Source organism: Xenopus tropicalis, chromosome 8, assembly GCF_000004195.4.
Source record: "Xenopus tropicalis strain Nigerian chromosome 8, UCB_Xtro_10.0, whole genome shotgun sequence".
Classification (NCBI taxonomy): domain Eukaryota; kingdom Metazoa; phylum Chordata; class Amphibia; order Anura; family Pipidae; genus Xenopus; species Xenopus tropicalis.
The window spans coordinates 64,890,021-65,034,199 of NC_030684.2; the positions used below are offsets into that span (position 1 = coordinate 64,890,021).

Consider the following 144,179-nt stretch of genomic DNA (forward strand, 5'->3'; position numbering starts at 1 on the left):
TCCCTCTTAGAATTTTCCTAGCCTGGAGATGGGCCCTAATTCCCCTGGCCACCCTTTCACTTTTAACCCTCTTGAAATTGCCTGTGCCCAAATGGACCTGCCTCCCAATGAGGGCCCTCTCACCCTTTCTTCCCTTTTTTAATTGCTCAGCCATATATGTGTGTGGCCTACTTTCCTTGGGGCCCACTTATCCTTTATTCCCTTTCAGAATGGCCCCGGCCATTTTGCACCCTGCTCCCCAGCATAGACCTTTACAATAGCAATAAGTGAAACAGTGCTCCCAGGTATATTAAACTTCCTTTGTTAGTTTATACTATTTTTGGCACCACTAAATGTTGTGAAGCAAACATCTCTGTGATATACATTATCCCTTGATTATACAATGATTTTGTATGATTCTTTTTTGTCTTATTAGCACTCTGAGTAAATGAGTCTTTGGAGTGATTACCATAATATGTTTATTAAATATGTTTCACCTCAGAATAAACATGCCTGTAACATGGAAGGGGCAATTCATAATACCACAAGCAGAGTTTAATGAATAAAAGTGGACAGAGTTGAGGGAAATAAGAAAGTAGTTTGGGGGTGACAAGGAGTGGGCAATGCACCAAACTTTGTCCCAGTGCCCCTAGCTTTACTGATGATAAAATGTGTGACTCCACTATAAGACAGGAAAGACATTTAGAGATAGTTCTACCAAAATAGTCCTTTTTTATCACTATATTTACCTGTATCCCCAGTGATTAAAATGTACATATTCTGTGTTATAAATAGCCATTAAAGAATTATTATACGGAAGTGTGCACAGAAATGTTGCATGCTTTCTTCTGTTAATTGCGATACTATAAGAAATTAAACAGGTATTTAATCGGTGAAATCTTTTGACACCTTATTTTGAAACATTCTTTAAAATTATGCAGTAATTGTATTAAAGCGACCCTTAAATACCATTCAGAGCAGAAGTTTTGAACTATTTTCTCAAGTTAAACATAGAAGGTTGAGATTTAAGAATACTTTTTGATTATTGTTGAAACAGATGACAGTCCTATGGAATATATTGATTAAATTGTTAACATCCAATGACAGAATATTAACAGGCTCTGTTATTTAAAATAGCTTTGACTTTGGAGTTTCTTTAAAGGAACATTTCAGTGTGAAATAAAAAATATTTCTACTATAATTAGTACTACTTCCTGCTTTCAGTTTCTCTAACCTCTTAGTCAGTGAATCTAGGGGGGCCATATGGGACATAACTGTTCAGTTAGTTTACTTAGTTTGTGAGCACGCAGGTCATTTTTAAAAGTAAACAGTTATGTCCCATATGCCCCCCTCCTCAAGTCACTGATTGGTTACTGACTGCTAACAGCTTAGAGAGCTGTAAAGGAGGAAGTAGTGTTCTGGCTATTATGTTAAACATCCATTCACTTCAGCCGTTATAGATTACATTTTTGTAACTATATTAAAAAAACATTTTAATTTTGCACAGTCTATTTACCCAGTTTCATTTTTTACACTAAACTGTTTCTTTAAAGTTTCTTAAAGAACTAATTCTAAAATTAACTAAACACATTTATAAAGGACACCTAAACCCCAGTTTAGTGTAAGTTTACTTCAGTTACTCATAATGCATTGGGAGTTGTAAAATTATCCATGGGTGGTAGGCCTATTTAGAATGATTCATGTGGATTAACACCCCAGTTTAGAGTCTGGTCACACTAGCTTGGGGTACCTCCTCCACTTAGTGGAGCAGTATAAAGAAAGAGGTGAGCAGTTTGCAAAAACGGGTACAGTGGCTCCATGTATTAACACTAAGAAAGAAAAAACTTCTTTTAGTTGCCCAGTAAAAAAAATTCTAGAAGTTCTGAATAGAACAAAGTTTTATAACAGACCAAAAAATGCTTCAGTTTCTTATTTTTTCTGTTTCGAAAGATTTTCAGTTGATTTAAAATGTGTATAAGATTGGATAGATTGCTTATTACCTTAGATGTTCATTGGCTTTTTTGGGGAATGGATGTGCTTAGAAAACTGAAAACAACCAATATAGTTCCTTTGCTGTACTGTATGACTTTTAATAACAAGGTTCTCCTTTTCTAGCACACAGCTACTTATTGAATTAGGATGCCTTTTAGCAATTGTTTTGGACCATATCCTCCAGGTCTGAATGCACTGGTTACCCAGATCTGAACGCTCTTCTGTTGCCTGATCTCTTGGATCTGGAAACCATCTTTTGATCACCGATTTATCCTTAGGCCAAACTGGACGTCCAACTTCCTGTATAATCACATCATCTTTAAACCCATTGTCTCTGTATTTTTCTAAACAAAGTAGCTTCAGAGAGTGAACTGGGCGCCTTCCAAATGTTATAAGGTAGCAAATCCTCTCATCATACAGCTCATTGTGCACAAATGCATCCTTCTTCATGAGAAGGCGCCACAGATATAGGACAGTGGTATAGCACCTTTGTTTTATTTCAGAGTTTATTAATGCTATGATGTAGCTGAACTGGTTTTCACAGTTGTTGATAAACATATTAAAATATTCTCTTTCTTCCATAAACTCTACTTGATTGTGGTGTTTTATTTTCTGTTGATTTTCTTTTTTCCCACTCTTGGACAATTTTTTGTTTTTAATAAAACTAATACAGGTGTCATTATGAGTAAATCTTTCATGGGCTTGACATGTGTCCTCAATGCCATAGCTTTCCGCTGTATTTCTTGTTCTGTATAACTTTTTTGAATTCATGCTTAGTTTTCCTTTATATGTACCTTGTGTTTCTTTCTGTATCTCTTCAATACCAGTATTTTCCTGTTGTTTCCATACTCTGTATGATCTTGTGTTTATCTGGAACACCATAGTACTTAACATAGGCCTTAGCTGCGTGTAAAAGGCAGAAAGTAGCATAAATTCATCACTAAACAGGTTGTTCCAAACTTCTTCACAGAGGAACATCGCTTGTATGTCATTTATGAGCCACTGGCATGCTGATAGCAACACAGTTGTCAGCCCAGTGTTATGCTGGCTGCAAACACATTCCACCAGTTCCCGAGTGTTTATGAGCTCAGCTAACTTCTCAGCTAATGTGGCCTCAGAAAGTACCAATGCCAGTCGACCCTGGAGACGCTCCATCTCATCATATCCACGAGGACACTGAGCTTTAATGAGCTTTGCCAGTTCTCTACAGGCATATGATAGAACTTCCTTCTGAGTAACGCAACCATCCTCCCAAATTCGCATTTGTACATTGCGCAAAATTGCCTCAGCTAATGCCTGACACGCACCTGTTAAAACATGAGTTGTGCCATCTGAAGGCAGCACTTCTTGCTGCAGACATTGCTGGATTAAGCTCTTTCCAAGGGTTGCGTTGGCTCTCAGTAATGATTCTTCCACATCACGATGCCGTGAAATGTCCATAACTTGGTGTTCTCTTGGCTACAGTGGAAAGAGAAATGATTGTTCTGTCTGTTCACCTTAACCCAAAATGCTTAAAGCTTGGACTGATTCCACTTGCCTCTTTATAACAAACAATACTGAGTTCTTGTTCTGTAGCTTTCTATCCTAGCATTAAAGGAAATACATTCCTGTGCCAGTCACATAGATATAATAACTATTGTGTACATTGTGCTTTGAATAAAATGCATTTTGATAGGAGCAGAACATTACAATCAGGAGTGGCCTTGACACAATATAACCTGATTAACCTGTTTTAAAAAGTCTCTGGGTACATACTGTAATCAGAAAATTAAATAAAAATGCAGAACAACAAAAGTGGTCTTTTACGAACGCATCAGCAAGTGCAGGAGCCCTAAAAGGGATGTAATGTACTGTAACACTCTCCTGCATTTCCACACATTTGCCAAGGTGGTTATCCTATTCTGACGAATGGTGCACAACTGTGGTTAATCCTGAAGCAACTGCCACCCTATACCTGTCAGTAAATGCAGGGTTCCCACAGCAAATTGTGTCAATAGGCACACCAGACTTGGGCAAAGGGACTTAGATGCAAACACTACTTTGAATGTGACACAACCTTCACTGTTAAAGCCCTAGGCACAATTTTGAAGCAAAACACAAGCTCAGTTGCATCTTGTATCTTGACACATTGGGGGCTACTGTGAGCATGGTCGCAATTATGCTAGAATTATGGGTGGGAAACACTACATTATTTGTAAAATATTGTATATGTAGTATGAAAATCTAGATAGAATTTCAAAATTTTCACACAGAATTTCACACGGAATTTCCAGGATTTTGTTAATGTCATCAACTTAAAATCCGGAAGCTGAATCTGGCTATAGCTTTAGCTGTGTGAGAGGCAGATATAAATCACCAGCGCTCAGTCTAGCCGACACTGCAGCGTTGACCATCTGCTAGAAACACCCTTTTGCCAGCGCTCAGTCTAACCCAAATTCTGGAGTTGACCAGCTGTTAGAAAGGATAAAAAGTCATTATTTGTATTTTATTGCTTTTGAAGGGGATTCGGTCATGATTTTTATGGTGTACATTTTATTTCTAAATTACACTGTTTACATAGCAAATCATTCACTCTACCATTTAAAATGTTTTTCTTGAACCAGCAAATGTATTTTTTTTTGTTATATTGGTTTGTAGGTGCTATCTGAGTGCATTGTGCCTGAGTTTGAGCTTTCAATAAGAGCCAGTGCAACACATTAGAACTGCTTTCAGGTAACCTATTATTTTTCCTACTCCCATGTAACTGGAGGAGTCCCAAGCCAGATTTGGATTTTTTACTATTGAGTCAATAATCTACCACTTTTAGGGCCGCGACAAATCTCCATTTCCCTGCATCGCCTAGATTTGCCGAAGTCGCCAAAGTTTCCTCTCAAGGCAACTTCGGCAAATCATGGCGCCCTGAGATAAGGGTGCGTGCAACATGGTCTTAATACTCAGTCACAGGTTTGCTAGGGGACTTGATTTTAATTGCACTACAGAGTTAGAGGTATATTTATAGTTGCCCAGGACAACCAATCAGCAATTAGATTTCAACAGTTAGAAAACTAAAGCAAAGCATCTTGAAAATATAAATACGGAGCACTAGAAAGGAGCTGTAATAAAAATCATTATTTTATTCAGTAATTTTAATAAAGAGTAGAGGTGACCATATGCTTAACGTGTTTCGTGGCCTCTCGCCACTTCCTCAGAAGCATTTGATTGGCTTCTATGAGCAACATCCTGGTAATGTTTTACTCCACTTTTTACACAGCATGATAAATATACCCCTCAGAATGCTAATAGGCAGTGTAGGACTCATGTACAATGAGGGGCCTTGACGTGGTACATGTGCTTACATATTTTGGCCAAAGTGTGGTGCTAACACCTAATTTTTTGTAAAAAATATTTTTAAAGGGAATCTTTCTCTTTCATTTTGTATAGCTGTGTGAGAGTCCTGGCTGAGATATTCCTAGCCAGAATCTCACGTGTTAGACCAGTGATCACCGCCAATGGTTTGTGAACATGTTGCTCACCAACCCCTTTGATGTTGCTCCCAGTGGCCTCAAAGCAGGTGCTTATTTTTGAATTCCTGGCTCGGGGGCAGGTTTTGGAGGCATAAAAACCCAGCATAATGCCGAGGCTGGCAGGCCACATAGGTGCTACCAAATAGCCAATCATAGGGTTGATTCACTAAAGTGCGATAATACGAGCGCTATTTATAGCATGCGTTAAAAATTTTATCGCGTCTAATTTTTTGCGTCAACGCACGATTCACTAAAAGTATAATTGCATTAATTTGGATGCAATGCTGTTTGCGCTATTTAAGTCGCGAAGACTATTTTCGTGTGGTATTGACGCAACGCGCGCTACTTGTCGTGTGCGCTAATTAACACACGTGCGCTACTTATCGTGTGCACGCCATATTAGCCATACACAGCAGTACATTCGTAAAACTACTTTTTTTGAAAATTACCATTTCCCTGCAAACTGGAGGCTGCATCACTCTAGGGCCAACACATACTTGAATAAATCATGAACTGTACTTTTCTATAATTACCGCCTGCCCCAAGTAGGTGTTAATTTTCGCACAGACTAATGCGATATTTAGCGTGTCTAAGGGGCTGATTTACTTACCCACGAACGGGTCGAAATGAGTCCGATTGCGTTTTTTTCGTAATGATCGGTATTTTGCGATTTTTTCGTATGTTTTGCGATTTTTTCGGATTCTTTACGAATTTTTCGTTACCAATACGATTTTTGCGTAAAAACGCGAGTTTTTCGTATCCATTACGAAAGTTGCGTAAAAAGTTGCGCATTTTTCGTAGCGTTAAAACTTACGCGAAAAGTTGCGCATTTTTCGTAGCGTTAAAACTTACGCGAAAAATGCGCAACTTTTCGCGTAAGTTTTAACGCTACGAAAAATGCGCAACTTTTTACGCAACTTTCGTAATGGATACGAAAAACTCGCGTTTTTACGCAAAAATCGTATTGGTAACGAAAAATTCGTAAAGAATCCGAAAAAATCGCAAAACATACGAAAAAGTCGCAAAATGTTCGTTTTCAAGTCGGAACTTTTCCAATTCGGGTCGGATTCGTGGGTTAGTAAATCAGCCCCTAAGTGTGTGTGACTCATGCGTTAGTATTTTTTCTGCGCAAGAATTAACGCAATGTGGTAAAATTAACGCATTTGCTTGCACGCTATGTAACGCACTCGATATGCGACTTAACGCATGCGATAATACTTTAGCGAATCACGTTTTTTTTCGCGTCAATTTTAACATAAAAAAAAGCATGCAATAAGCGTTATCGCACTTTAGTGAATCAACCCTTACAGCTCTTATTTGGCACCACCCAGAACTTTTTTCATGCTTGTGTTGCTCCCCAAGACTTTTTTCATTTGAGTGTGGCTCATGGGTATAAATGAGTATAAATGAGTATCTATCACAACTGTATTTGCCAACCTTTTTTCCATAATAAAAAATGCCTACCAAGTAATGGATAATATTCTCACAATGCTTCTGTGTTATATGCACCTTTTTCCTGTTTCAAGAATTACATGGTGAGAACAGGATTCGAGTCACAAGATCACTAAGTACTTCTGTTCAGTTATTAAAACATACCCATGAGATAACTGAAATCATTCTTCACAGTTGTTCAGATAATAAAATATGTGCATTTTCTTCAACAAAAAGTTCAAAAGTCACTTTAGGAATAGACCCTTCAAATTAGGAACAGTTGGCATGTATAGTAACATAATATTTATTCAATGGCTTGCATGCAGGGTTAGGCTTTTGCAAGCAGATATTGCAAATAACTGAATGAGGTGCATATGCTTTTAGTGTAATGTTTATAATAAAATATACATTTTTCTGTTTACTTTGTCTGGTTATATATGCCTACTGCATTATGCCCACTAGGTGGTGCAATGTTATAAACATCTACAGTAAATCTGAAGACATACTAACTAAAGGCCTCAGCCTAATGAAAGTTTTATTACACGTGTAATGTCTATGTGAGGAGCACTTTACTATACAGAATAATATTACTCTAGGCATACGAAAAAGGCAGTTGTTTCTGCTATTTGCAGGGTTCATAGATATAGGCTGTAACCTAGGGAGCTAAAGAAAGCAAATTAAATTAAGGTAGTGTAAACAAGCAATAAACAGCTGAAACAAAACTAGGCTTAAGTGTCAGGAGATGAAATTGAGATGTTTGTCTTTGTGAAGAGCTGATTAGCAAGAAAAGTACACAACACATTCAATGGCAGCCCCCTAATATTTGCACTTTCTTAGGGCAAGGTCACAGCAGATTGTCAGTCTATGGATAATAATCACCCAATATCAGCCAACAAAGCCAAGTCTCGAGTTTGTTCATTGCTTCTGGGTGCAGGCATAACTATATTATACAAGCAGATTGTCAGCTTGCACTTGTCAGCCTGTGAATAAGTATTCACAGGCTGACAATGTGCCTACCTGCCACAGATAACTGCTACCATATAGCAGGTGCTTTGACCACTGCTACAAGAAGTGGCAAGCAAAACCTTTATAAGGGAGGAAAGCTTAATAATTACATAATAATACAACATAAAGATAACTCACACTGACAACTGGAATTCTGTTTTACACCATTCCTTTGCCAGCTAGCAGTTTTGTTAAAGTGACAGATACAATGACTAGGTAGGACCATACCGATATGTGTGTATATAGAGCAGATGTTAAACTGCAGTTCTCATCACCTGAAACTTATAGCCCTGGGTTACTGGGAGTAGTAGTTTTAAAGGCTCTGAATTCTATTCAGGGGGCACTGATAGATGTAGTTCAGTTGATTTAACAACCTTTTAAAAAAATATACTAGAAGTTTGAGTACAGTAAGCTACATTCCCTTTGCAGAGGGATAATATACTTTCTGGGGGTGCAGGGAGTGCAGAATCCTGGCATTTGTAGTCCACCAGTGTATTTATCTCTACCTGGGAGTAGAGGGGTATAAAATAACATGTTATCCCAACTGCTCCATCATCTGCCATGCCTTCTAATGCCCATAGGTTGCACACTCTTTTGGACAGGGCCCTCATAACATGTTGTATTGGTTATTGGTTGTTTCTGTATAAATCTGTATGTTTTAATGTATATACCTGAGTTGCTCTTCCTAATGCAGTCTGTGGTCTGGTACCATTTCTCAGGTGTAATTAAAACCTTTAAATAAGATGGCAAATAATAACATACATCAAACATAACATAAATGAAAGAAAGGCCTGCTTTCTAGGTATTGAAGTTTTAAGGCCATGACCAAATCATGGACAAGGTAATCCAAATTATACAGGTTTATATTCCCTATTCATACCTTTAGGCCAAAGTGTTTCTAATTTACTAATCCAACATATCTCCTTCCTTTTGAAAGCTTTTAGCCTATCCCCACCTCTCCTTAGTCTCTCCAAGACACTGTAAATCACCTGAAATCTCAGGTTACAAGGGGCATGTTTGGCCAGGTGGAGGTGTTCTGGTATAGTTGTTAAAATTCATTACATCTGATTGTGAAATTGTGCAAATTATGTTACTTACTTTTTGAATTGTCTCTCCTACAAAAGACAGACCACAGGGGAATTTGCTTAAATAAACCACAAAAGAAGATTTACATGTGAAATAGCATCCTATAGGGAACCTTCTACCAGTATGTGAGTGTGTGAAGTGACTGCCTTTTGTGATCTCATTATATTGTGCACAGTTTAAACACGGTAAGTACCAGGTTTTGTCTGTGATAATACCCTTTGCCCTGAACTTTTTTGTGGTCCTATATATGCTTTTACTAGGAGAAGTTTTCTCCCACTTTGGTAGGTCCTGGGAAGTGGTTGTGCAAACTCTGTTATTTGGGGCACGCATGTTTTCTCAGAAGAGTGATTTCCTGGGGAACTGGTTGACATAGTTTTAACAATTGTTAATATACCTATACTGCTTACATGAATACTGCTTAGAAAAAAATTATCCTTTTTTTCTAAGCAGTATTCATGTAAGCAGTCTTACATTTATACTTAATGGTATGGGTTTTGATACAACTTTACCCTGCATCTTAATGAAAGTAAAATTTGCATATATCCTACTGTTAGCTTTACTCATGAAATGGATTGCACTCTGTATGGGTATTGTGCTTTGGGAGTGGGTCCTGGTATGGTACACTCCTGAGAGGGTTTAAATAGTTTGTTTGTGGTTACCAGGCAGGCCTGGGAAAGGGCAAGAGAAGACCCAAAATGTTCCCTGGTCTTTGACCTTAATGATACACATTTTTTTTCTTTTGCAAATGGAATTGCTGCAGCATGCTCTACGTTACATATCCAGAACAAGGGCTGTACGTTGACTTTTGTTTTGCTATGCATTCCATCATGGCACCTGTCATAAATGCAGCTGACAGCAGTGCACATGGTGCGGCTTAAGGCTTGTGAGAGCCTTATGTTATTTACAGTGACATCTGTGTTTGTGACCCCCAGCATTGCCATGGATGCTGCCCTGATAGCAATGTCCATAGTTAATCTAAGGATACACTGTATATGTAAAGTGACCATACTGTAGATTATGGAATAATGTCCCCTTATTGTAAAATATGACGAATCACCGACCATGGTGAGGCTAAAAGCCTAATGCTTTTATACAGGTCAAATGACTCTGGGCTAACTTCTATTATCCACATAGTTAACAACAGGAGGTGCATTTTTTCTTTTTATAATACATATGTTTTAGTAAGTCGTGTGGTACAAATTACATCTCTAAGCAATAAGGATATACTTTGCAGTTCAGTCTTTGATATGAAAATGTCACATGACATAACCATTAACTGGTTACACCTATTCTGAGTGTTGGAGGCCATATTGCTGCACCCTATAAAATTAATGGCTCAGTTGCTATTATCTCAAATGACAAATTAGAATAATTGACCTCCAATCCTACTAATCACATCACCTAAAAAGTGCAGCTTTTGGAGTTTCAGGTCAGCAGATTTTCCCCAATACTAATTCTGACAGGGGTCATGGGCAGAACATAAGTTTTGTTTTTAATGGCCATTAATTACATTTATAAAAAAAACTGAATCATATGAGCTGATCATCCTGTGTGGCCAACTTTAACCATCCTGAGAATCCAGTTTACACATGTGTTTCCATACCCCATTCTCTATTTATGTTTTACTGTGGACAGCTGTTAGAATCACATTGTTTGTCTACAGAGCCATTTCCATTTCCTTTCTCCTGTACTCCAACACATCTTGCTCTGAAAGCTAGATAGTAAACAAGCATCTTTTGTGCATCCCATGTGGTCCATTCACACACTGTGAGAAGCAACAACTGGGCAAAGGCTTTTGTATTGGAGGTTTTTGCACTTGAAATGACAGTATGGGGGGTGATTTGTTAATTTCAATTTTTTGCTTGATACTTATTAAGCACAAAAAATCTGAAAAACTTTGTAATGAGCTTGTAAAAGCATATAAAAGTTTACAGGTTAAAGTAGAAGTCAATATGAGCTAGGCAAAATGTAAACGGTTTTTAAATTCAAGATTTTTGAGTTTTGCTATTTTTTTGTATTGTTAAGTTGTAGACCAAAGAAATTAGAATGCAGATTTGATTCATTCAATGTGTTCCACAGCTTGGTTTCATCAAGTTTTTTTATACTCAGATTTAATAAAAATGGAAACATTTAAGTTTGGTAAAAATTCAACTTTATTTCAATTGAAAAAAACTCATTCAATTCCCAAATTTAAAAATTAATAAATAAGCCTTTGTATGTGCTTATGTGAGAGCTGTGTTTTGTAGTACTGTAGTGTTGCTGATGTAAGCACATTTGAAGAATGGAGATGACAGTTCCAATACACCCAAAAGGCTTCACTATTTTAGAGCAATTAAAAGTTCTGACAATGTTGGAGAATGGGACCAGTAACAAAAAATAAAACATTTAGGGTGAGTAGAAAAGGACACTGACAACAGTTTGATCATAAAAACAAAATATTGATCACAATAATCCAAACAAGGATTCCTTGTAAATAGTGGCCAGTGGAACAGCTGGTAGCTGGCTAGCTGTCATCCCATCGCCTTCATTGTCTTTAATTTCACACCTTTCAGAGTCTATTATTCACACAGCCTGGGCAACATTTCCTGCTGCCACTTTTATGACTGCCTTATATAACTGACACAAAAATGGTTTCTGCCAAATCTAAAGGCATAGTTCTGGTTCAGTAGCATCATAGTAATTATAAAATATCACTGTAAAAACACAATCACACAACAATAAATAAAACTGTTGAGAAACAGTCAATAGTTCATATCTGGTGTCTGCTACTAGTAATTTGGGTTTTATACACATATTCTGTGGTCATCTAAAAGATCTTGTATAAAAATGAAAAATAAGCATGAATCATTTCCAGAATACAAAGAATTTTTATTCTGGTTATTTGCCAAGGATAAGGGGTATGTATGTACAGTGGTGTGAAAAACTATTTGCCCCCTTCCTGATTTCTTATTCTTTTGCATGTTTGTCACACAAAATGTTTCTGATCATCAAACACATTTAACTATTAATCAAAGATAACACAAGTAAACACAAAATGCAGTTTTTAAATGAGGGTTTTTATTATTTAGGGAGAAAAAAAATCCAAACCTACATGGCCCTGTGTGAAAAAGGAATTGCCCCCTGAACCTAATAACTGGTTGGGCCACCCTTAGCAGCAATAACTGCAATCAAGCGTTTGCGATAACTTGCAACGAGTCTTTTACAGCGCTCTGGAGGAATTTTGGCCCACTCATCTTTACAGAATTGTTGTAATTCAGCTTTATTTGAGGGTTTTCTAGCATGAACTGCCTTTTTAAGGTCATGCCACAACATCTCAATAGGATTCAGGTCAGGACTTTGACTAGGCCACTCCAAAGTCTTCATTTTGTTTTTCTTCAGCCATTCAGAGGTGGATTTGCTGGTGTGTTTTGGGTCATTGCCCTGCTGCAGCACCCAAGATCGCTTCAGCTTGAGTTGACGAACAGATGGCCGGACATTCTCCTTCAGGATTTTTTGGTAGACAAATCATTGAGATGTTTTTTAGCAAAATTGAGACGAGCCATAATGTTCTTTTTGCTTAAAAGTGGTTTGCGCCTTGGAAATCTGCCATGCAGGCCGTTTTTGCAAAGTCTCTTTCTTATGGTGGAGTCGTGAACACTGACCTTAATTGAGGCAAGTGAGGCCTGTAGTTCTTTAGATGTTGTCCTGGGGTCTTTTGTGGCCTCTCGGATGAGTTGTCTCTGCGCTCTTGGGGTAATTTTGGTCGGCCGGCCACTCCTGGGTAGGTTCACCACTGTTCCATGTTTTTGCCATTTGTGGATAATGGCTCTCACTGTGGTTCGCTGGAGTCCCAAAGCTTTAGAAAAGGCTTTATAACCTTTACCAGACTGATAGATCTCAATTACTTTTGTTCTCATTTGTTCCTGAATTTCTTTGGATCTTGGCATGATGTCTAGCTTTTGAGGTGCTTTTGGTCTACTTCTCTGTGTCAGGTAGCTCCTATTTAAGTGATTTCTTGATTGAAACAGGTGTGGCAGTAATCAGGCCTGGGGGTGACTACAGAAATTGATATTGAAATTGAAAATTGAAATTGATAAACCACAGTTAAGTTATTTTTTAACAAGGGGGGGCAATCACTTTTTCACACGGGGCCATGTAGATTTGGAGTTTTTTTTCTCCCTTAATAACATGAACCTTCATTTAAAAACTGCATTTTGTGTTCAATTATGTTATCTTTGACTAATAGTTAACGGTTTTTGATGAGCAGAAACATTTAAGTGTGACAAACATGCAAAAGAATAAGAAATCAGGAAGGGGGCAAATAGTTTTTCACACCACTGTATATCTTTATCTACAGGAAATTCAGAATCATATAATTCAATTTGTTTTCCTGGTTAATGTAACATTTGCAACAATTGCTTTTCATTGTAATTGTCCCTTGAGTAAGCCAGACTGACACAACTATTACCTGAAAATCACCCACAGAATTGTATATATATATGCAGTATGGTTGTTTCCCACTGATCGCAATGGAAAGCAATAAATAATTTTGGTGCATAGATTTCTGTGTTTTTCATAAACTTATTTTTATGAATTGCTCTCTCATTGATGAGAGAATAGTGAGGAGTAAATTGATTATTTTAGTATTTAATTTAATTATTTCCATAAGATAAAGCTTGTGTTACATTTCCTTTTTAATAACACTTCCTCTTTAATAAAAGGCATGTGAAATATTTGAGTTTTGATATGGTTGCTCTTCTTCACTCTTTCACTGGGTTTCACTGGGTTGCCTTGGTATTTATGCAAACTCAACCTTTTTTAAAGACTGATCTATTGGGGATACTATTCTAATCTACTAATCCCACTACTTGCCTTCCCCACCAACCACAATGAAGAACAGCTTAAAGCACATTCTGAGTTTTCTTGCCAAAGGAGTTATCAGGCCTTCCATTTCTTCAGCCAGAGACAAAATAATTTTTGTAGAGAAAAATGTTCACCCATAGGCCTTGGGTAGACAATAGAGAAATCAGAAAGATCAATATTAAGAACAGATACCCTCTCTACCTTTTGCAGAGCTTTTTTGTGCCAGAGGGGATGCCACAATTTTCTTTGAGCTTTACCTTTTGGCTGTCCTTTTTTGTAGTCATGTTGTACTGATGTGTGGTTAGCTGGATGATCTTGATATTTTGAGTAGCGGGCCATAAAGAGGCAGAATAGCAGGCTGTTAATTAGAAAAACATAAAGAGGGTCAGTTTAAGCATTGCATAGCATAGTTCCATCAATAACATACTAAAGCTGAAAAGAGTGTACTTTCTTTTAAAGCAGTCTTACTATACAGTATCTTCCATCTGAACCAGCAGTACCCAGGGACAGTTTGCAGTCCTGGGCCAAGCTGGCCAGGCACCGAAGGCAACCCAGCCAGCCCCCTTGTCCCCAGCCAGCCCCTCCCTCGCATCCTTGTGTGCGAGCGCGAATGAACAGGTGAGCACATGCGTGCTGATGCAACATTAGGCAGGGGGTTAAAATGAGCAACAGGCTGTGGGGAAAAAGGGCCTGGACTAACTGCAGGTGACAGAAGAAGTACATGCCTAGGCCCCCACCACTGTTGTGCCCTGAATGGGCCTCTACTGCCTACCCTTAATTCCGGCCCTGGCAGTTTGGTGCATCCTTGGCTTAGGGGAACTGTTTTTACATTGTTCAAATACCCTTACTTACTTAAACACTCCCATAGAGAATTTGATTCAAAGAATCTCATTTATTTTGCATCATTTTTTACATATTCTGTCTTTTTTGCTCATCAAGTGTTAACCTTTAAAGATACTGTGGTTAAGATTCTCAGAATGACTGTATTTATTCATTTGAGTGGGTTATATATTTTTTTATATAGTTTCAAGTTTAACCTCAGCCTTATAATGATAAATTAATCTCAATTCAGGTTTTAAAATGACCACGGTCTTTAACCATCATATTTGTTTTGTTGTTGGAGTTGTTTCACACATTCAGTGTAGATGTGCGTACAGACTATTATACAGTCTGAACAGCAATATTATATTATTCCAGTTAAATAACGTTATCAAATAAATAGGTGCTTAATGGTAAACTGCTTAAAACGTGTTGGGTTTTATATAAGATAATACCAAGGGCCAATTTATCAATGGTCAACATGAAAATTTAGTTTAATTTTGATCAATTAAAAAAATGGTATTTCTCATATATGCTTTGAAAGTATCCCTCAAATACCGTATTGCAAATGAGCTATTTGCATATTACTATATGCATAATCTGTATATACTATATATTTGTATATGCATATTCTGTTTTCTTACAGTGCAACAGGGCTTCATATTATGAAGGTGAGGCCATAAATGCAGTTCAGGGGGCACTTCTGCCATGAGGCAAGTTAAGATTCTTGTCTCAGGCCACAGTGCCCAGTGGGTTACCACAGATGACAAAAGCTGCTACTGGTAACTTTAAAAGGCAAAATTCTGGTTATAATTAGAATTTCCTCTGTTCGAGAGAAGAAAGTGCAATTGCAATCTCAGCACTATGTGTGTCCCCTCCTTGCCCCTCTGACATTAGAAAAGAAGACTGCATTGAAAAGGCCACCTCGGGCAGCACAGGGGCCAGGATCGCCCTTGGGCTTTTTGCATATTACTCCAATAACAGATTCCAGTAAGTGTATTGGTAATATTTTAATAAGACTGTGGAGCAGCAGAGCCTTATATGAAAATAAATTGCTACATGTGACCAGATTTGAATAAAGTACTAATGATAAAGCAAGCATTTGCCAGTAGATCCGTATACAAACCCTGTGCAGTCTGCGTTGGCTTTGTTTAGCTTTGGACTAAAGGCGCTTGCTATGATGTCAGCTTGAACCTGAGTAAAATAACAGCGCAGTAAAGCGCAAAACATTGGTTGGTGAATGGCATAATGAATTAAGGTCCTGTGCCAACCCCCAGCCTGCCAACTGTGCATGTGCAAAGTTGTGTGTGACGTCACTTCCACCTGTGATACGCTACCATGGCCCAGGTACCCCTCACCTCCCCCCAACTCAGCCACTGCATTTGAACAACAAAGCTCTGGCGGATGCTGGGGGAATTCTTTTTTAATTTATTTTAGTTTATCATATAGCCACCCAAGGACCAATCCCCTGAAGCTGCAATCAGACACATGCCCTCAGGTGCCTATAAATAAATATGTTCCCGATAATAACTGACACACAAACAAAACTATACAGCAGGTTTCTGTACTAAAGTGAACTAAAGCTTAAAGGGACACTAAACCCTGCTGAATTGCTCAACCAAACTTTACCCAGAATAATGTAACATATACCGAAGGGTGAGGCATGATGAGAGCTGTAGTCCAGCAACATCAGTTATATTCTTAAAGCAATATTGCACAATAAAACTTTTTAGGCTCTCCAGTGCCAGTGGCAGCCTTGAAATGCAAAAAAACGAGAATCTGATCTGTATAAATTTGGCTCCCTGTTCTTTGTTTCTGTAGTTGGAGTTGGGAGCATTAAGCACAGTTTCCCAGCACTGAACAAGTCTGTACTTTATCCCCATGTCTGATTCCAGCGTCATATAATGAAGGGAAACTGACATAATTATCGCTAAATTTAAGAAAGCAGCAAGATGCCTGACATAGTGCTGGGAATCAGCATTCTCATTCAGGCCCGGATTTGTGGCGAGGCCACAAAGGCCCGGGCCTAGGGCGGCACAAATTTAGGGGCGGCATGCCCCCCCACCGCAATAAAATGTGTACGTTTGCGCATGCGCACACGGGGGGGGCTTAGGGGCGACCAATGGGGGTGGCCTAGGGGCGCCGGAAGGACAAATCCAACGCTGTTCTCATTGGTCAGTTCTCTTGCATCTATAATTACGTTTTGTATAATTACGTCAGTAGAATTCTCATTGGTGAATTGTTTATCATCACCTTCTATAGAGAACTAGGGGGGTGCAGTGGGACAGCTTTACGGCTGGGTTTAGTGTGCCTATAACTAAAGAAGTAGGTTAGAAATGGTGTACATTTTGCTTTTGTTTTATATACCAGCCCACGGCAACCACAGCCCTTTAGCAGGGAAGGTCTGTGCCTCCAAAGATGCCCCAGTAGCTCCCAATCTTCTTTTCTGCTGATTCTCTGCACATTCTCTGTGCTGCTGTCAGTTACTGAGCTTAGGGACCAACTCGCAATATACTGTATATATAGAATATAAATGTAACAGTATAAGGCTGATTAGTAATTAATGCAGATAATTTGCAAGAACCCCTCAGGTTATCCTCTCAACAACTGTCCAGAACACACTATGGGGGAGATTTACTAATCCACGAACGGTCCGAAGGCGTTTTTTCGTAATGATCGGTATTTTTGAGACTTTTTCGTATGTCCCGCGTTTTTTTTGTCGCTGTCGTGACTTTTTTGTATGTTTTCCGCGACTTTTTCGTCGCCACAAAATCGGATTGGTTTTTCCGCCGTTTACTAGCGCTCAATACAAAAAATTTGCAACGGTGACAAAATAGTTGTGCAAAATACGATAAAGTCATGATGGCGACAAAAAAGTTGCGACAAATATGAAAAATCGCGACGGTGACGAAAAAGTTTCATTTCCAATACGATTTTTTCCCTTTCGGGATTCGGATTCGGGGATTAGTAAATCTGCCCCTATGTCACATACAATTTCCAGGATGGGGAGCTCCTGTGATAAGTTTGAAATCCTGGATCATTGCTGCTATTAAGATGCTGAAACTTTAGGCTGGTACAGTAGGCTCAGTATAGAAAATATGGCATTTTTATCCATACTCATTTTTAGGATTCTCCTTTAATTCATAGGTTATTTTTATTTAAAAATCATTCTCCTGCTCACAAGGCTTAAGAAAATCATGCTGCCTGGGCAGGTGTGTATAGCAGCCTTAACTCAAGGCACTAAGGTCACCATAGACCCCCTATACTTCTAGCTATGAATCTTATGAAAATCTTTTAAATTACTATGCAGCAAACTTTGCTGAGGGTCGAAGGGTATGATAATTATATTGGGGGATGAGGAGCAGGAAAGGTGTTAGTGTTCCTTTAAAGAAATGCCGAGCATCTGCAGGGAGCAGCCAGATACCTGTAGTTACTGGTTTTTCAGTCACTGCATGTAATTAAATATAGTGTTCCCTCCTTGCAGGGGAAAGGGGGTACCATGCAATACCCTTTAAATCTTTTTTTATTTCTTATAATTGATTTTTTTTCACATATTTGTCTCACTTCGGCTTTAAAACAGGCAAAACATTTTACTGTTATTGTTACTTTCTGTTATCTTTGTATTCAGTACTCTTCTTAGGGCGATGACACAGGCTTTTCTACTGCCACTACACATCTTTTACTGCCTCATGTGTATTCAGTCTCTATAAGAGATTTACAAATGATCTAGGAAAGAAATAGCAGATGTATCTGTTCCTTATTACCACAATTTATAAAGTGTTGCTCTGTCTAGCAATTAGACTGCAAATTGATTTGTAGAACTAGGGACCTGAAGATTTTTTCAAGCCAAAGAATATGCGCTTTTATAGCTGAACTAGAAGCAGGAAGTACACAAACTTTCTGGTTTTAAAGTTTTAAGAGTCACAACCACATCCCCCAAGCTAAAGTGCAAGCCTTGTCATTTTGAACAATATTTTTGCAAGAAAAAGCTATAATGACACTGCAGTGCATGAATCAGTTCATTGCCTGAATGTTTAAAGGGTAAGAATAACCACTTTTTAACATTCAGTTATACTTATGTTGAAAAAATGCAGAAATACAAAAAACACACAAATAATTTAAATAAATATACATTTTACACAGATTCCTCAGAATCTACTATGATCTTCCCTCCGTCACCTCAAGGCAGGGATCCACAACCTTTTATACCCGTGAGCCACATTCAAGTGGAAAAAGTGTTGGGGAGCAACACAAGTATGAAAATGGTTACTGGGGGTGCCAATGAGAACTAGAATTGCCTATTTGATAGCCCCTATGTGGACTCACAGGCAAGAGAAGGCTCTGTTTGGCATTATACTTGGTTTTTATGCCTCCAAAACTTGCCTATTTACCAGGAATTCAAAAATAAGCACCTGCTTTAAAGCCACTGGGAGCAACATCCAAGGTGTTGGGGAGCAACATGTTGCCCCTGAGCCACTGGTTGGGGAACACTGCATTAAGGTGATGGATTCAGGGACAAGTCTAAAGATCCATCACTTTAACATGGAACACACTTCGAAATGGGTTGGGTGACTGTGCCAGCCAAAGGGGGAAATGGTACCAGCGAGCCAGAGTGCATCAATCAGTTCAGTAGGAGCCTGACCTCGTACAGCTTACTTAAAGGAAAACTATACCCCCAAACAATGTAGGTCTCTATAAAAATATATTGCATAAACAAGCTTATATGTAAAACCCTGCTTCATCTAAATAACCCATTTACATAAAATATAGTTTTTAGTAGTATGTGCCATTGGGTAATCCTAAATAGAAAATTGCCATTTAATTACCTCCTGGGATCATAGAATTCACAGTGCACATAAACAAGCCAAGGCACACATACATGCTAGGCCCCATCAGCCAATGAATGGACAGAGTTCTGCCTTTTGCTTCCACACTACTTCCTGTTACAGTTATATCTGTATTATATCTGGTCATGTGATCTCTGAGGGGAACACTCAGCCCATCACTAAATGGTGGCTCAAGGGAAAGGATGTAAAAGGGCAATGTTTACTGATATGTATATATATATATATATATATATTCTTTAGTAGATTCTTTAATAGGTCACTTAACATAATATGTTAACATGTAATATCCATTGGTTAAGTATTCATTCTGGGGGTATAGTTTTCATTTAAAAAAACTACTAAAGTCCTGGTGCTTTCTTGTATTTATTTGCACAATGCACCTGCATTAGTAGTTATTGATGGTATCTCTCTAACATACAAACTTGCATTCTCTGGGGAAAAAGGCACCAGTTTCAGGAAACTATTTTAGTTATTTAAACCTACAGCTTAGACAGACTGATTTGCACTGATAATGCAATGTTTCAGGCTTCAATCAGCCCTTCATAAAGCTCACTTATATACTAATGTATTTTACTCACAGTGGCGCAAAAAAAAATCCTTTTAGGGGCCCTGCTCACAAGTGCATGCACGTCCACTGCTGATAGTTTGCAGCAGGTGCACAAACTTTTTGGAAACAGAGTGGCTATAGAGTAAGCAAACCCTGCAGTTGCGGGCCCCCCGGGGGGCATGTGGTCTGCTTCTTCTATAGTTACACCAGTGCTCACTTATGTACTTGAGCAGGATACTATAGCTTTCATTGGATTCTTATGTCCTGCTATTATATACAGTATGAGGATCTTCTTCATCTTACCTTTATTGTCAAACTGCATTGAATCTAAGGAGAAATACACTTCTTGCATACAATTTAATTTATTTAGTTTTTGAAGAATTAAATATACAGCTCTCTTAGTCGATTTCTACCCACATTCTTCAAATCATTCAGTAGATAGTTAGATTTATTTATTCCTGAGGAACAATGAATGGTGCTATGAGCATGTCAAATATCCTGGTAGACAGCTCATTAGTGCTATCATTCTATCCCAACCTTAGGGACTTTTATTTTTATCGTCCAAGGTTTGGCTCTTTTGCTTTTCCTTGGTATCCATAGTGTCTGGAGCACTGTTTATGTATTGTTTATGGAGGGGGTATTCAACTCTGATAGGCAGTGGATGGAGTTGAGCCCCAGTAATAAGCAGTACAAAGTCCCAGTGATTGGGGGAACAGCAGCAGGAGTAGCAATAGTGGGCCCTGTTGGTTCTATGGATGAAAAGCAATACAGGTCATTTGCTATTATTAGGTATTGTATCCTTTTTAATGTTCCTGTACAATGCCACAGCAAGTAAGTAATTACTAAGCCATGGCTGCAGCATATTGCTATTATGACTGCTGCACAACTGCAATTCTAGTCACCCTCTCGACATGCATGCCCACTTTGGGATGCTGGTACCTCTAGTGCTGCAGGAGCACTGAAACTTGACTTTCATTTGTCAAGTAATAGTCATGTCAACAGATTTGGAAGAAGATGGCTAAAACATTTATTCGTTGGAAATTTTCAAAACCACAGACCTCAGTTTTAATCTTTATTTATGCACTGCACTTCAACTATGTTAAAAATCAGATGTGTGGAATAAATTAGTACATGGGTGCCGTGAACATTTTATGATATCTGCAAGTGCAGATCTGATAAACAAATATTTCCTCCAACAGATGGCAGAAATAAAAAAAGAAAGCAGAAGTTGGAAAAATTTTACATTTTTTGGGGCACAACAACAGATGTTGTTATTGGTGGTTAGCTGCTCTTTTAGTAGGTGCTCTGTAAGTGGAGTTAAAACACAGGAGATACAAACTAAAAGAGTTTAAAACAAGGTGGAAAGTTTATTTATTCTAGTTTTTTTTTTCTCCCTGGTTTTGTTTAACTGTTTTTCTATAACTGGGAGAACGAGTGGCAGCAGGATTGAAGGTCTGCCACATGTATACAGATTTGGAACAACAGTTTCAAAGTGCTTACCTCTGATGTGGATGTGAGACAATTGCCACTTTAGAGGCTTGTGCTAAAGCTCTAGAGCAACAAGTTGCAAGATTGACAATCTTGAGAGGAGTCTCTTGCTAAATGAGCAGGAGCTAGCAGGATCAGATAGTTTGGGGGGAGAAGAAAATCAGCAGGATGATGAGGCAGTAAGCTGGGTGACAGTTAGAAAATCTAGTGTGGTGAAAAGGTTGGCTGCTCCGGGGTTTGTGCATCCCAACAGATTTGCCAGATTGTTTGAAGAAGATGTGAGCTAGAACTCTGGACTGGTGGTTTTAGAATGGGCTGATTTTTCTAACAGCTGGTGGACCAGTTTTTCTAGTAGTGGTGGGGAGGAGAGCAGAGCTAGGCCTAAAAATTATGCAGTTATAGGGGATTCAATTATTTGGAAAGTGTACAGAGTAATCTGTCTACAAGATTGCTACAGCCGAACAGTTTGCTGTCTTCCTGGTGTCAGGGTTCGGCATGTGGTTGATCAGGTTGACAAATTATTGGGTGGGGCTGGGCATGACCCAATTGTCTTGGTATGTATTGGTACTAATGACAAAATAATGGCAAGTGGAGGACCTTAAAGAGGTCAGAGATCTACAGTATATATTTTTTGCAAATACACATTCCCCTGAATTCAAAATGGTTACACGTCTTTCTATTCTAAAATACCAAGCCCCAATCACCTCATAACTCCTACTATGCAGCATTTAACAGGTCATATGAACCCCAGAGTGCTACTGAACAGTTTGATGAACAGTTTAGCAAAGCACATGGCATTTAGAGACCCCAAAATAAACCTTGTGCACACTAATTTCATTGCTTACCTTTACCTAATTCTTAAACACAGCAGTTTTATGTGGGGTAAAAGCTGCAGAAATATTGGGTGGTCCCTGAAAACCATATATATTTGGAAAGTAAACATTCAGACAAGTCCAAAATGGGAGAATATTTCTTTCTACTCCAAACTATCGAATGGCAAAGCTTTCCTAAAGCAATTTGCCTAATTTATCTTGCACAGTTTTTTACATACAAAGGCAAATCACCCCAAATATGAATATGTGGCCTCACCACATATCGGGGCCTGCTTGGAGTCAGTCCTGTTATGGGGCAGGATGAATGTAGGGTTCACTTGGAGGATCCTGGAGGGTCGTTTGTGCAAAGTCCTGTGCAGCAGGAAGTGAGGCGGCGGCTCTGGGGGTGGGGAAGAAGGAACAGGGCAAACTGCAGACATTATACAGTCGTGTCTACTGCTTGGAGGTCGGCCCTGCGACAATCACATTGCAGGGCCGAAATGACAGCCCCTCTGGCTTGTTGCCCAGGGGGCTATTAGTGCTCCTGACTCTCTGCAGAGGTGGAACCTGCGGAGAGAAACCTCTATCTGTCCAAGAACGTGTGCCATATGTGCTTGGCAGATAAAGCCTTTTTCTGCAAGCACATATGGCGTATGTGCTTGGCAATTAAAGCATTCAATTTAGCTGGGACAGCAAAAACTTTCATCAGGTACAAAGAAGCAAATAAAACATGCAAAAAAGTTATCAGGCAAGCTAAAATAGAGATGGAAAGGAGTATTGCAGCTAGGAGTAAAAGGAATCCAAAATTATTTTTAAATATGTAATTAGTACAAAAAATGAAGCAAGAAGGGGTGGGAACCTTATTATCAGAGGGAGTCAGTTGGTTGTTGAGAACAGGGAAAAAGGAGAAATTCTGAACTCTTATTTTTCAGCTGTCTACACAACTGAAGAGGCAGATAATCAAGGCTTCCCTTTTAATAGACCCTGGTATAATACCCTGGTATTCATCCCAGGTTATTAAACAAGCTTAGCTATGTGATTGCCAAACCTCCTCACCTAATTTGTCAGGATCCATCGAGGTCTGGCATGGTGCCGAGAGACTGGTGAATTGCTAATGTAGTTCCATTATTCAAAAAGGGATCCGGTTCTCAGCCTGAAAACTATAGGTTGTTAGTCTGACATCAGTGGTAGGAAAACTTTTGGAAGAGGTAATAAGGCATAGCATAATTGAATACATTGTAAATCACAATACTATTTTGTGCCAGCATGGTATGCTTAACAGATATTGCCAGACTAATTTATTTGCCTTTTATGAGGAGGTGAGCAGGAATCTCAACCCTGGAATGGCAGTGGATGTTATCTACTTGGACTTTGTTAAAACATTTGATACAGAACTGCACAAAGTTAATGATAAATTTGAGAAATTTTGAGAAATATTGGCCTAGAACATAATATTTGTAATTGGAGAGAGAAGGATAGATTACAAAGGGTGGAGGTAAATGGAACATTTTCTAATTGGGTCAGTGTTGTTAGTAGAGTACCACAGGGGTCAGTCCTTGGTCCTTTGCTAAATGGTAGTGTGTTGGGGGGATCCTTAATGGAGAAGGATCTGGGGATTTTTGTAGATCACAAGTTGCCTAATTCTAGGCAGTGTTAAGGTGGCCATACACGCACCGATATTATCATACGAAACCTCGTTTCGTACGATAATCGGTGCGTGTATGGTATGTCAGCGAGCCGACCGATGTCGCAGGAAGCTGCTGAAATCGGTCGGCTCGTCGATCGGCCAGGTTAGAAAATTTTGATCGGGCGCCATAGAAGGCGCCTGACCAAAATTCTCCCTTCAGAGCTGAATCGGCAGAAGGAGGTAGAAATCCTATTGTTTCTACCTCCTTACCTGCCGATTCAGCCCTGAATGGTGTGTGGCGGATCTGACGATGTTTCGTGCGACCGATGGTCGTACGAAACATCGTCGGATCGCCACGTGTATGGCCAGCTTTATTCAGTGGCTACTAAAGCAAATAAAGTGCTGTCTTGTATAAAAAAGGGCATTGACTCAAGGGATGAAAACATAATTTTGAAAAAGGCACTTGATTGACCTGATTACTCTGTACAAGTACATTAGAGGGGATTACAGACAGTTAGGACATGTTTTTTTACCCATAAAAAGGATCAGTGTACCAGAGGTCACCCCTTTAGATTACAGGAACTTTCATTTGAAGCAGCGTAGGTGGTTTTTCACAGTGAGGGCAGTGAGGTTGGGGAATGCCCTTCCTAGTGATGTTGTGATGGCAGATTCTGTTAATGCCTTTAAGAGGGGCCTGGATGAGTTCTTGAACAAGCATAGTATCCAAGGCTTTTGTGATACTTAAAGCTACAGTTAGTATTGATGTTTGTATATATAGGTTATATATGTGACTGTATAGAGAGGTCAGTATGGGGTTTGCTTGGAAGGGTTAAACTTGATGGACTTTTCAACCCAACCTAACTGTGTAACTATCTTATTGATTGAACATACTGCAACTGCACAGACTGAAATTCTCTTTGTGGGGCCTCCTTAAAAGCCACTGATTATGCAGGGAGTTGCAGCTTATCAGTATTTGAAGACTGAGTTAGTTTTTTTTTTTTTTTTTTTTTAAATTTTGGACACAATGGGAAATCCTTTCCTGACAATTGCTGCTCTGAAGGACCCCAGACAGATAGTGTGAAGCTACTTACGTCTAAATGCACCCCTTTAAGGGTTCAACTTTATATTAGGAATAAGAAAAAACTCCATCAGGGTTTAATTGCTGGGAAGAATCTACTGCTCAATGTGAGTTCAGCATACAGAAGTTAGAGAGAATGCAGGCCAGGTGCAAGCAACAGCTGAGCCCATACTGTTCTAGCCATATGAACTCTTACTTTCCTTACACTCTCCTGTTGCTCAGTTCAGAGCCATCAGACAGGCCAAGAGAATTCCTGGGAGGATGTTTGCATCTCTATGTGCTTGTGAACCAATCTCATAATAATATAATGAGCTTGTAGCTGTGTTCAATAACAGCCCCCTCAAATACACTGTTAAAAACTTTAGCCATTATACATCTGTGTAACAGTCTAGTGGTGTAATTATGTATACAGCAGACCCGCTATCATCTATCTATCTATCTATCTATCTATATATCTATCTATCAATCTGGCTATCTATTTATATATCATTATCAATCTATCAGCTATCGATCAAACTATGGATGAATCTATCTTTCTGTCTATCCATCATCATCTTTGTATATATGTATCTGTCTCTCTAGCTAGCAGTCTGTCTGGCTATCATTCTTTACTTATGTTATAAAGTAAAGGCTGTAACTCTGTAACTTTGCTGTGTCAGTGGAAGAGCAGCAGTCAGTGCAGGTTTGTTGTGGCCCCACCCCCTCATCCAAAAAAGGAGCAGACAGGCCTGCTGCCACAGAAGCATCAGACAGAGGAGAGCAGATGATGAGGAGGTTGGAGCCCGGGATATTTGGAGTAGTTTTTATCTAGCAGAGAGTAGGGCAGCGATCTGCAGGGAATTTCACGGTAAGTAAAAGGCCTGGGAAAGTATTTGCACAGATTTGTACGGTCTTTGTAGCTTCTGTATTTTTGTGCTTTTTGCCATACAAGTGGTACAGCCACACTGATATGTCCTATAGGGAGATGACTGTAATTCTGAAGGAGAAAATAATGTAGGATATGTAACTGCCCTAACAAACTCATAGTATTTGGAACTGGATTTGATTGTCATAATAGTAATAATAGATATTTGAATAGTTTTTAAAATTACACTGGATTGTGTTGGATACAATTACTTAATATGCTGCCCTTATGATTTAATATTTTTAGTAACAAGAGCTGAGATTAAGCATAGTTCTGATTTCAGATAGTTGGGTAGGTGTTTTTAGATATATATATATATATATATATAATTTATATATTTATATATATATATATATATATTTATATATATAAATATTTTTTGCGACATTATGAAAATGCATCACTATTGCACAAAACTCACAATTCCTGTCATGATTTTATCTTGTATTTCTGGGTTTAATTACTTGTTAAAGGTGTAGTTCATACTGCAGACTTTAATATGTCTGCATTCATCAGGTTCATCATGACATGAGTATCGTCTGATACTAGAAAATGGCAATTGAAATATTAGTCTCATTTGGCTCCATAAAAATGCATGGCAATGAGCTAGTCAGTTTGACAGTACTGGGTTTTGGCAAAAATCAGATACAGAGGCTACTTTATATTAACAATTTTGTAGGTAAGAGTTTGTTGATTTTGTTATATGGCATGTCTAGTTTTATTGTGTAAATGATTCACATAAATATGCTTTGTGATTCAGTCATTCTCCCTTGTGGGTATATAAAGAAAATTGGCTCTCCAACAGACTATGTAGACTATGTATTATTTTAAAATGAGCTCTTATGTAGCTATTAAAAATAAGCCGTGCAACTAGGTTGTTGCAGCCACAAATTGTATCAAAGCCACGTTCCTCTTGGGCCTGTCCAGCTATACATTGGTCACAACATGCATATATTAGATATCTTTATAATTTTTCAAATGATCTGGTAACCTTTATCCTGGGGTGGAGGATGAGCATGAGCCCTGGGGCATTTTGCCCTGTTGGAATGCCTATTATTGTGCCCTGGAGAGAATCTTTTTCACATACTGCTCAGTACTGTAACATGACAGATTTGTTTATATTGATTTAAAAATATTTTCAAAATCTCCATTGACTTATAAGATACATTTACATTGGAAACATTAAAATAAATGTATCTAAAATCCAATCGACTGATAGCAAGCTTGTGGAAGAATTGTATAATGCTCCTAGTGATACAGTATATTTGGTTTTTAGCTGTATTTCAGTCCTTTGTACTTGTAACAGTACCATGTAGGATGAACAAAATGAACTAAATTTGAGATCTAGGATACAGCGACTATAAAAAACCACATAATGTTCTCAATAACTGCATAGCTGCCCTATACAAATGGTGATGGTGATTTAATGGTCTCATTTGGAATTTGCTTTCTGTTAAGTAATGTCACCCCTACTTGTGACATCTACACCTGCCATATAGTCACCTAAAGCTGCCAACTGTGCTAATTCACCACCAGCCTGACACAGACACAAGCTTCCAGTGGAAGAATGAAAAGCCCTTGTTTAGGAATATAGTTTGTTCCCAACTCTAAAAATCTCTTTTGATGTCATTACAGCAAATGAAGAACCAAGCATCTCAAAAGCATACCATTTGTTTCCCAATCAAAGGTATTTTTTGTTGTAATTTAAGGGAATTGTTGCATAAAATGAATCCTGAATGAATGATGATGGAATACAAAGTAATTTGGGATGTTTTGCCAGCTATTTTTATTGTTGTAAAATATCCAAAATTGCATCCATTGCTTTGTATACAAATATTGACACTGGTATACAAATATAAAAAAAAGATTAAATTATTGTTACAAACTATGAAGTAATTACAACAATTTCCAGTTATCTTAGACTAACTGTAGCCTACTACTGCCCACCCCCCACCAGCTAAGCAAGCAAGGGGGTGTCGAGAAGTGTAGTTTCACAACAGCTGAAGTGACAGGTTTCCTCTCCTTATTAACATATAACCTGATACAGAACACTTGTCAGTATTCAATTTAAACTCCACTAGCTTTCTGTTATAGAACCACTAAATACCAAAACTATGGCAATGAATTACTGCCAAAGTTTATACTTCACAGACTTTTATAAGCACAATTTACCAAGGCATTTGTACACAACCACTTAGCTCTGTTTTCTACTCTGTTTACTTAAAAGTCTTAGGGGGTGAGCATTTTGTCACCTTGATGATTTGTAGTGCAGACAGGGGACCACACATTGACCTGTATGGATATCACCTGCAAACATGGGTGCACTTGCTTGTCAGGTAATTATCGCTTGGAAAATGTGCCAGTCAGTCTGACATGTGCTGTGTGATCATGGGTTGCGGGCAATGGGTTCTTGTGATTATTTCAGAGCACTAAAAGTCACACCAGGATGGAGACACTTGTTATGAGGATACCAAGCCAACATCCAACACATGAATCAACTCACATCTAAGCAGTTTTGTGACGGTTATCCTGTCTTTAATGCTTTGCTGCTGGCACACATTTTACGGGCTGTCACCTTTAGCAGATGAGACAAGATTTAATGGCTGGAGTCTATGTTAGCTTTATATGATTGATTTTACATTAGTATAACAACTGTCAAACACTAATATCTCCACTGAAAGAACTGATTTCAAGTATTTAGCAAATATGTCAGTTGTATTAAGTAGTTAATATAGTGTTTTTTCTTAAAACAAAACACACAACTCTTGGTTTATGTTCATGGTTACAGACCATCATAGCCAGCATAAGATTCTATGTTTATGTTCACAAACCATCAAAACTACAACTCTATGTCAGCACAGGAATCCATAGTTGGTGGGCTTAACCTCAGAGACAAGGAATTAAGCAGATGTTTTGGATATTGGCTTGGTACCTTTCAACTTCACAGGACACATTTTAGGAATTGTAATTTACTGACTTTGGAATGTTATGGAATTTTGCCACAGAAACTGGGGCCTGTAGCTGGGTATGATAAGGTTAGGTCTGAGCTGGTTGGCAAGGCAAAGCTTGCCTGCAACAGTGGTTTAAAAATACAGGCATGTATTCCTTTATTCCTTTTATGTGCTATGTAAACTCAGTGCCTTCAACAGCCTGAATGAATATGTAGTTAGACCCTTTTTTGGTTGAAATGTTTTGCTCCATTCTTGCTCCAGTCCAGTTCCAGACTAACACCAGTTTTGTGTATTTGTCCAGTGCTGCTGGAGCTTTGCATAACATCTTTTTCAGGCAGGAAACAGTATTTTATTAGTTAGGGAAAACAAACCCCATCTCATTCATTGGTCCTTATACACTTGCAAATTCTGCAGCTGTTGGAACTGCTTTGTTGAACTTTCCCATCACACGGACAAAGGCTGAGAGTATAGGCAGGTTAGCTAGACCAACAGAGTGTCTTATTTTGTTGAACAACCAAAGCCTGGGACATAGTTTAACTGCAAAACACACAACTTATCTGCTCTATTGTCTGACTTCTTTATTGCTGACCTAATAGTTGTCAGGGTCAGTTCTTTAATGAAGGGGTTTCGGACAAGACAGTAGAAAAAGTAATGATTTGTGTGACGGTTGATTTCTTATTTTCGCTTAATTTTACTTATAGAGCAGTATTCATGAATATGAATTATATTAGTCAAATATAACATTACAATAAAATTGTATGAAAATTAATGAAATAGAAGAAATAGAACGCCTTTTCTCATCTGGGACTTATAGTAGATGAAGAAAACCTAGTTAAACAAAATAAACAAAATGTATTATATTTGGTCATGTATTTTTGGTCAGCGTTTTATTTTCTCCAAATGTAACGTTCCTCATTTAAGCCAAAAAGTTCTAATTTGGCTTCCATCCATAAAACATTCTTCCATTTTCCATCTGGTTTGTCCATATGATCTTTAGCAAACGTTAGCAATATTCGACAATATATTTGGGGGAGAGCAGTGACTTTCTCCTTGCTACCCTGCCATACACACCATTCCTGTTCAGTGTTCTCCTGATGGTGAACATCAACATTCGCCAATGTGAGACAGGCCTTCAGTTGGAGTTATCTTTGATGGTCGACCACTTCTGGGTATGATTTCTCCATTTGTACCCAATCTGTCTGACTTGATTAGTGGGGTCCAAACTCTTAAGAAATAGTCTTGTAACCTTTACTAGCTTTATGGTATCAACAACTTTTTTCTGAGTTCCTCAGACACCTCCTTTGTTTGAGACATGATACAAATCTACAAATGTGTTGTATGTGTGATCAGGCTTTGCTGGCTCCCCGTTCTTTAAATAAAACAGGGTCTCTCACTCACACCTGACTGTCATCCCATTTACTGAAAACACGAGACTCTGATTTCACCTTCAAATTATATGATAATCCTAAAGATTCACTTACTTTTGCCAAACTGTTATTGGATCATTTTTTTCAATAAATACATGAGCAAATATAATAATTTTTGTTTCATTTGTTTAACTAGGTTTTTTTCATCTACATTTTGAACTTGTTTGAAAATCAGATGATGTTTTAGGTCACATTCATATAAAAATATAGAAAATTTCAAAGGGTTCAAAAACTTACAAACTTTCAAGAACCACTGTAAGTAAATTGTCTGTATGTGTTAGTCACACATCTGTGTTTTAGTCCTTCATACTGACTTTTAGTTTCATAGCACCAATTTTTTATGCTTTTCATAACACATTCATGAATATGTCATTAGCCATTTGCGTGCAAATTTATATTTTTTACATTATTCTTGCTCAGTTTTTAGACTATTTTATATAGACAATTTTGTGCCTTTTTAAAATGTTTCTGGAGCTTTGCATCTTTTTTCACTTTCAGGCAGGATTCCTATTTTGTCTCTTTGCAATATAGTTTTCATTGGCTAAAATAGAACTTTTATCAGTTTTGAAAACTTCAGTTCCTAACTATGCTCATTCCCTTGGAGTAGGCACTTATGTGCAAGAGTCCAATTAAATGACTGTAAGGATACTGAGATATCCCTGCACCAAGCATATACAGTGAAACCTCAATTTTTCATACAATGAATTTATGTTTTCCCTCATTTGACACCATTTTGTGGTCCCACCAATATATAATGCATAATGTATTTCCTGTATTTTACATTTTCCCTGGATTTTACATCATTTTTTTCTGGTCCCCTGAAGAACTTAAAATGGGGGTTTTGCTTAAGATCAAAGGGTTATATGCATCATATCACTTCAGCTAGTTTATAAAGTCAGCTGTATGGGTGTTGGTAAGCCATCTGTCCAGTATATATTGATCATTCCTTATAATGTGCATATGTCCCAGCTGAACAAGGGCAGTCCTCAGTTTCACTTCTGCAAATGTTTAACTCGTGCAGCTTGCCTCCCATAGTTAAAAATGATGACACCCCACAGACTTTCATTGATCTCCCCATATATTTGCATCTGAAAGCTAAGAAGGAGAATAAAGAAGAATCCATACTGGTTGTTCCCTTTATGCAAGTCTATAAATTCCTTTTGGCATAGGTAAAAATAATCAAGGAAGAAATAGTTTGCTAAGCCTTTTTTTCAAAGGGCAGTTTAACATAAAATAATGTATCTTTAGTTATACAGTATGAAATATTATTTTAAGCCAATTTACAATTTATTTTTTTGCAGTCTGAAAATTTAAACTGTGAATTGACTTTGAACGCGATGAAATAGAAAGGCTGGAAAGAGAAGTTTGGAGAAACAATTGACCTCAGCCAAGGCTAATGGGTATTTTACAAGGTAAGTTCTGCTTTTCAGTGGGATGGGTTCCCAGGGCTGCATTTTCTATGCCCCGAGACAAAAGTAAAAAAAGCACAAGAGCATGCCCTTTAGTGCTCATTCATGAAGCACTTTTACCCAGGCAATGGCTGTTCTCTGCACTTAGTGCTGAGCCATCCCTGTTGTGACGTCTGCCACTCCTTAACTTGCATGCTGAAGTTATAGGACATGTATGGGGTCCCTACGTGCCTTCCACTCCTCATGATACAGCTCTGCCATACCCAGCGATGTATTCATGTGGGTGGCCACAGGTCAGTATGCACTGAAACAGAGAGCAGAGACCTGTGGCAATTCACATTTTTAGGAAGCAGTGTACAGAGTACACAGAAACGGTTGATTTTGCCTGTTTTTCACACTGTATGCACTGGCTAAATATCCCCTTCAGTTTTATTCTTTAAAGAACTAAAAAAAACCCACAGACATAGAGCAGCCCTGGAATTTATGGACAACTGACAACTATGGGCCAACCTAGCTGCTCTGAATTTACCATTAAAACACTCCTATATAGGAGTTTGTAGTTTAAGAACTAAAGCAACTTTAAAAAACAAAAAAAAAGTATTGATAAATATGGATATCTGCATCTAAACATGTAATATTTTTTTATTCCACAGGCAGGTAATGGATTCTCTGGCAAATAGATTCATTTCTGTTACCTCAGAACCACAGATGTTGGAAACTAATGTAACGTTACCATCTCATGTAAATGAATGTTCTATCCACGATGGGTTCTTATCATTGACACTTCCAGTTATGTATTCTATTGTATGTGGCCTCAGCTTACTGAGCAACCTACTGGCCCTTCTTGTGTTTTGGTCAAACAGTCAAAGATGTACATCTATGATAGTATATATGAGAAACCTGGCAGTGGCTGATCTTCTGCTCGCATTGTGTCTGCCCTTCCGTGTTGCTTATCAGAATCACAACGGACTACTGATCCTGTGCAAGATAGTTGGTGCATTCTTTTACTTGAACATGTATGCCAGTATAATGTTTCTGAGCCTGATAAGCCTGGACCGGTATCTTAAGATAATAAGACCACTACAGAAATACAAAATTCACAGTGTTTCCTGGAGTACAAGGGCCACTTGGATCATTTGGTTGATTAATCTAGTCTGCATAATTCCTTTCCTCTTCGAAAACAGAACTGGACCATGCAGCCAGAAGTGCTTTCACTTCCAGAGAAAAGGGTTAACTGGAGCTGTAATCAATCTAACCGCAGTCATTTCCTTCTTCATCCTTTTATTGCTCTTCGTCTATTTTTATGCAAAAATATCTTCCAAACTTCACAAGGCCTCCTTGGGAAGAACACAGCCACAAACTAAAAGAAATAGCAACAGAGCAATGAAGAAGACTTTTATTGTCCTGATAATCTTTATTGTGTGCTTTGTTCCCTATCATATTGTGCGTGTTCCCTACATCCTTGCCCAGATAGACATCATTGACACTGTCCCCTGGAAACAGACCCTTCATATCGCCAATGAATTGGTACTTTGCTTATCCACTCTGAACAGCTGCTTGGATCCTGTGATTTATTTCTTTTTGTCAGACAGCTTTAAACAAGCAGTGATTTGCACCTTCCAAGGAAAGCTCAAGTTAATTATGAACAATCAGGACAAAGTTGGGAACAGCAACAAATCTATTACTGATATGTAATATTCCCTGTGTATGTAATGCTTGGACATCCAGCTCACAAGTCTCCAGTTGCACTGAAATGCTAAGCAATACCTGCAACATAGTACAATATATTATTAATAGATGTGCAGCAGTTTCTGTATGCCAGAAGAGAGCTAGGGAAATAGTATCTCCCTCAATGTTGTTATACTACGACTCCAATGATCCTATCAAACACTTTGTGGTAGAATTGTGAGAGCTGTAGTTCAACAACATACCTAATCCCTCCCTGCATTAGGATGTGAAAATTTCTCTGCTGCTTTCAGACTTCCGGGAAAGCATTTCTCTTTCATTTCCTGACCAGAGAGCAGTGCTTATAGCTAGAATTAGATAGAAGATGTGAGTGGGAGTTTATGTGGGCAGAGAATGAAAGTGAGAGCATTAATACTGATATATGTTAATATTATTTGTATTATTTTGCTATATTTTGTTTATTTGTTTTATTGCATTTAGTTTATTTTTATTATTTGTAGATTACTTTTGCCTTTAACTGAAGTAAGTATATTCATAATACCGCCAATATTTGTTACCTGCAGGAAATTTGTGCTACCCATGGGTTACATATATGTTAAAAATTCCTTTGCAATCAGAACAAATGAAGCAACTTTGAGCAATTACACAAGTAATGTATATTATTTACTGGGGAGTTGGGGAGTGAAGGTATTTTCAGGCACAAATTTCCTGTGGGCACAAGAGTTGTTAAAGCGTTGCAGAACCAGACACAGACACATAGTAGCTTTGTATTTAAAATGTGTAGGAGCCGATATATTGACCGTCGACCCAGGGAATCCAGAAAAAATTATTATTAAGTCGCTCCCACAGTGTCAGGCAGGCAATGAGAGAAGCAGTGCATCCTGCCTCCCCGTGTTTGAATACATTGACAGAAACGGAATTTGGCCTATGCGCAAAGTGACAGATGGATATCTTCTCTGTCAGTGCATACACACATGAGGTGATGCTGATGAACCAGGGTTTTCTCTGCTGCTGTGTCTTACATAAGCCTAATGCAACAAACAAAAAACTATGAAAACTATAATGGTCATTGATGTCTAAGGGGGGGCATTTACTAACTTTAGTATGTTTTTTTTTTTTTTTCATGATTCGTGAAATTCAAATCGTTTTTGTACAAAAATCACAAATTTTTCACGATTTATTAAATATAAAATCTACAAAAAACACTAATGCAAAACTTTGCGGTCTAAAAGTTGTTGAGGTCAGTGGGAGCTGTCCTAGGCAATTTGTAATAATCTTTATTTAATTTGTGGTTTTAGAGGTTTTCGGGGTTTTTGTTTTGTTTGTAACACGAAGAACACGAAGATTCATGAAAAAAACTGTTTTTGTTCTGCATTTTAATTCATTTGTGCGTTTTCAATTTGGATCTTTTAATAAATGAGTCTAGTTATGGTTTCAAAAACCTCAAAAACCACCAAAATCTCAATGAGATAGGGACCAAGCTCTGCCATCCTGGGTACAGGCCCTGTATGTAGATCTGCCAAGGTGTGCTGCAGCCAACTATGAGCCATATGTAAATGCATGTGCTGCTGTTGTTTTAATGTTTGTCAAGAGCTTTTCAAACTTCTTTATATTCCATCTTTGCTTGCATTTGCAAACATAAGTGAGGATTAATAAGATAAAGCCCACACCTTTGCAAATGTGTTTACTCCCCATAGTATTGGATAATATAACCTTTGACATCCATTTGGCACTTTGCTAACTGAACCATCTAAGAATATACCATTCTTTAAATTGTAAACATACTGCTGTGTGCACCTGTTTACACATATACCAGTTATTCCTGCAATGTGTCACCTCCAATATGCACGGAAATCTGTACTGACAGCAACAGATAAACAAATACACATAACAGTTTTATTATATAGACAATATATTGTAAAATATAAGAATATTACAAGTTGTTCCATGACAGTATAAAAGTCCAGTGCCATACAAATGTGCATATGTGTGTGTGTCAAAATTTTTATTTTGTTGTTTTTTTGTTTTTGTTTTACTATATTACACTGTGTACATTGCAAATACAGATTATGGGACCTGCTATCCAGAATGCTCAGGACATGGGGTTTTCCGGAAACCGGGGCTTAATACATAATTTAGATCACCATACCTTAAGTCTGCTCAAAATCATTTAAACCAGCACTGTCCAACTTCTGTGGTCTGAGGGCCTCAATTTTTCTGGCCTACATGGTAGAGGGCTGATAATGGAAGCCAGTTTTGACCACTCCCCTTTTTAAAACAGCACCCACTTCAAATCACACCCATGTTATCACAAGACCATACCCACATTAATGATGGTAGTGCAACAAAAACCCAAATGGTTGGTGCTGACTGCAGGGATATCACCTTTCCTTCATTTGTGAAATGATTTTAAGACATACCCTTTAATCTATATGCCTCCCCTGTTGATAGCACAGCAACCTTCAACATATAATTACACATCTTAGGGACCTTATAATTACTATTTCCAAATGCTAACAAACTCCCAGAACAAACCCCTGCAAGGTTCACCACACACAGGCATCATAGGGCAGGGAGAGTATGGCACATAGGCAGCACATAGTGACACAATGCTGGCACTGCTACTAGTCTGAGGTGTGAACATGTGAACAATGTGGGCGCTTACAGTCTGAGCTTAAGTTGTAAACAAAAATGCAGGGACTAAAAGGGGTAAACAATTCAAGGGTGAGGCGTGAACAATGCAGGGGGCCACTTAATCACAGTACTGATACTATTTAAAGGAGAAGGAAAGGCTAATAAAGAGTTAATCTCAAAATGCAGGCATAACTTCAGTTGTCTCAATAGTGCCCTTAAGTCTCCCCATATTTCAATTGTTCAGATGATCAGAAGCCAAACAGGAAGAAAAAACACTGAGCAGGGTAGAGAAGATTCCCATAATGCAACGCTCCTCCCCAGACTTGGTGACTTGGGACTGTAGGCGGTGCATGCTCACACAGCAGGTTGCCATTGTGACGCAGCAACGGAGAACTCTGTGACATGCAGACCCGGCAGGTGGGGGGAGCGGGGGGGACAGGTGCGGGGAGTGGCGGAGGGTTTGTGGCAGGAGCGGGGAGCTGGGGGGGTTTGTGGCAGGAGCGGGGGGTTTGTGGCAGGAGTGGGGAGCTGGGGGGGTTTGTGGCAGGAGCGGGGAGCAGGGGGGGTTTGTGGCAGGAGCGGGGAGCTGGGGGGGTTTGTGGCAGGAGCGGGGAGCTGGGGGGGTTTGTGGCAGGAGCGGGGGGGTTTGTGGCAGGAGCGGGGATCGGAGGGGGGGGTGGCTTGTGCTTTTCAGGAATAGCCCATACAGACATGCTGGACAAGATGGCGGCGCCGTTCACTGAAACAATTATGTAGGTTCTAGTATGTGTATCTCTGTAAATCTTTCATTAGGCAAGCCAGGAATATAGCGTTTTTACACAGCAATAGTAGTACTATTTAATAGTGTGCTTAATAGATTTTGCCTTTCCTTGTCCTTTAAAGCTTACACAAAGGTAAGCAGTCACAGCACTCAGACAGGTGGGGGACCACAAAGGGAGGGGGTGCCGCGGGCCGCCAGTTGGACAGGACTGATTTAAACTTTAAATAAACGCAATAGGATTGTTTTGCCTCCAATAAGGAACAATTATATCTTGGTTAGAATCAAGTACAAGGTACTGTTTTATTATTAAAGAGAAAAATGAAATCATTCTTAAAAATTTGAATTGATGAAAATGGACTCTATGGGAGCTGACCTAACCATAATTCATAGCTTTCCGGATAACAGGTTTCCCATTCATTCTACCATTTAAAATTTTATTTTTGAACCAATAAATGTCTTTTTTTAATGTAATATTCGTGTAGAGGCAGCCATCTGAGGTCATTGTGCCTTGTCTTCTGCTTTCAGAAAGAGCTGGTACTGTATAATAGAACTGCTTTCAAATAAGCTATTCTTTCTCCTAGTGTAATTTCCCCAAGTTGGTGGGACTTGGCGATTTCCTATATCTTCTGTGTGGGTGTTATTCTCATATCTATCACTAGGCACAGCATGGGAACATTTTTAGCAGTGCAAACAATTTCTGACTTAATTTTGATCTATGGAGTGTTGAACCTTTTCCAAGCTTTAGGTGAGTGCTTTCTTTTGAGAAAAGGGTTCACAATAAGATGCTTATTAATCTTACCAATCAAAACTCTCAGTGTTCCATGGCCTAAATGCAAATACTGAGACAGTCAGATGTTACTTTGAAAATAAATGCACATGTACATAGTTGTGTTAATACCCACAGTCTCAAACTGTTCATCTGATGGTTACAAGATTTGTGTAAGAAAATCAAGTTCTAATCTGATCCGCATTTGCGTTTATAGATAGTTATATAGATGAACAGGGGTGCTTTTGTTCACCACCATGCTGCCTGAGATGTGAGACTTCCTTTAATAAACAAACAAAATTTCTGGTATTATTACACTGCAGTGAGTGTCAAAAATATTTTTTTTGAGAACTGCTGTTTCTTGTAAAACACTTAAAGGAGAAAGAAAGGCAAAGTCACTTGGGGGTGCCAAAATTTTAGGCACCCCCAAGTGACTTTAATCGCCTACCCTTTACCCCAGGCTGGTGCCCCTGCTCGGAGAGAACAGCACCAGCCCGGGGTACCTGCAGCGCTTCCTTCTTCCTGGTTCCCTGCACGCGCATACGCAGTAGAGTGAAAAGCCGAACTTTAACAGAGAAGTCGGCTTTCCACTCTACTGCGCATGCACCGACCGCTGGCATTTTCGGAAAGGGAAGCTGGAAGGAGGAAGCGCTGCGCTCCAGGTACCCCGGGCTGTTTTCTCCTAACAGGGGCACCATCCCGGGGTACAAGGTAAGCGATTAAAGTCACTTGGGGGTGCCTAACATTTTGGCACCCCCAAGTGACTTTACCTTTCCTTCTCCTTTATATCATAAAAATACAGAAGGCAGCTTTTTTGTGCAAGCAAACAATTCAAGTGCTTTACCTGTGGCAACTTCTACAGTTCGCAATGATGAAGAACTATAAGGAGAAAGAAAGGTGAAAAACTAAGTAAGCTTTATCAGAAAGGTCTATGTAAATAAAGCCATAAGCACTCACAGAAAAGCTGCACTGAGTCTTCTCTCAAAAGAAACAAAGGATTTATTTTCTTCTTTTGTGTATACATGTTTTTCTTTGTCAGACTTCCTGCTCTCAGAAAAACCTTCAGGGTACGGCAGGAGTCTCTCGCTCCCCCACCAAACTGTGCTGTGTAATCTGAGCTACAGCACTGAAGCTACTGACACCAAGCTAAAATGGCAGCTGTTATCTTAAACAAACTTCTAGGGCTGTTCACTCAGGTATGGTAAAGCTTTCTGCAGAATATAGTGTTCTAGCTTGCACTATTGTGGCTAATCTGTTGAAATAAAATGCCAAAATGCCTTTTTCTTCTTAAGGACTGTGACACACGGGGAGATCGTGTGACAAATTTCCCTTGTCGCGTGCGACTAATCTCCCCGAAATGCCCTCCCAACGGCTAGAATGTAAATCACCGGTGGGATGGCATACGTGGCGCCGCGATTTGCTGAAGTCACGGAAGTTTCCTCTACAAGTCTATAAACTTGTCTCCACAGACCAGCATTTCTAAATTTTACTTTAAATCAAATGTTATAATTCTTAGCTAAATAAAACTTGTGATGCTTTCTTTTAAATGCTTTGTTTGATGCAGGCAGCTTATGGGGCAATTCTGGAAATTATCATGATCTGAGAAGCTTTGCACAGTGAGAACAAGCTCTGAGGTTTCTGAGTGCAGGCCACAAAGAGCATGACATTTAGTTCCAGGAAAGCACGAGAAGCAGAACACGGAATCGACCCTATAGCGGTACTGTATGGAATGATGACTTGATTATTACTCTTCCTGTCCTTTTCGTTTCACAAATTTTGGTCTGGTAAATTTATTTGTAAAGGTCCCTCGAAATACCAATAATAAAATGAATTCCAATCTAATCTCACTACACAGCATCTGGCATTTGAAAAACGCTTTTATGAGTACATCATGGTTCAGCTCTAAAGCATATCTGCTTTAACAGGTTTCCCACATTCCCCATGTTTGACATCATTTTAAACAAAATGTTGATGACATTTGTTCTGGCCCATTATGTTACATTTCCTCATAGTTAAAATAAGGTTAGATGCAAATTTACAAACTAAGGAAGTAAAATGTTAATGGAAATAAATAAGTAGTTCAAACTAAGTGAATGGAACAGACCCAAAGTTGTGCCTGCTTATAAGGATTTTGTTGATAAGGGATTATTTCACTAGAAAGATAACCCTATTAAGGGGAAGGAAGCTGTGATGTTACATTGCCTTTTAACGTACGAGGACAGACCAGGTGATTAGTTGCCGCAGCTTTTAAAAAATCTGATTGCAGCGACTAATCGCAACAGCTATCAGATTAGCAGTTTATGCCATACTGCAGATTTTTAAAATCGGGGCAACTAATCACCTGTTTTTGACCTAAAGAGAAAATCCATGAGGGTAAATAGGAGCAAGAGAAGTCTCAAATCAGGATTTAAAATGTATGTATGTATATCTTAAAATGCTACAAAAAGAGATTGAGAATTAAAAGGTTCTGGAGCCAGAAAGAGAAGGAACAGAGAGGGATTAGGGGAGGTAAGTTTATCACCACTGAACAAGTCTGTAAAAAGACAATAAAAAAAAATCAAATGTTACAACTAAGGTATTGCAACTTTCAAATACTATTGTTCACTTGTCAGGTTATGTACTGACAAATGTGGAAGTGTCACTTATAGTTAAGGTTTTAAAACAGTTACAAAAAATGATGTTGGTACTTTTGAGTTATTTTTAGATATTCAGAAGTTCATTAGAAGTTGGTTTTGAAGGCGAAGAAAAATCTAATAACCATATCTGTATTTGTTATATATAACAAATAATATAACAGCTAACATATGCCCACAGCACTACTTTGCACTCAGTTTTGGCATAATTTTCTCATCTCTGTTAATAGAAATAACTACTTGCGTCAGATATGCCCTGCTTCCTTTTTTGAGTTCTTGTCTGTTTCAGAAAAAAACATTTCCTTCACTTCACATAATTGTGACATCCACACAATGGTTGCCAATGCAACACCTTACACAACGATATCACAGCTCCCCTCACTAAGACAGCTGCTATACAATGAGTTTAGGAAATGCTTCTTTCCTGCATACTTGTTAACTGCTGTGGGCTTATTACAGGTGAAAGACAATAAAATTCTGTTTGCAGATTCCCCCATGCAGCCCCCCCAACTTAGGTGAATTCTGTTCTCAAGCTAGCCTTGGTCACTACTACCCTGGCCTTGAGGGAAGAACCACCTGTTTGGCTGTAAGAGCAGTTATTTGTTTTTCTGTGTGTGTGTATCTCTCCCACCAGTAACCCCCTTTTACATGGGAAAGAGTAAGGAAGTAAAAGTCTATAAAAACCCTGTGATTTCTTTGTTCATGGTTCTGACTCTCTGATAAGCTCCGAATTTATAGAGCTTGTGTGAAATAAAGTTTGTTTTTGAATTCAAGTGGCCTCTGGTAACTGAATTTCCCAGACACAGATATACTGTCTGAGCACTTGCCATTTCTTAAATGCACACTTTTTAAGTCCTGCGGGCTTTGTATAGACATACTGAGTACTTGGCAGTTTGTATGGGCATATAGCTTAAGTGATTGTCACTTTTTTAGTGCATGTCAGAGGAGAATGATGCCCTTGGGAGTAGTGTAAAAAAATATTGTACATGTGCTTTATTTAGGTTTAAAACAGGGAGAGGAAGTGAGGATGCCAAAAATCAGCAAAGAAACAAAAAATAGATGCCATTGAACAGACGAGGAAGGCATGGAACTTCTAAAAACTAATAAAGCAATTGTGGGCCACAGTAGCTTAACATTTAGAAATACTTTTTCTTCACCTTTAAAGAAATATTTTCATGGGAAAGTAAAGAAAGAATAACATAAATTATTCTGATGTCTATAAGTGTCAAGAAAAGGCAGAAGATGATTCTTTGGTCCTGAAAAGTATTGATATGCAAAATATTAAGGCAGTTCCTGAATTACATCAGATTCTTTAGATAATAAATTAGAGGGGAAAGGTAATTTTAAATTAAGTGACTCTCTACCAGTCTATTTTCAACCTTAGAGAATGTGTGTGACCATATATGAATTATTCAGCAAGAAGACATAGCAGAAGACATAGTAAAAATGCTCAAAATATGGTGCAATATATATAATGACAACCTATCAAGAAAGGAAAATATTTCTCTTATCAGTCTGAAGAATAATTTAGTTATAGTCATTAGAAAAAGTGGCAGTGTGGTTGTGAACATACAAGAGGCTTTGTGATATATAGTCTTATAAAATAGTCTGGTAACCTCTCCTGACTGGTATTTATAAAAGATGAAGGGGTTGATACAGTATGTAATTCTAAACATATGATTGTTATTAAAAGGAATTGGAGCTTAATGTTTGCGTTACCATCTTTATCTTTTATCACATTCTAAAGGTTCATGAAGAGTTGGTAAACTCCCTTCACAAGCCTATTGTCTCTGGCGTTAACGGCTTAACCACAAGTCTATCCATGAATGAGGATTCTTTTCTTGCACCTTTGGTTTCCTTATTACCATCTTACATTAGAGTAATGTCCCATGGATAAATAGCACTGGTATAGGAGGGAGAAGAGAAAAAAAAAAACTCTCTCTCTCTCTCTATATATATATATATATATCATGTATACAATTTAAATAAATATATTTATACTCATATAATAAATGTATAAATGTATTTAAACTCATACAATAAATGTATTTATGCTCATGTGATGTCAAGTTATTTAAATAACACCACTTAATAGTCTGTGCCATTAATTAAGTATTTATTCCTTTTGGCTCCAGGGTGTTTGTGTATGTATGGTACCTTGGTTATGACCCCTTTATATCAGTGATACCTTTTGTTATTGCATTCTGTGGGTACCTAACCTGTTCTAAGGACTATAATATATAGATTGTTTCAAGAGAATGTAAATCTTTGTTGCATAGCAAAACAAGTCTGAGTCCATTCATTTCTAGTAGTTGCCATTTCAAGATAGGATTTCAGTATTAAAAAAAAAATAGGGGCAGTTTTGCTTTTCTTCTTGCTTCCCTATCCCAGCATTTTAGTTTCACACTTCTAAACATGGTGTGGCCTCGCAAGGATACATTGGACTACCAATATTGTAATACTGTACCAAATTTAATAAAATGCATGTTAGTGACATTTAACATTCAGAGGATACCTAATAGGTAGTTTAAGAGCAAACATGGACAAGAAAGGCACTGGTGAAGTGTTGAGAGGGATACACAAAATTATATTATACTTTATATATAATTACATATACAATTAGTACAATTTACTCCCAGAGTATGCTGTAAATTGTCCAAATCTTCCTAAAATTATTCAAGAAATGTGTTTTTTACAGATAAGAAAATAATTATTCTCCTAATGTTTAATTGTATCTTGTATCTTCAAAGTAGTACAACACCCTGTAAGTTTTTCCAGATTTTCCTTTACTATGGATGTAGCCTTTTTGCGGGCTGCAATGGATAGGCCAGAGTGTGGCTGTGGTCCTTATTGTCCTTAATTGGAGTACTAAACAATCTACTTGCAGAAGCCTACAAATACATTTTTTTCCTATGGGATAAATTATACTCATAACTTACGAGCTATGTGGCTTGCCTCTTACAGAAAAGAGCAAGCTATTTGTAGTCAGCTAGAAGAAAGCCATCTAGCCCTAACTTTACACACCTCTATGGGGTGACTGCTCAAGCAAGGAAAGTACATTGTATCCAACATTTCCTGTGTTTCAGATTTTGTCTATATCTGCAATAATGTATTTAAGAAGTTAAAATAATAATTATTTTAACAATTCTATATATTAAAAAAAAAAGAAAAAAAACCCTTAAAATATTGTGCCAATTTAAAAAATATTAAAGCCTTTGGGTATGCTGCAATATTGTGTATTCCTGATGAAGTATCACAGGCTTTAAGAATCAGGTTTTCCTTGCTGATTTGCAATAAAAAAAATCCTAAAATAAATTCCATTGTGAGCTTATTTTGGTCTGAATGTCAACTTTACAGTCGTGATGCCATCAAGCCTTTAGTCCAAGTAAACGTGAAGTGTTCAGGACATCATCTCGTGTGAGATAGCAGCCACAAATCTGTCTGTATCCTGTGAAGGACTCTCGTCCATGCAAGACCCTCCAATTATCAACAAACAATACCTGTGGGGAAACATAACCAGAAATAAGATTAATGAAAAGCTTAGTTAAATTAAAATGAAATGGAACTGCACTCCCCTGCAGTGGCCCCAGGAGATTTGTGGCAATACTATTGGTAAACTTGGATATAATAAGGAAAAAAATAGTTGGTGGTTACCAAAGTAGATGTGAAATTCAGGTGCATCACTCTGATCCAATAACTATGAGAATGGTGGGCCCCAGCCTTCATGGGCCCTGCTGACCCAGACACTCCCCATGGATGCTACGAGCAGTCCCCTGCTTGCTCAAAGCCACAAGTTAAGGAGGAGGAGAAAGGAGGCAAAGGGTATGCAGCATGTGAGGGGGAGGCAATTGAGACTGCTGCCCTGGTAGGTCCCAAACATCCCAGGAACAGATGCACCTTAAGGGATTATATACCCCATTTTATTATGTTTTTAACCCTGCAAGACTTGAATGGCAGGTAAAGTAAAAAAACAAAAAGAAAGTGCTAAGTTTTATAGCTTTTCAGGTTAATATAAAATAAGGGCCTGCTATTACTGGCAGATGTGTAAAGATCCCCATACACTGGCAGACACCTACGGGTGGGCGATATCGGAAGAATCCAGAATAATTCAATCGTTTGGCCCTGGGGCCAAACGATCGAATTATAATGATGGGCATAGGCAAATTCGGTCTGGGGACCGCATCAACGAGCCGATGCGGCCCCCGATCCGACTAGCTTTTCTAACCTGCCCGATCGAGACCTGGCAGATTCCAGGCGAGATATCGGTCGGGCAGGCCCGTCGGAAGTGCCCATACACGGGCTGATTAGCTGCCGAATCGGCAGCTACTATCGGCCTCTGTATGGGGACCTTAAGTCTCACAATATAGCAGATGAGAGGTCTGATGGTGGAGCACTGTCCTAGTTTGGCCCTACTACTACAGCCCTCCTGTAGTTATGAGCCCCATGTCTGATAAAAGGACAATAAAAGGGGCTCCTTTTGGGTATCTGATGAAGTTGTTAGGGAGTGTGACCTGTGTAAGGTCCTTTTTTAAAAGTGGCTTTAAACACAAAAAGAGTAGTTTGCACAGGTATCTTAAGAAATGTTAGTTTGAATTACTTTCTTAGTAGCACCCGACAGTGTTAGTAAGTGTGCAGGCCTGAAATCAAGGACTTTTTATGAAAGACAGTAAATCAAGGGGAGCATAGATTTTCTAATACAGTACATTTGTAACTATAGAGAAAATGGATAGCAATGTACAATATAAGCTTTGAACTGATTTCTTGCTAGCCCCAACTGTACATGCTCTAGCAGGGTCGATATTGGCGGAAAGACTGAAGTGTGTTTGATTGAAAGGAAGATGGCGCCCAGGTACGCTGCTCTGCTCTTTTAGGTTGGGATTTTCTTTATTGGTAGTCTTTTTATAAGTTACACACTATGTGATAAGGAATAGGTGGGGGGGGGGTCGAGGCAGGCCAGTTAAAGGGGCTTTTCGACCTGGGGGGTGTAGTTCTATATAAGAGATATATGCACCATTAATATAACCATCTGATGATGCGTTTCCGACCATGAGCCAGATAAGGAACTTGTCAGCAGAAAGAAAGCTGATCTGATGTTATTCTGTTTAGGAAAAACATTAGAAACATTTCTTACCTCTTTCCTAACCCGAAAAACCCCATACCAGCTCTTTTGCTTTTTCCTGACACATTCCTCGACTGGATCACTGCTGAAAACTGACCAGCAGGTAGTGCTGTTGTAACAAAATCCATTCATTTTACCAGTACATCTATGCTTGTTATCTTGGTTTACTTAGGAAATATACAGAGAACCCGTTTCTTGTGGACTAAGTAGGAAATAAACATTTTTAAAACAGGGTGTTTTGCATATTAGATGACAAATATAGAAATGATGCCCATTTTACCCATCACCATCAGTTCCTGGTTGTGCAGTGATACCATATACACGAATAATGGATTTGTCCCATAACACATGTAGGCAAACACTGATATGTGTCATAAAAAAAACAGCCATTAATGCACCTTTCACAAACGCAAATACTTGGTTTCACATTCACGTGTATGACAAAACCACATTTGACCAAAAACATAGCAGAGTTTACTTTTATCTGATCTTAATGTAAGACTATTACGTGATTACGATATTCATTACCTTATATAGCTGAACAAATAACCTTTCTCAGGCTACTGATGCGGTCTCTAGATTTCCTGACATTATATCAAGACTAATACTAAAAGCAAACATGTGGTTGAAAGATATAGTAAGTAAAACACTATATTGTGATATAAAGGTTATGAAACATTCCTAGCAAATCACAGTTCACAGTAAGCAGGTAGAGTTTATTGCTCTGCTGTAAGAAAGCAAACATCTAATTAGTTACTTTGTTGATCCCCCAACCCACCCCCAGGCAATTTTTGTGTAACCTATTGTTGTAAAGATACTGGGTAACTCTTTTCACCACCCTTAGAGCAACAACAGGATAATGCAGAAATGGGTGGATGGGATGCCACTTTTTCAGCACTAAGAACTATGTAACTGCAGTTTTTTGTGCAATTTAGGAAAATAAAGATGCTGCTACCAAAACAGAGAAATAGCATGTTTATTGGCTGAACATTACAAAATAACAATGTGGTGGGTGGTTAAACGAAGTCGATCTTTAAGCAACTTACCTTTCCTGGCTTTAATTTTACCCATAACTCATTCTCGTGCCTTCTCAGTTCATTGGTCAACCTACGATGTGCAATATACCATTGCTGTACTATATCATAAGGCACAGTGCTGATCACAGCCCGATCGTAATTGTTGTACCTTGAATTAGAAACAAAAGCATTAACCAGGACCACTTTTAGCATAGAGCCAAGAGCGTATCAGTCCTGTTCTTACAGCATCAAAGGGGTCACTTGGCAGGAAAGAAGAAAATACAAATGGCATAGTATACTGTGTGACAGTAATTATATGTATTCATTAGATGCAAATATATGACCTGGTTCATGTTATACTGAATATGAAGGTAAAAACAATTTGATATATCAATAGTGAATTCTTGGAACCACTGGATTAGTTATTTCAGCCAATATTTGTACCAGGCCTAGTAATCCATAACTGTCAAACGAATGTTGCTTTCGTATAACTGGTATGTGACTACCAATGGTCACCATGCTTTACCAGACTAGCAGCAGGGCATGCTGAAATTTCTGACATTGTGGTATTGCATGACAAAAGCACCCTTGGTATTAGAACCCATTTATCAATTTACTGTGCCTAAGTCTATGGCCATTTGAAGGTATTTTCTTGTCCCGCACTCTCCATTGCTTTGTTTTTTGACTCATACTTTGATGGGAATTTTATATGATAAGTTCAGTATTTGCACAGAATGTATGTCTCACCATATTTCTTTCACTTTCATTACTATCACACTAAATGACTTCAGTATTAAACACATGAAATATAACCTTTAACAAGTCCCTCACACTATGAGATATCTTATTTTAGGACCGAAACATACCTAATCATATAAAGCTCTTTATTCCATGGGTAAACATTTAGGACAGGACCAATCCCCACCATGTGATTATTACTTCCTGCCATGTTCTCAATATATTCATGTTTCAGAGGTACATTGCTGAGCAATTCAAAATCATTTGGATAATCGTGACGGACTTGATCAGCTGCATAGAAGCCATCCACTAACAGCGTTCGACCCCCAGTTCCCTCATGCCGCAGACAGTGGAACAGTTGCATACTATGAAACAGAAGTGAACATGTAAGGAAGCCATTAAAAAGTTATAGAATACAGTTGGGTTCTGCTTTAATATCGGCCCTATTAAGGGTTTATTTTGTATCCAGGTCTAAACTGCAATCAAGAATATTAATTGAAGCTGTGATATTTCCTATCTTTCCTGATATTTGTTATTTGGAGCATGAACTTTTCAGCTCTAAGATGCATTTTTTGTTTTTTTAAACAGAGAGAAGATGGGACAAATATTGTAATGATTAAAAGTCTCAATGTGATTTGGCTATTGGACCTGCATTGCCTTTATTTTCTGTTAATTGGCAAAGCTGTCCCAAAGAATCTGTCTGCATGTGTCTGGTCATATCGTAGCACAGAAACATTTATTAGTCACCCCTGAACTTTGTCATTGCAGACTGTCATTTAGCCCCACACACCCTCTCCAATGCAGGAATAAGCTATTTTGTATATAGAAATAATTAAATAGTAAAAAATGATTTCAAAACAAATATTTTCAACATATCTCACATTATAAGGGTTATACTGTGGCTTTAGTTCCTTTTTTACACAGAACTAAAATGCTCCCACTGAGCTGTATGGCAAATACTTGTAGATACCTGCACATTGCATTTCCAGGCATCATGACTAGCAAGACTCATGACCTACATTCTAATGCTTTATAAAATAGCAGCAATAAAACTTTAAAACTAAAAATGATTCCTGTAGCAAATGAAAAATCAATACTTGTTATTTTAAAATTTCTGCTTTCCATGAATATGTACTACAATGAAGCTGCGTACACATTTGGAAGCTTTGGCTGTAAAATAATCGATAGTCATAAAGCTGTATTATTAATTTTTACACAGGATTTTAACCTGTCCATCATAATTACTAAGTAAACAAACATTAGCTTATGGACTTATGGAGCTGGTGTAAAGGACAGGGCAGTATTTATCATATAGGTGTTTATATGCTAAACTGCTAATATAATGAATTTGAAACAGCAGCACCACCTGCAGGTTATTTTGGCCAACCAGTTATAGTCGGCTAAAAATAATTAACATGTTTCTCTAGACGGTGTTGAGAAGAGCAACATCAAAATTCTTTTCTTAAGAAAATTGAGTTTCAACCAACTTTACCAAGTCGAACAAATTGGTATGCCCTGCTTGTTCATCACCTACTGAGTTTAGCAATTAATAAAACTTGGCTTCCTGTCATTTGAAAAAAGGCGATACAGCGATGCAGGGGAAGCATCCACTATGCGAGGATCGATTGACCAATCCTAGCCTTCCTTCTGTATAGGAAGGAGTCAGGCTAGGCTTGATCAATCGATCGCCGCATAGTGGATGCTTCCCTGCATCGCCATAAGTTTTAACGGGTATTTTGTAATAAAGCATTAAAAATACTAAATGTTTTGCAGGATAGGGCAATTATTGGTGCAGGGTAGAATAGATTTTTTACTTAGATGTTTACTGTTACTTTTCCTTTAAAGTCAATTGGACAAGTTCATGATATTCTTGATTACAAAGCAATACAAAAAGCAGTGCACTTTTAACATAGCTTAGTACAGATTCAGAAACACAGGTGATTTAAAAGTGTAGCATTTTGTTAAAGTGGTAAGGTGTAGTGTATTTTACACATCTTAGTAAATAGATGCAGCCATGCTAGCTTGCCCTACAAGCCTACAAGCCTTAACACAGAAGATCTTCTGGAAAGTGTAAAGTAGGGATGCAGTAAATCCATTATTTTGTATTTAAATACCGAATCTTTTATAAAAATAGTAGGACAAATACAAACCAAATTCAATTCTTCTGAATATGCAAATTTGGGTAATATTGACTATACAGCATCATATGACACATGGCATTTGGCTTGGCTAAAATTATGGATTTGGCCAAAAAGCTGTTAAAATTTGGTTGAACAGAAAGGGAGGTCTACCAAACAATCTTCTACCAGCCTAAAATGTACATGCTATGCTATGCATGTGTATTGGCAAAATACTTACCCTATACATAGTTTTGGTCAGTCTTGTACAAGTGTATTTTTCTGGTGCTTTATTGCATGTTTAAAGTGGTTAATATAAACTAATTTCTAGTTGGATAAGTACACTGATGCAAATTAGCACCAATGTTGGTAAATGGGCCTCTATACAGAAATAATAAGAGTATGAACATTAAATAAGATAAAATATTAATGGATACTTACCCACAAGGCTCTTGGAAGTATGTGGTATCTGTGTGACGATCCAGAGCTAATTTTGTGTAAGCTGTGTCTCCACGTGAGAAGTCAGAAGTAAGATTCCACATCTTACCATATATAGTTTCCCTGCAAATTCCATTGCAATGTCATTTTTTTTATACCATACGCTAAAATACTAAATACACTTCTTAATAACAATCTTGGAATGGTACCTATGGTACTACAAAAAATAGGTGCTGTTTTTTCAGAAGGGCTGCATTATTGCTTTGAAAGGCTTGGGAGACAGGTATACCAGCCCACTGTGTATTTTTTCATGACAAAACACATGGAGCTAAAATGCCTAAAATTTCTTTCCACAGTTTTGAAAATCTCCAGTACAACAGGCCAATTAGGATTCTCACAGACAGCTAAAAGGGATGAGTGGAAGTGTTTTTCCCTGAAAAAAACCCTTAAATCACTTGTGTGCTGTAGGCCCAACAAAGCAATAACACAAGCCTTTCTGAAAACCACCTGCAGATCCTATATAAATCTTTAGAGGTGATGGGCCTGGAGAAACCAGAATTCTTGTCCTGAAGTATGGCCAAACAGGAGAAATGCATTAATTAGATCCTTATGTTTATGACAGTTCAAATCAAGTACAGGTGTGGGATCCATTATGCAGAAAGTTTTGAATTACAGAAAGGCCATCTCCCATAAACTCCATTTTAATCAAATAATTCTAGTTTTTAAAAGTGATTTCCTTTTTCTCTGTAATAATAAAACAGTACCTTGTACTTAATCCTATGATATAATTAATTTGCATTAGGGGTAAAACAATACTAATGGATTTAATAATTTTTTACAGTTTTACAGACTTACAGTACGGAGATCCAAATTATCTAATTGTTAACATATCTATAAAGCACTGATTTTTGTAAAATATTTTTTTAGTCAGTTAAAAGGCACCACATTTGCCTCCTTAAAATATATGTAGTTTGTCGTTATTAACATGTGGTACAGCTTGATCAGCTGATTGTAATGAGGGGTTCTGCTATCTCTTGAAGATATGTTACTGTAGCAATACCTCTTCTATCCAGCATAGTTTAGCAGACCGTTTTCATGGGCTGTGCCTCAGAAACAGATTTGTGCTGCATATATTGGTTTTTAAATGCAATAACTTTTAAAGGAAAACCCCCACAAGTGACAGATACCTTATTAAAATCAGCTAAGAAGTTGGCTCAATCTTAATACTGGCAATCTGTGAGTTCAGGCATATGCGAGAGGGGCTGCTGTAAGACGCTATAGACAGTCACTATTGGGCTTGTTGTGCTCTTAGGGTGTAAAGTAATAAAATGTGCAATATTTAGACCTCTCTGTCTTCAAGGCTCCTGTGCTATGTTTATCTCTCCAAAGCATGATGCTTCCTGTTAATTTGTCATAATATGCATTTTAAGTAGGCATATATTAAAATTTACCTGATATGGCTAATTCTTTCTGCTACTCTCTCTGTATCCTCATAGGTTGCTGGCACATCATCAACAAAAGCTATGCCATACAGCAAGAAATTCTGCAGGAAAGCTCTCAGTCCCTCACTTGTTTTCAGAAATTCTGAATAACTGACAGATGGGACATTAGCCTCCTTGTAGATCCTTTCATTCCACAAGATCCGAGGCTGGACTAGCTGCTGCTTCTGACCTTCATAGCTATTTTGTACCAACCATTCTAGTCCATATCGGGTCATATGACCATCTGGCCCTGTAAAATATGAAAATATTACTTTGTTACAAATATAACTGCTCATGTCATGATGAATTTAAGTACTGGATTCAACTGAAGAAAACATTTTGAATGCTTAATTTTGCATATCTAGCTTGGTTCTGCTGATAGATCTATACAGGTACTTATAATTATAAAATATATTATACCGACAACTAAAATACTGAACAATGTCATTAATAATAACAAGACAGTTACAAAAATCTCACAACCATCACTGGGGTAAGCAATCTTTTCTCTTTAGAGAGAAGAGAAACGATTGCTTACCTCAGCCATCCCCTTCGTGACTCCTTTTATTGATATGAATAGTTTTCAGCTGAAAATGCACATTTGAACCTTTTGGACAAATACTGCCTGTCATAAGCGACATGTCAATACGCAAAGGCAGAAATATAAGCACACAGACACTGTGGTATACATAGTCACACACACACACACACACACACTGATACTTGGTCATACAAGGAGTTACACCCAGTCAAAGTGAGACACAAAGGTGCAATCCTAAAGTCTTTATATTATTATTTTTGTCCAGTTCTTGGCTTATAAAAGCAGAATTCTCTCAAGCCTAAAATAAATGAAACTTCCTTTAGAAGCTTGTAATGCTAATAAGAGTCCATACCAACATGTGATCAGTGGATGAGAGTTTACTTTCTTTTCCTTTTACGGACACTTCTCCTAGCAATCTTTCCTTGCCTCTGTATTTGTATTAATCAAATAACCCCATCAGCCAACCCTCAAACAACTATACATGGAAAGTGTAACGCCAAATAGAGCTGGTGCTTACAAGACTCCAGGCAATTGTTCCTCAAAATTATCAGGTAAGATATATAATAGCTGCAACTATTTTTTGTACATTCCATTGTATGTACCACAATGACTTGTAGACTAGATTAGCAAGAGAGGAGAAATATCTAGTTTGTATACTGATTCTTTAAATATAACATGTTAGCAACTTACAAGTGAGGTATAAAGTGGTCTCATCTGCCCGCACCAGTGCAGGTTGGATATCAAGATCCACGGTGGCTGTATCCAGGCTACGCTGGTTCGTTTTGGCATTGTAACAGGAAGCTGAGCGACAGTGATCACGTAACCACACATAATTAAAGCGCATACATGTTCCAGAATAAAGTACCTCTGAAAAAACAGAAAAAAATAATAAGTGTAAAGTGTTCTTGAACTGCACTGTTTAGTGATTTAACTAACAAAAGGCAAACACAGGTCCTATTTATTAAGATTATGTTAAAGAGAGTCCTAAAGTATATTCACCCATGAAAGAAAAGAGTGAGACAATAGATATGTCCACAGATCATATTTATAATTAATACTTATGCCATTTAGACTTTTCACATACACATTTCTGATAATTTAAAATGAGAACAGTTATTTACAGTGGCTTGCAAAAGTATTCGGCCCCCTTGAATTTTTCCACATTTTGTCACATTACAGCCACAAACATGAATCAATTTTATTGGAATTCCACGTGAAAGACCAATACTAAGTGGTGTACACGTGAGAAGTTGAACGAGAATCATACATGATTCCAAACATTTTTTACAAATAAATAACTGCAAAGTGGGGTGTGCGTAATTATTCAGCCCCCTTTGGTCTGAGTGCAGTCAGTTGCCCGTAGACATTGCCTGATGAGTGCTAATGACTAAATAGAGTGCACCTGTGTGTAATCTAATGTCAGTACAAATACAGCTGCTCTGTGACGGCCTGAGAGGTTGTCTAAGAGAATATTGGGAGAAACAACACCATGAAGTCCAAAGAACACATCAGACAGTTCAGGGATAAAGTTATTGAGAAATTTAAAGCAGGCTTAGGCTACAAAAAGATTTCCAAAGCCTTGAACATCCCACAGAGCACTGTTCAAGCGATCATTCAGAAATGGAAGGAGTATGGCACAACTGTAAACCTACCAAGACAAGGCCGTCCACCTAAACTCACAGACCGAACAAGGAGAGCGCTGATCAGAAATGCATCCAAGAGGCCCATGGTGACTCTGGACAAGCTGCAGAGATCTACAGCTCAGGTGGGTCAATCTGTCCATAGGACAACTATTAGTCGTGCACTGCACAAAGTTGGCCTTTATGGAAGAGTGGCAAGAAGAAAGCCATTGTTAACAGAAAACTTAAGAAGTCCCATTTGCAGTTTGCCACAAGCCATGTGGGAGACACAGCAAACATGTGGAAGAAGGTGCTCTGGTCAGATGAGACCAAAATGGAACTTTTTGGCCAAAATGCAAAACGCTATGTGTGGGGGAAAACTAACACTGCACATCACTCTGAACACACCATCCCCACTGTCAAATATGGTGGTGGCAGCATCATGCTCTGGGGGTGCTTCTCTTCAGCAGGGACAGGGAAGCTGGTCAGAGTTGATGGGAAGATGGATGGAGCCAAATACAGGGCAATCTTGGAAGAAAACCTCTTGGAGTCTGCAAAAGACTTGAGACTGGGGCGGAGGTTCACCTTCCAGCAGGACAACGACCCTAAACATAAAGCCAGGGCAACAATGGAATGGTTTAAAACAAAACATATCCATGTGTTAGAATGGCCCAGTCAAAGTCCAGATCTAAATCCAATCGAGAATCTGTGGCAAGATCTGAAAACTGCTGTTCACAAACGCTGTCCATCTAATCTGACTGAGCTGGAGCTGTTTTGCAAAGAAGAATGGGCAAGGATTTCAGTCTCTAGATGTGCAAAGCTGGTAGAGACATACCCTAAAAGACTGGCAGCTGTAATTGCAGCAAAAGGTGGTTCTACAAAGTATTGACTCAGGGGGCTGAATAATTACGCACACCCCCCTTTGCAGTTATTTATTTGTAAAAAATGTTTGGAATCATGTATGATTTTTCTTCCACTTCTCACGTGTACACCACTTTGTATTGGTCTTTCACGTGGAATTCCAATAAAATTGATTCATGTTTGTGGCTGTAATGTGACAAAATGTGGAAAAGTTCAAGGGGGCCGAATACTTTTGCAAGCCACTGTATAACCCTCTTATTACTGAAAATATATAATAACTTGCACTGCTTAGGAAAGAAATGTAACTGCACCACATTAACTTTTTCTTTCTGAAAGTCTTTCAAACAAAACCTGGTTAGCAGTTAATTATTACTACAGAAGTAATGTTCATCTCACCAAGGTGGTCCTTGTGAAGAACCCAAGAGCAGACTTTAACATCTGGTGCTGTACTGAACCAGCGATGTACAGCTGTAACATTCTTATGAGAGATGGATGACCTTAAAACCTGTTTTCTGACCACGTGTCTTTGCAGTGCTCTTGCCACTGGATACAAACATGCCAGCCTGCGACACCACATTGTGCTCTAAAGAGACAAAATCAGAAACATGAGTCAAATTTATGTAGTTCTGCATTCAGATGCTGTTACGAGAAAGAGGTGAGTTAAGACTAAATAAGTTGATGAGTTCAACAAAAAGGGTTGGAAAAAAGAAAGAAAAAAAAAAGGTAGAAATGGACACAAAATATATCAGAGAAAGAATGAACACATCCATTTAATATGAATGAATTGAAATAATCAATAAAAAAATAGCATTACCTTGTCTCTGTGCAAATGATCAAATATTTTTTACAAGCATTTGGTAATCTTTATGACATTATAAGATGGACATTTTATATATATGAACAGACATAAGATTATGCTTGAGACCTCTATCAAGAAAACTGTGCTAGCTTGCACTGTAGCTGCCCTGTAGGCATTAATAAGTTAATTTGTGTTTATAGCAGTAGCTCCAGGACAGATTAGGCCTTTATGATCTTACAATTCTATAAAATATTAGATGTGAACAGATTTTCCCCCTCAATGCAGAAATAGATTATGCCTTAAAAAGAAAACCGACTGCCCTGTAAAATTTCAATCCTGTTCCTGCAAGTAAAAATACTATTAGGTAACATATTTCTTAATGTTTTAAGCAGTAATTTTTCAATTGCTTTGAATAGAGAATTTGAAGGTAAGGATTAATCACCCCCCAGTGATTTAATAACTTACCTGATACCCCAGACTGGTGCTCCTCTTAGCAGAAAACTGCACCACCCAGGGTACTTCTGTGCAAGCCATCCTCTTTGTGTTTCTTTATTCTTAAAAATCCCGCAGCTGATGCATGCACAGTAAAGTGAGAATGGCGGCTTCTTTTGTTAGAGGAGAACTACATTCTCCCTGGCTATAAAAGCACCCTTAGCTGGCCTGCCTCGACCCCCCTCACCTCTCCCTTATCGCATAGTCTCTAACTTTAAAAACTGTCCCTATCGCAAACCCCAACCTAAAAGAGCACACAGCGCAGCTGCATACCTGGCCAACATCTTTCCTTCAAGTGAACAGTTTTTGGGTGTCTCCGCCGATACGAACCCTGCTTGCGTATGCGCAGTTGGGGCTAGCAGGAAATCAGCTTAAACTGCACATGCACAAGCAGGGTCCCTGTCGGCGGTGAGACCCAAATGATGTTCACTCAGATGCATATGTGCATCTGCATAGAGACAGAAGCAGAAAGAAAATGGCTCACACATAAGTATCCAGGGCTGGTGCAGTTTTCTGCTAACATGAGCACCAGCTTGTTGTCATTACAATCACTTGGGTTCCTAATATTAGGCACCCCCTTCCTTTAAAGGGCATAATTGTTATCACTGTATCATGTATCATGACAACTGCTATATTTAGAGCTCCTTTTCTTAAATAAAGCAAGTGGTTTGTCATATCTAGGAGATAGATAAGTTGGTCAAATGTTATTCAATTTCAAATATAAAGCAACTGGAGTTCCTGAATTATCAGATGTTTCATCTGTGATGTAAGTGGTAAACTTCTGAAAATTACTCAGCAAATCCTGTTACTTTAGACTTATTACATTTAGACAATACTAAATGCTATACCTCATGACTCTAGATGAATAATTCTGGTGAAAAACTAGTACTGCAACTAATATTTTACTCTTTCTTATTGCTTAAAAAGCTCTTGAATATATGGAAGTTTTAATAAATTATATTTTTGACAAAAGGCAAAACAAACCTTTTTTTCTGGCCCATGCGGCAGGATCACGCAGGGTAAATGTCAAGATAGCAAAAATTCTCTTATAGAAAAAATGGCTTTTATTCAGCCAGCAACAATACAAAAAAATAAAGGATGTCTTTCTTAACAAAAAAAGGACAGCTTACATCAGCAGAATAACACAAAAATACAAAGATTTACAGACCTTCGGTCAGATAACAAAATCTGAACAGGTACATGCACTTGGTTCACAGACCTCTATCTCGCTCTCTCTCTCTCTTACTCAGAGATCCTGTAAGATTGAGCAGGCAGGGCTTAAGGCTGATAGCAGACCAGGCGTAGGGCGGATATTTTTGGCAAGCAGAAAAGCGCTTGCTGAAAATACTGCCCTACACCTCCTACATGTGCCTGCACCCAAATGAATGAGATACGCTCGACTTTGCATTTTCTCGCGTTTTTATGCGTATTTCTGCTTCCTGTGTCTGCACCCGAGCGTATCGCATTCATTCGGATGCAAGCACATGTAGAAGGCGTAGGGCGGTATTTTCAACAAGCACTTTTCCGCTTGCCGAAAATATCCGCCCTACGCCTCGTCTGGCATTAGCCTTAAGGCCTACTGATTAGCTACATGAGGCTAATCACACCCAGCTGGTCAGCCTGTAGCACCTCACTCTGCTACACCCCAAAACGTAAGTTAGTTTAAGTGACCTGCTCTTCGGTACAAAACCAGGTGCAAGGTGAAGCTTGCTGCAGTGTTAGTGTATAACTTGCTAGGTCAAAATGCCTGCTCATTCAAACGATTTACAGTCTGTGGGGGCGGGGTTGTTTTGAGGGATTTGCCACTGCATGTGGCTCTTAAGTAGCCCTAGCTCTGTGTGCAATTGCCCATAGGCTTACTCAATTGAAAGTAGTGACTGGTAACCCTCCACAAAGAATATCATAACTTTTCAAGCCTGAGGACAATGACAATAGCCACGAGTCCTACAGCTTCAAGGCTCCATGTACTACATGAATAAGGTGGTGTATTATGATGTACAACAATTTACAAGTTAAACAAGGTGCAACAGGTTCTTCCTATTGTTGCCACATCACCCCCGCATGCTGCAGACTAAACTAATTAAAGTACAGTCATGCAATATGAGGCCGGTATTAAAAGGGTGAGGTGGCAACCTTATTTCTTCCCCTTAAACAAATAAGCCCAAAAATATATTCTGTTCAAAATATAGACCCTCCTACCCAATGCAATTTATATTACAAACCTTTGTCTTGTTCTGTTTTTATCGTCCAGCTTGATCTGATTCCAGCAAGTAACCCTGTACTGGATACTTTTTCTCCTTGTCGCTATGTATCAAAGGTTGCTAAAGGCATAAAAGTGGATTGATAAGTAAACAGGATTACAGTCAAGTTTTCCTTATATAGTTAGAAACCATTATTTCAACCAGATATGCATAACAGCTAACAGGACAAAAATAAGCAGAAGGAATCCTCTTGACTAGGCAAATATTTCTGTCAAAGATTGCCAACCGTTCAAGATGTTCATGTGTAGACATTCTGAACTTAAAGGGGCAGTTCACACTGAAATTAGCTTTTATTATGATTTAGATAATCATGCATGAGGGAATCTGAACTGGTCTTTCATTTTTTATTTGATTTTCTAATTTGCTTCCCTTCAGCCTAAAATGTAAAATGCCATGTAATCAAAATGCATATTCATACTGAACATTTTTTTATTCAATCTGGTTAAGATTAGCTATGATTATTGATGGTTAGACAGCACAACATTTGTGGTGTTGCAATTCTTTAAGTTTTTGTTCTGCAGTCTAAAATGTTATCAGCTCTTTGATTTCTGGGCTCCCACTTACTCTAGCAACTAGGTAGTGGTTTGAATGGCAAACTGGAAGAAAAATAGGAAAAGGTCTGAACAGATATGGGCATAGGTGGAGGGTGACTTTTTTGTTTGGGGAGGCTAAAGATGGGCCATACAGAGTCTGACCTACAGCTAATGTGAGACTTAGTGCATTTGCTGCTGGTGTAAAAAATTAACCTGTGTACAGTACCTGGGTATAGTACCTGTGTATTGCACCTGTGGGAGTGGGATGAAATGCAGCAAAAGTTGAGAGTTGGTTCTCAGGTAAAGTTACAGTCTTTCTTTTCAGTCTTCATTTCTGCACTGCCTTCAGTTTGCAAAATCTCCCGATCCCTGTGCGCATCTGTGCTTTGATTGGTCAATTTTACTGTCTGTCAAGAAAGCTGTGCTCTGATTGGAGAATCCACAAGAAGATCGATCCAGTCGGAGCACAGCATAATCGGCTTGCAGGTACAGAAGGTTTCCAGGGCAGTGCAGAAACGGAGTAAGGTTTTTTTTTTGTTTTTTTAAGGTGCCAAGCAGGTTTGGGGAGGCTTAGCCTCCCCTAGCCTTATTGAAAATCTGCCTATGACCCCAGGAGTGGCTACTTGCTGTTCCTACAATATCTGCCAACATCTACAGTAAAATGATCACTGCTGTTTTTGGTAACAGTATGAAATTAAAAAAAAGACTGAATCAGCATGCTGAAACTCAGTGCAAGGCTGATGCCAGGCTCCTACTTTGCCTGCACCTGGAAGCATTGTGTCAGCCCGAGTCACTTTGAGTCAATATCTGCCAAGTGTGCCTGCAAGGTAGGAGGCTAATGCCAGGGTAGGAGCTGATTCTCGGCAAGGAGTTTTCCACAGGCCGAGACTCAGCCCCATCTAGAATGAACCTAGAGCAGAGTACTTGCAGTAGAAGCTTCATAATTAATTTGCATATCTTTCCTCCCACTTGTTCAAGATCTTTAAAGGAAGTAGCAGCTCTTTCTTAATAACCGATCTCTGTATTGGTCGTACTGATCTGGCTGCTGGTGTGCAGGAGGGAGGGAGGGAGGATCTGAAGGGGAAAGGCATCCAAATAATGTTTCAGTGAGTAGCTAAATTCATTATCATTGTTTCAGTGAGCAGCTAAATTCAATCTTAAATAGCATGAACTACGGAGGCAGGTGGAGAGAGGGAGTGAGTGGAGGGGAAAGTTTACTAAATAACTTGCATGAGTGAGCAGATACATTAAGGACAATTTGATAATAAACATGAATTAAGGAAGCTGATGCCTTTGGCAGATACATGCTGAGGAAGGGAGAGAGTTCGGGGGGCTACGAGGTCAGGCTTCAGTTTTGCATGGCTGGGCTTTACAGACAAGCAGGAGATTCCTCTTTAGCTGTTTGGGAGCAAACAACAAAAAGGAAAGTAAAAAATAAAAATAAAAGTAAAAATTAAAAAGTAAAGCTTTAAGTATATAGCCAAAGAGAACTAACATGCTGCTGACTAATAGGATTATAGTAATGGCAAGCATAGGCTTGTGGTGTAACCATGCTCCCATGTGGCCTGCACTGCCAAGAAAAAAAGATGCTCTTCCATTACTAAATTTACCTGCAGTGACTGCCTACAGCTTTAGCACATTTGGTTATTCTTTAACATGTGCTTTTACCAAATTAGATATAAAGTTGCGCCATAGCGTGATTTATCATGCTTGGGGAAACATTTATAACACTGCCAGTTGCTCTTGCTGACAACCAGTTTCTTATGTTTTCAAGAAGCAGCTCAGTATGGGAGGTTGCCACTATTGAGTGCTATTCTGATATACAGTATACTGGAAGCTGCTACCTTCCCATTGTTCTGCTGATCGGCTGCTGGGGGAGATACCCGTGGGACCAGGCCTAACTCGGCACATCACTTGCAGCCTCTGGTTGAGCTCTTAAGCTCGCTCTCCCCACCTCTTCCATATTCTGAATTTATAGGCGTGCCCGCCATGCCCGCTTCATTTGTGACATTATTGTGGGGCACAGGTTGATTTGCACCACACATATATCATTTCTAAGTTTGGCCAGAAAGGTCTATCTTGGCCTCAACTGACCATGTAACTCTTTGCAACTTGTTCACTATTATTCTTTTTGTCAAACATCAGTTATGTTTTGACATGGTTCTTTTCTGGGTAATGGCTTCTTTAAAGCACAAGAAAGTGCTCATTTACAAACACGAGTTTAATGTGCAATGGGCTAAAACTGATTTAAAAAGCTATAGGGTTGATTCACTAAGGTGCTTTAAATCGAGCGTTATTTCTAGCATGCATTAAAATTTTTATTGCGTCTTATTTTTCGCGACCTGAAGGAGAAGGAAAGTCAAAATCTATTAAGCACACTATTAAATAGTACTACTATTGCTGTGTAAAAACGCTATATATTGTATTTAAGTCGCACAGACTAATGCGATATTTAGCTCATCTATGTGTTAGTGAATCATGTGTTGGTATTATCTCTGCACATGAATTAACGCAATGCGTTAAAATTAACACCTTGCGATCATGCGTTATTTAGCGCATGCGATATGCGAGTTAACGCACGTGATAATACTTTTGCAAATTGCAAATTTTTTTGGGTCAATTTTAATGCAAAATAGCATGCGATAATGCTTATCGCACTTTAGTCTACACCCCTTGCAGACTCATATAGTGTCTAGCAAGGAAGTGTGGCTTTCTCTTTGGCTGCCTGTCTGCTATCCAACAACAGCTCCACTGAGCCTGGAGGCAGAAACAGGCCCCAGTACAGCCATATCACCCCAAGTGATACCAACATCCTATCTGGAGAAGTCGGGGACAGGGCCCTGTGAACAAGGCTTAGACAGAATAGCAGTCCTTGTTATAGCACCCTCTAGGAGCAGTGAGTTCAGTCAGATTTATATAGTAAGGGCAGCTCAGCCCCAACTAGAAGATAGTGGAAGTATTCCTTCCATCCGGCAATGTTGCCTTAGCTTAGGGCCACGGACTAGTGACAGGATACAGGCTAGGATAACCCCTGATCTCTGCCCAGCCGTAGGACCCACAAGAGTTAAAGGTTATCAACCTGAGGATTGGAATAACTATCCAGACTGCCTTCCAAAGTGGTGCCAAGCTGACAGGTACTTTACCTGCCTAGACGCTACCAAGAGGTGGGTTAAACCGGTGGTACCCTCCTTTACTATCCTCAGTGGGTTCTGCTATATCAGCATGTCTCTGTGAGTATTGACTGGTCCCTGTACCAATAACATGTCTTGGACAATAAGGAGTTTACCAGTTTATCTGCAAGAGCTCCTGGCGTCCATCTCACTTATCTAAAACACTACACAGTATCAGTGGGAGTTGTAGTACAGCAACACCATTCAGCCCAAAACCTTCCATATAGCGAAGGCCCATTCCTTTGAAAGAGAGTCCCAATGTACCCCATGCTCTGTCCATAGCCGTGGTTTGTCTATTTCAGCCAAAAAGGGGTTACAATAGTAAAGATAGTAGCTCCCAGTAGATATCAGAATTGCACTCAATAGTAAGAAATCAAGTTTGGCTTGGGACTCCTCTAGTTTTATTTGGGTAGAAGCAGTTCTAATGTGTAGTGCTGGCTCTTTCTGAGGCACAATGCACTGAGATGGCTGCCTACACACCAATATTACAACTAAAAAAAATACATTTGTTGGTTAAAGAATAACATTTTAAATGGTAGAGTAAATTATGTACACAGTGTAATCTAGAAATAAAAAGTATACCATAAAATCATGAAAGTATCCCTTTAAAATGCATTTTTTCCCCAGAATTCCTGCATATGTGTATCAGCATTTTGGGAATTCTTTGAGCAGCATATGTGGGTGCCCCTTTAATAACAGAGCATTGTGATCTATATGTGAGTACACTGGGTCGTTTCTAGATACCGGCACATTGGGGTGAAACCTATAATAAGCGTAGTATACATTGGGGCAGATTTGCTAGGCTGTAATAAAGGCAACATAATTTGCCACACATTCCCAGGCTTCACTGTGTAAAAAAACAGCGTAATTTTTTTCCCCCTTTTTTTCTTAGAGCAACTTCTGCTGGAACTTGTAAAATGTATGAAACCCACTTATTGTACAGCTCTGGAGAATATGTTGGTGCTTTATAAATAAATGTTAATAATAATAATACTAATAATAATAATAATAACTTAAAACACACCTTGCCATTTATTTTACACAGCTGTTTACACAATTTTTTTCTGTGTATTTCATTTTACACAGCATAAAATAGGCCTCACTGTGTAGCAGCACAGTTGGTTGTCCATGGATACCAGCGCTGTGTCCTTATAATAACCCTATAACCCATATAATAACAATGCAATGCACATTATGTACCAGCACGTTGATGTGCCTTATAATAACCCTATAACCCATATAATAACAATGCAATGCACATTATGTACCAGCACGTTGGAGTGCCTTATAATAACCCTATAACCCATATAATAACAATGCAATGCACATTATGTACCAGCACGTTGATGTGCCTTATAATAACCTTATAACCCATATAATAACAATGCAATGCACATTATGTACCAGCACGTTGATGTGCCTTATAATAACCCTATAACCCATGTAATAACAATGCAATGCACATTATGTACCAGCACGTTGATGTGCCTTATAATAACCCTATAACCCATATAATAACAATGCAATGCACATTATGTACCAGCACGTTGGAGTGCCTTATAATAACCCTATAACCCATGTAATAACAATGCAATGCACATTATGTACCAGCACGTTGATGTGCCTTATAATAACCTTATAACCCATATAATAACAATGCAATGCACATTATGTACCAGCACGTTGATGTGCCTTATAATAACCCTATAACCCATGTAATAACAATGCAATGCACATTATGTACCAGCACGTTGATGTGCCTTATAATAACCCTATAACCCATGTAATAACAATGCAATGCACATTATGTACCAGCACGTTGGAGTGCCTTATAATAACCCTATAACCCATATAATAACAATGCAATGCACATTATGTACCAGCACGTTGATGTGCCTTATAATAACCTTATAACCCATATAATAACAATGCAATGCACATTATGTACCAGCACGTTGATGTGCCTTATAATAACCCTATAACCCATGTAATAACAATGCAATGCACATTATGTACCAGCACGTTGATGTGCCTTATAATAACCCTATAACCCATGTAATAACAATGCAATGCACATTATGTACCAGCACGTTGGAGTGCCTTATAATAACCCTATAACCCATATAATAACAATGCAATGCACATTATGTACCAGCACGTTGGAGTGCCTTATAATAACACTGCATTACACATTGTGTACCAGCACATCAGGGTGCCCCTATAATAAAACTCCAATGTACGCTGCACATTAGACCATTAGTTCCCCAAAATAAAAATGCATTGCTTACTTCACATCAATATATTTGGGGTGGCCTATAACAGGACAGCATTGCACAGTGTGCACCAACACGTTTGGATAATATTGCACGTTTGATTACTGAGTATTTCAGGGAGAACATTGCACACTATGCAAAACATCAAAAAAATGCCATTGTTTAACAAAATACCGCAAGAAAAGTGTGTAAAATAAATACTCAGCATACACACCTTGCTTTCTGGCAGACTAATGCACACAGCTTCCATGCTGCCACGGAAATGGCTCCAGACAGGAACGGTATTAAAGGGGCAGGACTAAAGCTGTGGGACAGTGGAGGGAGTGACATTGGCCTAACGGAGCTGAAGCAGGGAGGGCTGCAGAGTTAGGGATCGTGTGAAAAATGCCAAACGCATGGGAACTTTAAAGGCGCGGAGGTAAAGCAATCCAGGGTGGCATATGCTCAACATTACATAAATGAAAGCACCAGAATAAGAAAGTGCTGTCCAAATATAGGATAAAAAATCTGGGGTGAGACTAACAAAAACACTACACCTGTTTAGAATATGCCTCCCCTTTTGCCTTTCATGTGGGGAAATCACATCAGACTATTTTGGACACAGGGACTGGTACCCGTGTAAGGGGCAGCCGCATGGAGCTGATACTTGGAAGTGGCTAAAATATCTATTTGTTCCTTTGTGAGGTGTTGTTTTATTTTACTATTTAAAGTGACGAGCAATTGGGTTTTAAAATCACAGGAATATGGTTAGCGGCTATTTCTACTTGTAAATACTCCCCATGGTATTTTCACCTTTTCTATATTTTCCTGATTCACTGAGAGTAGGGTAGGCTCCAGCTAATAGAGGAGTGTCTGTCTCAGTTGCGCATGAATGGGGATTGAGCAGGTATCAGCCAGGGGTGAGTGACAAGGGCTCATTTACAACCCTGCCTGGCAACGTGCAAAGTTTCATCTTGCTGAGCAAAAAATATTTTTAGCCCAATCTCATCCAATATAAAATACATTTACAATAGATTTATGTGTGTGTGGGGGGGGGGGCAAAATTCTATTGTAAATGTGTTTTAAATTGGATGAGATTGGGCTAAAAATATTTTAACTCCATTTACTGGCAGGAAAAATAACATACACCGATTGTCTCAGGTTACTGAGGAAACTTTGTGGTGGTAACTCCATGGTTCCCCTGTGTGCACTGTGCGCAATTCAGAACAGGAGACAGGTTGGACTGAGCAGCACAAGCACAACTATGAAAATGAGAGGAGTGCCCAAGGAATATTTTTGCACAGTTCGTGCAGTTGCAGTTGTAAAATACCCCTAAGGTTAAGGACCCACGGAGCGGTTCAGTCGCCCGCCATAGATCTCTGAATACTGACTTTGACATACCGAAGAGATGCGAAAGGGTTTTCCACCCGCGACTCCTATTACTTACCAGGTTTCCTGGTAACAGTTAAATTAGAAGAGGACTAGTGATATAGAAAATTGGTTATACCGTTACCACAACTTCTACCTTGAATATTAATTTAATGTAAAGGAGATCTTTTAGCTGTTATCATTGGAAACAGAACATTAACTTTATACCGTCACCCAGAAGTTACATGGTTAAGATGATGCCTAACTGAAGATGCAAAATATAGGCCTTATGCCTCCTACGTGTGCCTGCACCCGAATGATACGCTCGGGTGCAGGCACATGTAGCCGATATACGCATAAAAACACAAGACTTTGCATTATCTCGCCTTTTCATGCGTATATCGGCTACATGTGCCTGCACCCGAGCGTATCTCATTCATTCAGGTGCAGGCGTAGGGCGGAATTTTCAGCAAGCGCTTTTCCGCTTGCCGAAAATATCCGCCCTACGCCTCGTCTGGCATTAGCCTTAGGGGGTGTCTCAAATCTTCAAGTAGAAAATTAGATTTAAATATCATGATGCTACAATGGTGATTATTAAACTTTAATGCAGTTTGTGCTGGTTTCTAAGACTAATGCCACACGTAGCGTATGGCACTAAAAATAACTTGTGCTTGCTGAAAATTTGCTCCTACCTGTGCCTTCACCGGAATGAATTGAATACGCTCAGGTGCAGGCACATGTAGCCGATATCCGCATAAAAACTCGAGACTTTGCATTTTCTTGTGTTTTTATGTGGATATTGGCTACATGTTCCTGGGTGCAGGCACAGGTAGGGGAGTTCTAAGAGTACAGCAAGCGTTTTTCGGCTCGAAAATATGCACCATACAGTACGTGTGGCATTAGCCTAATAAGATTTTAAATTAATTACTAATCAGCCTTGTCTTGTACCTCAGCCTTGTCCCTAAGTTCAGTAAGTGACAGCAGCACAGAGCATGTGCAGTGAATCAGCAGAGAAGAAGATTGGGAGCTACTTTGGAGGCACAGATCTTCCCTGCTAAAGGGCTGTGGTTGCCTTGGGCTGGTACAGAACCCCAAAACGTAGCTTACTTCTTTGTTCTCCTTAAAGTGATATACACAGTGCTGAAATTTGCCCTTTACTTGAATGGAAATCGCACAAATGTGGGGAAAGCATTTTTGCAATAGGCAATCATCGCTTGAAAATACAACTGTACTTTTCATTCAAGTGAAAGTAGGGGTGACAAAATGTTCATGTTTTGGCCCACTGAATGACTTACAAAACGTTTGGGCAAAATACTTTAAATTGTCCCATGTGCCATTGCCCTAAGCCTTTCTGATACAGTTCTTATCACCAGTGCATGACCCTTACATACTAATAAAAGGCACAGAGTTATCCTTACTATATGCCATGTCTCTGTCTCTGTGTAAAAGGTTTATTACATCTACTGGAAAAGAATATCACCCCTCCTATTTCTAATATTTTTATACTCTTAATAATATTCGTATCTGAAAACATTTTATCAGTGAGGCCACTGGCAGACATGCTGGCCTGTGACTGTAAGAAAGTCTATGCAGAAGCAGAGGTGTAAGCTGAAAAGCTGTGTAGGAATCAGTCACTGGTTGTTTTGAAATAAAGAATCATGTTGCTCAGCACAAAAAGTTAACTTTATTTCACAAATATGTGTGTCATTAAATCTAGCATTAATAGTTTTCATATTAACAGGCCTACAAAATGTCTGCCATATTTTATTAATCAAAAACCCAACATTCTACAATATCCTTCTGCCATCAAGTGGTCAAATATTGCAGGTTCATTTTGTTACCACTAACTGCAATATGTATTACATTGTATTACAGTGGCTTAGGACTTGTTACATTACAGAAACAAATGCATTAATTTTGCCCTCCTGACATAATTCATATATTTTTGTGTTGTATAAGCTTTGGTGTGTATTTGTATTGATCTTATTCTGAACTTTAACAGCTTTATTTAGCTGTTGCGGTATGTATAATCCGAGTACATGCAGGGGATAACATGGCCTCTCTGTGCCAGAATAAGTTGTACTGCAGCCTATACTGAATTACATGTAAATTTGTATATTCATAATGAGATGCAGTTTTAGTAACTAGATCATAAAAACCTTTCAGTTGGTCTTCATTTATTAGTTTTCCTCTTCTGACTCTTTCCAACTTTCAAATGCGCTTTATTGCTCCCAGCATGCAACTCTGAGAATACAATTTTATTGTTATTGTTACTTTGTATTACTAATCATTCTATATAAGACCCCCTCTATTCACTACTGACTCTCTTTCAAACAACTAAGTGGTTGCTAGGTTAAATTGGACCCTAGCAACCAGATTACTGCTGACTGCTAAAATTTGAAGCTGTGGAGAGCTGCTGAAGAAAGAGCTTAATAATTAAAAAACTGCAAATAAAAAAAAATGAAGACCAGTTGCAAATTGTCTCAAGATTGCACTCTCTATATCATACTAAAAGTTAATTTAAAGGTGAAGAACCCTTTTAAAGATGTGCATCACAGTCATCTAGTCTGAATCCTTGTTTTGCCACAATCTATGTGAACAAAACAAACCACATTACCATGGTGACTAAATCCACACTTTTGCTATTTTAAAAAACGCGATACCAGATATCATGTAGTACACTGTGCTATACTGTATGGAAGAAACAAATGTGAAATGAATATGCTGGTACACAAAATAATAAGAAGCTAATTTCATTCATTCAGGTTCATTGACCTATTAAGTTTACTCTTACTAATCTTTATATATAGGACCCCCTCTATTCACTCCTGACTCTCTTTTAAACCACTAAGTGGTTGCTTGGTTAAATTGGACCCTAGCAACCAGGGCATTAACTCTAGGGATGAAAACATAATTTTGCCTCTTTATAGGTCCCTGGTAAGGCCTCACCTTGAGTATGCAGTGCAGTTTTGGGCTCCAGTCCTTAAGAAGGATACTAATGAGCTGGAGAAAGTTCAGAGACGTGCAACTAAACTGGTAAAGGGGATGGAAGATTTAAGCTATGAGGTTAGACTGTCACAGTTGGGGTTGTTTTCTCTGGAAAAGAGGCGCTTGCAAGGGGATTATAGGCAGATAGGGGATGTTCCTTTTTCCCATAAAAACAAATCATTCCTCTAATCTAAAGGGGTGGCCTCTGGTGTGTTGGAGTTTCCATTTGAAGCAGCGTAGGTGGTTTTTCACAGTGAGGGCAGTGAGGTTGTGGAATGCCCTTCCTAGTGATGTTGTAATGACAGATTCAGATTCTGTTAATGCCTTTAAGAGTGGCCTGGTGAGTTCTTGAACAAGCATAGTATCCAAGGCTATTGTGATACTAATATCTACAGTTTGTATTAATGGTTGCATATATAGTTTATGTATGTGAGTGTATAGATTGATAAGTATAGGTTGTGTGTGCTGGGTTTACTTGGAAGGGTTGAACTTGATGGACTCTGGTCCTTTTTCAACCCTGTGTAATTATGTAACTATGTAAATGAGAAGCCAGTCAAAGTTTACTAGTTATCTTTTGAAACACTCTCTGTATTTCTGTTATATTCTAATCTTGTACAGAGACTGCTGCACAGCACAATTAAAGTGATACTGACACTGAAAAACAACTGTTTAAAATATTAATGTACATAAAAAGTTTCCAATAATTTTTTGCTGATAGTTCTGCTTTTGTAAGTAATTGTTACTTGAAGTTCCTAAACCTGACTGTTTTGCCAACCTGACTGTCCCGACTCAAGCTGTCAGTTATAGCTTCCAATGCTAACGGACTCCTGCTGCACAAATATGGCTGCCCCCTCATAAACAAAACAAAAAAAACAAGTTTATAATAGATGTAAAAAAAGGTTTGATTTCTGGTTCAGTATCTTTTTAAACAGCCAACAAATAGTACAGTGTATTTCAATACAAATGTATGTTTTACCTCTCTGGCTGAATATTGCAGTAAATGTATAGGTGCTGTATAAATGAATACAAGTTTTGAAGCAAAAGAAGCATCTTCCAGGAAAATCTGCCATTGACTTCTACACAATCTTGGCAAGATTTAGCTGGCAAATTGTCGGATTCAGATATTTAGCCGTTTGGACACATAGTAAATCTCAAAAAAGTTGTGACTTTTAGCGCTAAAAATCCGAATTGGGGTAGAAAAAAAAAATCTGAGTGTTAGTAAATGGCCCCTTTAGTGTTCTGATGCTGCTTCTATCTTAGCTAATATCTACTTGGTGTCCTTTACTTAGCAGTTTTTCATTGAATAGCTTCTCACAGTGATGGGAAAAAGTTACAATAACATTTGTGATCTTCAATTAATAGACCACTAGTCTTTCATTCATCTTATTTCCATACTGCAGCATTTGTGCAGACTGGTCTAATACAATTAGCTTGCAATGTGAATAAGTACAGACTGTCATAGAAAGAGACAAACACATGTAATTCAAGTAGTTAGCTTATTGTCTCCCACTTGTTCAGGAGGACCCTGTGAGGTACATAACACATGGTATGAGGTAATGCATGTATTTTAAAAGGGGTATGACCAGTTAAAAAAATTGCAAATAATTAATGGGCTAATTAGCACATGGGAGTGCAAGCATAGGCCATAAAAAGTAAAAACAGAAAATAGTCTCAGAAACATATTTGTTTTTGTATAACCCCATTCCAGCAACCAATGAGGGAAGAGACTTAAATTCCTTTCTTATGTTGTATTTCCCACAGCTCTGCCAGAGTATGCATCTCTGGAGAACTGTTTTGTATTGATGCATTCTTTATTTATTCTCCAGCAACCAACAACATAATATCTATTTCTTGACTGTAGCCTTTGTAAAAAACAAAAAACAGTTGGTACCAGAGTTATGCACAGCACTTTCAAATGAAGCCCTTTGTTTTACCCACATGGTCACTGTTTTCTGTACATACATAGGGTAGTTACTTGTCCACTTTGTCTAACAATCACATTTGTGTTGCCCAGGAATAGTCTACAAATCCCAGTGCCCTGCAAAGAGTTCCACAAATGATCACCAATTTAATTTCTCATATACGCAATAAACATGTTGTGAAGAGAAATGTGAAAAAATGTAAAAAAAGTGTGACTCTTTGTTATATAATGGGGGTGGATTTTAGACTCCAGGCATCCGTCCCATTATTATGAGGGTTTTTTAAAAAAAAAAAAAAGTTTATTACTAAAGTAATCAGATTTGTACAATCCTCCTTAGATTCATTACTCAGAACATTTGAGATCATCCTGCAAAGTGGCAAGTTTAGTGAATTAGTCAAACATTTATATTCCTCCTAAAGATTTGGAAATTAAATAAAAATTGCACTGTGAAAACTTTTAGTAAAATACACATCCACAATGAAATAGTTAAGTAATCATTAATGATGCATTAAACTGGCTCACTGTTACTGACTGACTGTCTTTAGTGTATTTTGTTTCTAGAGTATATAGTTTATGAGAATATGACAGACTCCAGTCTATTTCTGCACCAGATATTACCCTATCAGTGCAGAAGTGGTTCCCAAAAAAATTCCTGGCAATGTAATGTCAGATAATAGGTGGTTTAAAGGGTGGAACCTTCAAAAATATTTCTGTCCACTACTTACTGTATCTGATTCTCAGAATAAAGCTGCCTTGAATACCTGTATATAATTCACTTCTTATAGAGAATAATGAATGGTAATCAAAGGCAAGTTATAAATGCTTTACAAATATGCCCTAAAAAGATTACATTAGAAGTATAATAATGCACAAAAGTAAATAATTGTTTCATAAGTGCAGCATGATCTGGGTGATCATGACCAGTAAAGGCTTTAGTCTTGTATGGGGCTACAACCATTTCAAATACATGGAATATAAGAGCTGGGGACTGATTTTCTTTTACTGCATTTACTGCAAAGATTATGTGAACTATGTGCAAATGTAATATTGGGCAGGAGCAGCTAAGCACCACTGGCTCTTCTTTGTGGCATGAATTATGCCCTACCTAGTTATGAAACGAGGACTTACACCACAGAAAACTTTTGCCCTAGAATAAAACAGAAAACAAAACAGAAAGCTGATACACTGAACAACCTATGCTCTCATACTGCACTGTCAAAGTAAAAAAATATTATAGATCTTCTTTCATATAAAATATTTGCTTTTTAAAACATAAAAATATGATGTTGTATACATTTGCTTGAACAATGATGCTAATATCAGATGTTAGTGTTTGTGCTCTAATATCAGAAAGGCATTTTTTGTGCCTCTTCTTCCCATTTCTTAGTACTTTTATATAGAAAAAAAATCTTAAGGAAATTTACATTAAGAGAAAATGTGTCTCCTTCAGGAAAGTCTTTTTGTTGTTCATGAAATAGACCAAGAAAAAGACAGGTATCAATTGTCAGATCGAAGTTTGGCTGCTAGTCACTTTATCCTGTCCTTTAATGGAGTGCACCCCTTAGAGATATTTTAGGAATAAGGGCAGAGTAGAATTACACAATGTAAACTTAAGAGGAAGGGTATTTCTGAATAATATATGTTGGATGCTTTTTTTAGCGAAGGCAACCTTTGGAATGTTTTCTCTCTGTTTCATAAAAGGTATAACCCTGAAAGTAGAGATGCAGCCTTCTTCATATGTGTATTTAACATAAATACAATCAAAATAGAAAAGTAGTATCGTGATTATGATTTTTATACATTTTAACCAGCATCCATTTAGTTGAAAACCTTGTATTTCTGATATAAATGTACTCTACATAAGATGATATTGTTTTAATAAAATGGGAAACAGTGCACTATGAGTTGAAGATGTTAGATTTTCTTTTTCACACTCATGCAATGCAAATTAAAATTATTGTAGTTTGGACTAGGGTTCTGCATTGCAGTGGAATAGAGGGGGTTCAACCATATGTCTATAGTGGCATAAGGGATAAGGTTTAAGAGAGCTGTAAATCAGTACTTATCTTACTTCCTAATCTGGGGGATTTAGTAGTCTGTGAAATTCCATCTATTACCCCAGCCCCTTTCTCCCAGGGTATGCAGTGGGTGGTATCAGTGCTGGGCCAAATGTCAAGTGTGCTCATGCCCCCCCCCACCCTTTGGGAGCATGGAGTGTTTCATGCCACTCTGGCTAGAACTAGGGGAAGGCAGGTAACTAAGGTACGTGCCTAGAACTCCCTTCTCTTGTGCCCTATATGTCTCTTGCTTGCCCCTAGTTCTAACCCTGCGGGGCATATTTTGGTGATGCATTATGTATCTGCTAACAGGTTGGCAACTGATGTCTTTATAATTATGAATCATACATGGCTACATAGGAATCATCTACAGAACCTGGAAAACCCCAGGCCTCATAGATTAAAATGATTGGTTGGTGACCTTCTGTGTTTCATAGATTTGAGCATTTTAAAAGATTGTTAGATGAAGTGGAAACATCTTTGAGCAACAACAGCGCAATCATGAAGCAGTAGGCCACACAATCTCCCACAACAGAACATCAAATTTTACCCATGGCATTCTGATAAACGGATCTGGCAGATGCAAAGGTAACACCACCATTTTAATTGTGTACTCAGGACACACAGGAGAGGATCAAACATTTTGGGGTATTACAGTATACTTGAAAAAGGGCAACCTATTGTCCCATAACATTTGAATATGTCCTCCGTGACCTGAGCACAGCAATAAAATGAGAGGACGAGCAACTGCAATACATCAGGTATTCTTGTCCTTATCATGGTTTTGATATATATACTAGAGAAGGCCAACTTTAACAGCATAAATACCTGCTATCCCCTGACTAGCATTTGTTAAAAGAGAACATATGCCTGCATGCACAATGCCACCTGTAAAGTTTGGTGGTGGAGGAATAATGGACTGGGACTATTATGGTTTGGGGGTTTTTCATGATTTAGGCTCATGATTAATTCCACTGAGGCACAGAAAATGCTATAATAAACAAAGATATTCTTGAGAATTGTGTACTTTCACCTTTGTGGCAGACTGGGGAGGACCCTTTTTTGTTTCAGCAAACAATGCCCCCAAGCACAAAGAGAGGTCCATGAAGTGGATTGTGGTGTGCAAAGACACATGTTTGGTAACCACCAATTTATTGAATCATTACTCTTTTCCCCAGGGTGGTACTTCTTTTATGGAAGAAATGCAATGCTTATACCATTTTGCTTTTCATTCTCAGGCATCCCTACTACATATTTGCAGCATAGTAAAATTCCCCATCTCATTTGATTGATTAGAAACTCTTCAACATGTTTCATACTGTGAGAGATGCAATGGAAAAGATCACTGTTTGGTGTGTTTTCCACCAGTGTTGAAGGTGGGATACAAGTAGCACCTGGAAAAATGCCTGGTTTTGCAGCAGGTAATGCTGTGTTTTATGTTACTGGCTTAGGAAAAGCCAAATGCATAGGTCCCTGGAGTGAATGAATGGAGAGTAGGAAAGACCCTCCATTCCATACTCCACTTAGTATTTTCAGTTGGCAGCTGTAGGGAGCTGACTGATTAGGCTGCAGATGAGCAGCAGAGAAAAAGGCTGTATGATTATACAGGGGGGTTGAGTTGAAGTTGGTTCTTGACTCAGTGAATGTCACTCTCAGAGTGGGGCACAGAGCAGGAAGGCTGCCTGGCTGTGTAAAGAACTCCCAGAGGAGCTGGGGATGCCACCTGCCACTGCAAGGGGCAGAGGGAGCGGTAACCAAGTGAGGAGTCACCCAAAGAAGTGCCAGGAGTCACTGAGTAAGGTCTCTCAGAGCAGGGTACAGGGCAGGAAGGTTGCCTGCCTGTGTCAGGAACTCCCAGAGGTTCTGGGGTGCCTCCTGTCACTGCAAGGAGCAGTGACCAGGCGGATGAGTGCTGAGAGGAGTCAGCAAGGTTTAATGTGAAGCCTGAGTGTGAGTTACCGTGGAAGGCGAGAGCCCTGAAGAAGGGACAAATCATATCCATGAACTGTATGTTGACGAATAATTGGCCCTAAATAAACCTGTGTTTTGCCTGAAGACGTGGTGTCCCTGTCTCTATGCTCCAGATCCTCTGCGTGCCTGCCTGCCTACCATTGCTAATTCCCCCAAAATTGCGTGTACAGGCAGTCAGCATGTCACAATACATAGGTGATATTAAAGGGATGAGGTTAAAGGGAATTAGAGGGATGAGATACAATTATATACAATTAAATAGGATCACATTAAAAAAAAGAGCTGTGTTGAAATCTATGGAAGTATATGAAGTGTATATTACAGTATACTGCTTAGCCGCATGAAAACAATGCGGCACCCAATTCAGTTATTTGCCAAGTGTGTATTAAGGTGCTGTGTTACTGGTGTCAGGTTTTTTTTTTTAATTAGATTGTTAGAGATTAAACTTTAATTACAATTTTATAGACTGGTAGACTCAGATTAAGCCCTGATTTAGTTAAGGGTTGGATGCATGCTGGTAACTCAGAACAAATGTCTTTTATGGCTTTTGCTCTGGCCTAGTGGCATTGGAGTGGATAAATAGAATGTGAAACAATTGCAGGATAGATTCCATAGGAAAAAGAAATACTTGTCTAAAATTCGAGGACTGGTTTATTACAGAATTGCTTTATTTCCTTACAACATTTAATCATTGCCCAGTTGGTAAGCAACACAAAGTGATAGGAAACGTCCTCATTTCATGCTTTTTATTCAGCAGAGGATGTGAATGAGTCAGTGATAAATGAAGAATCAGCATTCCTTCATCTGAGACCTGCAGCTGTGTATGTTACCCTCTCATTTCCTCCGTTACTAGGGGAGCTCTGAAATGTTCCCTTTCAGCTATTTTCTTCATTCCACTTCATTTTGAAATGGTTATTTCATTTTCCGACCACTTGCAGCTGGTAAATTTGTCTGGCAAAGCCCGCCGGATCCTGACCCTGCTGTCTTCCGTCCTTCCACTTTGCAGTTGTGTGTGAACTGGCAACTGAGGGAAAAAGCTAAAACTGAGCCAAAAACTAAGACTGATAGTGATAGAAGTGCTATCTCCCTGAGGCTCTGATCCAAGAAGTAAAGAGTGTGCCAACAATTCTTGCTTATATCAGAATGGGCATTGTGGCATAAAATACTTTTAAAGTTTTAAATAAACTGAAGGTGAAACTGAAGCTGTTGGTACAATATGTATAAGCCTTTATATAAAGCATGGTTAAAATTAAAAATGAATAGGGCTTAATTTTGCTAAAATTTCACCTGAAAACTTTTTTATGTAAAAAGTTTGTGGTGTAAATGTTTTTTCACAATATTCACTTTATGGCCAAACGTTTCTGGGCACATTTTTTACCAAATTCATTTAGACACCCCTTTTAAAAACATATGTCCTTAGTTACAACATAAGATGGAAGTAAAATAATTTGCCTGACATGCACAGAACTCTGATGTTCAATTGAAAACCTGTGGAACTGGGAGGTTGTTCCAGGCTTGATTTTCCAGCATCAGTACCAACCTAATGAACTTTTGGCTGAATGGATACAAATCCCTCCAACAATGTTTCTATGGATTTTGGCATGAAAATGCAAAAGTATTCACTGTAATTTGCACCTTGTGTATACTCACTGGTAGTGATGTTTTCTTTTGTTGGAAAATTCACAGAAATTGCGCTAAATGCATTGGACTCAATAGGGGTTTTTGCCATGTTTTTCTTGTGCCAAATGCATAGGATTAATGGGTTTTTTTCTCACTCAAAATCCACTGGAATCAATAGGCATTTTTTTTCTTTCACCAAATGAATTCGAGTCAATGAGTGTTTTTTTTCTCCACAGTGGAAAAAACACAGAGAAAAGCTGATCTACTGCCTGTCTGTAAAACACATGAGGGTTGATCCACTAAAAGTCGATAAGCGTTATTGCATGCTTTTTTGCATTAAAATTGACGCAAAAAAAATGCGCGATTCGCTAAAATATTATTGCATGCTTTAAGTCGCATATCGCGTGCTTTAAGTCGTTAGCGCGCAACCGAATGTGTTAATTGTAACCATTGCATTAATTCTCGCGCAGAAATAATACTAACGCATGATTCACAAACACTTAGATGCACTAAATATCGCATTAGTCTGTGCGAAAATTAACACCTACTTGGGGCAGGCGGTAATTATAGAAAAGTACAGTTTATGAGCTTTTGGCAACACAATATGGACTTTGCAGTGTGATTTATTCAAGTATGTGTTGGCCCTAGAGTCATATAGCCTCCAGTTTGCAGGGAAATGGTCATTTTCAGAACAGTAGTTTTCCGAAAGTAATGGCACGTGTGGCTAATATGGCGTGCATTTTTTCGCACGCGGCGACAGTTTATGCGTGCTGCGTCAAATACCGCACGAAAATAGTCTTCACGACTTAAATAACGCAAACAGCATCACGTCTAAATTAACGCAAGTATCCTTTTAGTGAATCGTGTGTTAAGACGCGAAAACTAAGACACGATAACATTTTTAACGCATGCTATAAATAGCGCTCATTTTAACGCACCTTAGTGAATCAACCCTATGACGTTTTGCTCTCTGTCCTGTACTTGTAAACAACCCCTAAACTACTAACACTTTTCCATTTATTTATACTACTTCTGAAATTGGTTGGTCTGTTCCCTGTATTCCAATTTGCTGAATTGGCTAAGGATGTCTAAAAACAGACATCAACAACAGGATTTCATTCAGTCAGCCTTAGTGCTGGGCGGTATGACCAAAAATTTATATCACGGTATTTTTCAAAATTATATCGGTATCACGGTATTTGACGGTATTTTTTTTTCCCCATGCATGATTAGGTGACCACCCCAAACACCCGCCACCCGCACCCCCCCCACCACCCCAAACACCCCCCCACCACCCCAAACAACCCCCCATCCGCACGCAGCCCCCCCACCCCCCCATCCGCACGCACGTCCCCACCCCACCCCAAACACCCCCCATCCGCACGCACCCCCCCACCCCAAACACCCCCCATCCGCACACACCCCCCACCCCACCCCACCCCAAACACCCCCCCATCCGCACACACCCCCCAACCCCACCCCAAACACCCCCCCATCCGCACACTCCCCCCAACCCACCCCAAACACCCCCCCATCCGCACACTCCCCCCAACCCACCCCAAACACCCCCCATCCGCACACACCCCCCCACCCCAAACACCCCCCATCCGCACACCCCCCCCACCCCACCCCAAACAGCCCCCCATCCCCTTCACATAAATATAACCCCCCACCCCATCACAACCCCCCCATCCCCTTCACATAAATAACACCCCCCCATCCCCTTCACATAAAATATAATTACTTGCCAGGCACCCCCACCCCCGACCGCTCACATTGGTATCCGACTCTGAATGCGATGGCGCTTTTGTAGAGTGTGCGCGCTGACGTCACGTGCGCGCTGACGTCACGTGCGCACCCGGAAGTATTCAAGCACACCGGTATGGGGGTATGTAGAAAATGCATATCGGTTTCAAAAAAAACACCGGTGATCGGTTTTTACCGGTATACCGCCCAGCACTAGTCAGCCTCTAAACATTAACCTGCTTCTGCACTCTGATAGAAAATATGTAATTTATTAGTTGTTCTTGTTGATACAGCTGCACAATTCAATCCTTTGTGCCAAGAAAAGATTTGTAAGCTAAGGTTTTTTATGACCAAATAACATATAAAATAGTAAACTGCACCCAAGATACTTCATTGTTATTAAAACATCATGTGACAAGTGAAATGCACCTATAGGTCCAGGACAATAATTGTATGCAAAACACACACAAACAAGTGCTGGTATTTTTAGATTTCTCACGGTTTTGATACAGGATTTTTCTCCATAATTCAGCATGTATTCTGTTAGAAGGAAGGAAGCTTTGCTGGGATGTTTATATGTTCTGTCCTGTGTAGTATGGCTTGGTTTTTCTCCCACTGGCCAAATATCTGTCAGGGGGGTTCTAAAGAGATCATGAGAAAATCTTGTTTTTTTTCCGCATTTCCTTATGTGTTTCACATAACTAGCAGTTCTTGGTGATTAGCTCAGAGAAAGGACACTGTCTCCTATCCACAAACTTTAGCTGTGATTCATTTTTGACATTTTTTAAGCTTGGAAATTATGTGATAAATACAAAGGTTATGTGTAGCCCATAGACTTTGCTGTGTCTGGGGACCTACCAATATGGAGGGTTGAAGATTTGATATTTTGCTTTGGGGACAGGTTTTAAATTCCTGAAGCCTGGCTTGTCTTAACCTTTCAGCATATTGCTTGACTTTTGTTATTCCGCTGTAATATTAATTTATTAACATTAAAAAATTGAAGGCATGTCAAGCAATGAATGTAGAGGAATTATATTCTAGTGCAGCATATGTACAGTGGAGGAAATAATTATTTGACCCCTCACTGATTTTGTAAGTTTGTCCAATGACAAAGAAATGAAAAGTCTCAGAACAGTATCATTTCAATGGTAGGTTTATTTTAACAGTGGCAGATAGCACATCAAAAGGAAAATCGAAAAAATAACTTTAAATAAAAGATAGCAACTGATTTGCATTTCATTGAGTGAAATAAGTTTTTGAACCCTCTAACAAAAAAAGACTTAATACTTAGTGGAAAAACCCTTGTTTGCAAGCACAGAGGCCAAACGTTTCTTGTAATTGATGACCAAGTTTGCGCACATTTTAGGAGGAATGTTGGTCCCACTCCTCTTTGCAGATCATCTCTAAATCCCTAAGGTTTCAAGGCTGTCTCTGTGCAACTCTGAGCTTGAGCTTCCTCCATAGGTTTTCTATTGGATTAAGGTCCGGAGACTGACTAGGCCACTCCATGACCTTAATGTGCTTCTTCTTGAGCCACTCCTTTGTTGCCTTTGCTGTATGTTTTGGGTCATTGTCGTGCTGGAACACCCATCCACGACCCATTTTTAGTTTCCTGGCAGAGGGAAGGAGGTTGTCGTTCAGGATTTCACGATACATGGCTCCGTCCATTTTCCCGTTAATGCGAATAAGTTGTCCTGTGCCCTTAGCAGAAAAACACCCCCAAAGCAAAATGTTTCCACCCCCATGCTTGACGGTGGGGATGGTGTTTTGGGGGTCATAGGCAGCATTTTTCTTCCTCCAAACACAGCGAGTTGAGTTAATGCCAAAGAGCTCTATTTTGGTCTCATCAGACCACAGCACCTTCTCCCAGTCACTCACAGAATCATTCAGGTGTTCATTGGCAAACTTCAGACGGGCCTGCACATGTGCCTTCTTGAGCAGGGGGACCTTGCGAGCCCTGCAGGATTTTAATCCATTGCGGTGTAATGTGTTTCCAATGGTTTTCTTGGTGACTGTGGTCCCTGCTAATTTGAGGTCATTAACTAACTCCTCCCGTGTAGTTCTAGGATGCTTTTTCACCTTTCTCAGAATCATTGACACCCCACGAGGTGAGATCTTGCGTGGAGCCCCAGAGCGAGGTCGATTGATGGTCATTTTGTGCTCCTTCCATTTTCGAACAATCGCACCAACAGTTGTCACCTTCTTTCCCAGCTTCTTGCTAATGGTTTTGTAGCCCATTCCAGCCTTGTGCAGGTCTACAATTTTGTCTCTGACATCCTTGGACAGCTCTTTGGTCTTTCCCATGTTGGAGAGTTTGGAGTCTGCTTGATTGATTGATTCTGTGGACAGGTGTCTTTTATACAGGTGACTAGTTAAGACAGGTGTCCTTAATGAGGTTGACTAATTGAGTAGAAGTGTCTAACCACTCTGTGGGAGCCAGAACTCTTAATGGTTGGTAGGGGTTCAAAAACTTATTTCACTCAATGAAATGCAAATCAGTTGCTATCTTTTATTTAAAGTTATTTTTTCGATTTTCCTTTTGATGTGCTATCTGCCACTGTTAAAATAAACCTACCATTGAAATGATACTGTTCTGAGACTTTTCATTTCTTTGTCATTGGACAAACTTACAAAATCAGTGAGGGGTCAAATAATTATTTCCTCCACTGTATATGAAACATGGTTAGTAGAGGAGGACTTTATTACTAGTTCCTGCCACTTCCTACACAGTTCATCTGGCATGGATGATTTGGAAGAAAATGTGCTCTTGAAACAGGGTAGATCAAAGGTTTTTCTTATAGTTTACATCATTGCTGTCCAACTTCAGTGGTACCGAGGGCTGGAATTTTTCTGGCCTATGTCATGGAGGGCTGATAATGGAAGCCAGTTTTGACCACTCCTTTTTAAAAAACACCCACTTCAGATCACAAGATCATACCCACATTAATGGTGGTAGCATAATTGGTGCTCACTGCAGGCATATCGCCTTTCACTGTGAAAGATGTTTATTATGTCATATTATATTATTAAGACATACCCTTAAATCCATATGTCTCCCCTGTGAATAGCACAGCAACCCCCAGCACATAATCACACTTTAGAGACCTGCTAACAAATTCCCAGAACAAACACACACTAGGTTCACCTCCCACAGGCAGCATAGGGCAGGCAGAATATGGCACACACAGGCAGCAAAGGGCAGAAAAAGTATGGCGTACACAGGCAGCATAGGGCAGGCAGTACATATAGTGACATAATGTCGGCACTGCTTCTACAGTCTGTCTGAGGTGTGAACAGGTGAACAATGTGGGTGCCTACAGTCGGAGTCTGAGGTCTTACAGGAATACTGAAAAAATACTGGATTTAAGGTGTGAACAGTGCATGGGGCTTACATCTGTGAACAATGCAGGGGGATTTACAGATGTGAACAATACATGGGGCTTAATGGTGTGGAAAATACAAGGGTTCACAGTCAGTCTGAGGTGTGAATAATACAGGGGGCCAGTTAATCACAGTACTGATACCATTTAAAGCAATCACAGCAGCCCGACAATTGGGGCCACGCAAATGAGGGTTGCAAGTCAAATGTGGCCTGCGGGCCGCCAGTTGGACAGCACTGTTTTACATAACTGTAGTTGGTAGAAACCTCTATCATCTGAGGCTTACAAAACTGACAGGCAGCATTTACGTAAATGAAAAGGGAATAGGAACAGGCAGTGCATATAAAGGACAGGCTGAACCGACAATCTCATAATTGTTCTTCATAGGTCTGCTAATCATAAAATGTGCACGGCATTGTGGGAACAGGAGGCTTGGTTAGAGGACAGTCTGACTCTGCTATATTGTTTTAGGAGTCAGGAGAAGCAGTGCAGAGAATATAAAGAAACAAGGAATTGCTTAGCAATTACAATACCAAATACACAGAAATTTTCTGTGGTGGTGTTTTTATATGTGCCATTAGCCATCAGTGTTCTGAATTATTTTTGTTCTCTTATATTACAACTCTGCAGCCTCATGATTTGTTGATGCTAGAAAATTAAAGGAGATGGAAGACAAACAAAGGTGCATTATTATTGTGCATCTTCACTGTATGTGTGAACCAATTAAATCAAGTGCACTGCATAAAACCATACTTACCATAAAGTACATAAGAACCCCGATTTCATGTTTCATGGGGGCAGAAAACTCCCCCCATGAATGATACTGCATGTTAATGCTAGTATCATGTTAGGTCGTTGCTTTTATTTCCCAGCCTGTAATAGACTTCCAAAACGTATTACTTATTACTGACTGGTTGCTGTTACATAGTTACATAGTTACATAGGGTTGAAAAAAGACCTGTGTCCATCAAGTTCAACCCATCCAAGTAAACCCAGCACACCTAACCCACACCTACCAATCTATACACTCACATACATAAACTATAAATACAACCACTAGTACTAACTGTAGATATTAGTATCACAATAGCCTTGGATATTCTGATTGATCAAGAACTCATCCAGGCCCCTCTTAAAGGCATTAACAGAATCTGCCATTACCACATCACTAGGAAGGGCATTCCATAACCTCACTGCCCTCACCGTGAAAAACCACCTACGCTGCTTCAAATGGAAACTCCTTTCCTCTAATCTAAAGGGGTGACCTCTGGTGCGTTGATTGTTTTTATGGGAAAAAAGAACATCCCCCAACTGCCTATAATCCCCTCTAATGTACTTGTACAGAGTAATCATGTCCCCTCGCAAGCGCCTCTTTTCCAGAGAAAACAACCCCAACCTCGACAGTCTAACCTCATAGTTTAAATCTTCCATCCCCTTAACCAGTTTAGTTGCACGTCTCTGCACTCTCTCCAGCTCATTAATATCCTTCTTAAGGACTGGAGCCCAAAACTGCACTGCATACTCAAGGTGAGGCCTTACCAGGGACCTATAAAGGGGCAAAATTATGTTCTCATCCCTTGAGTCAATGCCCTTTTTTATACAAGACAGCACTTTATTTGCTTTAGTAGCCACAGAATGACACTGCCTGGAATTAGACAACTTGTTATCAACAAAAACCCCTAGATCCTTCTCCATTAAGGATACCCCCAACACACTACCATTCAGTAGATAGTTTGCGTTTATATTATTTCTACCAAAGTGCATAACTTTGCACTTATCAACATTGAACCTCATTTTCCAGTTTGCTGCCCAGTTATCTAATTTTGTCAAATCGCTCTGCAAAGCGGCAGCATCCTGCATGGAACTTATAGTTTTGCACAATTTAGTGTCATCAGCAAAAATAGAAACAATACTGTCTATGCCCACCTCCAGGTCATTAATAAACAAGTTAAACAGCAAAGGCCCAAGGACTGACCCCTGCGGTACTCCACTAACCACACTGGTCCAATTAGAAAATGTTCCATTTACAACCACTCTTTGTACTCTATCCTTCAGCCAGTTCTCTATCCAATTACAAATATTATGTTCTAGGCCAATATTCCTTAATTTGATCATTAACCTTCTGTGAGGTACTGTATCAAACGCTTTAGCAAAGTCCAAGTAGATGACATCAACTGCCATTCCAGCATCAAGGTTCCTACTCACCTCCTCATAAAAGGCAACTAAATTAGTCTGGCAAGATCTGTTACGCATAAAACCATGCTGGCACAAACTAATAGTATTGTGAACTGCAATGTATTCAAGTACCCTATCCCTTATTACCCCTTCCAAAAGTTTTCCTACTACTGATGTCAGACTAACAGGCCTATAGTTTTCAGGCTGAGAACGGGATCCCTTTTTAAATAACGGCACCACATTAGCAATCCGCCAGTCTCTTGGCACCATGCCAGACCTCAATGAATCCTGAAAAATTAAGTGAAGAGGTTTGGCAATCACAGCGCTCAGCTCATTTAATACCCTGGGATGAATCCCATCCGGCCCTGGACCTTTGTTTACCTTTACATGTTCAAGTCTCTTTTGAATTTCCTCCCGAGTGACCCATGCGTCAGTAGCTAAATTACTAGAACTGGGCATATTACAAGGGAAGCCTTCATTATCTGGCTCCTCAGATGTATAGACAGATGAAAAATAAGAGTTCAAAATTTCAGCTTTTTCCCCGTTTTCATCAACCAACGTACCCCCCCGTGATAATAAAGTTCCCACCCCTTCTTGCTTCATTTTTTTACTATTCACATAATTAAAAAATAATTTAGGATTCTTTTTACTCCTAGCAGCAATATCCCTTTCCATTTCTATTTTAGCTTGCCTGATAGCTTTTTTGCATGCTTTATTTGCTTCCTTGTACCTGATGAAAGTTTCCGCTGTCCCAGCTAACTTGAATGCCCTAAAAGCACGTTTTTTCTTACCAACCTCGACAATAACACTTTTATTCAGCCATAAAGGTTTCGCTTTGCGATGCCTCTCCTTGCTTACAAGGGGGATATACTGTTGTGTATACCTACAAAGCAATGTTTTAAAGATGTTCCATTTTCCTTCTGTGTCTAACCCCATGAAAAGCCTTTCCCAGTTGACACATTGCAGAGATGCCCTTATACTGGCAAAGTCTGCACGTCTAAAATTGAGTGTTTTAGTTACTCCCTTATAGCGCTGTCTCTGCAGCATTATCTCAAAGGAGACCATGTTGTGATCACTGTTCCCCAAATGCTCACCCACACAAATGTTAGAGATAAGTTCATTATTATTAGAAATCACCAGGTCCAAAATAGCGTCATTCCTAGTGGGTTCTTGAACTGCCTGAAATAAAAAGTTGTCATTTAGCATATTTACAAACCTACTAGCTTTTTCTGACTTAGCCACCCCATTACTCCAGTCAATGTCCGGATAATTAAAGTCCCCCATAACAACAACTTGACCCAGTTTTGAAGCCTCCTCCATTTGCAACAATAGCTGGGCCTCATCCCCCTCATCTATACGGGGTGGTTTATAACATACACCAATGATCATTTTCTTTGTGACCTTCAGCCCTACTGAAATTTCTACCCAAAGAGATTCGACGTTTTCATTGGTAATGTCTTTATTACATGGCTTTAAGTCTGACTTTACGTAAAGACAAACCCCTCCACCCTTTTTAATCTCTCTGTCCCTCCTAAAAAGTGTATAACCATTTAAATTCACAGCCCAGTCGCATTTATCATCCCACCAGGTCTCAGTGATACCTATTAAATCATAATTTTCAATACATGCAATAGCTTGCAGCTCCCCTAATTTACCCGACAAGCTACGCGCATTAGCCAGCATGCAGCGGAGATTATTACTTCTCCCTCTGATGTTTACATTAGCTAAGGGAGAATTAGAGCTAAGGCAATTATGAGACTGCTTTCCTTGTAACGGAAGCTCCTTATCTGATAAACTATATGCCCCCCCCACTCCTCCCCCACAACCCTTTGCTAGTCCCCCTACCCCGTCTACACTAATTTTCCCATGGAATTCTAGCTCACCCACCCCCCCCTTGTCTAGTTTAAACACTCCTCCAACCTCTTAACCATTCTCTCCCCTAGCACAGCAGACCCCCTTCCATTGAGGTGCAATCCGTCAGGGCTGTATAGATTGTACCCCAAGGAAAAGTCAGCCCAGTGCTCTAGGAACCCAAACCCTTCCTTCCTACACCAAGACTTTAGCCACGCATTTAGCTCCCTAAGCTCCCGCTGTCTCCCTAAACTTGCACGTGGCACCGGCAAAATTTCCGAAAAAATGACATTGGAGGACCTTTGCCTAATCTTAGAGCCTAGATCCCTGAACTCACTCTTTAAAGTCCCCCACCTACCGTTCATTTTGTCGTTAGTACCGATATGTACCAAGACAGCCGGGTCATGCCCAGCCCCTCCCAATAATGTGTCAACCCGATCAACCACATGCCGAACCCTGGCACCAGGAAGACAGCAAACTGTCCGGTTGTAGCGATCCGCTTGACAGATTACCCTGTCCACTTTCCTAATGATCGAATCCCCTATAACCACCATCTGTTTAGGCCTAGCTCTGCTCTCCTCCCCACCACTACTAGTGAAACTGGTCTCCCGGCTGTTAGAGAGATCAGCCTCACCTAGAACCGCCAGTCCAGAGTTCACACTCCCATCTTCTTCACACAATCTGGCAAATCTGTTGGGATGCGCAAACCCTGGAGCAGCCTCCCTTTTCCTTTTCCCCACACTAGATTTTCTAACTGTCACCCAGCTTACTGCCCTATCATCCTTTTGCTGCTCCCCTCCCCCCCTACTATCTGACCCCACTAGTTCTTGTTCAGTTAACAAGAGACCCCTCTCAAGATTGTTGATTGAACGCAGTGTTGCGACGTGTTCCTCTAGGACTCTAACGCGAGCCTCTAAAGTGGCAATTCGCTCACATCCACAACAGAGGTATGCACTTTGGAACTGTTGTTCCACAACTGCATACATGTGGCAGGCTGTGCACTGTGTCAGACCTTCAATGTTGCTACCACTCATTCTCCCAGTTACAAGAACAGTTACAACTTCACTTATAAAATGTAATATGGATGTGCATAAATCAGCTGCATATTTAAATATGTTTATGGTTATGTGCATTCACATTTGCCAAGCCATACATATTCTGTGGGGGTGCAGACAGAGTTTAGCAGTAATGGTTCTTAGGGGATTGGTTGTTTGTGATGTGAGAGCAGCCATGGATATAGCATTGGCGGGATCAAGTTGGCTGTCAAGAAAGAAATCTTTAAGTGAAATATACTAAAATAAAACAATACTTGAAATAGTTCACATGTTCATCATGTTTTACCTCAAGGTTTTCTAATGTGGTTTATACATCTGCTTTTTCACACACAGTTTGCGTTGTTATTGATAAATTTGCTATTTCCTATGGTGGGAAAAAAGCTACTGTACTGTGTTTTTTTTTTTAATTTAGTAAATGTAAAATATGTATCCACCAAAGTCTTAGGTCTAAGCTAACAGTTACAATAGTCACTAGATGGCACTGCACAGTTCTATAGTGTTGCCATGACTTGCAGAAAGAATGAGATGTAACTGCACAGTTCAGTAAAATCTCATGGGGAAGATGTGAGTGAGCAGTATTCTGGAAAGAAAGCAGAATTGATTCAAGGATGGGGGTTTCCTGAACTAGCAATTAGCTAATATTCCCTCTGCATTTAGCCTTTTAAATGCTGCTATGTTGTGACATACCATGTTCTGTATCCTAGTCTAGTGATCTTAGGTCTTATGTTAGCCAGGGAAAATTTGGCACTCAGTGCTGCCCTGATGCAACTGTAGGGACCCATAGGGTTAAGCTTCCTATGGTGTTATCCTCTATCCTTATCTTATCTGTGCTGTTATAGGGCAGAGCCCTCTACACTCAGATTACAGTTATTAGGCTACCCCCTATAGGTTTAGCCAGGTTAACCACTCCCCTTGGCAGGCTATATAGTGTCTTGCTCAAGGAAGTGTCTTCCTCTTTGGCTGCTGTTGTCCTAAGGCTGCACGTCACTGAGCCTGAGGCATTTGGCCCCAGTAAGGAGAACCTGCCAATTTGTAAGTCGGGGACAGGGCCCCGTGAATGAGATCAAGCCAGCACAGTCAGTTATATGTAATAGCACCCTCTAGGAGTGGTGAGCATAGTCAGCTTATTTAGTAAGGGCAGCACTAGCCCCATCAAAGGAGACTGTAAGGGTTTAGTATAACCCAGGCTCTGTATGCCTTGCTGTAGGGACCACAGTTAAGACGTAGGTTTCAGGCAGTTCCTCACCCTGAACCATAGTTGGCTGGAAGGGATCCGTTTTAGTAAAGGGCATCCATTCCTGGGCATACAGCTAATACTCTGCATATCCTTCAAGTGGGCTATACTGTTTCCTTAAGTGTCACATCTGCTGTATCCATTGTGACCAAGTTCTATACTGCTGTGACTGTGAGTATATACCCTGCTGCACTATTCCATATGTGCCTTTGCCCAATAAAGTATTATCCAGTTAACTGCAAGAGCTCCTGGCGTCCTATCACTTATTATATTGCACAACACCAGTGTGAGTTGTAGTTCAGCAACACCATATAGCCCCTGACATAGCTCCCATATAGCGGAGGCCCATCCTGGGAAAGGGGGTTGCTGTAAGACGTGCTCTAATGTCCAACTAGCCTGGGAATAATACCCCTATTAAGCCAAACAAGTGTTACATTGGTGCCCAACGTATTTGTGGGGCTAGGAAACACTGTGTGTATTGTGCCTTTAAAATCACTGACAGGCACTGCCGGACCCGAGAGGCAAAAGGCTAGCCTGCATCGCAAAATCTAAATTGTAATTGGCCGTGGGTTCGGTTTTCTGGAGCTCTTTAACCGTTTCCCATTGGTTCCCTGCGCTGTCAATCAACCCCTGCTGTTTTCGCGCACTTTCTATGTGACGCGGGAGGTATTTGGCGCGAAGGGGAGTCTCGCGTGAAGGAAAGATCCAGACGCGAGATCTCAAAGGGCGGCTCCCGGACACACGTCACCCGCCGCCATTTTGTGGAGTGTCTTAGTAGAGTGCGGACGTGCTTGTTCCAGCTCCTGCTATAGTGCGGATAAAACCCCAGCGGCTGCTTGAGGGATATCCAGTATTACTCCACAGCTTAACAGAAACTGCGCGGCTGCACATTCGGCCACGAAACTCCTCTAGTTCATACACCGCGGCTGCGGGTAAGAAATCCACCGGGGAGGAGGCCTGCTATATTATACACCGCACCGCCAAGCCACATAGTGGGGCGGCTTAAACAGTGCGGCCGGCCATACAATAATTGTGCCAGATTTTGGGTACTGCACTGCCCTACGCGGATGCGAGGGACTATACGGGCGTACCCCAACTATAATAACTTTGTACCTTTCTTAGCTCAGACCGCGGCTGCGCCTGAACGTACAGAGACTGCAATCACCACCGCGCCCAGCCAAGCCACATAGTGGGGCAGCTCTCTTAGGAGCGGGTGGTTGTGCTACTATTGTCAGTTAGTACCTGAGCCTGCGGCTGCAGCCAGGATAAATTGTGCTTAAAACTGCTAAACCCCACCGTCAAATCCCATCATGGCAGACAAAGGGTGGGATGGTTGGGAGGTCCTGGATGAACCAAAATCCAAGGGATTTACCCTCAGAGACCCCCCAGTGATTGATACGGGTGCCCGCTACATATGGGGCGGCACTTATGGTGAAAGGCTCACCGATATGGGGGTGAGGGAATTAGTCCCATATTGTGGGCGGTGTGGCACAGACCTCACTGAGGAGGCCAAAGACTTCAAAAGTCACTGCAGTTATTGTTTTTATGACTGCTGGATAGGCCCCTACCAAGAATCCAGGCCACCTAAAGGGAGACCAATACCGGGGCCCTTTGTACAAGGGTTAAGAAAGCTGTCGGGACGGTCAGAACTCTCCGCGGAGGCGGAGCCCTTTACCCCAGCATCCTCACCAGGGGGGCGCAGTACCTCCTCCAAGCATAGTGTGGCAGTAGGGCCAGTATCCCCGGCTGGGGATACAGTAAAAGACAGCCCGCGTGGAGTCAGCTCGGGGGAGGAGCTTCCAACCACTATGGGGGAGCGTAAGTCGGTTGCTAGGGGGAGAGGCCGTGTACCTAGCGTAGCAACCAAGCCTTCCTCTCCTATTAAAGAACAGCCCGCAGAGGAGGCAAAAGAATGGGCCACTGACGGGACCACCACCATATGGGTGGATAGGAGTGAACAACCTCCTAGTTATGCCACCTTGATGCCTGAACAGCCTCCTGCAGAGCCTGTTTTGTCATTACTCACTGTGCCACTAAGAGGGGCCGTGCCTGGTCTGAATCAGGCTTATTGGGTCTTGCCAGGCCGAGGAGATCCCGCCAAAATGAGGTCAGTGTCCCGTGTCCAACGTATGATAAATACACACGTGAGGGACCTCTGGGGATACTGCATGCCTTATGCCCCAGAGTGGGTTTTCGATGAAGTCGAAAAGAAGGTACAGGAGTGGCTGTATGGCGAAATCATAAGGAGAGCTGACATCGGAAAAGAAGGTGTTTTCCACAGCGACCCCGAAAGGAGGAGCCGAGATGTGGAATTTATTGGTAATACCATGCACGAGTGGTGGTTTGGGAGGACCATCCTCAAGCACTATGTAAAAAGCTGCGGTAAATTCCAAGAGGAGAAATACTTCAGCATGAATGCTCAATTCCCAGGAGGAGGCAGGATCGACAAGCCTCACCCCTCCTATTATCTGTCGCTAGATGAAACCCTAAAAAGGTTTGGGGCCTCCAGATGATTTATCCACAGTGGCACCGGCTGGGCACTGTAGGAACATTTAATAGGGACTGAGCGACTGGCCAGTACCCTCCTTCTGCATTTGGGATGAAATCCCTACTCTGGACTCACGGTATTGAGCAAACAGAGACTTCTTCCTTCGTTTACCCCTCAGTGGTGGGTTTGTTCTCCTCCCAAAGGAGGCACTGCTGAGACATTAATTTGTGTACATAGTTGGCTCTAAAAAGACTGCTGAGCCCCCACCTCACTACAACTTCTACCTCAACCTCACCAGGGGAGGACCCATTGCCTAACCCACACCTACGAAGTGCATGTCGGGAGATTCATGAACACTGGGCTAGGGTGGGAAGGAATGGACTAATAAAGTTGGCTTGGGTGGGGCCATGAATGTCTAAAGAGTTAACTATTGTTTGCACTAACCTTTTTCTCTTTAAGCTAAAGGACCTGGGACACCTGAATGAAGGCAGGATCGTTCCCATGTGTAAGTGTATCTGTTATGCCCCTGTTGCAGGTTACAGGTGGTATATCACGGATCTCTTAAGTGTGTGCCTGAGCACCCCTGTAGTGGTCAGGAAGGTGACTCAAGATTTGCTCTAAGTATTGTGCCTGAGTGATCCCTTGGACACTCATGATTGTATATGGTTTACAGTACCGTAACTAGTAACAAAACAGTTAATATTTTGTTTAAATCAAAATTCTGTTACAGCTAAGAAGGTGCCTGGGAACCTGTACTTCAGGAGCATTTCCCATGTGTGCACTGGAGTGATCCTACAGGACACTCAAAGTGTATATAATTTCATAAAAAGTTGCTGTATGTGCCTAACTTTTCTTTGCAGCTATCCAATGTACCGGATACTCCTCAGGAGAGGGTATCAGAAATGGATGTATGGGTACTGTATTTTTGCACTAAATCAATGCACTACTGTTATTGCTTGAAAAGTGTACTTATTGTTATTTACCATTGCCGGGTCGGAATGGATTCCTCCCCCGGGTGAATGTAGGGACCCATAAGGTTAAGCTCCCTATGGTGTTATCCCCTATCCTTATCTTATCTGTGCTGTTATAGGGCAGAGCCCTCTACACTCAGATTACAGTTATTAGGCTACCCCCTATAGGTTTAGCCAGGTTGACCACTCCCCTTGGCAGACTATATAGTGTCTTGCACAAGGAAGTGTCTTCCTCTTTGGCTGCTGTTGTCCTAAGGCTGCACGTCACTGAGCCTGAGGCATTCGGCCCCAGTAAGGAGAACCTGCCAATTTGTAAGTCGGAGACAGGGCCCCGTGAATGAGATCAAGCCAGCACAGTCAGTTATATGTAATAGCACCCTCTAGGAGTGGTGAGCATAGTCAGCTTATTTAGTAAGGGCAGCACTAGCCCCATCAAAGGAGACTGTAAGGGTTTAGTATAACCCAGGCTCTGTATGCCTTGCTGTAGGGACCACAGTTAAGACGTAGGTTTCAGGCAGTTCCTCACCCTGAACCATAGTTGGCTGGAAGGGATCCGTTTTAGTAAAGGGCATCCATTCCTGGGCATACAGCTAATACTCTGCATATCCTTCAAGTGGGCTATACTGTTTCCTTAAGTGTCACATCTGCTGTATCCATTGTGACCAAGTTCTATACTGCTGTGACTGTGAGTATATACCCTGCTGCACTATTCCATATGTGCCTTTGCCCAATAAAGTATTATCCAGTTAACTGCAAGAGCTCCTGGCGTCCTATCACTTATTATATTGCACAACACCAGTGTGGGTTGTAGTTCAGCAACACCATATAGCCCCTGACATAGCTCCCATATAGCGGAGGCCCATCCTGGGAAAGGGGGTTGCTGTAACACGTGCTCTAATGTCCAACTAGCCTGGGAATAATACCCCTATTAAGCCAAACAAGTGTTACACAACCTTACTTTTTTAGTGCTGGAGCAGGTCAAGAGGGGTGCATTTGTGGTTTCTGCATTAGAGAGCCGAAATTCCAATTTTAAAACTGGAAATCTGGGGGGGAAGCATTGTTACTGCAGAGAGTGTAATTGTGCTCTCTGCACTAGAAGAGCCAAAATGTTAGGCACCCCCAACTGACTTTAATCGCTTACCTTACCTTTACCTGTTAGGAGAAAACCGCACCAGCCCGGGGTAGCGAGTGCTTCCTCCTTCCATATGTCTTCTGCCGGCAAAATGCCTGGCCTGGCACATGCGCATTAGAGTGAAAAGCCGACTTTTTTGTTAAGGTTTGGCTTTTCACTCTACTGCGCATGCACAAACGTGAACAAGGAAGTGGAAGCGCTCGCTGCAACTACCCCTGGTGCGGTTCTCTCCTAACGGGCACCAGCCTGGGGTACAAGGTAAGTGATTAAAGTCAGTTGGGGGTGCCTAACATTTTGCACCCCCAAATGACTAAGCCTTTCCTTCACCTTTAAATATCACCCTGGTAACCTGTATAGCACTGCCACCTAAGGCTGGTTTCTCAACTTGCCTCATTGCAGGAACACCCTGAAGCTAGCCATACATGCCATAAGCTGCCAACTCAGTCCCTCCGAACTGATGTATGTAACTGCAGGAAATTCACGCAGATGTCAGTGGCCCTAATACTAGAGAAAACCCAGAATGCACCTCAGCATGACCTATATTGATTCAGCTCATATACAGGTTTATCACCTACCTAACTCCTCTACTCTCTTGTCCTTCCAGTTTGCCCTCTGATGCACAAATCTAATGCTTTGATTCTATGACTTGATGATATCTCTGAAAGACTTGCGTCAAATCAGGGAAAAATTGGGTTCACATAAAGGGGATTTTTTACATAGTTGGGTGTTGGTGTCATGTAAACAGATAATTTTATACATCATTTGTGCTCCAGGTTTATACAGGGCCAGATTCAATTTGAGGATTTTTTTCTTCTAATACAGTTCCAGATTTTCCCATAGAATTCAATTTCACGATAAAGCTTGAGACAAATTTATTAGCTATATTTGGGCCATTGTGTCTTTCAATATGGCCAATCATAAAACCCTTCTAAAATCATGCCCTCGGTTGGAACACTTTTGAATTCCTGTTGAAGTGCTTCTTATATGTTCAGATGGAGTTTTCATCTTCAGTAGGGGAACTTGATGTGTGATACATGTATGTTTTTCATCCTTAATTGTTATGTAATTATTTGTACTTTGATATAAGATCAACTTTTATTTATACGTTTCTTTGATGCCAATAATTGAACAACTTATTGGATTTTTCATTAAACTTAATACAGTGTGACTGCACAGTGTTAAATGTAGTACAATATTGCAGATGTTGCTTTTGAGTCCAGTGCCAAATGTTTTTCCTAATATGCTATAATTTTAATCTGCACTATTTACAACAACCTACACTGGTCCTCCAAGGCAAACATTAGGAATATACATGGGAGTTCTACAGGCATGGAACAGGATTCAAAATAGGCTCTGGCATTCCAAGTACACAGAGGCCCAAACAGCCCCACCAGTCCACTAAATATTAATTTTCTATACTATATAGCATCTTATAGTGGCCCTCAAGCATTTGCCAGAATCCACAGGTAGCCAGTTAGGGCCTGGTGTTCCATAGGAAGCACGCTGGTATTTATAATTGTAACATAGCACACTCTCTCTAATGCAGTGCTTGGCATGCAGGAATCCAGTACTTAAATCAAGCATCTATTAATATTGAATAAAGAATCCACCCCCATGCTAAACTAAATTAGTTTGGGGTTGGGGATCTAGTAATTAATTAGATTTTTCCTGCCCTACCATAACAAATCAGCCACAATATGCCCCATTCTATCGCTTCTATTTTCAGTTACACTCATTTATATATTCCTTAACATTATATGTTTCCTTAGTAGACCTTTTACACTGTGTTATTTTCAAGCAGTCTTTCATCACAAAATTGAAGTATAAATGCAAGATTTTTAGGAAGAACCACTGAAAAATAGCCAACCAGCTAAAGGTGGGTTATTAAGAGACTCAAAGCATAACATGTTTCCTCTTAACCTATTTTTAGGTTCATTTTGTGTTAAATAAATAATACATTAATGACTGCCAGATCACAGGCAACATTGACATTAATTCCTGTACATCTTTGCCCACCCTCCCCGAATGCCTTATGCAGCTGTACATTTCCTCATTGCACAGAAAAGTCACTGCCATCTGAGAAATAATATTTAGCTGTAATTTTGCCATAAACACCTCTGGTGCACAGAAGGCTCTGACTTCACCAACTGGGAGTTGGCTGATGTTGTTTATATTGTTATTATTCTATTTTATTGCAACTGAGTAGTACGCATTATGTTCAAAACCACCAACATTCTTATCTATATAGGGACACATATAAAATGCAGGAAAGGAGAGTGACATTTTTATTTGGGGAGGCTTCCACTGGAGAGTTTAGAATTATAGCTATGTGTGTGTGTCAGTTGGCTAAGCTTCTCAAACCTTTAACTATTCTTTGCCAATAGAAAAATGCATTGTGCAGGACTATGTTTTATCAAAATATCTGCAAGCTAAAATTATTTGCCTCCTATCTAAAAGTGGGCATACACTAGGCAGGGTCACCTGATATGCCCTTTAAGGTGGGCAATATTGGGCTAATGGGATCACTTGGCCCTATGGTCAACAATCACTTTACAAAAATGGATATAGGAGCTGTTGGAGCAAGGACCACATCAATGAGCCCATGTGGGCCAATTTTCGGCCAGCTATCAGTCAAGGAGGCCCACCGGGGGGTCCCCATACATGGGCAGATAAGCTGCCGAATAAGTCTAAAGGATTTGAACCAGCAGGTTGAATCTGCCTGTGTATAGCCACCTGTGTAACATTACATACTTATTGAATAAGGATATGTTTGGCCTCTCCCCTAATCAATGCTATAGTTGCCTTAAGCTGGCCACACACCTGGCGATTTTCGATCTTTCATGCGACCATCGGTCGCACGAAAGATCGTTCCAACCCTCCACTGACATTCAGGGCTAAATTGTCAGATATGGAGGAAGAAACAACAGGATTTCTACCTCCTTCTGCTGATTCAACCCTGAGCATAGATTTTGCTCGGGTGCCTTCAATGGCGCCCGATCAAAATCTTTTAACCCGCCCAATCATCTGATGTCTGCATTCAAGTTTTCGTATGATATTATCGGTGCATGTATGCCCAGCTTTATCCAGCTCACCATGCCCCTTATCTGTACGTGCCTCTTGCTGCATCTTCGGTAGTAGGGGGTTCCAAATTATTTTGGAAACAAAAGGGATAGCAGGGAGGTAATGTAATACAGTGTTCAATAGTGTTGTTCTGTAACAAAGACATTTGCTTTTTTAATAGTAATTTCTCTGCTTTTTTAAAAAAAAAGTTTATTTCCTGATATTATTGTAACCATATCTTCAAGCATCCTGTTAAAAACAGCTGTCTTGTGTTTAATGACAAAGGCTTAGGATATGATTTAAAACAGAGCACATATACAGGCAGCAGTTAAAACAATATTAATAATATTAGTCTGCTACATTCAGTTCTTCATAATTCTCTATAACAAAGACATTATTTTCAGATAGACTTTACTGAAAAGAATTTGCTAGATGGATTAATTTTGGCCCATCTGTACATTATCATAGGATATATGTGCATCTATAGGCACAGCTGTGCTGAGGAGCAACAATTCTGAAACAGTTTGTATGGGTAAAGTACAGTGTTGTTTTAGCTTACTTTCACTTGTAGAAATCCATTTGTAGGCTACCAGTCTTTACGCCTGCTGCCATCTGCCGCCGAAGCACCTTTATAGTAAGGAGTTTATACAGTCAAATTCAGATTGGAAAAGAAACAAAAGTTCTCAGTCATCAAACATGTTTTTTTGTGTGTAAAGACAAGTGACAAAGCTGTATTTACATAAAATACCCCCTTAGGCTGACAGCTTGAATGACCATGTGCTAGCTCCACACAATTTCCTGTGGCTGCCAGTTGTTCTTTGTAACATAAATCCTGCTTTTTGTTGCTATACATATAAGGCACAGATTAGAGAAGCAAGGTGGTTTACCTACAGAACATTCTTTGGTGCCTCTTCCTAATGGAATACTTTAAGCATTTGGCAAGAACAATGCACGGCCTCTAGAAGTAATATCTTTGGCTTAAAAACTGCTCCACCAGTCAGTCAGGCTTACCTTCATAGTGCTCTGCTGGAATAAGTCATGTTACAAATTATATTTAATTTTCATTCAGATATTTAGACTATTTAGAATTTTTTGTGATTTGTGTAATGATTTTCTCCTTATACTTTGCTTTGTCTGATTCAGTCTTTGCAAGTAGAAAAATACATATATTTTGAAGCAAGTGGTGTATCTTTCTTTATCTCTGATCAAACAGAACAGGTGTGTAGGTAAGACCACAACTGAAAATATTGCTAACTCTGCTTTCTTTATTTTTTTAGTAGAAACATTAAAAAAAACCCTGATTATGAAAAAAAGGAAATAGTCCACAGACCATGAAACATACTACTCTGACCATGAATGTTTTTTCTGCAACTGATTCTCAAGGTGATAGTAAAGGTTAGAGATCTTGCTAGTTATGCTAAGATAAGACATTACAATACCAAAACCAAGGTATAAGGTATACCACACACGCAGGTGTATTACAAATGCACTTAGACACGTTTATTAGTGGATTTACCCGTTTTATCATTGCTTTTATAATATTATGTTTGTTGTAGATAAGATGCTGAGTAAGTAAGCAGACATGCATTCCTACATTCACCATGGACTGCTCTCAGAAAACATACCTTAGGTCAGTACTGTCCAACTTATTACATGTAGTGGGCTAATAATTTCTCATATAACATGTTTGAGGGCTGGATTAAATTAAAAATGATGTCATACAGTGAAGTCTGTTGAGCATTTGAACAAGCTGAGGGCCACAAAAATCCTTTAGAGGGCCACATCTGGCTTGCAGGCCTCCAGTTGGACAGCTCTGCCTTAGGTGATTTTGTCAATCTTGTTTTTGGTAACCTGTATTACAATTCTAGTCGTGACAAATGAGATATGCTGCTAACCTGGGATGCAAGGGTGTGTGGACACGACCTTGGAATTAACAGAAGATATTGAGAAGTTGAGAAGAGTAAAAGTCATTAAGAAGAGTAAAAGTATTTTTTTCTTCCAACATTTTCCAAACAAACTTTCCAGGCATACTTTATTCTCTTCTAGTGTATACTTAAAATGTCTTGGGTAGAATGATGGAGAGATTGCTGGTAAAACAAAAGATAAATTGTGTCTAATAGAACATGATTAGCGTTGCATCAGTGATTGTTTTAATTAAGTAAGCTTGATGTGTCTGCTAAATGTTATAGAATAGGCACAATGACACATCTGGTCTGATGACTAGAATACTTCAGTCCACTTAGTTTTTGTACACCCACAGATATGCTGTATTTTCTGTGCTTAATATCTGCATCAGTCTTTGCTTAATGTATCTCATGCAACATGTTTGCTTCTGTTTTTCTTTTGAGTTTGCTATTACGGGGTGCTAAAACAAAGTTCAACTCATGCAACTGATAGTGTCACATTATTGAAACGCTGCTCCTGAATTCCTAGTAAACATCAATAACATGAGTAGCACCCTCAACATGGCAGGTGTTTGATATTGAACGCGTCTTGTCAATATGCGTTGGTGTTTTGATGCTTCATTTAACCAATAAGCTCATACTTTAGCTGTTCTACTCCTTTTATGGGCACATTTTTAAAAGATGAAGTGCAGGAAATAAGACGAGGAAGGTTGTTCACCCCATTATAGAACCATTTACAGCCCTTCACATAACCATAGCCACAATGAAGTTTCTGGTGTTTACCTCTCTGCTTCTTTTCTGCAATACAGGTCAGTGATCTGCCTAAATAGCAACTGGTAATGATCTGTGACAAGCAGATCAAGAATGTGACAAAAATCTGAGAATTGCCATATCCTACTAGGATTTATTACATTTACAAATGAGATGACCAGTTTTATTGGTACATTGTTATTTCCTGAGCTTAAAACTAAGCTTATAGGGGCTTGAAACTGAGAGAAAAACTCTTTACTCTGTCTGTATACCTATTTGCCTATTTCACTTCTTTCTCTTTTCATGTTGCATCATTACACCCCACAAACTATTTGTGGCCACTAAGAAAATGTCACCCTCAAAGCAAACTATGTGAACGCTAGTAATCCCAGAAACCAGAGTGACCTGTAATTTGTAACTCAGTTTGCAACATTTATTTTCCTACTTGCCCTCGGTGACATAACATAGGAAACATAATTCTCTTCAAAATTCTATGGAGAATTGTCTCTTTTCCTCTTTACTAAGTTTTCATATAGACCATACTTTTTAACATGTTATACCAACCCCTTCTTTTGTCTGCCTATTTGCTACTGTATTTTACTTCAGTTTTTTGTCATACATATAAAATGTGGTATAAATCTTCTTTTCAGTATCTTCATTTTCAGAAGATGGGCCATTCTTGGAACAAGCATTACCATCCATAACCACAGCAGGAAAAAACCCCACTTTAGTGTGCATAATGAGAGGTGGTGTTGTTACCCACCATGTCCTGTCTTGGTACCGTCAAATAGAAGGGAAGGAAATCCAGTTCCTCGTGAGTCACAGAGAAAATAGCAGCCCAACATATGGATCTGGAGTGGCAGAGAGGTTTATTCCTGAAGTTGAGCCATTATCTAATGCATTTAAGTTGACTATTGGCAATGTAGAGAATTCAGATGAAGGAACCTACTACTGTGCTGTATGGTTCTCCTATAAATACATCTTTGGAGAAGGCACAGTGGTCAGAGTACAAGGTATGGACTTAATATTTAATTTTCACAGTTTATAATTTGCTTCAAGCTTAAGAGAAAGGAAAATGAGGACAGTGATGGGCAATAGGTGGTCTTTCAAATGCTGCTGAACTATCCCAGAACCCCCCCAGACCGTCATCATATTTATTAAATGTTTATTCTTATTTAAAATGTCTTTAAATACATGGATAGGATCTATTATCTGGAAACCTGTTACACATACTTTGCAAACCAGAAATACCATTCCCACAGGGTACAAGTACTGATTCTTTAGGATTTGCTGTTTCTTTATAGAATTAAGAATAATAAACTTCACTTTAGCCACCACTAAATAAAACATATTTAATGACAAATTAATTGTGTGTTTAAATGTTAAAATGCATTCAGCTAGAGTTTCAGCATTATTTCAAATCATACATACATTCTGAATAATAGATCTCATATCTGTGCTTTCTTTTTTGTTATATAACTATGCAGTCAGAATTAGCTGACTATATTATCTAAGTAACAAATGTTTTTTGCAAACATGTAAATTAAGTCTATGGTACAGTGACCCTTTTGTGTCTCTTAACACTTGATCTTTATAAAGGTGTATATTTATTTTATTGCAATATTTGCTCATCCTCTGTTCTTACTATTACTGTTTAGTAAAAAAATAATTAAATACCCTGTACATAGTAGTGCTAAATAAAAAAAAAAATATATACATACATGAAAACATACATACCGCCATAACTTGAAGTTAGCACATTTACATTGAACAGAATCATGTTGGTGGTGTATGACTTTTTCCAGGCATGGTAATGCAACTATTTGGTTCAAGTTTTTTCTTAAATAAGCTAGCGCTCAAAGCAGAAAAAACTAAAAAAAAAAAAGTTTTATGAGTTGACACAGACAAAGTACAGACTTCTAACCTGATATCCACGTATGTTAGCATTATATAAAGAGAAAAAAAAAACATTTCTGTTATTTAATAAATTCCAAATGCATACTGAGAACATTTAAAAGTTAACCTTTTATTCTGTTTACATATTAAGGACGAATACACATGTGGCGACACACTTCTATACTAACGAGCGGTAGTGTAATATATCTCCACTCTGTATATAAACCTTATACTAGGTACTCAAGTGTAAAACTTACACTGATAATAAACAGGGAATATTTTCACATATTTTACCAATGCTCATTTATTTTTGCAAGCACAGTTGCACTCAAGCAATCTTTTCCCTCCAGTGTTTTGCAGGCTTAACTCCTCTCATTACAGATACTAGCATCAAAATGCGCTCCATGCACTTCTGTATAGTTGTGCTTAATGGCACTCAGTGCTTTCTGCCTTCTATTCCACACTGAGTGCTGTTGTGCCCATTGACCCAGGGGAACCCTGAAGCTGCCACCACCTTCTGACCAGGCTGTAGGTCCAAGGTTGAAAAATTCACTTTGCTGGCTCCATTTATAGACATAAAGGAGTCCTTATGTATTCCAACCAAAAACATAATTGAAAAAATACATTTTGTCATAGGTGTAGTAGTTTTTATATATTATTTATTTTATTATAGTATTTATATATTATCTAGAGAATCATATATTATTATTTAGGCAATCATTGACATATACTCATAAACATGGTATATTACTGTACATACTGGAAACAAGTATAGTGTAAATATGCCAGACCTGTGGACACATTGAATGTTGGGGTATCTCACACCTCTTCAACATTATCTCACACCAATTCAATGTACTTTTCCATCCAGAATTGGTAACACACCAAAGTTTCTTCCCACAGCTGCTTCCTTGCTCCTCGGTACTGTTACCTTATTTCAGCTGGTCCAACAGACTTTCTGAACTGGATGTTTGTCCTTTATTCCATCTGTTTTTCTCTCCATATGCCTATCCTATGGGGTAATTCCACCAGTGGTTTTATTGTGTTATGCTCTCTAGGAATGTTTTTAACATTTATCTTGTATGCAGAATATATGTATAATGAATGAATGCCTTATATGCTTACAGTCTTTAAGGATACACAGAGACCACAAATGACCCTTTTAGGACCATCTCTGGTGGAAATGAAGCTTTACCGCAGTGCCACTTTTCTCTGTCACGCTGCAAGGTACTCACCTAATGCTTTGCGTATAAAGTGGCACCTAAATAATCAGTCCTCGCAACACAGATCCTACACCTACCCAGCAATTCAGACTTCCAGCAACACTTTTGATCAAACTGCAGAAGTGTCAATACCAGCTGCATTATGGGACCAAGGAGTTGAGGTGACATGCATATTAGAACATGAGACAGGTGTGCAGCATTTAACCACAAGAGCTAATAACAAAAAACAAAGAGGTAAGTCTTCTCCTTATTTGTACAAACTTAATCTGAAGAATCAAGAAAACTTTAGGTTTAGGTTATCTGAATGATCGGTTACTTCTTGTGCTGTTTAGAATGCTTTTTTTTTAGTTTGTTATTGTTGTGGGAAGGCAACTATAGATTATTAAGTAGCAAATGTACTAATGAATTAGCTTGCTTTGGTAAGAATATTGTATAATCAAAAATGAATGAATGAAGCGTTTGTATTCAGCTTCAAGAGTATTGTATATATGCATCAGGCCAACCATGTACCAATCACCAGTAAAGGCAATGCAGTCACTGACCTGAATTACTGTAATTGGCAGCAGATAATTTCGTTTTCCAGTAATTTAATTAGCCTGTCCCATGTTCAGTTCACCCTGTTCATATTTGTTGCAACTTGTTTTTATTCAGGAACAGTTGGAATGCTAATAGTTTGGTACAAGATCCATAACAATTTCCAATGCATCATTATTTAATAACCCTCAGTGCTGTAAAACCTACATTCTTTCAAGAAAAGCAAGCTGAATGAGAAGACTGCAGTTTTGATATACCTGTTTTTACACTGAAATAGCCAAACATGATTTTTTGTTACCAAGGGGAAAAATGAGGCAACTGTAGAGAAGAAGCTACTTTCGCTCATACTGGCAGAATAGTCATATTTACCAATAAGCCATTGTAAAGGCGTGTAGATTTTACATTTGTTGATCAGTGCCAGACTGTGTATTTAGTTGCAATACAACAATGAAAACCCACATTTTGTAATGTAAAATGTTATGATATTGCAAAAGGTAACTGCACATACCACTTTTTTTTGAAAACCAGCTTCAGTGAGGGTTTAGTTGCAATATATAATGACTTTATACAGTATGAAGTTTGAAAAAATATTAAAAAATTACATAATATGGTGTTTTGCCACCAATATGTATTCATGCAGCTTAGTTAGGATCAGTACATGGGACTGTATTATTATTAGAGAAAAAAGGGAAATCATTTTTGTAAAAATAATATTTTCTAAAATTATAATTATTTGCTTAAAATAGACTCTGTGGACAAAGACTGACTGAATACTTGTTGATTTGCAAAATAAATCATAAAATGTGCAAGCGAAAAAATGTGCCCAGTTTCACATGGCTGAGACATTTCCAGGGTCAAAAAAAAAAAAAGAATATGTTGTCAAAAATAGACTGAATAATGGACAAATATAACAAAATGTGAGAGATTTGAGCTCATCTCAGACAAAATTCACCCACTTTCTGTTAATTTCTAAGGGATTTGCAGAAGCATATTTATCAAACAATGAACACGCACTTTCACACAATATGAGTGGGAGTCATTTATAAAGTTCGCACAGTGCATATTTTTTTCATAAATGGTTGTTCTGAGCATGTTTTCCTCTTTTATTGCAAATCAAAGTGAAATGCGAATTGTGCACAAAAATTTGCAAACAAAATTTGTGGGAGCATGCCCTCTGTGTGTGTTTATTGCGCACAAATATATTGGTGATTTTCATTTTGTTAATATAATTCGCAATTTGCAAAAATCAGTTTAGCAAATATTTTTTCCACCACCAATGTTGTGGCATAACTTGTCCTCTTGTCCAGTTTTATAAATATAAAGATGGACAGGGAAACTATGTTGACTGTGCAAATAATTCTGCAGTGTGCAAATTTTAGAAATGACCCCCCTTACCCTTATCAAACCAGCGGTCCATGCTGTTCCACTCAGGTCACAGAGAGCTCAGCTCTCACTCTGGGCTGCTGGCTTATCTAGCCTGCTTATTATTCTCCAGGTGAGACTTTCTAGGGAATTAACTCACTCAGGACCGCTGTACATGAGTAGGAGATGAGCCTAGGGGAAATATATCTCCCTTTAAACTATTCTTTAGCCACCAGTTCACAGAACCTTCAAAGAAAACTATTGGTTTCTGTATTTTGATATCATTTAACCACCATGTAGATTTTTTTTAAATGTTTTCTCTCTACCATGGAGCCTTGGAAACCTACAGAGTCTCACTTGTTGGCTGATGTTGCCAGTTCAAGATATGATAATTTTATGCACCTTTTCACCTGAAAATGAAGCAGCCCTTCTCTAGGAATATTTTATGAGCACCACAAACTAATGCCATTAGACAGTTGCTGGTACTTATGAGGGACACATACTTAAAGGCTTAGGAACCTATTAGGGATGCACCAAATCTACTATTTTTGGATTCATCTTAAAAATGTTTTTACTTCTGTGTTCACATGACCAAAAGTCACGTGATTCTAAGGATTCAGTTCGGCCAGGCACCTGGTAATAAAGGCTGATTCATGGCCGAATTCCGAAATGAATCTTGGATTTGGTGCATCCCTAGTTCATATTTTGGGCTGCCACCATGTGGCCGATATTATAGTGGACTTTGGCTGGGGGTGGCAATAAGGGCACTTGGGGGGGGCAGGGTGATGACAACATGGGGAGGGGGAATGGGCAGATGGGGCAGGGAAATGGGTAAGTGGGGAAATGGGCAGTTGGGGCAGGCAAATCGGTGGGGATATGGGCAGGTGGGGTAGGTAAATGAGCAGAGTGGAGGAGAGACAGTTTTTATAAAGGGAACCAGGCAGTGGAGAAGGTGAGGAAAGGGGGGGCGATTTTTATAGGGTAGGCCAGTCAGATGCTGGTCAGGAGGTAACCCTATATGCCTATCACATTTGGAAACTGTTTGCAGAGAGGGGGCACAGTTCTTTGAAGTAGGCAGGCAATGGAAAAATCAAGCCTGCCTGCTATCTAGTTCACAACGCCATGCAATGCTATGCGAGGGAGGGAGGGGGAACCTTTGAAGCAAACGGCAAGCTGAATCCTCCCAGTTTATGAAGTAGTCCTTTTGAAAGATTGAGAAGCTACAGTTGGGTTTCCAGACAGTCGGGTTCAGGATCTTCAGTAGGATTTATGTAGAGAAACAGGACTTTTAGGAAAAAACAGTCAACATGACCTATAGGTAGGTTTGGAAGTAGGTTCATATTTTTATAAGAAATTTTTTGATGTCAGTATCACTTAAGACTGACAAAATGTTAGGCACCCCCAAGTGACTTAAATCGCCTATCTTGTACCCCGAGCTGGTGCCCCTGTTAGGAGAAAACAGCTCCAGCCCGGGGTACCTGTAGTGATGCGTTTCCTCCTTCCTGCTTCGTTTAGCTGCGACTATATGATAAGCGCATGCGCAGTAGAGTGAAAAGCGGACTTCTCTGTTAAAGTTCGGCTTTTTCACTCTACTGTGCATGCGCGCATGGAAGGAGGAAACGCTGCAGGTACCCCAGGCTGGTGCTGTTCTCTCCGTACAGGGGCACCAGCCTGGGGTAAAAGGTAGGTGATTTAAGTCACTTGGGGGTGCCTAAAATTTTGGCACCCCCAAGTGACTTTGCCTTTCCATGTGCTTTAATGCATCACAGTTTATTTGTTTCCTTATTCTGCTAATAGGACTGCTGCTTAGTGTTGGGCACTTAAGCGTCATGTATGACAGCAAATGCCAGAAAGCTAAAAAGGGTGCAAGTTTGTGCTCCAGTCATTAAAGAAATTTGTGTTCACATACAATCCTTGCACATTCATATAGCGCCAATACATTCCCCCAGCCTCTTCTGCTGACTCCTGCACAAGTGTGCCTATTTACACTGGGGAACCCTAAGCCTACTTCCACCCTGGCAATAATTTCAAGGTTTCCACAGCGGGTTGCATGAATAGGTGCAACAGACTTGTACTTAGTCAATCAGATACAAATGCCATTGGTAAAGGTGACCCTAACAGTGAATATTTATATACTACAATTTTAATTATATTTACAAATATTAATGCCAGATTTTACTGTAGGCCACCTGGGTAGATAAGTGCAATTAGTTTTTTTAGTGTGAGTTGCCAACCTGTACAGTTATTTTGTTATAGCACATCTGAATATTTGTTAATATAAGCCAGTCCATGTGTGGGCATATTCAGACTGAAAGATGGCATGACAGCTGGAGTTTTTTCAGTGCAATTTTCTTTTTATTCATTTCAGATTGTAAACCAGAGAGATCCACACATGATGGCATGAAGCATGCTAGAAATGAAACAGAAGTAAATCCAGCAATTTTTGGGGGTATGCCACTACATATTATTTTTTTATAAATCTTCTTTTATAGATAGAAGGTATGTTTCCCATGACAAGAACTAGCTACATAAAAATGAAATAAATATTTTTTGATGGTATAATTTGTTTTTTTAAATGTGTTATCCTTTTATCACTGGATATTCATGTATGTGTATATTTATTTTTCCCCAGATGCTGAGATGCTCTCTACTGCTTTGAATACATATAGTTTTCTCATTGGTGCCAGTGCTGTGTATGGATTATTCATATCCCTCTGCATCTGTAGAAGAAAACTTGTCAGTTGCAAAAATCAGGGAGAAAATAGTGCTGTAAAGCCAGCCTCCAGCATGCAAATCACTCTCCAGCATGCAAATCACTTAACCTTTAACTGTGAGGGGTAAATGCAAGTAGGAATTATGAGGAATTTCTCTCAGCATTAGCAATCAAGGATTTAAATCCTCAAACTTTCTCTTTTGTCAGATATACATGATTTACTCTCAGTACATGGCTATAATGTAACTATCTATATACATGTATGAATTTGTACTGTACATATACAATTGTATATGGTAGAAACTTTTACAAAGTACAATTTATTTCTCAGTAACTTTTCAAACTTTCAACTATCAATCATTTTCCATTTCCATGCCACGCTATATTCCATTACTAACTTATGGTTGTGAGCCATACACATAACCACTATTAAAGGAAAACTATACCCCTGGAATGAATACTTAACCAACAGATTATTATTATACTATGTAAAGTGACCTATTAAATAATCTCGCCAAACTGGAATACATATCAGTAAATATTGCCCCTTTACATCCTTTCCCTTGATCCACCATTTAGTGATGGGCTGTGTGCTCCCTCAGAGATTACATGACCAGAAATAATGCAGCTTTAACTGTAACAGGAAGATGTGTGAGAGCAAAAAGCAGAACTCTGTCCATTCATTGACTGATGGGGCTTAGCATGTATGTAACTTAAACTTGTGAAAATTAGGATAAGGTGTTTGCCAAAGTAAAGTTTACCTTAAAAGTTCATGTTACTTTGGGAGACTATTCAGCATCAGACAGGCCATGAATGTACCCAAAACTGTCTGCGGATTTCTTATCAGGGCTAAAAAAGTGATTTGGCAGCGTGGAAAATGTAGAAATGGAAAGGACAAAATAAGGAGGTTAATGCCATATATGACCATTGGTACTGCTTTGGTCTAAATCTAAATAATCTGCCCTCCACTTGTCAAAACTTGGAAACAGATTTTCAATTGGTGACAGTATTGGTATTTTGTACATGCCCAGTTTAAGGAAAGGAGATAGCCTGGATAGAATTTGCATCAAAATCAGTTTGTTAGTAGGGGGAGGAGGTTGTGCCAAGGAATGGTTTATTTGTGGCTGTTGAACGAACAGACACAATTATGACTAGATTTCCTGTCACAGACACTAGTAGAGCTTTACTGTGGGCGGGAACTGGGAAGGGACATTAAGCTCCCATAATGCCACAAAGTATAGTGGTGCAATCAAACCAATGTCATCCATTTTATCACTAAAAATTCTGTGTTCCAATTTTTAAGCCTCTCAGCTCTGATATTGTGGGTTCTAAAGCAGTTGGCATGTTTTTTACCCCCAAAGCACTGATTTTTTCCCCCATTTTCAGCATAATTGCAGCACTGTGTGGTGATGCACCTGACAAAACTGTGGCTGATGGGTTAAAACAGTTGCACGTACACTTCAATGTGGTCTAAACATCTTCAGAGTTGTGATTTCATTTCTTGCAATAAAATGACAAAATGATGACTGTGCTGAATACTTAGGTGCACTGCACATGCTTTCATGCAATAACTGAAGCCATTTTTGTGCAACTGCAACTGTTGTTGCTCTTAAGAAACAACTGCTTTAGAATTAACAGTAATCCCTTGTTGTTCTATCATCTCATTCGTCAATCTGAACAGCCTTTTTTACTACAGGTATGGGACCAGTTATCCAGAATGCTCGGGACCTGGGGTTTTCGGGATAAGGGATCTTTCCATAATTTGGACCTCCTACCTTAAGTCTGCTAATAAAATTATTTAAACAGTAATTAAACCCAATAGGATTGTTTTGGCCATGGGCGTCCACAGAAGGGGGCAAGAGGGGGCACTTGCCCCCCCCTGGAAAAGTAGCAAAAAAAACAAAAACCTTACTCCGTTTCTGCAGTCCCCTCAAGCCCGTTTTTGCTGTGCTCCGATTGGATCTTTCTTCTTGTGGATTCTCCAATCAGAGCACAGCTTCCTTGACAGACAGTAAAATTGACCAATCAGAGCACACATGCACACAGGGATCGGGAGATTTTGCAAACTGGAAACAGAAATAAAGACTGAAAAGAAGAATCTGCCCCTGTAACTTTACCTAAGAACCAACTCTCAACTTTTGCTGCAGTTTTCATCCCACAGGCACTATACCCAGGCACTATACCCAGGTACTATACCCAGGCACTATACCCAGGCACTATACCCAGGCACTATACCCAGGCACTATACCCAGGCACTATACCCAGGCACTATACCCAGGCACTATACACAGGTACTATACCCAGGCACTATACCCAGGTACTATACACAGGCACTATACACAGGCACTATACCCAGGTACTATACCCAGGTACTATACCCAGGTACTATACACAGGCACTATACACAGGCACTATACCCAGGTACTATACCCAGGTACTATACACAGGCACTATACCCAGGCACTATACACAGGTACTATACCCAGGCACTATACACAGGCACTATACCCAGGTACTATACCCAGGTACTATACCCAGGCACTATACACAGGTACTATACACAGGCACTATACCCAGGTACTATACCCAGGCACTATACACAGGCACTATACCCAGGCACTATACCCAGGTACTATACCCAGGTACTATACCCAGGCACTATACACAGGCACTATACCCAGGTACTATACCCAGGTACTATACCCAGGCACTATACACAGGTACTATACACAGGCACTATACACAGGCACTATACACAGGTACTATACCCAGGTACTATACCCAGGCACTATACCCAGGTACTATACCCAGGTACTATACCCAGGTACTATACCCAGGCACTATACACAGGCACTATACCCAGGTACTATACACAGGCACTATACACAGGCACTATACCCAGGTACTATACCCAGGTACTATACCCAGGTACTATACCCAGGCACTATACCCAGGCACTATACCCAGGTACTATACCCAGGCACTATACCCAGGTACTATACAGTTCTAAAGAATCACTAGCTGACATTAAATTGTTTTTTGCCTGACCTGACATCTATAATAATTTATAATCTATCCCCTACCCTAACACATGGAGGGTAAGTTAACTCTTTCCCTCTGAAAAAGCTCATTGTGTGTTTATATATGTGTTGTTGTTTTTTGCACTTACTATTTTTTTTTTTTTTTGTCATTGTTTTGTTCATTTATAGTAAGTTACAGTGGGGCCAATGTTGTGTATCAGTGCCAGTGCCAGGGCCTGAATATCTGCCATCTGTACCCACTGCTCCTCACTGTATATAATGTGCTGGGTTTGTAAATACGGACTGCGTCTCACTGTATATAATGTGCTGGGTTTGTAAATACGGACTGCTCCTCACTGTATATAATGTGCTGGGTTTGTAAATACGGACTGCGTCTCACTGTATATAATGGGGAGTCAGTACCCACTGCCTTTCTTGCTATAAAACTAACATAAACACATCTAAAGGGGTGGTTCACTTTTAAGTTAACCTTTAGTATGTTATAAAATGGCCTATTCCTAGCAACTTTGCAATTGGTCTTCCTAATTAATTTTTTTGAATAATTTGCCTTTCTCTTCTGCCTCTATACAGATTTCAAATGGGGGCCAAAAAATATTGCTCTGTGAGGCTACAATTTTATTATTATTATAATTTTGTATTACTTATTTTTCCAAGTAGGCCCCTTAACTATTCATATTCCCATCTCTTGTTTAAATCACTACCTGGTTGCTAGGGTAAATAAGACCCTAGCAACCAGATAGCTGCTGAAATACCAAATGGAGAGCTGCTGAACAAAAAGCTAAATAACTGAAAAACCATTAAAAATAAAAGTGAATTTGAATGCGAACTACCCCTTTAAGCTAACTGATCACAAACACAAATGTTTGCAGATCCCCTAACAGAAGTGCGCGTATGAATACTTTTACTACTAATACTAAACATTTTAGGGTAAAAAAAAAAAGCACCCCCACCCGCACTTTTGTACAGTATCCCTGGAAGTCAGTGGGAACGGCAAGAGGTAGTTGGGAGGTTAACTTTTTACGTCAGCAGCGAATCCACTAAGTGTCACATTAGCTGTAGGTCAGTCTGTGTATGGGCCATATTTAGCCTCCCCTAGTATCATCCTGCAAAAAAAAAAAATATATATATATTTATATATATTTATATATATATATAAATATATATATATATATATTTATCTGTTGCAGGATGATGCTAGCTTACTTGCCCCCCCTTGGAAAATTTTCTGCGGACGCCCATGGTTTTGGCTCCAATAAGGATTAATTGTATTTTAGTTGGAATCAAGTATTATTACAGAGAAAAAGGGAACCATTTAAAAAAAAAAAAGTGAATTATTTGATTAAAATGGAGTCAATGGGAGATGCCCTTTACGTAATTCGGAACTTTCTGGATAATGGGTTTCCGGATAAGGGGTGTAAAGTAAAGTGCAAAATCACTGCATTCAGCATCATTCACTTTTTCACATTCATATTGTTTACAGGTGTATAGGTGCAGCTATATAAAGCCCTTTAGTTATAGCTAATTTAACTCTGTCACTATGTGTGCTGTGCCCTCATATTAGTATTGCAAAGTGTTATACACAAAGTTATACTACAAATCCTATTATGGACAGAAGGTTTCTCATGTGATTTACAATAGTGTAGCTGCGGTCCCAGCATTTTCCCACAGTGAGTTGCCCATAAAACTACTTTCATTAAAGGTACTTGCATCCTTGCACTTCCCTATAGTTCTGCTTAACCCTTCCTGCTTTTTGTTCTCAGTACTGCTATGCCTTTTGATGCAGGGAAACCTTGGAGCTACCAATACCTCCAGACCAGGCAGTAGCTGAAGGGTTCCTTCAGCACCCTGAGTCAATTGTCTGTTGCCACTAGATTAAGTACTTATCTCTGTTATGCTGCTGCAATCCCTCAAAGGGTGCAACCCATAGTTGCAGTCTTTTATTAAGTGCACATGCAGAAAGATGACAAAGCCGTAATGCAGTATAAGAGGCACAGAATAAGTGATTTATAAAATTGTAAATTACTGGAAGCCGGTCTATATGTTATTGTTATACATTAATGGACGTTATAAAATATATTGCGGGTTATAGCAAAATACCTACACAGCGTTTACTTGCTAGGGCTACAGTAAATTTCCTTTTGGGACGGGACTTGAAGAGACAATTTCATGGCCTAACATTATGCTAGTTTGTTGTTGATGATTTGGCAGTTTATAATCTACAAAGCAACAACTGTGTGTCTTTGATGAAGTAAATATTTCTATAAATGTCATGGCAAACACATTAACATTGTTAATCTCCTTCAACCTGATTCTGACTGACATGACAACAGCCTGGAGAAGTTATGAGCCCATATATACAGTATATATTCATGTTTTTTGGTTATGCCTTTTTATTTTTCACAGTCCTCATGCACTCATTGTTCTATAATTTAGGAATGCATAATAACTGAACTTTGAGAACTTTAGTTAAAGAGCTAATGTCTTTAATTTCAAAATATTTCCTCCATGATGCTCCCAGGAAACCAATAAAATATTCTGAGATGCATACCAGAGACAGCTCTGGAAAAATATCACATTCCCAATATTATTAGCAGCTGGATGTTCCATTGATAGCTCTGTACCATATATTGAGGCACTGCTTAGAATCAGGGTGGGAATCATGCAACTCTGCAGCTGTTATTGAAAACTCCCTTAGGATGATGGGGTTTTAGTTCAGTAACAGCTGGAGAATCTTCTCCATGTCTTGATGATGAATTCTTAAATAAATATGTGCACTCAATAGACAACACAACTATGCAAATGTAGAAATTTGGTGTCTTCAAAAACTTACACTATATAGTGCCAACTATGCCCCCACTGTACAATTTGATAACATTTACTATAATGAATATTGTGTAATTTACTTATTGATGTGGTAATTGGCTTTTGGGTCAAAAGTGATGCACATGTATCAAGGAGATTCCAAAGATGCATGTTGTTTAGCCGTTTGAACAAAACTGTTGCTGTTGATATAGATCAGGGTTGTCCAAATATAGGCCTGTGGGCCAGATGAGATTTAATATGGCCCTCCAACATGCTGTATGAGATATAACTGGCCCACTACATGTAATAAATTGGACGGCACGTATCTAGTGAACTGTTAACAAAACTCTAGCAGGTCTGTTGCCGATTTAAACTCATAGATGGGAAAGGAATAATTCCTGAAAACAAAGTATTTATCTATATTTCTATCTACAAATCTACAGTATATCATGCACATTTTTCTGATGTGAGCATGCTGCCAGCTACAACTGAATAATTACACATTGTTTATGGTAAAGTTACATTTTGTTTATAACAAAAGATGTCCAACAGTTCCAACAGTCGGAGCAATATGATGTCAGTAATATTTGTATCCCATACTACTGAAACAATATATGTGTCCCATACTACTAAATATTACATCTGCATTCTCAAAACTCCCTCACCAAATGTTACAGGCACACTATGTGACACCTATGCTGCATCTACCAGGTGTGACCAAACAGTTCTTAATAATAATATTGCATGGGGCTGCTGTGCTGTCCAGCCAGTTGACCTTCAGCTGGTTTTTGAGACACTATGGGGCAGATTTATCAAAACACGAGTTTGAATCCCGAATACGAAAAATTCGGATTGGAAACGAAAATTTCTGAAGATCGCAAATATCACGAAAATGCTTACGAAAAAATCGTATTAGTCACGATAATATCGTATTTGCAATCGGAAAGTCACTAAATTTTCGTACCAAACGATTGTAAACAGCGGCAAAACCAATCCGATTTTTTCGTGCTAAAAATACGAAAAAGTCGCGAAAGCGCCGGAAAAGTCACGGAAAATACGATTAGACTGATCGAAAGAACGCTCAGAGCGTTCGTGGATAAGTAAATGTTCCCCTATGTGTCAAATATTTTCTCAACTGCTATTTTACCGAGTTGCAAGTATTGGGGATTCACATAATCATTGTATTTCGGATCATGCTTACTAGTTAGCAAAACAGCAGCAATTGGTCTGCAGGTTTGTTTCATATACCCATACTGATGACACAACTGATATCAAGCCTGTTCCTACACCCCTTGGACAGAGAGTTATGGCTGCAGGTGTCTCCAGCATTACTGTTATCTAGATTCATTACATTGCCTACTTGAAAAAGTTTTAATTTTAATGTAACAGGTCTCAATGGAAGTGCAAGTGACATTGGCCTTACAGATTGAAAATTATTGGCCTAAATCAGTATATTAAAATTGAATATCTAAACCTGTGTTGTTGTTCTTATGTCAGCTGCACCAGGAGCAGTGTTTAATAGTAACAGATACTTTGCAATAGATCAAAAAAAATTCTATATAGAAGTAATTTATCTCAAATCTCACCCTGATTTGCCTTCAGAACTATTGCCCCCACACCTATTGCTTTAAGTGCATGTAAGTGGATCAGTAGTGGGGTGGATCCCCATGCCTTATAGAAGCAACAACAGGTATGTAACCAAAGGTTGGTGGCTCAGGTTCTGCTTTTGAAAATGTCTATATTCTCTGAGGCACCAGCTTAAGTAGTGGGCAAGCTAGATAAAGACATTCTATGCCCTCTGCACTGAAAATATGGGGTTATAGCTAAGCTACAGAGCTGTACAAGAAGAGAACAAGGAAACAGTTTAGTTGCTGTAAGGGAAGGTCAGTTTACAAAGGCTGCCTGTGTTGAACAGAATATATAGTCTTCCCTGAACATGAGCTTACTTCTGTTTGTAAAGCCCCTGACTGGCATTTGCAAGAAAAAATTGTCACCATTCCCACTCTGATAATGCTAGTCATAACTTGCGTGCAATTTATGAAAATGTGCACACACTATAGGGCACATTAAACCAGAGGTATTTCTATTTGTTATTAAACACTTACAATTTATTTTCCCCTTTGGAATAATAGTTTTTGATACAAAATTCTACAGTGATGTATTAAATAATTATTTCTTAATATGTAATGTGGACCAACAGCATAATTAATTTTATAAGATGCATTTTATCTAAGAGGGAAAAAAAACTAAACAAATTGGAGTCAGGCAGCTAGGAAGAAACTATAACTCCCAGAACCATTTGCTATCCATAAGCAGCCCATGTCCATTGGTTGGCTTCCCCTGCTTTAACAGATGTTGACCTCTGCTGCACTTGGCACTCTCCTCTTTGTTAATGCTTACAGTTTGCAGCTCTCCCTGTAGGGTGTTGTCTCTCCTTGGTTCTCGCTTTCTTGTTCGTCTTGCTCTCCCATTAGTAGATAGGCTGTATTGATTTTCTTGCTTCAGCAAAATAAATCAGCGAGATGAGGTAATTTATATGGGGCTGTGACTGTTTCCATTTCTTAGTTACAGAAATGCTTGCATTCCATTGGGGGTCTGTGCTGGCCTTTGCTTTTTGCCCGTGTAAAGGAAAAATAGTGTGTTGTATAAAAGGCACCATGGCTCAGTACAGTGTTTCTTTGCATAATCAGTACAGATTACAACACATTCATATTAAAATCTTGTTTATTTCCATGCTTTGTTTAATATTCTGGATTTTAATGCTTGGGTTCAGAGACCGAAAAAGTCAGACAAGACAATGTGCTCCTATAACCGTAAACATGAGACATACCAATATATTTAAGCACAACAAAAGTACTCTGATTTTTCCACATATATCCTCAATATTCAAATGTAGTGTATATACAGATTAATAAATGAATGAGTACACATTACTGTACCAAGTAAAGAGCGAGGGCCCCCCTAGAAGATTTTTCTGCAGGGTGGCCCGGAGCCACCAAGTTACGCCGCTAGTCCCATACCCGTATAAACTATAGTAGGGTATGTGAAGCAAACACACAACTTTACTAGTGCAGGGCAATAGTACATAATATATGAATTACTTAAATACACTTTCATTTTTGTTGTGACTGTTCCTTTAATTATCTCAGTCCAAAGTGATTGAATTAGTTCATTAACGGTTTATAAATGTATTAATTGCCTGGTACCAGTGACCATTTTTCTATCATTATCCTAGATACAAGCCCAGTCTGCATGAGACAGAGGTTGCTAAAATCCCTGTCCCATTTATCCATAAAGGAGTGCTTTTGCTGGAAGTATCCGTGGGCACAGTAATTCATTTATAGACTAAGGATTAAGGTTAATTCCCAATTTTTAAATCAGTAACAAAATTAAAGGGTCATAGCCATCAATATAGTTCTACATTTTTGTATGCTCCAAATATAATATACAGCTGTGTTTCTGCGGTCTTAATGCTGCCCCTCTTCACCCGTTCCATGCTTACCTCTTCAGCATCAGAGCAGGTTCAAGGGGGGGTGCATCGCTAGTGCAGAGAGTGCAATTGCTCCTGGTAACTTTAAGAGCCAAATTTCCATTTTAAAATATGGAAATGTGGCTCTTAAAGGACATGTAAAGCCTACATTTGCCTACAATGTATATTATAGGGCACGTCCCCCACCCAAATGGCATCATTTGTACTGCATATATCCACTCTGCTTTCCAGCACCATCACATTTTCCTAAAGCAAATAGCAGCTTCCACCCTGTGCCCATTTTTCAGTTACATTTAAATCTGTAAGCAGCATACACACATAAAGACCTTTATTCAGCATACATTTAGTCAAGAATACAGGCTCAAGCAGGCAGAACTGTCTTTGGTAAAAGCTCTGCTCTGTTTGAGCACTGTAATGGTAAAGCTGAGCTCAGGAGAAAAAAATTGAAGCAGCTAGAGCTGAGTTTCTATGGGAACCGGCAATGCCATCTCTTTACTGGCTGCTAGACTGGAGGGTGTGTTTAGTAATCTGAGTTTAGAATAACTGAGCATGTCTGGCAAGCCAGGAATCAAAGCAAATTCCTGACGGGGGGGGGGGGGGGGTGAGTGGGTTAGAGGAGGAGAAGGAAATTGCAGCCAACCAGTGGGCAGATATTGAAAGATTTCAAACAGGCTGTTCACTGATTACATTTTTGTGTGTGGGGTTTACATGTCCTATAAAGTTACCAGGAGCGGGTTTTTGCCGCCCCTAGAAACTGCTGCCTGAGTCAAGGTACCCCATAGCAGGAGCAGTCGTGATAATATTTCATAAACAGAGCTGCACAAATATCTGCTTGAACACTTCATATGCACAACTTGTGGTGTTGTGTAGTGTCCAGTCTTGCACTTTTGTCTGTATTTTGCCTGTAACTTATGTAAGTTCTTTTGTCTGTCTTTCTAATATCAATAAAGTCCATGTAGTGTAAGCCCTAGTATAAGTTGATCTAGAAAAATACTTTATCAAAACATTCCTAATACATCCAGTTGCATTTTGGGCTCAATGCAATCAAACATATAAAGATTTTCCATTGAAGTTCTAACTGAATTGTGGGTAAAAAACGTGGTGAATTGTGCTCTAAATTGTACTTTGCACACTGCACTTGCACTCAATTCTGTTTGTAAATAGAGCTAAATGCAAAAAAAAAATGCCATTCCAGAAATATCAACCTCTGTATAAAAGTGTGAAGACTTCTATTTTATTATATAAATCAATGTGTTTGTTAGCTCAGTGTTTCTTGGGGATAATGGTCAATGATATTGCACAGATAGCTGGGTTTCTACAATCTAATGAACTTTGTCTTTTGTCTGATTATCCTCCAGCCAAGTGCTTCCAATCACAGGGTGAGACAGAGGCCCAGCCAGCCCTAACCTAATTACCTTTGATTATATCTAATGGGATGAGGAGTTTAATAACACTTAAGCTTCCTTCCTGTTTTATGGGGCATATCTATTCCCTGTAAGTATTCCTATTTATCCACACAAGACAAATTCTTTTCGACTCATATCTATTAAATATAGTGTGTTAGACCAGCTTTTGTGTTGCATTTATGTAGATTTTTACTAAAATAAACAGTATTTGTTTTTCAAGAATGCCAGATCATGCTTCAGTAAATTATTTCTACACCAAATGTCCCAAGCTGTCAGTCAATGTCAGTATGTAGTTTGCAACATGTATATTTATATTTAAATAGCACATCTTTTCATTTGCAATGGAAATATTACTGTGAAAATATATAAACAGGCACTATGTGCTCCAAAACTCATGCCATCTGTTGACATAATCTAACTGATCACATAATTTCACATAATTTAAGGCAACCTGTACTGTAGCATTATGTTTCCCATCCATGGTTTAGAAGGGATACCACAGCTGCATTTCCTAATACAAAAACTTTAAGAAGTATTTCAAGAAAAACTCAGAAAGTCCAGTTGTTTTTAGACTTAATTCTACTAGATACTGTATTACCTCAGGAGGCTTCAAATTCTGGAGTTCTCCTGGAGGTATACCTTGGCTCCTTCACCATCCAGGACGGATAGTGTCACTGGCATCTGTTAAAGGAACAGTAACACCAAAAAATGTATATATTTAAAAGAAATTAAACTATAACGTACTTCTGCCCTGCACTAGTAAAAGTTGTGTATTTGCCTCAGAAACATAACAAGAGTCTATATAAACCCTGCTGTGTAGCCATGGGGACAGCCATTCAAAAGAAGAAAAGGCACAGGTTATATAGCAGCTAACAGATAAATCCTGTAGAATACAATGGTGTCTTATCTGTTATCTGCTATGTAACCTGTGCCTTTTCTCCTTTTTTCCAACTTGAATGGCTGCCCCCATAGCTACACAGCAGCGTATTTATATAAACTATAGTAGTGTTCCTGACGCAAACACACCAATTTTACCATTGCAGGGCAACAGTACGTTATATTTCAATTAATTTAAAACACTTGAATTTTTTGGTGTTACTGTTCCTTTAAGACATAATTAACATATTAAAAGGCCAGTGATTAAAGTTTTATATATTCTTTTAACCCTGGGACCTTGCTAAGTTTTTAGGAGCATATTATTTTATAACTTTTCTAACCTTGGCAACAAGTTATCTGTAACCCAGACCTACATTTTTCTATTTTAGGCACAAGCGCAATTTGTACTAGTAAAGAGAAATCACTTTTATGGGTAATACAAAAAGGAAGGAACACAAACATAAATATACAATAGGTGAACCATTAGAATTTGATATTTTACAATGGACTTGGAAACCTATTATTTTTTGAATAATGGCAAAGTAATGGCAAAGTAATGAAAGTAACTTCTCTTGTCTGCAGTTTTTTTTATGTTTTGGTTAAAGATGATAAATGCAGTTTGGTACACTCATATTGTGTTTTGCAAGTGAGCTGCTTTACCTTTACAGCTCTATTCGAAGGTCCATTTTTGTTTCAGCAAACAGTAGGGGGTACTTGCAAGACTTCCTGGCCAATTTAGGCAAATTACACATAGACTAGATAGAATAAAACTGCATAATGAATTTCAGCTGAGCAAAAAGGCACAACTTACACTTGCAAAGTTTTGCCTATAACAAACTGCTACAAGCGTTGGCAGAGAGTGCCAGTCACAGTAGTATTAAAGTGCTTTGGATTGCTTATTGGCTCAAAGGATGCCTAATAGTACAGGTATTGTGGCACAGCAGCATAGGTTTAGTGGTCAGCATTAGTTGCTCCTAAATAATACCCATAGCAGAGGTAACTCCCTAGGCTCTTCTAAAGCACAAAGACATTCCACAAATGTATGAGATATTCCCTTATAGTAACACAAAAATAGCAGGAAAATGTGAGAAATTTTAGATTTACATTGAGAAATGCTCACCCAGTTGTTTAAAGGGTGGGTTTTACTTTTCCCCTCATATCTATGCTCTAGTCTTCACAAGTAAGCTTCCTGGTCTGCATTAAATATTATAAATAGCCATTTTTGCATTGATGTAATGTGTTTAATATCATCATTATGTGTATCTACATTGTGTTATAGCTGCCAGGCAGAATTTCCTAGCCACATGTAACTTAATCTGCCTTATCTGATGCATTCTCTCTCCATCCTGTCTCCCATAGAGAGTGATGACTCAGGTTCTTGTAAACTGACACACAGGAGGTGGGTAAGCTGCTAGGCAATAAACAAGATGTATCTGAGATGTCTTCATTGCCTTCATGTACATTTAAAGACATAACACAAGCATGAAATTACTGTCATACATGCGCTCTTATTGTTTATGTTCTGTTCTAACAATGGACTTAGTTCTACATATTCTTCACATGCAAGTCAGATATATCTCATTTCTGGTTCTGTTTCTGTGTAATTTCAATATTGGCTACAATATATAAATACATAACTAAATATATAACTTAAGGCTCATTTACAACAGCCCAGGGCACAACTGCAAAAGCAGGGGCACTTGCATGTCTGAATGATTGTTGCCATTCTGATTAAGAGACAGGATAACCGGTATGTGATATTTGAGCATTCAGCTTTCTTTTAGACAGAGGAGAAACTGCACACAGACACCATGCTTCTCTTCCTTCAGGAAGTCCCAGCTTTATTAACACTTCTGCATTAACAAACAGACATTGTGTCACATGACACCAGATCAGTGTGAGATCTGTATGAGAGCACCTATATTATTGCATATCTTAACAATGATGCTCAAACTAGGGTGTTGTATAGGGGATGCCTACATACTACCCCCAGCCCACACCTTGTGAATACAGCACTGCCCTATGTCAACTGCAAGGCCTGTACCTTTGGCTATGCCCTACAATAAGTAAATAGGTCCTATTGCATTGCCAGATAAATTTTGACAACCACATCATTGACTATAGCTGTTAGTATAGGATACAGCTTGAGAAACTCCTTAATTATCTGTCATACCAACACTGGGCAAGAGATCAAAACATGGGGTAACATTACTTACAAGTGTTTAAAGTTTTATTCAAAGTTCCATATTACTCAGGCCCAGTATTCTGCAGCCATGTTAGTTCCATGACCTGCACCATCAGTGCAGAGACAGAAATGCAGCCAAAAAAACACAGAGCAGTTGATGTACCTACTACTGAATAGACACTGGGGGAGGCAGATGAGCAGAAGGGGCACTCAACAGCTTCAACGGGGTTTCTGCTTAAGGAACAGCTAAATAAGAGCAATTATTAAGGCAGAGATGCATACACATTTAAGAACATTTTAGTTCTGAAATTCTATTTGCTGCCAGCACCTCTAAAAATAGTATATAATAAAATATTTCTCATAAATTCAATTTTATTAACTATACAAATTGTGTTAATTGTAATTATTTTTGTGTCTGTGTGTTTTTTATCTGTAGTGTAATAGTTTTGGCTTAAGTAGAGATCCACCAATTGTTCTTGTTTCCTAAACAACATAAGCAAGGCTTAGCATTAAATTTCCCTTTGTGTTCCTCGTAAAAGCTGTAAAATAAACCACTAAACATTTCCTATTTTTAAAAATGTTTGGGAAGCAAACTGCTTTTTGAAGATGTGGAAAGTATAGGACTGAATTACATTATAGAGACTTTACATAATAGGGGTCAGTCACTGCCACCCTCCACCCCAGTTAATGGAGTAGCTAACTTTGGTCTGGCCTGGACCATATGCTCAAAAATACTGCACCCCTGTCTTCTCTTTCTTCACAGTGGTGTCTAAACCTAAAAGCTGCCAAAGTTTTTCTTTGTTACAAAAACCTGTTTGGGCAAACTTATGAAGATAGCCAAGGTTTTTTTTGGCTCAAAACCCTATGCGAATAGTAAACTCATGCAGGGTTTCCTTTATGATTGCCCAAGCATGAAAGCTATTGCCTGACCATGAAAGCTCGGGCAATCATAAATGGGCCCTAAAGGGCTTATTTACATTCAAATATAAAACTTCGGCATCTAAAAGCTAGCAACTCAAGCTATAATCTTAATTCATTGACTTGATATATACAGTATATTCCATATCTATCCATATCTAGTGTTTTTAAGAGAATTTTAGAAATATTTACCTTTCATCTTGGGGTGCTCCAGTACCAACTTTGAGACTTGTGAGCCAATATATTACTCGCATCTAATTGTTGGAAATCGCCATCAGTGCGAACAATGAGAAGATTAATACAGGGCGATGGTTGGTAGAAACTGACATGGTTAAAAAGGTTTTATTTGTGCATATGAACATGTAAAATTTTATGTAAGGTACAGACACATGAGCATTTTTACCATACTTGCAATTATTGTGTTGCATGACAACTCAGTGGACATGTGCATACAGCATGCTTTATTCGTTTTATTTAATATTAATTTACTAAAAGTTTAAATGTGATGCTAAACCAATGTATTTACATTCCAAATAAGAATGGATTTTTTAAGAACGTGTATCAGAGAAAGCTTTTGAGGACTGGTTTCAATACTATTAATTGAAAATGATTGGAAAACCATTTCAATGTAATCATTTATCCAGAAAGCAATTAAGAGACAAAAGCATAAACATGTGGAATATCCTAAACTCCTCAATATCTAAAGGCGAATGTATGACAAAAATGTAGAAGAATAACAGATGTGCACTGGCCATTGCATTAGTCTAATTCATCTGTTTACACTATCTGTTCTGGAACATCTTTTATCTGAGTTCCGTTCCTGTCTGTCTTAATTCTACTTGCATTTATCAAGGGATTCGGGTACAGGAAGGAACTGTTAGCACATATTTATTTCTATTTTTACAAGACACTCCTCACAGTATCTTCAAATGCATGTATTGTTTGGAAAAATTCCTTTACTTTAATTGACACATTTATATTCATATATAAGCACATCGATGGCTATGCATATCTATATAAGTGCCTAAGTAGGAACTAAGGTAGAGATCCACTTCCCCTTTAATGTAAAGGTGATGCTGTATCTTCTGCCCTGCCATTTATCTGCAATTGGAAAATGTTTCTTTATTTTTTCATTTGTATTGCCACGTGCTTTATTTAAATAATACTATGTACGTATGTACATTGGGAGTTTATCATTCTGTCATTGCATCACTATATTTTTAAAGTTCTGTAGTGTAGATTGTGAGCACTTTACATTGCAATGATACCATCAATATGTAGGTTTGATGACAAAAAAGTATTTGTGGGTTTAGGGTTTATAGACAGTCAGGAATCTGCTTGTTATCTTATGCAAGTGCCCCATGCGGATTGACATATCAATCACACAATACATTTGCACAGTCCTATGTCTACAGGATTCTTCTTGAATGATAAATATGAACTATAACTATGCACCCAGACATTTACAGTGTACCCTCTTCCAGACATTTTGTGTGCCTCAACCACCTTGTAGCAACTTTTGAGTTGGGTGCAAAGCCATCTGGAAACCCTTGCCAGGGGTTTAAATAGACATAGTAGAAAAAGAAGCACTCTCTTGTTGCAAAAAGTGAAAAGGCGAATGTATTAGGTCATAAAAACAGGCAACTTTCTGGGCCTAGTGTTGCCCTTTCTCAAGCCTAAGTGTACCCTCTCATCCTGACTATATTTAGTGCTGCATAAACTAAGATTAAAGGTCCATGGCAAAAATATGTATTTTGCTGAAAATGTTAAACAGACTTCATAGATTAGCTATCTAGAGTTAACAGTTTTGGGGGTGAATGTTTTTGCACTAAAATTAACGTTATGATTTAAAACGTTGAATGTCTGTTATTTATTAAGTGCAAAATAAACAAAAACCCAAATGCAAACATTCAGCAGCTAAAATTTTGCAAGTTCATGTAAAAGTCAATGGGAGTTGCCCTAGGCAAAGTCAAGCCATATTCTCAATTCAAGGTATTCAAGTTTTATTATTCAAACGAGTTTACCATATTGATAAATAAGCAAGCATTTGAGTTTTTTTTAAAATGCAAGTTTATTTGAATTAGAAAAAAACTCTTGAATTCACAAACTCAAAAACTGATAAATAAGCCCATTGATCTCACTATATTTAAACTGATTTGAAACTAGAGATGGTCCACTTATTTGTGTTGGTGAAAAAGCATCTTAAGTTCTGCTAACTTTGTAATAATGCAGAGAAGAGAGATAAAAGAAGCAGTCAATTTCATCCAGATTCCTGAGAAAAACTGGGAAATTTAGATATGATAGACACAGTAGAATTTAAAGGGATACTGTCATGATTTTTATGTTAATTTTTATGATAATTTAAGTCCTAAACCAACAAATGTATTTTTTTAGTTGTAATATTGGTGTGTAGGCGCCATCTCAGTGCATTGTGCCTGAGTCTGAGCTTTCAGAAGGAGCCAGCGTTAGAACTGCTTTCAGGTAACCTATTGTTTCTCCTACTCCCATGTAACTGGAGGAGTCCCAAGCCAGACTTGGATTTCTTACTATTGAGTGCTATTCTGATATCTACTAGGAGCTGCTATCTTGCTCCCTTCCCACTTCCCATTGTTCTGCTGATTGGCTGCTGGGGGGGGGGAAATGGAAGGGGGTGATATCACTCCAACTTGCAGCACAGCAGTAAAGTGTGAGTATACCAGAGCACAGGTCACATGGCTGTGGCACCCTGGGAAATGAAGAATATGGTTAGCCGCATGTGAAATTTCAAAATTAAATTCAAAACCGATGCGTTTTGAAAAAAACATGGTTTCCCATGATAGTATTCCTAAAACTTTTCACACCCATATTTAGCATGGCTTAGTCCCATAAAGACCACCGCATTAATTCTTTTTTTTTTTTTTTTTAAATTGAGACTCTCACGTTGTAACTGGGCTACTAAAAAATATGTAGGCATGTAAACAGGAGTAAAGACTACTTCTGTAGTTTGCTTTCTATAGGACAAGAGACTGCGTCATTTTATTTCACCTTAGGCCAGTGATCCCCAACCAGTGGCTCAGGAGTAACAAGTTTCTCACCATCCCCTTGGATGTTGCTCCCAGTGGCCTCAAAGTAGGTGCTTATTTTTTAATTTCTGACTTGGAGGCAAGTTTTGAGGCATACAGACCATGTCTACTGCCAAACAGAGCCTCCTGCAGACTGCCAGTCCTCATTGAGCTACCAAATAACCAATCACAGCCCTTACTGGTCAACCTTAGGACCTTTTTTTTCATGCTTGCGTTTCTTCCCTTTTTTTTACATTTAAAAGTTGCTTAAAGGTAGAAAAGGTTGGGGCCTTAGCCTAACTAAATAATGTTTTTATTTGAACTGTCACAATGCAGTCATTTGTCATAAAGTGATATCTAGTAAATCCTTTGCATATGAATTCTGAATCCACATTTTCTTACTGACACATTTTTAAATGATAATTGCCTGTCAAGAAATTCCACCGGGTACTTTCAGATGATTTTATCTCCCAGCCAAAGATCTTGGATCAAGAATTTGTACTTATGATAAGACAAAACATATTGTGGTAATTAATTATATTTCAAGAGTAATGAAAGGTCAGATGGACAACCATTTCATGGTGTTTAATAGTCAATAGTCACTTAGACTAATATTAGCTGCAATTAATGGGTCCAGAACTTGCTGCAGAATCTACCAGTGGCAATGGCTCACACCTTTTAAGATTTTAATGGATTCATTTCGCTCGCCAGTCCATCAGACTGGGAGACAGCAACAAGACAGATGCAGCAGTGAATCCTAATAACTAATCACTCAGAACATATATGGGGCTCCAGAAGTTACTCCAGTTGGGGGGACAGTTTTATCCATTTTTCAATTTAAGGGAAAAAGTCACAAAACACACTTTTCTTATTCTCAAGCTTATTTAATAAAAATCTGGGACAGAATAGTCATGGTCACGTTTTTTCAGGAAGGAAGTCACACACAAGCAAAAGTCACTTTTCCATTGATTTTTAATAAGACTGTAAATCTTGAATATTTTAATAAACTGAGAAATAATTCCAAAAATAAAGTTTTTTAAGACCATTTACATTGACTTCTAGAGAAACTTGCTGAGTCTTTTCATGACTATTCAAGGTTTCAAAGAATATTCTCAAGTTTGTTTTTGTTTTGTTTTTTTGCAAATTAAGAAAAACTTGTATTTTGATAAATACACTTTAGTGTAGTGCAAGCAGAATTTGTTATATCCTAAACACAGTACAAATGGTATACAAAAGAATTCAGAAAGAGAAACTACCATGTCCACATATGCAAAATGTTACTGTAAAGGCGGCACAATTCTTATAGGAGCATGGAACACAAGACAGGATTACTTCAGGAGAATAATGTAGTATGCCCTTAACAATACATTTATTTCAGTAATATACAAATATTATAATAAAAAGAAAGCCAGTGCATCATTGTTTTTGTAGAATATTAGGAATATATTTCTTCTGTACTAGACTGCTCAAATATACATCCTGTGTAACTTTTCCTTCTGGACTATGACCTCCAGTTGCACAGGAGGCAGGGCAGGTGTTGTTCTTTATAATGCAGAACAAGGAATAAATATGCTGCTCAGGGCCTCAATGAGCCCCAAGGGTCATTCCTGGCCCTTCACTATTTTGAGGAAAAACTGCACATACTTTTCACATTTTACTGGAACTAAACATCTGCCAGATATGTTATAATCAGAAATGTAATAGTTTAGCTAATCTCTGTGCATTTAGTGGAAGGATTTTAACATTTTAGCTAAATACAGTTTTCACAAATACATTCTCACTTCCTCAGAAAAGACAGGAGGTGGGGGTGGAGAGAACATCAATGCGTGTAGGGTCATTGCAACCACACTTAAGCCGACCATACACGCACCGATATCTCAAAAGGCTGCGGATGGTCGATTCATCAATCAGCCAGGTTAAAAGATTTTGATCGGGTGCTATTGAAGGCACCTGAGCAAAATCTACGCTCAGGGCTGAATCTCCAGGTGGAGGTAGAATTTTAATTGTTTCTATGTCAGTGGAGGGTGGGAACGATCTTTTGTGCAATCAAAATTGCTACATGTATGGCACAGATGCCCTAAGCAGAGCCTCATGGATTTGTCAGACTCAGCACCTACTCTCAACACATCATACAGTACTTGGCTTGTAAATGCAGCAACTGATAGCCAGATTGTAATGTACAATGTCAAGACTGTTTATATGATTCTGCCAAATTCTGTGGGTTATTGCAAACTTTTCTGCTGTGTATTACACACAGAATACAACATGATTCATTTTCCCAAAAGCTGAAGTTTTAAAATTAGGATTTGGCATTTAGTATGCAGCAAGTTTTTTTGTCAACAGATTTTGTATTCCATTTAATCCAAAAGCTGTGGAAATATGCAGTGGTCATTCCACATGTTCATTTACCAAATATTAAACTACGGGGAGAGGTTTGTAATTTCTGGAAGATGCTATGTTAGCAAAATGATTGTACAGTTATAGGATCTGTTATCCGGAATGCTTGGGACCTATGGTTTTCTGAATAAGAAATGTTTCCGTATTTTGGATCACCATCCATTTAGCTAAAAATCATTAACCAATAGTATTACATGCCACAAATCTGGATTCATACAGCTTAGTCACCATCAAGTACAAGGTACTGTTTTATCATTACAGAGAAAAAGGAAATCATATTTAATAATTCAGTTAAAATGGGAGATAGCCTTTCTGTAATTCAGAGATTTCTGGATAGTGGGTTTCTGAATAAGAGATCCCATACCTGTACTTTAAGCATCAGTGCATTTGTCCCCATAATTACAATATAGCATTCACCCGCTGCAGCACCTCAAAAAGAAGTAACCTTTGAAGTGACCTTCAAAATGCTTTTTCAATCATTTCATCTGGAAATAACATTTGAAATGACAGACACCAATTGTTTTAAATGGAAAAAAATGAGCTCTGCAACACAGCTGCCCATATGTTTGTGTTATATTGTTCAGAATATAAATGCCAGTGGCTTAGAATTCAGATATATACAGATGACGAAAACTCTACTGAAACAATGTTATTGGTGATTCTGGACCCACCCCAAACTTTAGCTACAAAATATCAATCAGAAGGGGCACAAGACGAAGTAGAAAGCAAAGACCAGCCCTTAGCTGAGAGATACGGTTCAGCAGCAGTAACTGAGCACTGATAGGGGAGCAGAAGCCATTTAACCTATAGATTTGCTGGACTGAAATTCTTGACAGTTAAAATGTGGGGTCTTCTACTAGTAAATAGTGATGAGCAAATATTTCCAGGAGGCATAGATTCACAGAGAAATTCCGCATTTCCCCATTGGTGCAGAAAATTTGCGCCCGCATCAAAAAAAAGCGTGGACGCATCAAAAAAGTTACGCAGTACTTGCATTCACCCTATGTAATTGTTGTATTATATTGTTATATGTATATCTCAATTTGTGTTATGAATTTGAATAATGAGTGATACAGTACAGGTAGCCAGTGTATGGGCATGGGCATATGGTGCTCCATTCTGGCACATACATAAACAAGATTTAAGCATGATGCAAAATGGCACCTGGCTGCTTGCTGTGATTGTTTTATTCTAAGACTGAAGGAAACAAGATTTATCATTTATACAGTGTAAATGAAGTTTATTATGCATGACTAACCCAACAGAAAAGAATTTGGAATTATTTCTTAAGGTGACACATCCTCATTAAATCCAGGCCTGAATCTGTGGGAAAGCCAAAAAGGCCTGGGCCTAGGGTAGAACGATTTTAGGGGTGGCATGCTGCCCACCAACATTTGCTTTTTTTTTCTGGAGCACTGCAGAATGCATGAGCAGGAAATTTGACAGTTCTTTATATATATCATAGATGGCCTATTAATTATTTGTTACATATAAAGATGACTTTAAATTGATCTTTTGCTATTATGTGATGGCCTCTCTAAGGTCATATATACACACTGCACTGTATACATTTTAAATACAGGTATAGGACCTATTATCCAGAATGCATGTGACCTGGAGTTTTCCAGATAAGGGGTCTTTCCATAATTTGGATTTCTTTCCCTTAGGCTGATGCCACACTCGGCGTAGGGCTGATTTTTTCGGCAAGCGGAAAAACGCTAACCGAAAAATCAGCCCTACGCCTGCTACTTGTGCCTGCACCCGAATGAATGGGATACGCTCGGGTGCAGGCACATGTAGCCGATATACGCATGAAAACGCGAGAGAATGCAAAGTCTCGCGTTTTCATGCGTATATCAGCTACATGTGCCTGCACCCGAGCATATCCCATTCATTTGGGTGCAGGCACAAGTAGCAGGCGTAGGGCTGATTTTTCGGCTAGCGTTTTTCCGCTTGCCGAAAATTTCAGCCCTACGCCTCGTGTGGCATTAGCCTTAAGTCTGCTAAAAAAATAATTTAAACATGAAATAAACCCAATTGTTTTGCCTCCAATAAGGATTAATTATATCTTAGTTGGGATCATGTACATAGTACTGTTTTATTGTTACAGAAAAAATGAAAAAAAAGTTTGAAATTGACTCTTTGGGAGATGGCCTTCCTGAAATTTTGAGCTTTCTGGATAACGGGTTTCAGGATAACAGATCCCATACCTGTATTAATAAAAATATTGATGGAAAAAACACATCATGATTAAGCCATATCCTAAGGGGCTGATTTACTAATCCACGAATCCGAATGAGAAAAATTCGGATTGGAAAACTAACATTTTGCGACTTTTTCGTATTTTTTGCGATTTTTTTCGTTGCCGTTACGACTTTCCCGTAAATTGTCGCGACTTTTTCACTTTTTCGTAACCGGTACGACTTGCGCGAATTGTCGCAACTTTTTCATAGCCATTACAAATTTCGAGAATTGTCGCGACTTTTTCATTGCCATTTTGACTTTCGAGAATTGTCGCGACTTTTTCATAGCCATTACGACTTTCGCGAATTGTCGCAACTTTCGTATTGAGAGCTCGAAAAAGTCGCGACAATTCGCAAAAAAGTCGCAAAGTACCGATCATTACGAAAAAAATGCATTCGGACGCTTTTCGGACGTTCATGTGCCCCTTAGTGTCATAGGGATAGACAGTATTATTGTATATGAGAAGGCCTCTCACAATGATTTTTTTAAATGTCCATGGCATGCTGTTTAAATGTTATAATAAGTTGTTCTGTACATAACGGATTAATTCATTGTCACTGCCATTTCAAACATGGTTGTACTTCCAGCAGCATGCACAGCATGACTGTGGTACATATGAACATTTTTAAACATACAACAGCACCATTTATGCAAGTTATTGTGTTAAGTCTTCACTGTTCTAACATAAAATAAAAAAAGCAGAAACACAGTGACAGTATAAAAGAGAATTGTGCTACAGTGCTGAGTATCAGAAATCAATGGAGAACGCAGAAGCCTGTCAGTAATACAATCCCATGCTTACCGTGCAATGTCTCCCCCCCCCCCAATGATTCCTACTAACAAGTCATTCTGTCAATACTATTACCAGAAAAAAAGCTTGTTTCAGTGTATTTCAGCTTATACTTTCTTTATTTCTATGCTGGTGTGGCTAGGATCCTCTGTTTTTGTGTATGTCTTGCAAACCTTGAAGTTTTAGAAAGCACTTGCCACATGAACTATTATGGCTTTCATTCACTTTTCTGCCAGCATTTTGCATGGCTGAATGAAAAGCAGTAGTGATTGGCTATATTTTTGGCCAGGCATGGATTTGTGGCAAACTTCCGCGTTTCGCCATTGGTGGATTTTTTTGCAAAACAGACGTCAAAATTTGCAGCAGAAAAACTCGCTGCATGACAAAATATTGTTGCACGTGTCAAAAAAAATTAAGAGCATCCAAAAAATGATGCATGTCAAAAAATATTGGCGCACACAGTGAATTTCGGCGATGCAAAATGGGACTGATAAGCAGTATTCTTTATGGCAGCAGCAAGATTGGATATGTTTGCCTGGGTCTTGGCTAAAGATGGTGTTGGTTTCCCTTTGTCATCTGGATCCTGACTTTCAAAATCAGCACCACTATCATCCAGTCACATTTTGCCAGACTGCGCCATCATCAACATCAACATGCTTCTAAAATAAAACAGCTTAAGGCAGACCTGTTGCTAATCAACATGACCTAAAGAATTTGTGTGAGAAGAACAATGCACTTGAGTAGAGGATGCTTTGGAAGGCATTAAAGTGACAGGAGGCGTACCAACTACAGCAGCAACTTTGAGTTACAACAGAGCTCCTCAATCTTGAAAACAGACAGCACTGAAGTAATGTGGGCTTACCTTATAAAGTGTACACCAGGTCACTTGAAGATATTTTCTTTGCAATTTGTAGTTTAATCAACTCTCCAGTTTAGGTGCATCCTGCTCCTTAAACAGAGGGACAGAGATGCTACACTTAGAAATGCCATAAAGATGGTTGATCTACAGTGCTGAAGAGCCAAGGCATTTTTATTTCTGGATTACTGTGCAGCAGTTTTGTACAACAGAATCTTGTATGATAGGTCAAGATGCAGCATTGGGAAACATAAGTATGCTGGGTCAAGCTGCAGCTTTAGGAACAATATCTGGATTGGGCCATGTTATTCTCTGCCAAACCCAAACAGATTTGTACACTGTTGTCTCTTCTTAGAAAAGTACTGTAGGTCTCTGGCAATGCTTGCACACAAACTGTTATCTGGGGGTTTGTAGAGAGAATGGTGGCATGAATCCACGCCAGGCGAAAAAAATTGCCAATCCCTATTGACAGACAGTGGCTGAACACGGGCATACGCTCAGAAAAAAATTCAAAAGACTATTGCTAGTATTTCTTTCTAGCCTCTCCCTGTTCTGAGATGTTGTAAAAGTGGAGTGGTGGAAGGACCATCCTGATCTCCCTGACCACTCCTCCCTTAATCCTGCTATATGGCTGATAACTTTCTTCAGATGTGCTATGACTGAATGCAACTAGGTCCATTTTCCCATTTGGAAAAAGTTAATGACTACTTTTGCTGCTCTGCTCACAATGCCCCACCATTTTCTCTGACCAATGATTTCATCATTCTATGGTATGACCAAATGTAACAAAAGATGTGTCTAGAGGTTTTCAAAGAAGCATAGCTTCAACCCACCATCTGTTTACACCATAAATCACACATCTCCTGTCTGACCAATGCAGTGCATTGTTGCTGTGTACCGAAGGGTTCTCAAAGGTTCTGAGCTTCAATCTGCAATTTGTTTACTCAAAAATCACATGCCTCCCATTTGACCAGGCAGGCTGTGTGTTATTGATGTTCATATTTTTTTATTTACAATTTGTGTTTTTTTGCAAAAGCTCGAATGCTTTGTATAAAAAAATATAATTTTTGTGATTTATTAAGCGGCAGAACCATTAAACCCACTAATACAACACTTCACCATCTAAAAGCTGTCCAGGTTAGTAGAGGTCAATGGGAGGCTGACCTGTTTCCAAATGGAACATGTTGTGTTGCTTTGTGATATTAGAGGTTTTTGTTTTTTTTGAGATGCTCTATTTGTTAAAAAACTAGTTTTTTGTGCTTCTTTTAAAAGGCTGTTTTTATTTAATTTAATAAATCACTTGCCATTCATGTTTTTAGAGAAAGTGAGTTTAATTGTAGTTTAAAAAGCACTAAAACCACAAAAATGAGAATGTTGATAAATGGGCCACCATCACGAGGCCCGATGCAACAAAATTATCTTTGCCCCCCTCCAAGAGGCTCTAATGGTTAAAAAAATAAAACACACAGTGGTTGGAAGTGGCGCTATTGGTAAAAAAAAGCACAGATGGGAACCCTTAAATATACTCACATAAGCCTGTGAAAGGCACAGTTCAGGCCCCTATTGTGGCATTACTGATGGTTGCTATGCGAGGCTTGTGCTGGGGGGGAGCATAGTGACAAAATATTCCTGCACAATCAGTACATGACAGAGTCCCTTTAAAAGTAACTTTTACAGCCAAATTGTGAATCTCGGGGTATATTTTACCATGATAGAATCAGAAATAAGCCATCAAGAATATCTAACCAATCACATAAATTACATGTTGAGCACAGACCTTTAAGTATCTGTACTGAGTATAAACTGTAATCCAGAGCATCATGGCACTTTATAAATAATTTAGAATAAACTTTTGTTCCAAAGTCCTAATATAGCTGGCCAGCAAAGGAAGAGACACAGGTAGAGAATGTGGAGACTGAACTTAAATCTACCCTGGAAATGGAAAAGGAACCCAAAGCTGGATATATGAACTGTAAAGCAGACAAATATCAGTATTGCATGGGGCAGGAAACCTCTCTGCTACTACATATGTGCCACAATAACTGTGCTACCATGGGCAACAAACGGATTGAGGAGGTATAAAGGGCATTATTAGTGGCTAGTGGGAAGGAGTCAATGATTGCATTTCTGATCTCACTACTGCAGTTCATACTACTGAATACCATAACTATGTTTCCTTTCAAATCAAATATTATTTGCAAAAGACTGATACCACTATGGGCAGTAGTGTTGCCTCCGCTCTTATAAAGGCTTACAAACAATGCTTTTATGACAGTCCCTTATAAATGCATATACATACTTACCTTCACTATATAGATAACTGCTTGCAAGTTTGGACAGGCAGTGAAAGTGACTTGTATACTTTTTTGGATTATCTAAATAGGCTGAAGTGTTTCATCTGTTTTTTGTAGCTTGACAAATCATCAGAGAAAATCTTGTAGATGATGCAGTTAAATAGACTAAAAAGTGTACATATTTATACTGTAAGGATACTTTATTACATGCCTCTTCATTCCAACCCCCAGAATGTATTACATTTTTGACACAGATGTACAGATGTATCCCTGCATTGTAGCATAAAATATGTGGGATGCACATTCAGAACATGAATAAACAGAAAGAGATCTCCTAAGCCAAATTAAGAATCCTAAATTTGGGATAAAAGCAATGTAACTAGGCATTTTTTTAATGTAATAATAGCAATATAAATTTGTCTTCGGTTCAAGGCATAGAGAAAGTTTGACTAGGTAAGAGATGGAGTTATTTTTCCAGCTTAATATTGAGAAGAGAAGTTTTTTGGATCATTTTATTTGCATACATGTATGCCAAATGGTTAAAATCATGTTTTGTTATGTTACTTTCCATACTTAAATCTGTTTTTTTATTATAGCGGTATTACATTTATTAATGTTATTTATTAAGTATTATTTAATTGTTAGAGTTTTACAGTTTTTGTTCTTTAATGTGAGTATTTTTGAGGTATAGATATAACCCTGGAAGCAGCAGTATAAGCACTACTCTATTGACCCTGTTGTTATTGTGTGTTAAAAAAAAATGGAGTTGTACTTTATGTGTCATCACGGGTGTAATTGTTTACATTGGATGTTTTTAATTGGTGGGTGGGGTTAGTGCTTTTAAATACTGAAGTGTATTTGAAATTCATTACTGCCCATGATTAAGTGCCAAAGGGCCGCAAAACATGTAAGGCCAAGTAGCACAGTGCTAGTATGTTTTAGATTAGTGCTGTCCAACTTCTGTGGCACCGAGGGCCAGAATTTTTCTGTCCAAGTCCAAATGGTTGGTACTCACTGTAGGGATATCAATCTTCATACATATGTGAAAGAAGTTTATTACGTCATAATCCTTAAATTCATATGCTTCCTTCTCCCTTCTGATAGCACACAACCATTTCCAAATGCTAACAAACTTCCTGAACAAACCTGGCACACACAGGCATCATGGGGCAGGTAGAATATGGCACACACAGACAGCATAGGGCAGGCAGAGTATGGCACACACAGGCAGCATGGGGCACGTAGAATATGGCACACACAGACAGCATAGGGCAGGCAGAGTATGGCACACACAGGCAGCATAGGGCAGGCAGAGTATGGCACACACAGGCAGGGTAGGGCAGGCAGAGTATGGCACACACAGGCAGCATAGGGCAGGCAGAGTATGGCACACACAGGCAGCATAGGGCAGGCAGAGTATGGCACACACAGGCAGCATAGGCAGGCAGAGTATGGCACACATAGGAAGGGTAGGGCCAGCAGAGTATGGCACACAGGCAGCATAGGGCAGGCATAGTTTGATACACACAGGCAGCATAGGGCAGGCAGAGCATGGCAAACACAGGCAGGACAGGGCAGGCAAAGTATGGCACACACAGGCAGCATAGGGCAGGCAGAGTATGGCACACACAGGCAGGGTAGGGTAGGCAGAGTATGGCACACACAAGCAGCATTGGAGGTAGGCAGAGTCTACCTGGCACCTAGGAATATTTTGTCTGTGCTATGTAGATACAGACAAATGATGTTTAAAGTTACAAATATGCTAAACCTCAAATGATGGCAGATTAGAGAAATGCTAATCTATCAGATTTACTGACAAATCAGTTAATGATTCTAAATATACTAGATGCATTTTCTGCCTAAATTACCTTTGGATGATTATCAGTGACATCATTGATAATTTCACAATAGTATGGTGCCAGAGAAAACGTTGTCTCCTGCATGCTAATAAGAAAATATACTATATGCTAATATGTTTACAGACCAGAAAGGCAGCATATGTAGTGTGCAGAATACATATCCATAATATACCAGCTTAATATTCAGCAGCTACTCTGTCTGCCTTTTTATTAAAATTCTGTGGGCCCTCCTGAACCTTTGGTGTAATAACAAATGGGTCCTTAAAGTAGCAAATGGAACTGAATGTTGCTCAGCAGCTAATGTAAGATAGGAAACAGACAAATGAAGAGATGTATAAAAAGATCAAAATCTAATTGAGCTTCCAACAGGAAATGCTATTCCCAGCTAGGCTATTTTTAGCAAGGTGGGTGGAGTCTGTTTCCCTTACAGATCAAAGACAATTGTGCAGTGATGACATCATGGTAAGAGCTGTTTAACCACTTAGTATGTATAGTCTGTAGCAGGCAATGACAAGATTCTTATTCTGGGATTATTCACTTGAAAGATTGCAGTGGTTTAGATCAGCTACAACAGAAACTGTATATTTATACTCAGCAACCTGCTGCTTTATACTTTCACACAAACATGCAGTATGGGTACAACACTGATGAATAAAGGACATTCTTAAAATACATAAAATACAATTTGCTATAACAAGAAAGGTGTTAATAAAATTAAGCAACATGATTAAAATCAATTATGATGTCCAGCAAAAATAAAAGAATCATATAACCAGATTATAGGAGGAATCCATAGAAATTAGCTTCTGAGTTAGAGAGGTAGGGAATCTGCAAGAGAACCTGATGACCTTATGGTCTGTGGAGTAATGCTAAATAATCTAATGCAGTATTATTCAACATATCAGTTACTTGAAAAAGCATTAATATACAGAAAAACTTGGTTTGGCCTGATTATGTATTGCAAGCCCTGATGAGTGGTCAGTGCACATTTAATTGCATTCCAAATGTTGACTTCCAGATAACCAAAGTTCTATTTGTCGTTTATTTATTTTTCTAATAAAAAAAAAGGAAGTTAATAAATAATGTAAAGCAAAAGCATGCATTAATGAAAGAGGGCGAGAGAGAGAGGGAAAGAGAAAGGGCAAGGAGAAAGCCAGCGATATTCCTGCATTTATTGATTGTATATGATTACATTAGGCGCATCAAATATTCATAATGACATCCCACAAAGAGGTCATTGAGTGTATTATTTCCAACATTTTCTTTGCAGTGGGAGCTTGCTCAACAGACCATACTAAGGCCAAACTCATTTGCATGACAAGTTTGGAGAGCATTATTGTATTAAAATGACTGCCTTAGGTCAGATTTATTAGATAATTTAGGTTCTATGTGCTGAAAGTGATAGCATTGTCTATATTTCTAGATTGTAGGCTCTGGGGACAAGATGCCCTGCTCATTCTAACTGTAATTATTTTTGTTACAAGTTCAAGTACAAAATTTCCACTGCACTTAGGTTTAGTTTATATAGCACCACTCCCCCTCAAATTATTATTATATTATTATCTTATTTTGGAAGGTTTGTGAGTTCAGACATCTGGTTTGCACTTTCAGATAACTGGTTTTCTCTGCTGCTGATTCCTTGATACTCGTATTGCATAGTATCATCCTCTAACTCACCATTTAGCCAATAGCACAGGAGATAGTAGATTGCCTGAAAAGTATTTGGTAAGTAAACCAAAAAGAACCTGGATTTTGTCAGAAAATGACAGAGTGAACACCAATGTACAGTATATCATTCTTCTGTTCCCCATCTACATATGTTCTGCTGTTTTCTTTTTGCTTGAAAGTAAACTATACAGGTACAGTATCTGTTAGATAGAATGCTTGGGGCTTCGGATTTTCCAGATTTATGATCTTCTCACAATTTGGATTACCATAATTTAAGTCTTCCAAAAAATAATTTAAACATTTAATAAACCCAGCAAGATTGTTTTGCCACCAATATGTATTCATGCAGCTAATTTGTCCTCAAGTACAAGGTGCTGTTTTATTATTACAGAAATAAGGGAATTATTTTTAAAAATTAGAATGTGCTTGAAATTGACTCTATAGAAGATGGACTTCCAGTAAGTCAGAGCCTTCTGGATAAAAGATCCCCTACCTGTCAAATGTCACATAAGACAGCCCATATGTAAAACACTGTTTCATTGAATAATCCTATATTTACTGATATGTATATGCCAGTTTGATAAGACTCTTTAATAGGTCAATGATTAGACTATACATTATCTGTTGGTAAAGTTTCACTTGGAAATCTGTTTTTTCTCTCTGTCTATTACTTCTGTTTAGAAAATGACTGATCCATTGTACTCAACTCCTGAAAATGATCATATATTTTTGTATGTAAATTGGGGGTGGACTAAATAAGTATTCCAAGGAATTTAACAACTAAAGAATAGAATGTAAAAATTGTATTTCCTTTTAGCACAAACTCCCTTTGGTAAAATTTTACTAAAACGATTCTCTGTTGGATCTGCTCACATTTAAAGCCTCATCGTCCTGTTTTGTTTGTTAAAACAGAATCATATTTCGCTCTTTTGTTTTTTGTTTTAGTCAATAGAAATGAACATGGCCTGACATACTTTGAATGTTTTTAGTGCATATGGGTTTTGTCACTAATGTTTTCTGACAAATTTGACACTAGAAGAGTGCAAAACTTTCTTTTTTGCTTATGTTTTTTTTCTCTGATCTCCTCTTACTCATTAATTTCTGTGTCAGAGAGAGACAGAAAGAGAGAGGATTCCCTGTTTAGTCTTGGCTCTCTGCCATTATCCCACACTCTCTCCCTTCCTCCTACCAGCTTCATAGGAAACTAATTAAGAGGTCCCAAATAAATGCAATGTGAGCAGCTGGACTTTCCTCCTTATAAGCATGAACCACACTCTAAATGAAGCATATGATCAAAATTAGAGTAAGGATTCTTAGACTGTGGAATGTCTAAAGGTGATACATGGTATGGTAGTATATAAATATACTGTATATAAAAAAATAACATTTCAGACTGATTATGTTTTAATTATTTAATATGACTGTCCAAAATATTCAGTTGGTTTTAGAAAATGTAGATATATTTGATCTTGCTAATACCCATATGCCTAATCCAAGGAAATTGTAGTTTTTACTGGTAAATATCTAACAAAGCTAACATATCATTCCAGCTGCAGCTTACCTACTATTATCCTCTGCCATCATGCCTGTTTATAATAATATCTTTTAATGAAGACACATTTTTTTGGTTAATTTATTGCATATTGTTATTGCAGTGTGAAGATTGCAAACTGAAGCACTTGCATTGCTTGGATCATATTAGGAATATAGAATATTTACCTTATGTAGCTTTTTTATATTACAGTGCTTATTTTGACTTCCTGGGGTTGATGGGAATTTCAAAGCAAAAGTGCCATTCATGGGATAAATTGTTGTCTCCTCCTGTATTTTGAATTTGTGGCTTTGTTTCTAAATCTCTGAGACAGACTACAGTTTCTCAGATAGAAAAGGGAATTAGACTATGCTCTGAGCAGACTGTATTAAATTATTCATAGCTGAAAGGGAAAGGATTTTGTGCCATTTATCTGCTTGAGCAAAATGGTAACAATTAGCAAAACTACCAGAGTAATAACATTTAAATAAGGAAAATGACCAGCTCCCTTACCTACTTCCCTGTGAAATTTTTCAGATGGCTTGCAAAGAACATTAACCATTTCTTTTTTAAGTGCTCCAAGAAGATTAGAAGCTGAGTACAGTATGATTTTGTTCCCACATTTGTGTAAAGTATTTAAGTAATTGGTAATCATTACTGTGAAAAATATGGGGTACCTATTCAGAACTTCAAATCACTAATAATGAGCAAACAGAATAAATGTAAATTGTGGTTTCAGAAAGCAGTATTGCCAGAAACTGAAAGGAAAGCTCATTACTAGTGATGGGCAAATCTGTCCCGTTTCACTTTGCTGAAAAATTCACAAATCTTGCAAGATTTGCGAAATTATGAAAATGTTGCGTGTCAAAAAAAAAAAATTGGTTACTGGCTCCTTTTCAAGTCTAAAATTATTACAATTTTAATTTTTTGTGTCTGTCCACCTATAAATGGGACTCTTCTTACTTATTGCATGACCACCTCAAAGTGACTTTATATGTAGGAGTAACAATCATCAACTAACCCCAAAGGTTGGTAGTAGATTAAATACATTAAAAAGATGTCAGCCTTTGTATTCATGTGTACTGAGCATAAATTAGCAATAACTTTTTAGTAAATATTATGCTATAAGTGCTTAATTCATTTTTAAAACTCTGTGTTAATTCCATACTTTCACTGCCAATTATACGTTTTAATACTGAATTTGTATATGAAATAATATAATACATGTACTCCCTAATAAAACAGAAAACACCAAATACAATATATGGAAAGAGGAAACGTATCCAACCTATTGTTCAGTATTATGAAATAACATAATAATGGCATTATAATAGTGTTATAAATTTGGATACATATGTTTTGTATTGAAGCAAAATTAGGGAACTTTAGTGTCTAAAAGTTGCAGTTGGTCAGTAAAGGTAAGCAGCAATTTAATGATTTAAAAAAATACATTATTCCCTAGTTGTGCAGTTTCACAGGAGCCAATGCAGTGTATTCAGAAAAAGTGATTTCGATGAATGTAATTTTGTTACATATAATGTTATTTTATTAAGACAATTGAAGCAATGTGTGAGATCTCACTTGTTATTAGATACAAATATCATTAATATCAGGATCTCAGTACAAATATAGCATATACATTTTATGGAACATTTAATTAAGAGATATTAAATAAAACTCTATATCCTTGTGAGCAAAATTAACACTGTTCGTAGAATGTAAGAAAAAGGGAAAAGTTTCCCCTGGCATAGTAACCCATAGCAACCAATCAGCTATTTATGTTGATACAGGTGACCAGTTAATGTTAGCTGCAGAAAGCTACAATAGATAAATAGACTTATAAATGTATAACTTTGCACCTATATTACATTATTACCACCATATGAGCCTGTGTGGACCCAGTCCTGACCCAGACCTGCTCCCCTGATCACCTCCCTCTCCTAGGTAAGTATGCATGCTGAGGTGGGGGGATGGTAAGTGGCCAGGCAGTGGGGGCCCCTGGGGGTGAGGGGGCCCTTGAGTTGGCAACCCTGGTGGGCTCCACACCCCTGAGTCTGACCTTGGCTGTATACAAGGCAAGTTACAATGTAAATGGGTGAATAACATTTAAAGAATAAGTAAACTTTTTTTTCTATGAGTAAAATTACTCTAAACAGCCTCCAGAATTACCTACCTTGGTCCCAGAATTCTCTCTGACCTCAGTCAGAAGGGGATCATTTTTCTTTGCTCCTTGTGCAGAGTGAAGCCCTGCCCCCCACTTCCTCTTCAGGTCTCTCTTCAATTCGACATAAAAAAAACCCCCTGCTAATGCACAGACTGGCTCCTGCTACCTCCAGGCATGCGCAGAAGGCGCTCCACTCCGACAACCTTGTCCAATTGAAGAGAGACCTGAACAGGAAGTGGGGGCGGGGCTTCACTCTGCACAAGGAAGCAAAGAGAAAGGAACATCTTCTGACTGAGGAACCAGGTCAGAGAGAATGCTGGGACAAAGGTAGGTAATTCTGGAGGCTGTTTAGAGTAATTTTACTTATAGAAAAAAAAAAGTTTACTTATTCTTTAAGACTAGAGAAAACTAAGTCATGACATTAGTATTAATAATAGAAAAAGAATAATTACAATAGCGTTAAAACCTGTACACAAATTACATTTATCTGTAATGTATGAACAATAATCTATCATTGTGTTTTACTATATGAAATCTGAATTATGTCTATTTTACATTCTACATGTTTAGCTAATAAGGTAGCACATAAGGTCTTCAACATATAATTTTCTATTAGACAGGACTGTATAGCATTGCAGTGCCTTCCATTCTCTACTACTCATCACTACCTCAGCGCAACCAAAGCCAGCAATGCATTCTCCCTTTACATTAATAAAATTTTTACAGTGCGGTGGCAGGAAATGCATTTTCAGTTCATCTGCTGCAGCTATTAGATTACCAGGAAATTGCTGTCTGGCCAGCAGCCAGGGCTGTTACTTAAAGGCCAGTACATCCAGAGGAAGAAAGAATGAACAAGAGAAAAGATGCAAGAACAAGAGCTGTGCTGTCGAATGGAAATCCTGCTCAGCATACTGTTAAGTTTTTTAACAGAGGGATATAATATATATCTCTGATTTAATATATATTATATAAATAAATAAATATATATATATGTTCTGATTTTACACCAGTAATACCGTCTTTGCACTCTCATCTCAGTGCCAGGGATGATTAAAATATATTCCTGTGCTATGTTATATATGTGTCTCTAAAAGTGAAAATTAGACATAAGAACTGCCCTGTCTTATAAAAGTAATTCACTTGAGTGAATTAGAAATCAGAAATGTAGAGAGGTGACCAAAACATTCTACTCCACATTAAATAAGTAAGAATTAGATTACTGATGCACAGATGAACCCTCTGTATAATGGAATCCTGCTAAAAAAAAAAGCAGTCTACCTTACAAGGACCTAACATGGAGTAGATTCAGTTTCCCTCTTTGCCGTGTTTCAAGAAAAATTTAGAATTTTTGTGATTAAAAAAATCAGCAGAAATATGTTCGGCACAAGCATTGTTCATTTAACCCATGTTCAACAAGGGGTATACTGCTCCTGTTAATATTTATCCAATTGTCTTTTAAAAGTGTATTAACTTGCCATCAAAAATATATTACTATTCACTGATAACCCAATGACCCCTTTACTGCCTGATTATTATTGTAGTATTACTTGTCTATATCAGTACCAGGGGTAAATAGTTCCTTGCTTTACTGGTCCACCTATGTCCAAACCATTTCAACATTTCAACTTTCTTTTACAATCAAAGATAAGTTATGTTGCTAAGGCATAATGATGCCAAAATGCCTGTGCAGAAGAAAGAAAAGCATGTCCACTTTGGAAAGCTCTTCTAACAGGCTCCTGTCTTTAATAAGGGTAATCTTTTCACTCTTGTATATTAGATGGCACAGATCTGAACCATTAGTGGAGCATTAATAGAAGAACCTCTGAGAGGTGCAGTCTAGGCTAAGGGATGCCTTCAAAAGGCCTTTTTTAGTTGACAGAAGGCTGTTAAACATTATAGAGGTTGAAATCAGTGGAAGATATACCGTAGAAGATACAGGTATATGTAATGCGTAGTCCCACAGTATTTTCCTATTGAAAACAAAAGAATTATGTATATATGTTAAGTATGGTTCATAATAGTGTGTGAAATGCCCCAGGCTGAGCAAAAGGGGGCGGGTTATAACATGGCAACTGTCTGTATTACATTACATGTCCTTTACATTACAACCTAATGATAGCAAATATCTGGGCGAAAGAGCCACATTTCTTTTCAAACCCCAGCTTAGGGTTTTAGAAATGCTTATTCATCTAGCATGTGGGGTCCTCACTAAGCTCCTAAAAGATTCCTTTCAACCTACAGAATGAGCGTCAACGTGGTAGTATGAAAACAGAATAAAGGGGGGTATAAGCAGAGGATAAGACAATTAATGGGCAGTGTAGAAAGCATATGGAGACAAGCAGCAGTAAATAATAATAAATTACAATGTGAGTCTTCTTGCTGTTTTACACAATGACCTTCTCAAACTGTAAGGCAATATTTTGAATATGCTCTCTTAAAAATGGCATCACATTCAAACATATGAAAATATAATATATTCAGCACAAGAGAGACTGGCAGAAAGTATTCTATGCAGCTTATTTAATGATAATTTTTCAGTGAAAGCATAACTTTTAACAAAGAGCACACACAATGGGAAAGACAAGATTAGTTTACTGCCCAGGGGTTTATTAACAGGAAGCCCTTCATCTGAAGGGAGGGTCTGCTATTTTTGGAAATTACCAGGATGACAGTACTGAAAATAGTTTGCTAGGACATCCAAATTAAATTACCCTGCTTGTCACATGCTTCTGCTTAGAGCCTGATATAATGATGCCTATAATGAAGTCTATCTACTGTATATATATGAGACAGACCAAGCATATACAGGTATATCATATATATTATAATCGTGCATTGTTTTGCACTTTATGCTGTACTCGCTAAATACACCACCAGTTCAGATAATATTTAATCTTCAGAATTAATAGGAGTCATGTCCTTTGGGATTGTCAATAAGAAGTTAACACAACAGTGCAGTATAAAACATAATTACAGGTTGAGTTCGCTGACACAAAGTAGATTTTATTTACAAAGCACTCAAATGTCAATCATGTTTGCCCAGCGTAAACCTTGTGGCCCCGGAGTTGTACCTTGCATTCTGAGACTTAACTTTTTGAGCTCCTTGGGTGCTAAGTGTCATTCTTTATATGTGCCACTTCCTGTACTTGGCAGTGCAGCATTAAGCAATGACATTAGTTTTCACCAAATAGACTATGCTATGAAGTATGAATTCACCAGAACCAATTGGTCTTCACACATGGAGGCATGATCTGGTTTATACCCACCCACATTCCTAGGGTTTTTAGATAGCACCCTTGTATAACCAGTCAGGCTTCATTAAGGGCTATTGTGGGTCCAAATGTTCCCTTACGACCTCCATAAAAACACATTAATCAGATTTCAATTGCATTTCTGTGGTCTGTTTGTAAGTCATACTTTAAATTCTCTCTAGCTTGCTTTATTGACTGCGCTACAAAGCTTCTTATCACGATTTTTCCAGGTGGCTGTTGCACTTGACCTTGTTGACCTTTGAAGATCCCATGGAATAGGCAACACAGAATTACAACCTTTTGTTATATACATTAACATACAGTGAATTTAATTACTTTTGGTGTTCCTCTTTGCTGAATAACTCAATAGTTCCAGAGTACCTTGTATTTGAGTGCCACCATCTAGTCCAGGGTACCTTCCTTTTGCTAAAGCATTTCATACAGTACCTCAAAAAAGTTAAAGGACGATGAAAGGTTAATATAAGTCTAAAGGCATTCTTTTTAAGTACTTACTGCATATCTAAATTCCCAGATCCCTGCTTGCTTCTCTGAGATATGGTGCTGGCAGCCTACAGCAGTGTGAAGACTACAGTGACATCACTGAAATCTCTCTTCCCTTCCTGTAGGCTGCCAGCGGCAGCCTTCCTATTCTCTGAGCATGTGTGTAACTTGATCATGTCTTCTGTTCTGAGCTACACATGGCCACCAGCCAATCAGAAGCAGATCTGGCAGAGGGGAGGGGGGGGAGGAAATGAAACACATGCGCAGTATGAAGCAAGGAGGGAAAGGAAGGGAGAATACCTTTTTAGAGATGGCTGCCTGTTCTAGAAAATGTGAAGTAAGTGTGACTGAGTAAATATTTGATTAGGTGAGCAAAAAGTGTGGTGTTTTTACTAAACAATAGGAGGACTATTGGGCAGTATGCTTTTTACATTTTGACTTGCATTCTCCTTTAAAGGGGATATATACCATAAATGTTTACAATGCACTAAACCATGTAAAATAATGTAAAATAAAAGTAAGTGCTTTTATTTTAATACCTTTGGGTTCAAATGTGTCCATGACTGCTTGAAAACTGTGCTCTACCCAGACCTTTTGCCAGCTTCCGGTTTAGACTCTTCAGTATGTGGCTGGGGCCACTGGCCCTGATAGACTTCAGCAGAGCTACTTAAAGTGCAGTGAACATGCATAGAGTGAGCGGGGCTTAGCGATGACACAGGCAGTCCGTTCCTGCTCTACTCGCTCCTCTCCCCCCCCCACCTGGCAGCAGCACAAGCAGAAAGACACAGAAGGAGGGAGGGGTGTGAAAAGCCTGTCAGTCATTGCTGTGACCACTTCCTGTTGGAGACTGAAGAGACACTCCCATGTTTTATTTTGCTCTGGCTTCTGATTAGAGAGGTTGTGAATGCAGCTCTCATATAGGTAAAATGCTTTCAAAACATCTTTCTTTCTGCATCATTTCACATTTTGAGGGAGGATGAATATTATAACTGAATATATGAACTTAATATAAAATGTCTCCTTTAATTATAAAACTGAGGAATATTGGCCTAGAACATTATATTTGTAATTGGATAAAAAAACTGGCTGATGGATAGATTACAAAGAGTGGTGGTAAATGGAACATGGGCTGGGCTGGTGCCCCTGTTCGGAGAGAACAGCGCCAGCCTGGGGTAGCTGCAGTGCTTCCTCCTTCCTGCTTCGGGTGCGCGCGCATGCGCAGTAGAGTGAAAAAGCCGAACTTTAGTAGAGTCGGCTTTTCACTCTACTGCGCATGCGCCAGCGCTCACTACAGGTACCCCAGGCTGGTGCTGTTTTCTCCTAACAGGGGCACCAGCCCGGGGTACAAGGTAAGCGATTATAGTCACTTGGGGGTGCCTAACATTTTGGCACCCCCAAGTGACTTAGCCTTTCCTTGTCCTTTAATGGTTTAAGTCCCATTATTTGCCCTGAAAAAGTATTAATCAATATATCTTATGTTCAAAAGTATCCTTTGTAAATAGCACCTTTAATTGAAAAAATGATAGTTCTATGTCCAGTTGAAAAAAATCTGGGCCAAATTATGTGAAATTATTTTTTTTTCATTGTTTTATTAATTTCTTAAGGTACATCATATGTACATATGTACTTAGCAAAATATTTCTATTTTAGTAGTGAAGTTACTGTACATACTACATGTACCTGAATTTACATTTCATATTCAAGAGCATTTAATTAGATGCTTATGCAGCTGTCTCAAATTGGTAGTTTGTATGCAATATACAATGATGTATGTGTTCTGTACAGAATTAATTCTACCAACCC

The 144,179-nt window shown here is 38.9% G+C and overlaps 3 protein-coding genes across 4 annotated transcripts; 2 read left to right on the top strand and 1 right to left on the bottom strand.

Moving 5' to 3' along the window:
- The first annotated feature begins 25,734 nt into the window (after positions 1-25,734).
- LOC100496628 (probable G-protein coupled receptor 34) lies at positions 25,735-35,415 on the top strand. Of its 2 annotated transcripts, XM_004916897.4 has the most exons (4): positions 25,735-25,903; positions 27,596-27,647; positions 31,640-31,750; positions 32,401-35,415. In XM_004916897.4, the coding sequence occupies exon 4, from the start codon at positions 32,408-32,410 to the stop codon at positions 33,440-33,442; it is 1,035 nt and encodes a 344-aa protein (XP_004916954.1). In that variant the 5' UTR covers positions 25,735-25,903; positions 27,596-27,647; positions 31,640-31,750; positions 32,401-32,407; the 3' UTR covers positions 33,443-35,415. The 2 variants fall into 2 exon arrangements, with proteins under 2 accessions (XP_004916954.1, XP_004916955.1); XM_004916898.4 differs by lacking the exon at positions 27,596-27,647.
- Positions 35,416-42,679: 7,264 nt separating this feature from the next.
- tmlhe (trimethyllysine hydroxylase, epsilon) lies at positions 42,680-63,937 on the bottom strand. The gene is made up of 9 exons (NM_001102830.1): positions 63,899-63,937; positions 57,670-57,768; positions 54,553-54,739; positions 52,367-52,543; positions 51,106-51,385; positions 49,658-49,777; positions 47,228-47,464; positions 46,392-46,530; positions 42,680-43,726 (listed from the first exon to the last, which is right to left on the bottom strand). Exons 3-9 carry the CDS (start codon positions 54,731-54,733, stop codon positions 43,595-43,597), a joined length of 1,266 nt encoding a protein of 421 aa, NP_001096300.1. The 5' UTR covers positions 54,734-54,739; positions 57,670-57,768; positions 63,899-63,937; the 3' UTR covers positions 42,680-43,594.
- A 51-nt stretch (positions 63,938-63,988) lies between these two features.
- LOC101735011 (immunoglobulin alpha-2 heavy chain-like) lies at positions 63,989-104,868 on the top strand. The gene is made up of 4 exons (XM_031891425.1): positions 63,989-64,102; positions 97,985-98,347; positions 100,358-100,687; positions 104,718-104,868. Exons 2-4 carry the CDS (start codon positions 98,074-98,076, stop codon positions 104,825-104,827), a joined length of 714 nt encoding a protein of 237 aa, XP_031747285.1. The 5' UTR covers positions 63,989-64,102; positions 97,985-98,073; the 3' UTR covers positions 104,828-104,868.
- The last annotated feature ends 39,311 nt before the right edge of the window (positions 104,869-144,179 follow it).

Excerpts from the sequence above, each read along its gene's own strand:
- tmlhe (NM_001102830.1), bottom strand. The coding sequence starts at position 54,733 with ATGTGGTGTCGCAGGCTGGCATGTTTGTATCCAGTGGCAAGAGCACTG. Across the intron at positions 51,386-52,366 it reads GACCACTTTATACCTCACTT|GGCCAGATGGTCATATGACC; the intron begins GTAAGTTGCTAA and ends CATATTTTACAG. Across the intron at positions 47,465-49,657 it reads TACTTCCAAGAGCCTTGTGG|TATGCAACTGTTCCACTGTC; the intron begins GTAAGTATCCAT and ends TCTGTTTCATAG.
- LOC100496628 (XM_004916897.4), top strand. The coding sequence starts at position 32,408 with ATGGATTCTCTGGCAAATAGATTCATTTCTGTTACCTCAGAACCACAG.
- LOC101735011 (XM_031891425.1), top strand. The coding sequence starts at position 98,074 with ATGAGAGGTGGTGTTGTTACCCACCATGTCCTGTCTTGGTACCGTCAA. Across the intron at positions 98,348-100,357 it reads CACAGTGGTCAGAGTACAAG|TCTTTAAGGATACACAGAGA; the intron begins GTATGGACTTAA and ends ATATGCTTACAG. Across the intron at positions 100,688-104,717 it reads TAATAACAAAAAACAAAGAG|ATTGTAAACCAGAGAGATCC; the intron begins GTAAGTCTTCTC and ends TATTCATTTCAG.